We start from the raw sequence: 138,764 nt of genomic DNA on the forward strand, positions 1-138,764 counted from the left end.
AAAATCGACATCTTGCAAAGTCACTTTAAAAAGGAAATTTAGAGGCTGGAGAGCTGACTCAGCAGGTAAGAGCACTGGATGCAAGTTTGGTTCCTAGCTCCTTAAAAACAAAGGTTTATAAACATCTGTAACTTCAGTTTCCAGGGCATCTGACATCCTCTTCTGATTTCATGGTGCCCAGGACATAACAAGCAAAAGCAAAAAAAAAAAAAAAAAAAAAAAACAAGAATGAAACTAAAACTGTATAAATTAAGACAAAACACATGGCGTGACAACTCAAGGGTAAAGGTGCTTGCTGCCAAGTGTAATGCACAAAGTTCGATTCCCAGAACCCACACAAAGGTAGGCAGAAGAAGTGGGCTCTATACAGTTGTCCTCTGACCTTGACAGAAACACAGTGGTATGAATGCATGCACATGTGGGCGCACACACATGTGCACACACAAATATTTTTAAGCAAAAAGGTAAGATTTGAATAAGCAGGGAGCAATGACTTGTGGATACATTTAAACAGCTTGATGTAAAAGGTGACAGTTTTCAAATGAATATACTGCAGCCCTAAGGGATTTATTTGGGAAACTTGCTAAAATTTTAAAGTTCATCCAGAATGATAATGGGGAAAGCCAGAACATTCTGAAACAGAATAACGGGGTGACCTGCCTTACCGAACACTGAAGCATAAACCTGGAACATGTCGGCCCTAGAACAGGACTCAAATATCAGAATAAGGAGCCCAGAGACAGACACCCTTGCATCTAGAACTGTCTGAAAAGGGGGCTCATTAGAAAGTAGTTTGGAAGGGAGTAGTTAGTTTCTGCAGGGTGTCTGTGATCCCAGTACTCAGGAGGTGGAGGAAAGAGGATCAGAAGTCCACTTAGCTTCAGGATAGCCTGGGCTACAGGAAACATTGTTCCAAAACAAACAAATATTATGGCGTGAAGAAGTAACCAGTTAGGAGGGGTATGTCAGAGGCTATGGCTCTCATTTCAGTTGATGAATTTGTCCTCCAGAAATAATCCTGTGACCTGTTGTAGTCCCTGCATGAGAGCGCTAATTGCAGTGTTGTTGAAAATAATGAAAACAAACCCCAAAGTTCATTGACTAAAAAATGAAAAGATAGAACAGACTAAACACCGGAAGTGTTGAATAAAATGCGGAAGGCAGGGACGGAAGATAGATTAAACACCGGAAGTGTTAAATAGACTAAACACCAGAAGTGAATAGAATGCAGACAATGGAATAGACTAAACACGGGAAGTGTTGAATAGAATGTGGAAGATAGAATAGAAGATAGAATAGACTAAACACATGAAGTATTGAATAGAGTGTGGAAGTTACAGATATTCTGCACACAGTTCTCAATGTTCGTGAAGGAAATCAAGCCTGTAGGCAAGGCATACAGAAAGGAACACTCTAGAAAGCATGCTTTTGTTTTGTTTTGTTTTGTTTTTAAAGAATTATTTACTTATTTTATGTATTTGAGTGCACTGTAGCTTTCCACACACCAGAAGAGGGCATCAGATCCCATTACAGATGGTTGCAAGCCACTATGTGGTTGCTGAGAATGGAACTTAGGACTTCTGGAAGAGCATTCAGTGCTCTTAACCGCTGAGCCATCTCTCCAACCCCTAGGAAGCACATTTGATTTGTTTAATTTGTAAATCTTGACAAAGGATAAGGTCTGAAGGAAGTACAACAAATACTTACTTGTGTCTATTTTGAAGTCTCAGAAGAAAAGAATTCGAGGGTAGCCTGGTCTACAGAGGGAGTTTCAGGACGGCCAGGGTTACACAGAAAAACACTGTTTCAAAAACAAACAAACAAACAAAAACAAAAACCCACAAAACCAACCAAACAACAACAAAAAATATTCTCCTTTTCTAAAGGGTCTATGAGATGGCTCAGAGAATAAAGGTGCTTGCTACCAAGCCTGCCAATCTAAAGTTGAACCCTTGGACCAACATGGGTGAAGGAGAGCATGCAGTCCCACACACTGTGACATGACATCCCTCACCACACCCACCCTCACACAAAATAAAGGTATTTTTTTTTTTTTTTTTAGTTAAGGATACGGAGATATCTCAGCACTCTAAAGTGCTTGCGGAGTGAGAAGGAAGACTGAGTTTGGTTAGGCACAGTGACTCCTGCCTTTAGTTCTAGCACTCTGGAGGCCGAGGCAGGCAGATCTCTAAGTTCTCGGCCAGCCTGGTCTACAGAGCAAATTCCAGAACAACCATACTGTTACACAGAGAAATTCTATCTCGAAAAGCAGAAATAAAACAAACATAAGATTGAGTTTGACCCCTAGAACCCATGTAAAAAATTATGTGCACTGGTTTATACTAATCCCAGCCCAGAGGAGGCCATGCCGGATGGATCCCTAGGGCTCTCTGCTGGCCAACTGGCCTACCCTAGAATTGGTGGGCTCCAAGCCATCAAAGGAACTTGTCCCTCAAAAAAACAAGATGAGTGGCACTTGAGGGTGGCAGCCAAAGTCACCTCTGGCCTCCATGTTTGCCCTCACTCACAGCCACATACGTTGGGTGCAAACACACAAACACATAAAATTCACTTTGACGTCGTCTGTTGAGGGTCCTGTCTGTGGAACCCCAGCCCTCTGGAGGCTGAGAAGGGGGTGCTGGGAACCTGACACAGCTTGTTCTATGTAACGAGTTCTAGAATAGTGTGGGCTACCGAGAGAGACAGTGTCTCCAGAAATTAAAATATGTCAAAAAGAAAACGATAACAGACACAATAACCACGGATAGAACCAATTCTAAAATGTTTGAAGGTGTGTGTGTGTGTGTGTGTGTGTGTGTGTGATGTGTGTACACATTCTGAATTAGGAATGTGTACTAAGGTGAGCATGTGGTCAGAAAACACACAGGTACCTATCCTTGCTTTCCTCTTGCTTAAGAGACGTGGTTTCTTTCTTTTTTATCTCCAATACCCCAGACCAACCTCAGACTTGCCCTGCAGCTAAGGAAGACTTTAAAGTCGCACACTAGCAGGGTGATAGTCTTTGTCACCACCATGAGGTCGTTCAGCTTGCTGGCTTATCCAGCCCAGAGTTTGTACTCTGTCACCACCCCGGGGCAATCTCTGGTTACTAAAATGGCTGACAGCCAGAACCCACAGGTCGGAAGTTCCAGAGATGGCATTGCCGCCCTATCAAAAACTTTCCGCTGACCAGATGGTGACCCTTCCTGATTGTGTTTGGCGTTCCTTCCTTAAAGCTCAGGGGTGAGTGGGACGGGGACATGTTCACAGTCCAGGAACTTCGGTCACAAGGGGCAGTACCTGGAAAAGTTAGAATCAGAGGGAAAATTTCAAATATATGCATTATTTATTTTAGGGCTCCCTTCCTATCTGAGTTTACTCGGCTCATCTAGCAACTTAAAAGTTATCTCTACCTTTGGGTCATAAACTGTCATGGTTGATCTCTCCTTAGAGACCAAACAGCAAAAAGATAATGCAAAACACTCCCTCTTCCCGCTCTCTGTATTTCAAGGTTGGGCTGAATGAGAAAAAAGATCTGGAGGAAAAAGCCTACCATCTTTTCCCACTGTTTGGTTTTATTCTGAGACAGATTCTCATCTATGCAGACTGACTTCCAACTCACTATGTAGCCCAGGATGGTCTTGAACTCATGACTGTTCTTCTGGAACCTCCCAAGTCCTGGAATTACAAGTGTGTGCTGTGCCATCGTATCCAGCTTCCCTCTCTTACACCCTCCCCCCTTGGGTGTGGTGTTTTGTTTGAGGCAAGGTCTCATGTAGCTCAGGCTGGCCCCCAACTTGCTATGCAGCCAAGGATTACTTTCATCCTGATCCTCCTGCCTTTGCCTCCCATGTGCTGGGATTCCAGATGTGCACTATCAATGTGCTAAGTGAATCAAGATAGCTCAGAATGGAACCTTTCTTTCTTTCTTTCTTTCTTTCTTTCTTTCTTTTTTTTCAAGATCTATTTGTGTGTGTGTGTCTCCATGGATGACAAAAGTAGGGAGTTGTGTCCCCTTGGAGCTGGAGTAGTTATAGGCAGTTATGGGCCACTGAACTTGAGCAGTGAACCAAACTCAGGACCTCCAGAAGAACAGAGCAAGCAGTCTCAACCACTGACCACTGAGCCATCCCTCCAGCTCCTGGAAGCTTCTTACAGACAACACTGGAGGCAGAAAGGAACCCCAAGCAGCAACATGCAACTGGAACAGATGAGCAGTTAGCGTCCTGGGGTGGGGACGCTCCCCTCCCTTCCTATGTCTCCTTGCTTTCCTTCCCAGCCTGCTGCTGTCGCTGAGAGAGAGACACACTCAAAGGAGAAAAAATTCCCTTTCTTTGATTTTTGCCTAAGAGGAAGTCTGATGAAGAAGGGACAGTGACCCTGCCCGCCATCAGAGCAATACATCTCTCTCTTTTAACTTAAGTTTTCAAAAGACTGGTTTTATGTGTGTGGGTGTTTTGTGTGCCTGGTACGGACAGTGGAAGAAGGTATCCAATCCCCCGGAACTGCAGTGACAGATGTTGCAAATGGCTTTGTGGGGGCAGGAATTGAACTCAGGTCGCCTGGAAGAGGAGCCAGGGCTCTAACCACTGAGATACCTCTCTAGCCCCTCCCCTTTTATTTTTATGTTATAAAGGGCAGCTCATTCACTACACAGCTCTGACTGGCTTGAAGGTTAGATCAGGCTAGCCTCAGACTCACAGGGTCAGCCTGCCTGTGCCTTCCAAGTGATGGGGGTACTGGGAACTGAACTTAGGTTCCCCGCAAGAGTAGCAACTGCTCTTAACCCCTGAGTTATCTCTGCGGCTCACACACTATTCAGGCTCTCTGGGGCTGAAGAGAGGAAGACACGAGAGGCCAGCAGGGAGGCTAGCCTTTGCTACTGGAAGCAGGAACGTAAAACCATCAGATGGGGCTCAGTGGAGAAGGCACCCTCCAGAGGGGGCCAGGAGCAGCAGTTGTCCCTCTGACAGGGTGAAAAGGATAACCAAAGATGGCCAGGAAGTGATCTAGGTACACTCAGCCCAGCGCACACACTGTCCTGTCTTGATGGTATTGTGGTCCAAGAAGAGATTGTGGTCCCACCGTATGTGCTCTTTCAGTTAGAATATGACTCTCATCCAGGTGATCTTGCCCTCTCCTCACCTGCCTGGGACATGTGGATAGTCTTGGCTGTCATCACTGTGGGCGGGTCACTGAGGCACCGCTAAGCAGGAGAGCCCCGCCCTATAACAAAGAATATCCAGTTTGAATACTGACATTGTGTTATAGACAAGGAGCCCGTGAGGGGCTGGAGAGATGAAGTCAGCATTGGAGACCATAAATGCCCTTGCAGAGGACCTGAGTTCGATTCCCAGCACCACTCATTTCCCTATCCCTCCAACTCCAGAAGATCCGATACCTCTGGCCTCCATGACGCCAGTACTCTTGTGAAAATCACCCCCTTAGCACCTCCCACCACACACAAATACACATAATGAAAACTAAACTAAATCACTAAAACAGTCCTAAATCAGACGACCTTAAGGCTCAGCAGGAAATATCTTTAAATTCCTCTTGCAAAAACCTGGCATGATTCTGATTACAAGTCCTGGCCTTTTTATTTTGTGTTACTTTTGCAAAAGGACCTGGTCTCTTTCTATGTCTGACTAGCCTGGAGCTTACTGTTGTCCACCAGGCTGGTCTTGAACTCACAGAGATCTGCCTCCTGAGTCCTGGATGAAAGACCACGCCCAGCTCCTATTTTTAAAGTATTGTTGTTGTTGCTGTAGTGGGGTTAAGACCACACCCAGCTCCTATTTAAGTATTACCATTGTTGTTGTTTTTACTGTTGTTCTTGTAGTCTTCGTATGTGTCTGTGTGTGCTTGCATGTGGATATAGGACTGAGGTCAGAGGACACCGCAGGAGCCGGTTCTCTCCTTTCACTGTGGGTTCCAAGAACTCAACCAGATCTATCAGGGCTCACCCGACAAGTGCTTCAGACATTTTACTCACCTCTGGGTCTTATGTTTGTTTTGTGTGCCAGGAAGAGCATCTCTGTCTCTTGTCTGTCTCTGGCTTTGTTTCTCCCCATCTCTGTCTCTCCCTCCCTCCATCCCTCCCTCCCTGCCCCCCATCTCAGTGTGTCCCATAACTAGAAATCCGGTCATCAGACTTGGTCTCAAGCATCCTCACCCACTGAGACAGCTCTCTGGTCCAGAGAAGACACTTCATTAACAGAATCCTTTTCCCCCTGTGTCTCCATGTCTTCCTAAAATGAACGCACTTTCCCTTTCCCTGCAAGGTTATCATAAACATATAGAGGGGTTGAGGCTTTAGCTCAGGCTAGAGCACTTGCCAAGCAAGTGCAAAGTCCTGGGTTCTGTCCTCAGCGCCGGGGGTGGGGGTGGGGGTGGCGGTTAGCAGGGGAGACACAGTAATCGAAAAGACCAAAACCAAAACAGAAGAAACACAAACACCCAAGTTACTGGCATACACAACCTCTAAACAAAACTACATATGCATACATAGATGTGATTCTGAAACCAGTATTTCTGGCTTCATCCTCTTGCCTAAGCTGCAGAAGAACAGGGCAGTTTGCCCTGGGCCCACCCCAAAACAGCACATCTGTTCTTCAGCTCATTATGGGGCCTCAACCACCTACCATGTCCTGCTCAGCCAACTGTATCAGGAGCTGCGCTCCACAGCTGAACTCTCTACACAGGAATATCTAGTTCCCTTTTCCTTCGTGTACTTGATTAATTAGGATATCAGCTTAACTGCCTCCAAACAGACCCAAATGACAGCGATTTAACCTAAATAGGGAGTTACTTCATCCTTGTATAACTATCTAGACATTAGCAGTCGATAGCAGATGTGCGGCTCCAGTAGAGCAGCAGCCAGGCTCTTTCTGGTTTCTTTCTTGGTTCCCTGAAGGCTTCAATTCACAAACTTTGCCCCAGTAGTTTAAGACCAAATGCACTTTTTGTGCAGCAGGGTGGGACCTTGTTATGATTCAATAGACACTATCTCCAACCAGCACAGCACCAAAGATACTGGTGACATCAAGTTGAACCATAAATAACAGACTTATTTTTCAGATGGTAGAAGAGCTCGGTTTGTGGCTCAGTGGTAGAGCCCCTGCCTAGAATCCCCCAGTGAGGGGCTGGGGGCGTGGCTCAGTGGTAGAGCCCCTGCCTAGAATCCCCCAGTGAGGGGCTGGTGGCGTGGCTCAGTGGTAGAGCCCCTGCCTAGAATCCCCCAGGGAGGGGCTGAAAAGAGCTTGCCTATCATGCACAATGTTTGAGGCATTGAAAAAAGTGTTCCTCAATAAACTGTCATGGGTCCTCTGTTTCCCATATACCTCATTTAAAAGGGAAGTTAACAGCTCAAGAGAAAAGTCAACTTAATACAACTATATAATGATGCTGTGAGGCCATAAGGATATTTAAAAGGCCGTTGATAGTGGCCTGGGGAGCCACTGATAGATGGGTCAGTGATTAAGAGTTCTTACGAGTAAAATCATGGGGGACCTGAGGTCAAGTTCTCATGTAAACCCTAAGCCCCATAAAAAGCCAGATGTGGCCACACCTCTAGCCCCAGCCCTAGGAGAAGACAATAGTCTGGTGGCTGGGGCTCGCTGAGTGCCACCTGAGTTCCAAGTTTAGGGAGAGACCCTGTTCCAAGAGAATAAGCTGGAGAGTGATGAGCAGTGTATCTTCTGCCCTCCGTTTATATGTGAATGGTTACACACATGTGCACACAGTACACACACACACATGAACACACGAACACACACAGACAGGAACACAGATACACATACACAGACACACAGATACACACACACAGACAGGGACACAGATACACACATACACACACACATTCACAGATACACACACAGACACATACACAGATACACACACATGGACACAGATACACAGATATACTCATACACTCTCTCACATACACAGACACACAGATACACACACATACATATACACACACAGGCAGGGACACAGATACACACACACACACACACACACACGGACACAGATACACAGATATACACACAGAGACACAGATACACACACATACATATACACACACAGACATGGACACAGATACACACACACATACACACACACACAGAGTCATTATCAAATGAATGGTAATGCAAAACTGTTTTTCATTTCTTTTGTTGCTGTTGTTTCACGAGGCCTGGAACTTGCTCTGTAGATCAGGGCTGCCTCTGCCTCCTGTGTGTTGCTATCCGGGGCGCATCCCACCAGCACCCAGCATCTGCTTTCCTTTTAATGCAGTATCACAACACAGCCCAGGCTGGCTTTGAACTCTTGAGTCTCTTGTCTCCTTCTCTCCATTTCTGGGGTGACAGTAATTGTCACCACACCCAGATAAGCAGAATATCACTTTGGTGAAAGAGAGTCTAGCAGTAATAATCTCTCCCTGGGCTTTTAACCCCAGTTTGAGATGTAACCTGTGAAGGCTAGGTTGGTCTCTCAACATTAAGAATCTGAATTGCGGATCCTGGAGACAGCTCAGAAAGTAAGGGCGCTTGCCACCAAAACTGACAACCTGAATTCAATCCCCGGGACTCACATGGTGGAAACAGAGACCCAACTTCAGTTGTCCCATGACCTGCACAGGAGTTTATGGGCTGTGGCAAACACACATCACATGCAATCAACAAATCAATCACTGTTTGAAAAACTAGAAAGGATTGGGATTATGTCTCCGGGCTGGGGGTCATTTGTTCCCGTTTGCTCTGATCTTCCTTGCTACTCTTTATTTCTCTATCACTGTCTTCCAACCTCATCTGGTCCTTCCATATCTTTGCTGTCTAGTTGTCACACATAACTCTCCAGTCTCTAACTACTCACTGCACATAGTATGCAGTTTGATCAGCCCTGCCCTTAATTGAAAATGCAAAAGAACAGAATGTCCCAGGACTCCACCTAGATCTCATTTCCACCAGAGCACCTGGTCTTCCAGTTAATCAATTCATTTGTATATTCGTTAGGTTAGACATGGGCACAGGAGGAAAAGCCAGAAGGCTCACTGCAGGTCGTTCTACCTGTCTACACTTCTAACCTGCTTCTCTAATTCGACTTCAGCTGTGTTTTCTGGTGGTTCCTTCCCGTTTCTGAGTGTATCTGCTTCTTGATATTTCAGTGTTTTATTTCATATATATATATAAAGAGAGAGAGAGAGAGAGAGAGAGTTTTTAAAAATGGGGGCCAGCAAGATGGCTCAGTGGGGAGTGGTGCTTGCTGACTATGTTAACGACCCGAGTTCGATTCCCAGGATCCACACACAGTTGCAACAAGAGAACCGACTCCCAGAGGTTGTATTCTGACCTCCATACATGCCCATGTCCAGTTCTGTCTGTCTGTCTGTCTGTGTCTTCCTCCTTCCACCATTCTCCTCTCAATAAAAATGTGAAACAGAACAGAAAAATAGGATTGACTTCATACATTCCTACCTGCCCTCACAGTGCATTAAAAGTTTGGCCCGGGAGCTGCTGATCCTCCTGAGTTCTGGATCTCGGGTTGCATCACCAGTGCCAGCAGGAAGGTGCCATTTTAATTATTCATTTGTGTGTGTGGACTTCTCTGTCCACTAATATCTATTTTGTGATTAACAAACCGAAAAGCTTAGTGGGGTGGCGCATGGCTATAATCCCAGCACTCAAGAGGCTGAGACAGGAGGATTACTACAAGTTTAAGGACAACCTCCAAGAAAACCCTTCAAAGGACTGGAAATGTGGTTCGGGTGGTGGAGGGCTTTGTCTGGCATGTGTGAGACCTTGAATTTGATTCCACCATTCAAGAAGAGACACAGAGGCAGGCAGCGCTCCGAGTTCAAGACAAGCCCGGCCTGTGTAACTGAATTTTAGGTTAATCACGGCTACACAGCAAGACTGATCTGTTTGTTTGTTTGTTTGTTTTTAAGATGGGGTATCTCTGTAGCTCTGACTGTTCTAGAATGCACTCTGTAGACCAGACTGGCCTCAAATTCAGAGATCTGCCTGCCTCTTCCTCCTGAATGCTGGGACTAAAGGCGTCTGCCACCACCTTCCTGGCTGAGACTCTGTTTTAATAACAAACAAACAACCACAAAACCAGACAGAACAGTGAGTGTGTACCTGGAGCAGAAAGACCAGAAGTTCCAGGCAACCTCCAGCTACACGGCAACTGGAAAATTCCAGATCAGCCTGGGCTGCAGGAGATCTTATCTCAAAAGAAAAAAATCTTAAAGTCACAGTTCCAAGATTTTGCTAATCTAACACCAATCAATAGTTTTCCCACCCCAAGTGCTCAGTATCCAAAAGTGACCATCTTCAAAAATGTCTTGTGTAGCTCTCAGGCTGGCCTCGAACTCACTATCTATCTGACAGCCTTGAATTTTGGTTGAAATGCTAGGGGGAAATAAATAGATGTTTTTCTTCTTTTCTTTTTAAACTTTACATTGATTCTTTGTGAGTCCCACTCATCTCCCTATGCCCTCATATTTACCCTTTGCTCTCATAACTTCCCCCCAAAATAACACTCACACACACATACACACATACACACACACACCACACACACATACACATACACACATACATACACACACTTATACACATACACACACATACACACACACACACATACACACATACACACACCACACACACCACACACATACACACACACATACACACACACACACACCACACACATACACACACACATATATACACACACACACATACACACACACACACACATACGCACGCATACACACAAAACATCTCATTGTGGAAGCTGTAGTATGTCACAGTGTGTCACACAGTGTATTTCTCTGACATAGACTTTCTTTTATTTTTTTAATAATCTTTTTATGTATAAGTACACTGTAGTTGTCGTCAGACACACCAGAATATGGAATAAGATCCCATTACAGATGGTTGTGAACCACCATGTGGTTGCTGGGATTTGAACTCAGGACCTCTGGAAGAGCAGTCAGTGCTCTTAACCACTGAGCCATCTCTCCAGCCCTGACGGAGACTTTCTTAAATCAATATTTTACTTTATATGCTTGCTTGTTATTCCTGGATGTATGTCTGTGTACACGTATGTACCTAGTGCTTGAGCTGGACAGAGCTGGAGTTACAAATGGTTGTGATCTACCCTGTGGTCCTCTGGAAGCGTAGTCGGTGCTCTAATGCTGAGCCATCTCTCTCTTTCAGAACAGACTCTCACTGTGTAGCTCTGGTTGGAACTCTCTATGTAGATCAGGCTGGCCCGATCCTGTGTCTTGTTGGGACTAAAACAGGTGCCACCAAATTTGACTTCAAGTCATTTGGTAAATCTGGATTCCACATAGAAGAGAAAATAGGCAACATCTGTCTTTCTTTAATAAACATGTTTAAAATTAACTATCAGTCTCTCTTTCTCTCTCTCTCTCTCTCTCTCTCTCTGTATGTGTGTGTGTCTGTGTGTGTGTGTGTGTGTGTGTGTGTGTGTGTGTGTGTGTGTGTGTGTGTGAAGGCCAACACCCCTCTGTGGAGGTCAGAAGAAAACTTTGTGGAGTCAGTTTTCTCTATCCTTACGTGAGTTCTGGGAATGAAACACGGGTCACCTGGCTTGAGTCACAAGAACCTTCTTGCCAGACCAACAGCTGTCTTTTCTAATTAATGTGATACCCGGTTCCATCTAGTTTCTCGTAAATATGATTTCATTCTTCTTTATGACTAAGCAGTAAGAAACACAATATATATATATATATATATATATATATACATATATATATATATATATATATATAGTGTATATTTATATATATATATATATAGTGTGTGTGTGTGTGTGTGTGTGTGTGTGTGTGTGTGTTCTGAGACAGAGTCTCACTCTATAACTCAGGCTGGCCTCAATTTTGCAGTATTCCTCCTGACTTATTAGGATTATAGGCATGAGATTTTTATATTATTATTATTATTATTGCTATATTTTTATACTACTTACAACTGATCCATATAACAGACTATGGTAAAATTTTTCTCTTGGAGTTTCTTTTCCTGGACTCGTTCCTTATCCCCCCTTGTCTATGTGTGTATGATGTTCTTGTGTTTATGTATGAATGTTTGCATGTGTGTACATCTGTGCACTGTGGAGGTCAGAGGTCAACCTGGAGTGCCCTTCCTCCAATCTTGCCAAGTAAACGATATTGGTGGGTCAGAAAGCCCCAGGGATATGTCTGGTTCTGGCTCCCCAGGGCTGGGATTACAAGAACCCACTACAAATCCCAGCTTGTTTGTTGGTTGGCTGGTTGGTTGGTTTTGCTTTCTTTCTGAGACAGGGTTTGTCTGTGTAGCCCTGGCCGTCCTAGAACTCACTCTGTAGACCAGGCTGGCCTCGAACTCGCAGAAATCTGTCTGCTTCTGGCTCAGGCGAGATGCGGTCAAAGGTGTGCACCACCAGTAACTCCCAGCTAAACTCAGCCTTTCCCATGAGTTCTGGGGATAGAACTCTGGTCCTTATGCTTGTATGTGCTGGCCCTTCCTTCCTTCCTTCCTCCCTCCCTCCCTTCCTTCCTTCCTTCCTTCCTTCCTTCCTTCCTTCCTTCCTTCCTCCCTCCCTCCCTTCCTTCCTTCCTTCCTTCCTTCCTCCCTTCCTTCCTCCCTCCCTCCCTCCCTTCTTCCCTCCCTCCCTCCCTCCCTCCCTTCCTTCCTTCCTCCCTCCCTCCCTCCCTCCCTTCCTTCCTTCCTCCCTCCCTCCCTTCCTTCCTTCCTTCCTTCCTTCCTCCCTCCCTCCCTTCCTTCCTTCCTTCCTTCCTTCCTCCCTTCCTTCCTCCCTCCCTCCCTCCCTTCTTCCCTCCCTCCCTCCCTCCCTCCCTTCCTTCCTTCCTCCCTCCCTCCCTCCCTTCCTTCCTTCCTTCCTCCCTCCCTCCCTTCCTTCCTTCCTTTCTTTCTTCTTTCTTTCTTTTCTTTCTTTCTTTCTTTTGACATTGGGTTGACAGGGTCTCTTTTGTATCCTTGGCTGGCCTGGAATGTCCTATGTAGACCAGACTGATGCTGACCTGGTAGAGACCTGCTGGCTTCTGCCCCCTGGATGCTGAGATCAAAGGCCAGTGCCACCACACTCGCCGAGCTACAAGCACTTTTCTGACTGAACTATCATCCCAGACCCCTCCATTTAAAACTTATTTTATGTAAATGGCTATTGTGCCGGCATGTATGTATGTGCACCACATGTGCCTGCTGCCTGCAGAGGCTACAAGAGGGCATCAAATCCCCTGGAACTGGGGTTGCTGATGATGTAAGCCACCGTGTACCTCTTGATTTAAAAAACAAAACAAAAACAAAAAGATCGCTCCTTCAGAGAACCCATGTTCAATTCCCAGCCCCCACATGGCTCCATAATTATACTCCAGGAGGATCTGGCACACTCACATGTACATAATTTTGCATACACACATATACATATGCACACATGTACATATCCATACATACCCACGTGTACATAATTAAAAATAAAAAATAAATTAAAATATTATGTTTATCTATCTATTTATCTATTTATTTGCTTGTATGTTGGGGGACTTGTGTGTGTCATAGGACACACTGATGTCACAGCACCCATGTCTCATGTTTCAAGATGAGTCATGATTATATAGTTACATTATGACCCACTGTGGTGTGTGTGTGTGTGTGTGTGTGTGTGTCTTCTTCATCCAGAAAGATCGGCTGTCCCAGGCTGCCCATCTTCTATAGTTACATCTCTGATAATTTTTTCACTGTACATTTTTATGTTCATGAAGCTTTTGTTGTATTTAGTTCGAGTGCCCTTTCTTTCCTCCGGTGCGCCTTTTGGGCGACTTGATTCTGGCTTTGGGGAGCAAGAATCTAGTCTTATCTAATCCAGCAAGCAACAATATTACTTTTTAGAAGAATCTCTTCTGGTTTTGCTCCTGCTTCCTCCAAGGTCACGTTTGTCTTTGTTGTTTTGGTTCCTGTTTCATCCAAAAGCTGATTTGACCTTCAGTTCTCTATTTATATATCAATACCCTTGTAGAAGATGCTTCTTCCAGAGAGGATGCCATCAATCATGGATGGGGCGTGGAGGAAGATGTTGTGGGAATCCTGGCTCCTCGAATTTAAAGCGAGCAGGTTCAGGGAGAGGACTACTGAAGGTCTTACTCACCTTGTTAAATCCCTTTGGCCCTGTGCTCTCTGGGCTGGAGTCAGCTTCGTTTAACCTTGATAGGAACCTAGTCACCTCGTTTCTCACCTCGTTCTCGGTAGGAGACTCTGTTTCTCATACCCTTCCATGCTGAGGATGAAATTCATGGCTTTGTGCATGTAGTTCACATGCACCACCCCTGAGCCATGCCCCCAGCCCCTCACTGGGGGATTCTAGGCAGGGGCTCCACAGCTGAGCCACGCCCCCAGCCCCTCACTGGAGGATTCTAGGCAGGGGCTCCACCCCTGAGCCACGCCCCCAGCCCCTCACTGGGGGATTCTAGGCAGGGGCTCCACAGCTGAGCCACGCCCCCAGCCCCTCACTGGTGGGTTCTGAGCAGGTTCGGTATTGCTGCGCTGCACACCGCCCCACCTCCACACCCCACTACCTAAACTCTAGAATCCCTCAGTGAGGGGCTGGAGGCGCGGATATGACTAAGCAGTAGATTCATTGCCTAGCATACCAAAGTCCCTGGCAACACACACACACACACACACACACACACACACACACACTGTCCACAAAGCCTGCCAGACTCTCCAAATTAAGCTAAGTACCTATTCTCTGTGTACCTTCAGTGCTGAGTACACATCCGCCCTCATTGTTTCTGTTATCTTTGCTGCGCTACAAATTACTTTGAAGCTTAGTGTTTTGAAATGACAGCTCTCCTTTACTGACTGTCTCACGGTTCTGTGGGCTGCCAACGCGGGGCATGACGGGATTGACTTGGCTCCTCTCCATGGCGTCTGGGGCCTCAGATGGAAGTCCTGAGGCTAGAGGGCTGAAGTCACCTGTGAGCTTGACTGATGTTGGCTGTTCAGTGATGACTCACTCGCTCACCTGGCAAGCAGGTTGGGACTGGATGTTGGCAGCCTGCCTCTCTTCCCCTTGGGTGGCCCTCGCCCCAGGCTGTCTGAAAAGTCCCCATGAGGTAGCAGCTGACTTTCTCCAGAATACCTGATCCAAGACAGTGTGGTGGAATTACCCATCTAACCCCATCCCCGTGTGTGTGTGTGTGTGTGTGTGTGTGTGTGTGTGTGTGTGTGTGTGTGTGTGTGTGTGTGTACACGAGCACATGTGTGTGTGTATGTGTGTGTGTGTGTGTGTGTGTAAGCCTGAGTTCAATGATAGGCGTCTTTCTTAACAGCTTCCCATTTCATTTATTTGTGTATGTGTTTGTTTTTAAGCTTGTCGGCATGGATGTAAACGTGCCACGTGTGTGCGGTGTCAGGGAGATCAGAAGAGAGGTCAGATCCCTGAAGCTGGAGTTGCGCATAGCCACGTGGATCCAAACCCGGATCTTCTTTCTGCAAAAGCAGCAAGTGCTCCTAACTGCTCCTGAGCCAGTTCTCCAGCCTCCCAGCATATTTACTTTATTTATATATTCTTCAGTAATTTCATACATCAATATGATGTATTCAGATTGTATCTACCTGCCACCCCCCCAACTTTTTCTGGGTCCCCCCTCCCTCCTTCTTCTTACCCCATATTTGCTGCCACTGCTGATAAGTCACTGACTGAGTTCTTTGTTAAGGGAGCTTTTCCCCTTTTTGTTTTTTGAGACAGACATGCCAGGCCCTCTAGCTTGCTGAGCGTGATGACAATCGTCTTCACACGAGTGAAGAATTATCCAGTTTAGGTTAGCCTCTGGGCATGTCTGTGGGGATTATCTCCATGCAGTTAATTGAGCTGGAAAAGCCTCCCACGGTGGGCAGTCCCATTTCTTGGGCAGGAACCTTGGCCTGTATAAGAAGGAGAAAGTGGGGAGTGGTTCTCAACCTTCTAACTGCTGCAACCCTCATGCTGTGGTGACCCCCTCCTAACCAAAACTTATTTTGTTGCAGCTCCAGAGCTGCAATTTTGCTAATGTTATGAATAATACTGCAACTACCTAATATGTAGGATATTTTCTATGTGGCCCCAAGGACCACTGGCTTAACAGGGTGCTTATTGTCAAGTCAGAGGACCTGACTTTGATCCCACAGCACTTGGGAGGCAGAGATCTCTGTGAGTTCGAGGCCAGCCTGGTCTAGAGAGCGAGTTGCAGGACAGCTAGGGCTGCTCAGAGAAACCCTGTCTTGAGAAAAACAAAAATAAAAGTTATTTATATAAAAAGTTTTTCATATAAATAAAAGAGTACACTCCTGCAAGTGCACTCTGTGCATACAAAGTAAACTAACTAAATGAATGTAATTAAGCAAAAAAAAATTTTTTTTGTTGTTGTTGTTGTTGGGAGACGTTGATCTGAGCACAGTATTGCCTGCTCCCTTCTTCCTGACTGGGACTGTATTGGGACCAGCTGCTTCTAGCTCCTGCTGCCTTGGCTTCCAATGACAATGGACTGTACCTCAAACTGTGAGGCCAGATTAACCCTTCCTTCCTTTTGTCACTTGATCACAGTGACAGGAAAAGAAACCGAGACACTGACAGGCACAGCCGCGTGAGAGGGACTCTCCAGTGCCCAAAACCACTTCCTTTATTACCTAGCCTCCGAAGATGTCCACTGTCATTGCAATCACACACTGCTTGTTGAAACTGAGGCTCGAATTCTAAGATAAACTTGAGAACTGAGGAATTAAACTCCACCTTATGGGCTGGGGGATAGTTAGTGGGGTGCCTGACTTGCACAAAAGAGACTTTGGGTTCCTTTCCTAGTGCCATATAAACTGGGTGTGGTCTTTATGCCTAGGATCCCAGCACTTGAGGTGGAGGTAGGGGCACCAGAAATTCTATATTATCCTTGATATAGGAAGTTCAAGGCCAACCCCACCTCAAAAAACAAAACAAAACAAAAAACAACCCTATAGTTTTTGACTGGAGGCATATTGCATGCCTGTGAAGACATTTCAAGATCACCATGCCATCAGCATGGTATCATACTGGGTTAAATGTGTTCCTGCATACTTCATTCCTATTTTGTTAGAGTCCCCATAAGGTCGGGCTCTGATACCCGGCCCAGAACCTTACAGAGTGCCCAGTGGATATGGATATTTTAGATATTACTTAAATATAAGAACTCAATCATGCTGACTCTGAGGCTATTGGGTGTGTGTGCATGCACATTTATATGTAGACCAGAGGTAATTGTCAGGTACATTTCAGCTACTTTATCAACTGAGTCTTCTCCTCTGTCCCACACTGTATTTTCCTTGGTTGCTGATGCTGGGCTTAAGAGGACTGGTGTACTTCAAGCTGGTTCACATTTCCTTGAAATGCCCCCAACATTATCTCAGAAAATCTTTCCAGTGTGACTAAGGCATCTTGGAGTTTGGCATAGGACGTTTGTATAGTGCCACAGAGCTGAAACTTCAATTTACACATTCTCAAAGTATGGCTGTGGTGGTCAATGTTGATTGGCAACTCTACAGGCTTTAGAATTACCTTGGACATCTGTGTGGGAGTTTCTCGAGTAGGATAACGGAGATCAGAAGACTCACTCCAAATGGGCGGCACCATTCCCTAGGCTGGGGTACTGGACTGAATAAAAAGGAGAGGGCTCCTGCCACCCCGATGATGAACACTATCAAACTGGGAGCCAAAATAAACCCTTCTTCCTTAAGTTGCTTTTATCAGGTATTTTCTCAAAGCAAAGAGATCTGTAGTAAGTACAATGAGTGAATCATGCTTACCTTTGGCAACGGCTGGCAAGATAAGGCCACCTTTGGAAATTCCCACCTCCAATTCCTCCAGCAATGGCTCCTTTTGCCGGGGGTTAAGAACAGTTGGTGCTGGCAGATATTTGGCCCTACGAGCACACCAAGCATCAATTATGGAATAGATAAATTATATGTTTCCTATATACAGAGAGAGGGAGAGAGGGTTTAAATGTGCATAAATATCAATTAATAAAAGTGCAAATTCACTGCAGTGCAATTGTGGTTTTGTTACTGTTTTTTGTCAACACAACTATCTTTATGGGGATCATAAAAAAAATCATTTTAATGTCCAAGATCCAGGGACAGGGGAGATGATTCACTTGTTGAGAGCACTCGCTGCTCTTGCAGAGGACCAGAGTTTGGTTCCCAGCACCTGTATCAGGTGGCTCACAGCTGCTTGTAATGACAGCTTAAGGGAATCTGACGCCCTCTTCTGGCCTCTGACACCCACGTCTACGTAAACAAAAGTAACATGGGGCTGGAGAGATGGCTCAGTGGTTAAGAGCACTGACTGCTCTTCCAGAGGTCCTGAGTTCAAATCCCGGAACCCAAGGTCACCAGGCACCCACTGACATACATGCAGACAAAACACTCATACATATAGATAGGTTAGTAGGTAGGTAGATTATAGATAGATAGATAGATAGATAGATCTCAGCCAAGCAGTGGAGGCACACACACACACCGTTAACCCCAGCACCCAGGAAGCAGAGGCAGGCAGATCTCTGTGAGTTCCAGGACATCCGGGGCTACACAAAGAAATGCTGTCACAAAACAATGACAACAACGAAATGATAGAGATCTCTAAATTAGTGCCCCAGATGTACTATCACATCCAAAACACGTAAATAACTTCTAGACGGTCTCTGCAGTATTAGACAGCTGTGAAAGAGAATAAACTCCCGAGGACTGATACAGAATAATTTCCAACATAAATTAACAGTAAAAAAAAAAAAAAAAAAAAAGAACTGCAAGATCTGTGGGGCTCAAAGCTGTGCATTTGCTTATGTTCATTCATGAAACAATCTCATGACTTAGCTTTCCTTGGAGTAAGGAGTAGGAGGTAACACATAAGAAAGCAACCATCTGTAAATTGAAAATGGGGTAAGGACAGAGATCTTCCACAATGTAGCTTAACAATTTTTGGATTTTGAATCATAAATTCTATTTTACTCATGTTTTAAGAACAAAGTAAATTCTTGGTGCTAAGAATATTTATATTACTTGCAGGCCTGGAAAAAGTGAGGCTGAAACTAAAACACTAAGTATGAAGGATGTGGTTCAGCTGTAGAGCATCTGCCTAGAATCCCCCCAGTGAGGGGCTGGGACGTGGCTCAGTGGTTAGAACATCTGCCTAGAATCCCCCATCAGGGGGCTAGGAGTGCTTCTCCATGGCAGAAAGCTTCCTTGGCATGTACGAGGTCCAGGATTTGATCCACAACATCACCGATAATAATAAAGGAAGTAAGTAAATATTTGTTTTTTAATTGTTTATTTTATGTGCATTAGTGTTTTGTCCGCTTGTATATTTCTGCTTATTGTTGTTTACCACACGTGTGCCTGGTGCCCATGGAGGCCGGAAGGTGTTGCACCCTGTAGAAGTGGTGTTACGGACAATTGTGAGCCACCATGTGGGGGGCTAAGAGCACAAGTCCTCTGCAAGATTAACAAGTATTTCTGAACAATGATCCAACTTTTTAACCCCCGTTTTTTGTTGTTTAAAAAGTACCATGTTTTAATACTTTCTATTTATTTAGTGTGGTTGTACTGTGTGAGGGGGAGCCCACCACGGCACCTGTGTGGTCAAAGGACGACTTTCGGGAGTCTCTCCTTCCACCGCCTTGGTCCTAGGATCAAAGCTCAGGTCAGCAGGGTAGGTGGCAAGCACCCTTGTCACTGAGCCATCTGCAGGTCTCTTCCACAGTTTCACGTGTGTGTATGTAGTATGTTTGGTCATTAAGCATGTTTGATGTGTTCTTCGATGCAGTTTGGAACAATTTCAAAATCACGGGCTCAGTCCGCACCGCTATTCCGCGCTGGCTTCTCTCAGCTTACCTCTGCCTTCTCCCGCCCAAACCGCGACTCAGGGCTGCTGCGGTCCCATCACTCCCTCGTGGGTCCACGGCATTGCTCATACTGCCTGAAACACCCTCCACCGCCCAATCTGCTCACTCAAGCAGTCTCCTGAAAAGATTTCTTGCCCCTCGGGCAGGCAGGAGTGTTTAGAGGGCAAAGGTCCTCGCTGCCAAGTCAGACGACCTGAGTTCAGTCCCTACTACCCACAGCTAAAGGACAATACCACTGTAGAGTGTTCTCCGGCTGTGTGGTGGTGGCACCGCCTTTGATCCCAGCACTTGGGAGGCAGAGGCAGGGAGGTCTCTGTGAGTTTGAGGCCAGCCTGGTCTACAGAGAAAGTTCCAGGACAGCCAGGGCTACACAGAGAACCTCTTTCTTAGAGGAGAAGAAGGAAGAGGAGGAGGAGGAAATTGACACAAATTCAGACAGGAAGATGAAATCAATGGTTTCTTGATAGAACCTAAGCCCTCAGAGAGGAAGTCAACGTTAATGTGGAATTTTCTCTCAACCAACTAGACGGTCTCTACCCAGCTCCCTTATCCTGCTGGGACACTGAGCACACACCGGCCAGTGTTATCACACTGCCAAGACAGAACCCAATTGTTTCCTTTATCTCTGCAGTCGGACCGTGTCTGCCAAGACCCAGGAGGAGGCTTTACATTTGAAGAGTTACAGGAAGGTGGACGGATTGGAATCAGGACTCGATGAATGAAGATAATTTTAACCATTGTGGATGGGAGGCTTGTGAACATGCTAACGCGCAAAGGGAGCAAAGGAGGTTGGGTAATTCTAAGACCAGTCTCTTGCAGCTACAGGGAAGGACACATATGGGCAGGTGCAAGAGGAAAAGAGCTGTGTGAGACAAACTGTTCAGTTTCTTAAGATGTTTTTGTTGTTTAGTTAACCTCATGTAGCCTCAGGCAGTCTTGAAATTGCTATGTAATCTTCCTTCCTTCCTTTCCTTCCTTCCTTCTTTCCTTTCCTTCCTTCCTTCCTTCCTTCCTTTCTTCATTTCCTTCCTTCCTTCCTTCATTTCCTTCCTTCCTTCCTTTCTTTCTTTCTTTCTTTCGTTCTTTCTTTCTTTCTTTCTGTCTGTCTCTCTTCCTCTTCTTTTTATTCTTCTTCCTCTTCTTCCTCCTCCTCCTCCTCTTCTTTGGTGTGTGTGTGTGTGTGTGTGTGTGTGTGTAAATCGAACCCAGATTTTTTTTGAACACGCAAGTACTCTGCCACCGAGCCACACTCCCAACCCCTCACTGGGAGCTTGCTGGAAGACGTAAGTCCTTGTGGACGCTCTTATCCACAGCCTAACAGGAGCTGGAGAGATGGCTAGCAGGTAAGAGCCCATACTGTTCTTCTGCAAGGCTGTAGTTCAGTTCTCAGAACCCACATTCTGCAGTTCCCAACGGCCAGAGAGTTCGGCTCCAGGGGACCTGACACCTGCACGCACGCACGCACGCACGCACGCACGCACGAGCACGAAGCCGCCCACAGATAGACACGTGCATGCCATATTTTGACGATTTTATTTTCATATGCGTAGGTGTGTCAGAATGTAGGTATACACTTGTGAGGTACACACAGAGGTGTTGGACCCTCTAGAGCTGGAGTTACAGATGGTTGTGAGTCACGATACGTGGGTCCTGAGTACTGAACTCTGGTCCTCTGGAACAGCACTCATCTCTCCAGCCCCCATAATAGTTTTTAAGTGAAAAACATTCTTAGCCATATGTTCTAGTTGTTTGGAGGTTCCGTCATAGTAGGTAGAGAAAACTGACGTGTACTGAACCCCCTGATACCACAAATTACAATAAACCTTTCCTCTTTTAAGCTGTTCTCTTAAGCATATTATTGTCAGAGCAAAAGAACTAAACAATACAGTACAACGAAGCTGAAAACTACTGTTTTGTGTGTGTGTACATACACACATGCACATATGCATATACACTTATACAAAACTCACAGAGATTCACCTGCCTTTGCCACCTGAGTGCTGGGATTAAAAGTGTGCCACCCCTGCCTAGCTTAATCTTTACCCTCCTTGTCATTCTTTTGGGGTTTTGCTCTGGGAATTTGTTTTCTCTTGATTTGTATATGTGATGTGGCCTGTGCATGTGTGTGTGTGTGTGTGCGTGTACACATGTCCACGAACTCACTCACACACTTTCTTCCCAGCTTGCTTGCTTTGGCTTTGGAAGTTTCTCTCCATTGTGTTCCAGCTTGTTCTTTGAGGCAGGGTCTCGCAGCTTAACCCAGAGCTCACCTACACTGCCAGTCCAGGCCGCTCCCCCCGGAGATCCTGTCTCCACCATCCTGATACTGGGATTCCTAGCGGCTGCTGCTGGCACCTGGCATTTCCAGCATTTTTGTGGGGTCTGGGTTCCACAACCCACTTCTCAGGCTTGCTTCATGTGCAGCAGAACTATACTGACTGAGCCATCTCCCTGACTCTTGGTTGTGTGTGTGTGTGTGGAGGGGTGTTGTGTGTGTTTGTATATGTGTTTGTGCACGTGTGGGCAGCTGCGAGTGCATGTGTTCATGTGTACAATGGAGGCCAGAAGTCTATATCGTGCTAGTTTGGCAGACGCTTTTCCCTCTGGGCCAGTTCTCCAGCTTCCTCATTACTCTGTGAGAACATCTTTCGAACAGCAGCTCTCGCAAGGTGGCTCAGTGGATAAGAGTCCTCGCTGCCAGAGCTGGTGATCTCAGTTTGATTCCTGGAATCCACATGGCAGGAGGAGAGAACTCACTCCTGACAGTTGCCCTCTGATATCCACTGTACACATGACACATGTATTCACATGTAACACACACACACAAATATATATGTGATTAAAAAAATACCTTTTAGGGGCTGGAAAGATGGCTCAGAGGTTAAGAGCACTGGCTGCTCTTCCAGAGGTCCTGAGTTCAAATCCCAGCAACCACATGGTGGCTCACGGCCATCTGTAATGAGATCTGATGCCCTCTTCTGGTGTGTCTGAGGACAGCTACAGTGTGCTTATATATAATAAATCTTAAAAAAAAAGAAAGAAAGAAAGAAAGAAAGAAAGAAAGAAAGAAAGAAAGAAAAAGAAAAACATACCTTTTAACCCGGACGGTGGTGGCGCATACCTTTAATTCAGCACTCAGGAGGCAGAGGCAGGCAGATCTGTATAGTGAGTTCCAGGACAGCCAGGGCTACTCAGAGAAACCCTAACTATAAAACCAAAACAAAAACACCCAAAACCAACCAAACAAAAGAAACGAGTGGATGAACCTGTTCCAGAGGTTGAGTGATTTGCATTAAGAGTGATCTGAGCTGGTGGCACTGGCTCGGTGGGTGAAGGTGCTTCCTGCTAAGCCTGACAATCACCAGAACCTACAAGGTGCAGGGAAAGCACCAACTCCTACAAGTTGACCTCTGACCTCCACACAGGTGCCACCGCACTCTTACCCGTCCCATTAATGAAAATACATTAACAAAATGAGCAGATTTGCAGTAAGACTGTAGCTCAGTTAGTAGAGGGTTCGCCTAACTCACAAGAGGCCATGGTTCAATTCCTGGTACTACACAAACCAGGCATTATGCAATGTTTCTAGAACTTTCTATGAATCCAAGGATGAACATGAATGCCAGTCTTGTTGCCCCTAGCTCCTAAGTGCTGGTATGTGGCTACAGTGCCACCACGACTGGCTTGTGGTTGCTTTGTCTCTGTGCTAACATACAGAGTATACAATCTCTGTGTCCCTTCAAATCATTGCAAATAATCTCTGTGAAATGTTTTAGGATGAAATCAGAACCCAGCATTAAGCTCACAAATTCACAACTCAGTGGTTCAAATGAAAGGTCTTGGTCATCAAAGACAGAAATTCTGCAGTGGAATCTTGAGGGGCGGGCACACCCTGGTCTCCTCGGCACGATTTCTGTTGACTTCATGGCTGCCAAGCAAACATGATGAGCTGCCACCAAACAAGTCCCAGGATTTGGACATAGCATGAAAGCAACGGTAGTACGTATGCGACATGCAACCACGGAAAAGTGGAAATATGGCGAAAGTTGCTAGGGAGGTTTTATTCTTACATGAGTGTGCATGCCCACGTGTGTTTGTCCTTGGAGGCCAGAGGAAGACATCAGCTCCCTCCCCATCCAACCCCTCACCTGTCACAGTTGTCAAACACCTGACGTGGATACTAGGAACTACACTCAGGTCCTCTGAGAGAGCAACAAGTGCTCCTAACCACTGAGCTATCTCAGCAGCTCCTACTTTTCAACAACAAAAATGTGGGGGGAGTTTACAAGTGAACAACAATCTCATGAATTTCTTGCCTCCCTCCTTCTTTGAGACAGGATCTCTTCACTTTTTTTTTTTTTTTTCTGCTCCATATACTAAGCCCATGACCTTCTGGGTATTTTCATGGCTCCAATTTCCATCTCCCCACAGAAGTCCTGGGCCAAGCTTTCTGTGGGTTCTGAGGATTCGAACTGAGGTCCTCCCTGTACCAACTCCCAGCACCCTAGGTTTCCCTGACGCCGCTCCAACTCCTTCTGTTCTCTCTGAACTTAGCATTGGTTGACTCAGGTTCTCAGCAATCATCCTTTGTGGACTCTCTGGCAAGATCATGTGAGTTTCTTTGCCCAGCTGCTGCTGAAGAACTTGATAGCTCCTGGCACCTCTCAGGTAAATAAATATAAAGGTTGAAGGACAAAGGAATTAATCTGTCACCAGTGACCTGCTTGCAGCTGCCGCTCCCCACCCACACACACCCTCTAACCGCATGTTCTTATTCACGACACAGAAAATTTTAGCAACGGCGGCGCAAGACTAATTTATTACACTCTTTGTCGGAGGAAAAGGAGGAAGTTACCTAAACGCCAGGGACAGGAGGGATGGTGGTTAACCCATACCAAATACCTTTAAGTTATTTATCTATTTGTCTGTGGTGTGTATGTGTGTGTTTGTGCACACATATCATGACACTTGTGTGGAGGTCAGAGGACAACTTGTAGGAGTCAGAGTCCCCCCCCCCCCCCCCCCCCGTCTACAACTGTGGATCCGAAGGCTTGAACTCAGGTCCTCAATCTTGTTGGCAAGTGCCTCTACTTCCTGAGCAATCTGCAGACTCTCATGAACTCGCTGATGTGACTCTGGGGAAGCAGAGAAATGGGTTTAGACCCAACTGGAGGAAGGTGCCATGAACAAAACATACAGAGCCTTTCATGGCTGGGGCTTTATTGAGGGCAGGTTGATATTAAGCTCATTGACATATACCTTCAGGGTCCGTCCTGCAGTGTTGTTTCGACACTGGAAAGCTCATGTCCGTTGATAAGGGCCAAAGTGCTTGCCTGGCATGCTGGAAACCCTGCTCCAGCACATGTCCATCACCCCAGCCCTGGGAGGGAGGCAGGAAAATCTAGGACTTAATGCCATCTTTCACTACATAGTGGGTTTGAAACCAGCCTGGTCTACATGATTCTAACACACACACATACACACACTTACACACATACTAACACATACATACACACACTCACACATATACACACATACACACACTCAAACACACATACTCACACATACACACACTCACACATACACACACTCACACACACATACTCACACATACACACATACACACACTCACACACACACACACTCTGGTGACCAGACCTCAGCATTAGTAACAACTAAAGACCTCTTCTCTGCTGATCGATTGTTGCTGAGGCACGTAGTTCTTTGTGAGTTCAAGGCCATTCTAGACTACAGAGCAAGTTCCAGGACAGCCAGTGAGATAAAGGGAAACCTTGTCTCGAAGAGAGAAAAAAAAAAAAAAAAGTTACACCCAACATAGCGTAGAGCCCTAAGAATGTGACTTTGTGCTAAAGCGAATAAGTGTTCCTCTTAGGACAGTGGCTATGTAGAAGCCAGCTGCTAAATATTTTGAATACCATCCCTAGTCGGGGTCATGAAAAAGCGAAACCCAAGTAAGTGTGATAAAGGGTTTGCAGAAAATGATCTAACACCGAGCCGAGGTTTTGTCTTTTGCTTAGCATATTGGCAGGAATTACTTTCTCAGGCAGACCAGTGTTCCACTTGATTTGTGCAGCAAAAGCATGCTTTAGTTTAAAGAACAAAGGCCCAACTCAAACCAGTGCACAGCACGCAGGTATGAGCTTCTGGCCACAGCCATTCTGGGGTCAGTAGACTATTCCACCCCACCCCCCACCCCCGGGAGGAGGAGGATGGGAGCTTTGGAGGAAGCCTCCAGCAATGACATTCAGATCTCCAGGGTACTTGGTACCAAGGATCAATGGACTTTAAAAAGTAACAGGGCCGCTGGGTGTGGTAGCTCATAACCTTGACCCCAGCCCTTGGGAGGCAGAGGCAGGTGGATGTCAGTGAGTTCAAGGCCACCCTTGTCTACCTAGTGAGCTCCAGGACAACCAGAGTGAAGACAGAAAAACCCTGTCTTAAAACAACCACAAAAGATGCAGAGATGGGGACGTGGGTCCATGGATAAATCACTTGCCTAGCAAGCCTGACAGATTGAGTTCAGTTCCCCAGAGTCCACCTCCTGAGGGCTGGGGGTCACGGTTGAGCAGGCTGTGCCCATTCGGCTGCCATAGCCTTTGAGTGTTCTCAAGTATCCACAGTTTGGATATTTTCTGCCTCCAGGAATAAATCCCCCATTTTATTTGGGAAAGATAAGTCTGTTGTCTACCTGTGGAAGGAGAAGAAAAAGGAAGAGAAGGAGGAGGAAGAGGAAGAGAAGAAGGGGAGGGAGAGGAGGAGGAGGAGGACAATTAGATCAACAACACTAGAGGTGAGAATCCGGGTGTGGAAGTACACACTTGTACACTTGTAAGCCTGACCCTCCCAAAGTGGAGGCAGGAGGGTAAGGAGTTCAAAGTCATCTTCAGCTACAAACAAAGTTGGAGACCAATCGGACCCTCTCTCAGAAAGAAAGGAAAAAAAGAAAAAAGAAAGCAAAAGGAAGGGAGGGAAAGAGAAAGAGAAGAGGAGGGAAGGAGAGGAAAGTCAAGAGAACTCAAGGTCAGCCTGGGAGAGTGAATAAAGCAATTGTCTCAAAAAAAAAAAAAAAAAAAAAAGGAGCCACAATGACTCAGCTGCTCGAAGCCCTAAGACCTGAATTTAGTTCCTGGAGCCCAAGTAGAAATAGAAAACTTGTCTTCTGACCTACACACGCGTGCACACACAACGCATACATCTATGCATGCACACACATGTATTAAACAATGGACATTTAAGCCTACTCATTTGTTTCTATTGTATGTGCATGGATGCTTGGCCTGCACGTATCTCTGTGACCCATGTATGTACAGTGCCAGAGCATTATAGACAGTTGTGAGCGGCCATGTGGCTACCGGGAATCAAACCCAGGTTTCCTGGAAGAGCCCTCAGTGTTCCTAGCTGCTGAGCCATCTCTCCAGCCCCAATAAATAAGGATTTAAAAAAAACTTGTGGTGCAAATCAAATATACAAAACACTGTTTGTTTCGCTATTTGCTTGTGTGTTCATTTGGAGACAGGATCTCCCTCCCTCTTACAGCCTTGAACTCCCGATCCTCCGGCATCCATTTCCGAGCACTGAGTGGGCAGGTCTTCCCTACCACACCTAGTTTGTGCAGCCTGGGCAGGCACTCTATCAACTTACTCACTCTCACTTGGCTTGTTTTCAAGACTTATCGACACGGCAGCGTGTAACTTCATCAGTGATCCCTCGACATCCCAAGAGAGTTGGTCCCACGCTGAGCCTCAAGTGGTGGCGTGTGCCTATAAGCCGGATGCTTAGGAGGAGGATTGAAAAATTCAAGGCCAGTCTGGTTTCCATGGTGAATTGCAGTCTAGCCCAGGATGAAATGCCAGACCCTGTCTCAAACAAATAGGAGCGCAAAAAGCAACACCCAGTTAGAAGGCATCAGAGCGCAAGGCCCTGTCCTAAACCAGGTTAACCTTTGCATATGTCCTACATGCACCCTTCTCTGTACTACAGACCGCGTCTAGGTGGCTAATAAAAACCTCAGATGGCTGGGTGGTGGTGGCACACACCTTTAATCCCAGCACTTGGGGGACAGAGGCTGGCAGATTTTGAGTTTGAAGCTAGCCTGGTCTACAGAGCGAGTTCCAGGACAGCCAGGGCTACACAGAGAGAGCCTGCGTCAGAAAAGAAAGAAAACAAACAAACAAAACCCTCCTACAATGAAAGCTGCGATAGAAGTAATTGTCCTTCTACGGTGTGGCTTAGAGGGTGTTATCGGGAGCAAATGTGCTGGGGGTTGGAGCGATGGCTCAGTGGTTAAGAGCACTTCCTGCTCTTGCAGAGGACCTGAGTTTGGCTCCCAGCACTTATGTCTGGGGGTTCGCAACTGCCTCCAACTCCGGCTCCAGGGGATCTTATGCCCTCTTAAAATTACTATTTATCGGGGCTGGAGAGATGGCTTAGGAGTCAAGAGGACTTGCTGTTCTTTCAGAGGACAAAGTTCAGGTCCCAGCACCCAGTGACGACCCACAACCATCTATAACTCCAGTTCAATGGACCGAACACTCTCTCTTGGCCTCCACAGGCACCAGGCATACATGTAGGGTACAGACATACAGACAGACAAAACACCCATACACAGAAAAGTTCTTTATATCGGCCATTTGTTATGTATAGTTCATGTCAGTGCTCCCCATGTGCCGTTTTAAAACTCAGAGCACAGCCAGTGAAGCTAATGGATTGGTGCTGCTGTTTTGTTTGGTTGGCTTGATTTTAAAAACGGATCAAGCACCGGGTGGCGCACCTCTAATCCCAGCATCTGGAAAGCAGAGGCAGGTGAATCGGTTTGTGTTCTAGCCAGACTAGTTTCTATAGTAAGATCTCGTCTCTAAAGTGACAGAGAAGAATAAATGTGCTGTGCATGTTAGGTTAGATGCAATTTCAACCCCGCTCCCCTTTAACTTAAAAAAAAAATCGAATTTTATGTGTATGTGTGTGTGTGCATGTGTGTGTGGACACCATGTGCTTGCAGGAACCTTCAGAGGTCAGAAGAGGGTTCTGGATCCCCTGAAACTGAATTACAGATGGTTTTGAGCTACCATGTAGGTGCTGGGAACTGAGTGAGAATCTTCTGGAAGAGGAACCAGTGCCTTAATCTCTCCTGTGCTAAACTCAGTATTTTCACCTCCTGGATTGTGCAGTGTCCGGGAGTGGAGTTCTCGGCTGTACAGAACTGTTTGTGGTTGACATATATGTATGCCACGTTGGCCACATCCTGTCATCTGCAGACGGATGTTAGGTTGTTTCTATCTTTTGAACAGTATTGATACGAGCAATCATATTCATATACTTATTTTTAAAATATTATTTATTTAATGTATATGAGTTCACTGTCACTGTCCTCAGACACACCAGAAGAGGGCATCAGATCCCATAACAGATGGTTGTGAGCCACCATGTGGTTGCTGGGAATTGAACTCAGGACCTCTGGAGGAGCAGTCAGTGCTCTTAACCACTGAGCCATCTCTCCAGCCCCACATTCATATATTTACTTGAGTGGCTGTTGTCAGTTCTTCTGGGTATGTAGAGGAACTGAGTCATATCTAAGGTTTCTACAGCTGAGACTATGTAAGAGTCCCTGCTTCTCTAGATCACAATGACAATTCTTTTCTTTCTTTTATTTGCTTTCTTTTATTTATTTTTTTTTCAGATGGGATCTCGTGTAGCCCAGGCTGGCCTCAAATTTCCTCTGTAGCTGAGGATGGCCTTGAACTTCAGATCCTCCTGCCTCTACTTCCTAACTGCTGAGATGACAATCCCGCACAGCCACACTTAGTTAGCCGTCTCAGCATATTTTGATTTGTAGGTAGTTCCTATTGGGAATTCATAACATTTTCTTGTGTCTGATAGGCTTTGAATCCTAGCCTTTGTACTTTTAATTTTAGGCAATGTTTTATCTGAAGAAGTTAGATTTCAATCTTTCTTTTCCTCCCTCTCCTCCTCCCCCTTCTCTCCCCTTCCCCATCCCTCTCTCTCTCTCTCTCTCAGACAAGGTCTCATGTAGCTGAGAGTAACTTTGAACTGTTGACCCTCTCACCTCCCCCTCTGGAGCGCTGGGATCAGCTGCACGCACTGCATCATCGATTGTATGTTGTGGTGATGAGCATCAACAACCCTGGGCTTCCTGCGTGCTAGACAAGGACTAAAGCAACTGAGCTCCAGCTCCGGCTGTGTCAGTGGAGGCCGGAGGCCCGCTCACCTTTGGTCTGGAGCTAGTCTGGCTGTGCTGCAGCCTGCGTCTGTTAGGAATTCTGCATTCTGGCTGTTAGGAATCTGAGCTATTCCCAGCCATGATTTTCATAACTCATTACCTGGACTTCAGTTTCGGTACAATGCACATGCTGATAGGGACTCAGCTGACCACTCAAGGAAGAGAAGGATCAGGACTTAACTCTGAATCTTCCTCTCCTCTCTCCCTTCTCCTCTCTTCCTTGTCCCCTTCTCCTTCAGGTTCCTGCTCTCCCTTCTCTTCTTTCTTGCTCTCTTCACCATCTCTCCCCTTTTCCTCCTCTTTTTCCTTTCTTTCTATTTTCCTTCCTTCCTTCCTTTCTTTCTTTCTTTCTCTTTCCTTCCTTCCTTCTTTCATCCCTCCTTCCTTCCTTTCTTTTTTCTTTCCTCCCTCTCTTTCTCCTCCTCCTCCTTTTCTTTCTCACCCCACCTATCTCCCCCTCCTAAGTTTCTGTTTCCTCTTCCTTCTCCTCTCCCTACATTTTGCTATGTAAACATCAACTGTCTCTATATCCCTCTTGGTACTGAGGCAGGACCATACAGCATCTGTGGCTCCTTGGATGAACTGCAGATTGAAAACTATCTACAGGCAGTAAGTTATGACAACGATTAGATTAGTGTCATTCTTCAATCTATCCTTAAAAATCTTGTATCTAGGACTGGAGAGATGGCTCAGTGGTTAAGAGCACTGACTGCTCTTCCAGAGGTCCTGAGTTCAGTTCCCAGCAACCACATGGTAGTTCACAACCATCTGTTATGGGATCTGATGCCCTTCTGGTGTGTCTGAGGACAGTGCACTCACATACATTAAATCAATAAATAAGTCCTTTAAAAAAATCTTGTATCTAGTTAGGTGTGGTGGCTCAGGCCTCTGGCTGAAGCATCTAGGAAACTGAGGCAGAACTAACGGGAGTTCAATGCCAGCTAAGGATTTCAGAATAAGTTTCGTCTACAGCAAAGTACCTTGTCACAAAGATAAACAATCTGGGCTGGGTGTCATGGTGCATGCTTAATCCCAGTACTTGGGAAATGGAGGTAGGCAGATCTCTGTGAGTTCTAGACCAGCCTGATCTTCATAGCACATCTCTGGACCATGTAGAGGGACAGTTAATTAATTAATTCAAATAATTTAAATGGTAGAGTCCAACATGGCTCAAGGGTGTGGTCCTCACCAGGGCAGGAGTAGAATAAATAAAAGGCAGACACAGAAATCTGGGGTGTGTTTATTACATAGAGTTGAATGTGGAGGCAGGATTATTGTGCACAGATAGGCAAGGGGTAGTGTCTCTGGTATACAGACAGACCAGGGAGGCAGGATTAGCTAATCATACATGGGGCAGTCTCTGGAGGGGAGCAGTCTTTAGGCCATAAACCTCAGCAGAGAGAAAACAATGGTGGACATTTTCTGCACACACTTGGTCCCCTGAGGATGGTTTTGTCATCTCTCTGAGCCTGGGGCTGTGCATACGGAAACAGCACACATTCACTCCGGACCTCACTCAAGGCTCCTCTGCTACCCACAGATGACAATTTTCATAGCTGCAGAAGGGCTCTGCTTTCTGTTAACCTGTCACACTATATACTATAGCCCCTTCCAAGATGGCATAGAGCTGAGGCAGGAGAATGACATACAGCTTGGGGTGCAGCTGGGTGCTCACGGAGTAGCTGGAATGGGTTGAGGAACAGGTTACTCCCTCCATCCACTCTAAAAGGGAACATCAAAGGGACCCGACCTTGCTGAGGGTCTCACTCAGGTTGTGACTAAGACGGAAGTGGTTATTACGCCCATTGCTGGCATCCCTGATGATGGCCCAGCCAGGATTGTGTCTCTAAACCACAAACCATGCTTCTAGGTAAACGGAGACGTGGATGGGAGAGGAGGTAGCTCAGTCCGTGAGGTACTAACGGTACAGCATGGGGACCTGAATTCAACACCCCCCCCAGCCAGGTGTGGTGACAGAAGTTTGTAATCCCAGCCCTGGGTCACAGAGACAGGGGGATGGATCCCTGGGGCTCACTGCCAGCTAGCCTAGCTTCATCAATAATCTCTGAACCAGTGAAAGACTCTATCTCAAAAAGCAAGGTGCCCAGCACCTGAGGAGCAACACCTGAGGTTGGCTTCTATATCCAGATGAACACACACACATGCACACAAATGCCCGTGCACACACACGTACATTCACACAAGCAAAGAAGAAAAAGGACAGCCGGCCAGGCAAGGGCTGTTGTCATATCTCCTATGCAACCGGAAGCAGCTGGCCAAACAATGACAGGAAAATGGTCCCTGAAACCTGATCTAGTGGTATCCAGGAGATGACACCTGGGAGGCTGGACCCTCTCCTGCTGACGGGGACACGTAATCCGGGGGCTGACATGAAGTGTCAGTTCTTCCCCAGACAAGATAGAAGTTAAATGGCAGAGATCTGGGAAGCTCTCTCTATTACTATTCCTGTGTGTATGTGTGTGTATGTGTGTGTATGTGTGTGTATGTGTATGTGTGTATGTGTGTGTATATGTATGTGTGTGTATGTGTGTGTATGCATGTGTGTGTGTATGTGTGTATGTGCCACGTGTAGGCCAGTGTCCTGAAGACAGAAGTCACTGATCCCTTGGAACTGGAGTAATGGTGGTTGTCAGCCACCCAGTGTGGGTGCTGGGATCTAAACTTGGATCCTCTGGAGAAACAGCAAGCATTCCTAATTGCTGATACACCTTTCCAGCCCCCACTTCGAAATTCTTTGAAAAAAACAAAACCCTTGCTTTCCACCCCTCTAAGTCACTTGGGTTCTGTAGACTTAAGTCCCCAAGGGCAAAGGGCTCTCACCAGGAAAGCCACCAAGGGCTTCTACCAGGCCTCTAGAGCAATCGCAGAAGAGGCTGTCTCTGGGCTGCCTGTGCTCTAGCTGATTATGAGGGGGAAGTAGGGTTGTCACTCCCTGATATGGCCTGGGTGGAGTAGAGACAGGACAGGGAAGCACCCAGGGGTTGCTCTTGCAGACCACACCCTGCAGCAAAACACTGAAAGCTCTCCGAGTCCACTGGTCCTCCCAATGCCAGTTGTTGGTCCACTTGCTATTGGTGGTGGGTAACGTTCTAAGAGGTGAAGAAACAGCCACTGGCTAAAGAAAAACTGCAAGAAATGGGCAGCAGGGGGGGAAATGCTGAGTGCTGAACTCTTAAATATACGAGAGGTGCTGGCCTAGAATTCGAGGCATGTGTAGTCATTGCATGCAGCAATGTTTTAGTGAACTAAAATGGCTCCCCTGCATGTCTACATGGGACTTGGCATCACCTCCGTTCAGGGGTGAAGTGCAGTTGTGGCCGTGATCACTGGGGGCTCGGAGTAGTTCCCTGTCTGCTCTCACATCCGGATGTTCCTCCTGTATGTTTGTATGCCTGTATATATTTTGACATCCTGGGGGTCAAATACTGTTCCCACCTGTATATCGGTAGATCCAGCACCCCACTATGGAAGACACCCTCACACACAGCCTGTGTGTGTGCTTGGGCATCTTCCTCAAACATTTTTAATCTTATTTCTCCTTTTTTTTTTTTTTTTTGAGCAAGTATCTCTCAGTGGCCTGGAGCTCACTAATTTGGCCACCAAGCCCCAGGGGTCCTCCTGTCTCTGTCTTCTCATCTCTAGGATTACAGGTGCACACAGACTTTTATGTGGGTCCTGGGGATCAGACACAGGCCCTCAAGTTTGCATGGTAAGCAGTTCACTGAAAGCCATCTCCCAGCCCTGGACTTTCCAGTCTTCACGTATATGTAACCGTTAAGTAACCTCATCTAGTCCATGGGTTCCTGTGTACTAATGACACATAAACCTGTCTCTTTGGAATCGGGTCTATACCTGCCCACCTGTCTCATTCCCATTGACATGTCTGAAACCAAATTCCTAATTTATGGTTGTCAGCATCCCGAGCCTGCTCATTTTCAGCCTTTCCCATTTCAGGCAGTGACTGAGGATGACTTTGAACCACTGATATTCCTACCTCCACGTCCCAAATGCTAGAGTTACAGGCCTGTGCCATCATTCTGGGTTGTATACAGTGCTGGGAGATCGAATCTAGAAGCTAGTGCATGCCAGGCCCTCTCCCCGCTGAGATACCCCCCCCCCCCCACCACAGACCGGAGTTCTCAAAGTCAAAAGACTCAGATTCAAACTCTGAGCCACAAACCAGTTCTGCGATCCACTTCAACATGTTTTCTTGAATATTTTTACAAACATTTATTTATTTGTGTGCTTGAGTGTGTGTGTGTGTGTGTGTGTGTGTGTGTGTGTACACTCATGGGAATCAGTAGACAGCTTATAGGGGTCGGTTTTCTTACAGGAGTGAGATCCGGGGAACAAGCTCGGGTTGTGAAGGTTGGTGGCAAATGTCCTTCATCCCTTAAGCATTTCTTCTGTATCCCTCCTCAGGTTTTTAACTTGACTCTAAAGTAGGGACTCCTATGACTTGGATAAATAAAATACCTTTTATAAAGCGCTTCCCTTCTCTAGCTTTCCCTTTCTCCTCCAGCCCCTCCTAGGGTAATTTCTTTGTAATTTGCTTGTCTCCTGGCTCAGCCTGGAACAAGCCTTTGAAATTTGGCGGGAATTAGTATCTATCCGGAGGATGAGTTCTACGCACGCGCCGAATACCTCCTTTCTCTCGCACGCTAATTTTGCAACCTTAACAACCAATCAGAGTCAGCATAGGAGTCCGTGGCGAGAGGGGGCGGGGACAAGGAGGTTGGCACGCACTGTACTTACATGGTGGGGGTCTTTGTGAGCCAATGGAATAGGCAGGAGGCCGGGTGGCATTGGGGCGTGGCTCTGAAGGCTCCAGCAACCAGAGGCCGTCCCAAATCGAGCCAATCAGAGAGAGGAGGTGGGGGGAGACTAGCCAATCAGCGTGCAGAACAAGCCGAGGAAGGGGGCGGCGGAGTCTGTGGCAGTCGTGGTCGGAGCTGCAGGAGCTGGTGTCAGGGTTGCCCAGCGTGCGAAGGCGGCGGAGGCGGGAAAGGCAGAGAGCGATTAAAGGGGAGCGACCGCTGACTTGCAGAGAAACCTGGAGGAGAGATGGTGATGGCGGCTAAGAAGGGCCCGGGCCCGGGTGGCGGGGTCGCGGGGAGCAAAGCGGAGGCTGAAGCGGCTTCGGAGGTGTGGTGTCGCCGAGTGCGGGAGCTGGGCGGCTGCAGCCAGGCCGGGAACCGCCACTGTTTCGAGTGCGCCCAGCGCGGGGTCACGTATGTGGACATCACCGTGGGCAGCTTCGTCTGCACCACCTGCTCCGGCCTCCTGTGAGTGGATCGGGGTGCGGGGGAGACTGGGTTTGGGGTGAGGCGAATCTGCAGGAGGTCGAGGCGATCCGGGAGGTCAGAGGGGTAGCCCCGGCATTGGATGTGGAGGTAGAAGGTCGCCTGCTGCAGAGGTGTGTCGTGGGGGAGAGGGAAAAGGCGCAGGGGGGACAGAAGATGAGACTGGAGTCGCGCTGCGGAGGGAAGGGTGGGGGCTGTAGAAGGACACGAGGAGAGGATTGGAGAAACTCCCCGAGGGAGGCGAAGGCGAATTGCAGGTGGGGAGAGGGAAAGTGTGGAGAATTGAAAGGAGCTGGGGTGGGGTGGGGGAGGGACTTAAAGGGCCAGAAATTGACATAGACCTTTAAAGGGAACTTTAGCTGGGGTTGCATTGTGTCTTAGTTGGTAGAGAGCTTGCCTAGCACGCTCGGTGTCCCGAGTTTCCATCCACATCACTGCTTAAAACCCGAGGAGTGTGGTGCACGCCTGTAATCCCAGCACTGAGGGTCAGGTGGATCAGGAGTTCAAGGCCAACCTGTGCTACTTGAGACCCTCGCAGCTCTACCAGAAGGAGGAGAGCGGAGGGGCGGGGGTGGAGGGAGAAGGGAAAGAAATAGGGAAGTCGAGCCTAAGACAAAAGTACCCTGTTCCGGCTTGCGTGCTCCAGCTGAACGAAGTAGAAGGGAATGGAAAATGCTCGGCGCATTAGCCAGGCCGGCAGCCTAGAGTGGCAGGTATAAAGCCAAGGATCAGGTGCAGATCCTAATCTTTTCGGGCTCTGGAATGCTAGCTAGAGGGTAGGCTTACGAAATGTACTAAGGGCAGAGAGCCAAAGGGTTATCCTGGCGGACAGCTTAACTTTCCCGAAGAGGTGAGGATCAGAACGGGATATTCTTTTCTTTTTCCCTTTGCGTCTCCCGCCCCCGTTAAAGTTACATTTGATTTCTGTAGTTTGTGCTGCAGGGGCGTGTAGGACACATGGCTTGTGTGTGGACATCAGAGGATAACGTGTGGGAAGCAGCAATTTCCTTCCCCTACGAGGGTCAACAAATCTGGGGAGGGGGCAGAGACTTGGCTGTAAAATCCACAATGCTACTTTCAGCCCGGACCCGATTTATTTGTGACCTAGTCACTTCTGAGCAACACCCCAGATTTCTGGTTATTTAGTGAGCTCCCCCTCCTTAGGAATTACTTGACTAACATCAGATATGAGATCTTTGGTTTTCTTAGGGACTCATTTTGCCTGGTTTTCTACTATGTTGCTATTTTATTTAATTAGTAAGGAGAGCTTTTCTGTTCTTATATGCATACCAGCCTGGGAAAAAAAGAAAAAGAAAAAGAAAAAAAAAACCAAGGAGTATTGTTCTGATGTGACAGATGGGAAATCAAAAGCAGAAAGAGGTTTAGTAATTTACCCAGTGCCATATGGAGGATTCTGTTTCCAGCGTTTGTCATTTAGAATGAGTTATGATTGTGGGGAGACCAGAAATGAGGATCCCGGTGTCCTAGGAGACAGTTTGGAACTGTGTCTCTACTACAATGTCACCCTCTTTTTAAAATGTCTGTGGTTTTGCTGCTGCTGTTTGAGACAGGGTCTCCTGTAGTCCAAGATAGCCTTGACTATGTAGCTAAGGGTGGCCTTAAACTTCCTGAGCGCTAGGATTACAGGTGTGCACCACTAGCCTGCTTTGTGAGGTGCTGGGGTGGGGGGAACCCAGGCTTTTAGGAATGCTAGGGGTGCACTTTAAGCTGTCGCCCCAGCCCTCCCATGTTCTCAGCCTCCCTTCTATATTGTGAGATTGAAAGTGATTTTGGTCGGAGTAGAAACCATTGTGGCTGGACATGGGCCACCATGTACATGATCTCAATACCGGGGAGACTGAGGCAGGACAGTGGTGAGTTCGAGGCTGGCCTGGATTATTTGGCTAAACCACATACACACCCATGCAAGGCACAGGTGTCAGCGTATGCTTGAGGGATGGCTCAGTGATAAAGTACTTGCCGTGAACTTGTGAGAACTTGAGCTCAGATTCACAGAACCCAGGTAAACGGCAGGAGAACCAGGCGGCTTGCTTGTGATCCTAGCACTTGAGGGGCGCTGGCTCAGAAGGGAGACCCCACCTCAGTATATAAGGTGGAGAGCAATCGAGGAAAGCACCCAGTGCCAGCCGGCCTCTGCGTTCACATACACTCACACACATGTGAACATATGTACACATGGATATCCCTGTATATGTAGCATATAATAACAAGAAAATCGTACAGCTTGAAATGGCATGAAGGGGGAAGTCAGTATTGTTTCTGATACTTGGGTTTGAACTCAGGGTCTTGAACATGATGGCAAGTCCTGTACTACTGAGCCACGCCTCCCCCCCCCCCCCCCCCGTCTGGAAAATCAAATTATGGCGTCTGGATAGAAGTGAAGAGGAGCCCTAATGATCTCTCAGAGTGGGGCCCTAGGAGGGGAAACTGTCAGGAAAGCTATTCATGGCAATGGCATGAAAGATAATGAACTTAGGGAGGCTGGGGCTGGAGAGATGGCTCAGCAGTTAAAAGTACTTCTCGCTTTTGCTGAAGACCCAGGTTCAGTTCCCAGCACCCACAAGGCAGCCTGCAACCGTCTGTTAACTCCTGGTCAAAGGGAATCAACCTCCTCCTCTGGCCTGCAAAAACACGAGGCATACACGTGTCGCACAAACATACATATGGACAAAACACTCATGCATGTAACCTGAAAATAAACAAATTCAACCTAAACAGTAGCAATAAAACCAGACCCCAGTGGGTAGTAATAAAGACCAAACAAAATGCAGCCTTTTTAAGGTCGCCTTCAGCTACTTAGTGAGTTTGGGGTCAGCCTGTGATGTAGGAGACCTTGTTTTTAAAAATAGAGATGGAGTGAGGGACATGATCAGTTGGTAAAAGTACCTGCCTTCAAGCCTGATGACCTGAGTTCAGTTCCCACCAGGTGGAAGGGAAGAGTCGATTCCCCAAGCTGTTCTCTGACGGCTACGTACAGGCTGCCTCACAAGTGTATACACACGGACAGTAAATAAATGTAATTAGGAAAAAAATTGGTGGGGGCCAAGGTCTTACTATACAGCCTGGGCTAGAACTGGCCATGTAGACCAGGGTGGCCTCAAACTTAGTGGCCTGATGCCCTCTGCCTCCCAAGTGCGGGATAGAAGGCGGGCTCTACCATGCTGAGCTTTTAGAAACCATTTTTTAAAGGTTTTGATAAGATAAAGGCTCTGCATAAGCAGGAAGTGCTGACATTGTTACCGCTTCCTAGATTTGGTTTCAAGTATCCCGTGACAGCCCTCGTCCTCTATAATGAATATCCCACGACCGGAACCGAAGGGAGGACGGGGGATCTAGGCCATGTCAGAAAGAAACCTGATTTCTTCTGCTGGAAAAGTTCACCATATCCGTGAGCAATTTGTAGAACCGTAGACCTCTCCCTCGGGGTCACTGTCACAGTTATGGTGTCAGGAATGAAAAGGCACACCCTCTGCGCTGTGGTCACGGGTGCTTGCTTGAGTCCCTAGACCTGTGTGATCTTCATGGGAGCATTGCGGCACACACACACACACACACACACACACACACACAAACGAATGACTAAAGGCTGGAGGATAACTCAGTATTTGATAGTTTTTGCAAAGGACCAACCAGCACCCACATTGTAGCTCACAACAACCTGTAACTACAGTTCTAGGAGATCCAATGCCCTCTTCTGGCTTCTGAGGACACATCAGACAAACGTGTGGGTACAGGTACACACACTCAAGCACATAAGAACACACATGAAAAGAATTTTTTTTAATTTTAAACCAAAGATGAATGTAATTTTTTTAATCATTGACTCCTATGACTTAGGCAAACACTTGGTAGGGGTTGTTAAGGTGTAGCGGAAACGTGGTAAAAGGAAAAACTCCTTCAAGAGACTCCAAGAAGGCTAGCGTTGCTGGGGGTATATGTATCTCAGACTGGATGACCAGCTGCTGAGCATTGTCTGTTCCCAGGGGGTTAAGTAAGAGAACTCAACCTGCAATGTCTAGATGGCTCAGTGGGTAACGGGCTTGCTGCCAAGGCCTGAGTTCAATACCCAGGACCCACTTGGTGGACGGAAACAAACTGATTCCAAAAGGTTGTCCTCTGACCCCCATACTTCTGCAGTGTCTTTGAGCAGACACTCACAGAGCAATAAATAAATTATCAGACTGAATTTTCTCAAAGTCCGTAAAGTCGATCGCCCATACATTAGGATCTTGTGGAGATGGTTAGGGAGAAACTGTCGTAAGCCAACAGCCCGCATATTTATTTGGGTGGTTGGCAGATTTCGGCAGAATAACTGAAGCCCCAGCCACTCCCTTGGGCAATGGAGATACTGCAGTAATAGCCACGAGCTTGCCTCCGCGGGGCCTACCCATGTATAAGTAGTGGTGTGTTGCGTGTAGTGAGTCTCATCAGGTGCAGCAGAGCCCCGTATGTTATGTGACTGAATGAGCACATATTAAGGGTGATGTCAAGGAGACACCTGGAGAGACTGCTCAGCTGCCAAACGCACTTGCCTCGACTTACTCTGTTTCCCGTTGCTATGGTAAAACACAAAAGTAACTCGCGTATGGTATATTTGACTTACGTGTTCCAATCACAGCTCCTCATGAAGGGAAGTCGAGGCAGGAATGGAAGCAGAGGCCATGGAGGAGTGCTGTTGACTAGCTTGCTCTCCATGGGTTGCTCAGCCACCTTCCTTATGCAATCCTGGACCACTTGCTGTGGGATGCAACACCCACGGTGGGCGGGGCCTTCCCATGTCAATCATTAATCAAGAAACGCTCCCACAGAGGATTACCTACAGGCCAGTCTGATGGAGGCAATTCCTTAGTTGACTTTCTCTCTTCCCAGAAGATGCTAGCCATGTCAAGTGCACCCACAAAGCAGGAGGACCTGAGTTCAGATCCCCAGGGTCTATTGGGCATGGTGGTGCACGCCTTTGGTCCCAGCGCTGAGGAGGCTGAGGCAGTTGGATCTCTATAAGTTCCAGGCCAGCCTGGTCTACATAGGGTGTACCAGGCCAAGCGGGGCTAGGGATGGTTCCATGGGTGTCTGTATTTCCAGTGCTGGGGCAGGGAGGTGGGGGTGGAAAGAGGGCAGGGGGAGTGCAGGGGGGTGGAGAGAGAGGAGGGAGGCTGCTGGTTCCAGTGAAACACCTCGTCTCTAGGGAACAAGGAGAGCTTGATAGAGCAGCACTCCCAACGCCCGCCTCTGACCTCTGTAAATGTGTTCACGTGCACTACACACAGCATAAATTAAACGTTTAAAAACGCAGTCTTTGTTAAAATGAAGAGCGTTGTTGTTGTTGTTGTTGTTGTTGTATGATGTCTTCTTTTCCCGGCTGTCCAGAAACTCACTCTGTAGACCAGGCTGGCCTCAAACTCAGAGATCCACCTGCCTCTGCTTCGACATCTCCACCCAGCTAAGAAGAGCATATATTGTTATTTTATTGTATGTATAGGTGTTTGCCCTCCATGCACGTCTGTGTACCATGCACACTATGGCCCCGAGAGACCAGAGAAGGGCCTCAGGCCCAGTGGAACTGAAGCTACAGAGGGTTGTGAGCTCCACATAAATACTGGGAATCAAATCTGTGTCCTGTGGGAGAACAGCCAGTGCTCTTAACTGCAGAGCCGTCCGCTATTTTGTTTTCCCTTTGGGACAGTTTTACGTAGCCCAGGCTGGCCCCAGACTAGCTATGTAGCCAAAGGAGGCCTTGAATTTCTAATCTTCCTGTCTCTACCTCTCAGCTGCTGGGATTACACACTGCATTACTGTTCCCATTTCACAAGGATTGAACTTAAGGCTTCTTGCACACTAGGAGATAACCCTCCCAACAAAGCTACATCCCCAACCCTCTGAGGAGCAGACTGAAGGGAAGTTTTCGAATACCATCTTGAGCACCCTAGTCCAAGAAAGGAAACAGCAGGATACACCATATCAAAGGCCATTTAACTGTGTTCTAAACATGGCTGCCTTTTAGAGAGGGGGGTCTTCTGGGGAAGCTGAATTTTCTAAGGTCTGGAGAAGAAAAAATATCACATTTGATTTATTTATTTTTATATATAGTGTGTGTGTGTGCATGTATGTGTATGTGTGTATGTATGTGTGTATACATGTATGTGTATGTGTGTGTGTGTGTATGTATGTGTATGTGTGTATGTATGTGTGTATACATGTATGTGTATGTGTGTGTGTATGTATGTGTATGTGTGTATGTATGTGTGTATACATGTATGTGTATGTGTGTGTGTGTGTGTATGTATGTGTATGTGCATGCATACACCATGGTGCCCATGTGGGGGTCAAGACAGCTTGATAGAAGTCATTTTCTCCCTGCTCCATGTGGGTCCCTGAGTTCATACTTAATGTCAGGTATCTTTCTTTACCCTCTGAGCCATCTCATTGGCCAGAATTCTACATTTCACATTAGCACACAGGCATCCTAAACTTTCCCCTACATGTATGAGTTCATATGTCCTCCCTCCATCCTCCCTCTTTCTTTGCAAGACAGGGTTTCTCTGGAACTTGCTCTCTAGACCAGGGTGGCCTTGAACTCACAGAGATTCACCTGCCCCTGCCTCCTGAGTGCTGGGACTTACACTTTCTTATCTAACGAGGTCTTTTCTCAACTGTATCAATAGCATGGGGCATGTCCGTGTGAGGGCCTCAGGCTGGCTGCTGGTTCACGTCATTTCTTAATTCACATGTGTTTGTGTGTGGGCTGCCACAAATGTAGCTGACAGTTTGATCTTGCTTGATCATTTTGTCTTCTTCGGATTCCTAACTTCTTCCTTTCTCTGCCAGTGTTAGGATTTGAGCCCCAGGCCTCATACAGATGAGGCAAGTACTCTACCATGAGCTAGACCCCAGCCCCTCATACCTAATTTCTTTAATCAGGATTTAGATGCTTTGGCTGTCCCCCAGCATACACATGCAACTTTTGATGTTTTTGAATAACCTGTATTTACTTGTGTGCATGTGTGTGTATGTGTGTATGTATGTGTGTATACATGTATGTGTGTATATGTGTGTGTGTGTGTGTGTGCAGAGAGGTCAGAGTTCAGCTTGTAGGCATTGGATCCGCAGGAGCTAATTCAGGTCATCGGGCTTGGCAGCAAGCACCTTTCCCTTGACCTGCCAAGCCATCTCACAAGCCCTTGTATTGTTTTTCAGACGGGGTCTTGTGTAGCCCAGGCTAGCCTCCACCCTCACCCCCTTACATAACCAAGGCTGGCTTTCTACCTCACGGTTGCTGGGTTTACTGGCCTGGCAATGGTTTCAGACTGGCCTCCTCCAACTCCCTATGTATTGTGTGGTTATAACTCTGACTGTCCTACAGGATGATAAACCTGCCTTTTGATACTTAAAGTGAGGTGAAATTTGTTACTAAAAAGCATCTGTTGGGTTGGTATGGCGGCATGCACATGTGAACTAGGACTCCTGAGGCTTAGGCAGTTCAAGGACAGTCTCTAAATGTGTGTGTGTGTGTGTATATATATATATATATGTATATATATACACACACATACATATACTTATATATGCATACAATCATGGGGGTCAGGAGGTAACCTTGTGCATCAGGTGCCACCCATCTTGGGTTTTTGGGGGTGGGGTCTCTATACTGGCCGGGAACCTACCCATGAAGCGAGGCTGCCATTGAGCATGTAACTGGGAGTCATCTGTCCCCATCTCCCTGTTGCTGAGATTACAGTGGCATGCCACCACGTCCTGCTTTCTTCATGTGGATTCTGGGGATCGAACTCGGGTCCTTGTGCTTGCTCAGCAAACACTGTACAGACCGAGCCTTTCCCCTGACTCCTTAAATGTGCTTTCTTGAAAGCCCCTGTGGGATAAACCACCATGTAGAGGGAGAAATGCTACATTTCTGGTTTGTTCACTAAAGCAAGCCAGGCTTCTGTGCCCTGGCTGTCAGGGCCCCGTTTAATGCTTCAGAATTGAAAAATGGGCAGCTTTTATTTCTACTTTTCTCTGACCATGGCAGGCAGACTTAACTAGGGAAGTTCTCCAGGCAGGTGTCGACAGAGATGTGTACTGGCAGCTCTTCCTTTGAAACCAGCCCCCACATTACATGTGCCTCAGTTTCCCTGCCTGACTCGATAGAAGTGGTTCTTGGTGAAGCCCTCTATCAAGGAGGAAGGAAGGTGTAACCTACTGTCTGCCCTATAATTCAGTACTTTTCCATCTGTGTGAATTGGAAAGTACACATGTACCTTGCCCTGTTTATTTCCTTTGTTCCCTCCTCTCCTCCCCCCATCTCTCATGGGTACCTTTACTGGGCAGAGGTAGATGGCACAATTTCATTTACTTTATTAATTTAGCCTTACGTACATGGGTGTGCATGGGGGTGCACGGGTGTGCATGGGGGTGTGGCTGTGTGCTCATGGTGTTCCTCAGGCATTCTCTACCTGGTGGGTGTTTTGTTTTGGAGACACTGTTTTTCTGTGTAGCTCTGGCTGTCCTGGAACTAGCTCTGCAGACCAGGCTAGCCTCCAACTCAGAGATCCATGTCCCTTCCTCTGTCTCCTGAGTGCTGGGATTCAAGGCGTGTGCACCATCATGCCTGGAAGCCTGACTTTTGGACATCAAACTCTGGTCTTCATGCTTCTTAAAGTAATCAATCACTTTGCCATCCCAAAAGCCGCTGATTTATTTATATTAGATGTCCACGAACAACTTAAAGCCTCTAAGGAGTCTGGAGAGATGGCTCAATGGTTAAGAGGACTGGCTGGCTACTCTTCCCGAGGTCCTGAGTTCAATTCCCAGCAGCCACATGGTGGCTCACAACCATCTGTAATGGGATATGATGCCCTCTTCTGGTGTGTCTGAAGACAGCCACAGTGTACTCACATACATGAAATCTAAAAGTGAAATAAAGGATGAAGAAGGTGAAAAGAAGCCAGGCATGGTGACATAGGACTGAAATCCTAACACAGAGACTGGATAAACTCAAGGCTAGCCTGGGTTACCTAGAGCCAATCTCAAAAAGCAAATGAAAGGCTAGTAAGAATGCTCATGAGGTCCTGCCACCAAGCCTGAGGACCTGAGTTTAATCCCTTGTCTCTCTAAGGTGGAAGGAGACTCTCTAGAGGTGACCTCTGACCTCCACAAGCACTCTGACACATGTGCCCCCCTCCCCCGAGACACACAGATAACAAGGGAGCCTGTGAGGTGGGCCAGTGTGCAAAAGTGCTTGCTAATAAATGTGATTTTTTTTTTTAAGCAGAACAAAGAAAAACATGGAGCTGGGGGTGATGGCACACCCCGTGATCCTGGCACTTAGGAGGTGGGAAAAAGGAACAGGTGATAAACAGAAACAAGGAGGGGAAATGTTGAGGGCTCAGGGTGGCAGGGAGAGGAGCCAGCAGGCCTGTCAGGTGCACGCTGGGCTCTGCACAATGGGAGTGCTGTTTATCTTCACAGCTGAGTAAGGAGTGGAGCAGAATTTATGTCAGAGTTTGTGAAGTCAGTGAAGCTGACCGTGGAGCGGGGTGACTTGGGAACCTTCCTCATGGACACCTTCCTCAGGACGGTTGGGACCCCAAGCAAAGAAGCCAGCTCAGTGGGTAAAGGTGCCGGCCCCCAAGCCTGACAACCTGAGTTCAATTCCCAGGACATTCAGAGAGAAGTGACCCCTGCCTGCTGTCCCCTGACCTCCGCATGTACGCTAATGGCACACACTACCCGAATTGATGGAAAAGATTTGTTTGTCTGTTGGCTGTCTGTCCCTTGATCACAGGGAGCAGAGTACAGCTTGCAGGAAAGAAACCCAAATCCAGGCTGTATGATTCCGAACACAAGCCTTCAGAGGAAAGGACTTCCCGAGTTTGGATTTGGCACTGTTGAGAGGGCTTAGCTGCTGGGTGGAACTGGGTTTTTTCCACTGTTGACCTGACAGAACCTTCTTATCTCAGCCTCTCAGCGGGTTTGAGGATTCCATGGATCAAGATAGAAGCAAAAATATATAGACCAGCTTGACGGTAGCAAGGTGGAGGTACTGGTGTGTTTAATAAAATCAAAAGAGAGGAGAGAGGAGCAGCGAGAGGCTTGGGAAGACTGGTTGTCTGTACATGCAAGAAGTAGCCTTTTCAGAAGACTTCAGAGCATTTAGACTGCTATTAGGGGGGTTGGGGGGGGGAGAAAGAGATAGAGAGGGGGAGGGAGGGTTGGAGGGAAGGAGAGATTAAAGTAGGGGCTGGGGATGAAGCTCAGTTGGTAGGATGCTTGGTAGGATGTGTGCTAGCATGCAGGAAGCCCGGAGGTTGGTCACGGGCCACCAAAGGTACACCAGTATAATTCCAGCATCGGGGAAGTGGAGGCAGAAGAGCCTAGCACCATCCTGTGCTATAGAACAAGCTCAAGGTCTAGCCTAGGCTACACATTTCAGAGAGAAGTAGGGAGAGCATTGAATGTAGATGAATAACGCTGGCTTAGGGTTTAAGCCATAGTAATCAATTTGCTCTCTCTTGCTTCCTCCTGGGGCTTCAGAGATGCTCAGTAGGTAAGAGCTCTGAGTTCGGATCCCCAACACCCATGTAAAAAAGCTAGGAGGCAGGGGGATTGCTGGGATTTGCTGGCTGCCAGCCTCGCTCCAAGTTCAGCCTTGGGAATAAGGCAGCAAGTGACAGACCAAGACACTAATGTCTTTCTCTTGCCTCCCCACAGGCTTACACGCGTGCACACGCCACACATGCATGAATAAACTGACTTAAGTTCATTTAGCATGATTGCCCTATTCAGGCTGGGCAAGTAAATTTAATCTCTGAGTTCATCTGGCATGGGTTTGCCACCACACAAGGGCAGTAACTCCTTCTCATTTGGGGGTGTTGTGGGAAAGTTTGTTGGGGACACTGGGTGTGAGCCAGAGGGTTGGGTCTGTTTCATTCCAGGCCAGTGAGTCACATCTGGCCCATCACATGACCCTGGAACTCACATGACCCTGGACTAGACCCAGCTAAATGCAAAACACCTAGGCCATGCTCAGTGGCTGGCAGGAGAGGTTTCTACATCTGTGTTCCTAGCCGGCAGTAGCCTCCATATGATTCAGAGAGACAGCGTCTGACTCATAGGCCCTACAAGTAGGTCCTCTTCCCGGGCTGCAGCCTCCTTGTGGAGTGTTTTCCCTGCCCCCCCCAGACTGACTGTGGTTATTCATAATCCAGTCCCCAGACATCAAGGTCAGAACTGTGCTCTCTGTCCTGAGCTACAGAGACATCCTGTTCCCTTCAGATACGTTCAGGCCCCATGTTTTCCAATCACTTCCCAGCCTTCCTTCATCCTCCCTTCCCAAAACGCCTCTCCTGTCCAGGAGCAGGCTGATGGTTTTGGTCCATGCCTGCCTGAGTGACCCCTCCCTCTCCTTCCCTTCCCCCCCACCCCCACAAGGAAGCGCCTCTTGTGTTTACAACTGCTAACAGTTCCTGGATGTCCTTTTCAGGAAATGTCAGTGACCTTCTTGTGATAGGTTTAGAATCTGTTTTTCTAATGTAAACATAATAAATTTCACTGTTCCCATGACCAGTTCTCTTCCTTCCCCCACTGCTAACATCCTGAAATCGTTCTCTCTAATCCTTCAGGTGTCTGACTGGATGTCTTCTTGAGTCCCCACCCTTTGTGTGTGTGTGTGTGTGTGTGTGTGTGTGTGTGTGTGTGTGTGTGTGTGCGCGCGCGCGCATGCGCCTGCATGTCCTATGCATGATGCCCCAGGGTTTAACTCCTTCCACTGCACAACGAAGCACGTGGTGGTCTCCAACACTTACAACCCCAGCACTTGGGAAGGGGAATCAGAGGGGTTTGAGAGATCAAGGTCATCCTCTGCCACATAGCGAGTTCAAGGCCAACCTGGACTAGATAAGAGGAGGAAGCAGGCTGGCTCAGGTTAAAAACCAAACCAAGTTTTAGTGAGCAAGCGCTCAGAGTTAGGCTGCGGGGAAACCTGATCGCAGCAGACGCCAGGACAGACCGTATTTAAGAGCTGTTGCCTGCTACCAGGACCCACGGTCTCCTGTCCCCTCCCTCTCGTCTTTCCTTCCAGGTCACCCTCTTGGATACTGCTTGTCATTTTCTGGGGGCATCTGGAGAGTCCCTACCCAAAGGTCTAGTGGCAGGATGGCTGGGAAATGACCTTGTCTGTAGCCTTCGCTAAAAATCCCTTAATGAGCGATTCATCACCCAGGAGCAGCCACGCCTCACTGTCCACTGTGTGGCTTGGCATCTTCCCCGTCTCCACGCTCTGCCATCACTTAGCCTGGCACGACCACTGCCGTTCTTCCGAACTCGGCATGGATAACTTCATGCTGTGTGTGCTACCTGAGTGTGAACATATATTCCTCACGTAAATCTTTATTTTACTTCATTATTTTACACGTATGGTACACACATACACACGTACATACACACATTACATACATGCCTATATGCTTGTGTGCCATGTAGGAGTAGTGCTATCTGAGGCCAGAAGAGGGCATCAGACCCTGGGATGGTTGTGAGCCACCATGTGGTTGCTGAGAATCCAACCCAGGTCCTCTGCAAGAGCAGCCAGTGCTCTTAACCCCTGAGCCATCTCTCCAGCCCCATAGTTTCATTCTTTTTTTTGAGACAGGGTCTCTTATTCCTAGCTGGCCTTGAACTTGCTACACAGCCAAGGGTGGCCTCCTCCACCTCCCCAGAGCTGTGTTCACAGGTATCTACCTCCACACCTGGTTTACACAGTGCTGGAGATATCAGGGCTTCATGTAAACCTACGAAGGTGTGGTCTGAGGCCCTACCCAGTGTTTCAGCGCCAAAGATGCTTCAATGTCAGAGACTTTCTTACGTGAGTCTGTGGTTTCTCATGTCCTGGTATAATCCACTTGTTTTGGCTTTGCTGCATTTGTTTTAAGATCAGGGCAAGAAGGACCTGGGGGCTGGGGAGATGGTTCAGTGGGTGAAGGCACTTGCCACCGAGTCTGGCGATCCTCATGGTGGGAAGAGAGAACAGAGTCCTGCAGATCGTCCTCTGGCTTCCGCACATGTGCCATGAAGTGTGCAAATGGTTAATAAGTAAATAGATATGCTTAACTGACTGCTCTTCCAGAGGTCCTGAGTTCAACTCCCAGTAACCACATGGTGGCTCACAACCATCTGTAATGGGATCTGATGCCCTCTTCTGGTGTGTCTGTCTGAAGACAGCAGCAGTGTACTCACATACATTAAATAAATTAATAAATCTTAACAAAAAAGAGAAAGGGGAAAACATAAAGCCCTCGCCTAGCTGAGCCTCCGGTTTCCCATTAGAATCCCAGAAGGGCAATGGGAGTAATAGTGAATAGAGTGAGAAATCTTTCTTTTCTATTGTAATCCCCACAGGGTATCTGTCTGTGGGAAGACCTGGCTCTCCAGGGACTTAATGGAGCAAACACAAAAGCATGGCGGTGAGCCCATGCCATTCCATCGCATGGATCAACTTTTAAAACTTCTTCCTGCTTTATGAAAAGATCTCGGAAGAGGGGCGCCTGGGATATTTCGTTTTGCAGATGTGGCTTCCTGAAGGGGGTGGGGCTGTCCATTCCCTCCCACAATTCCATCCTCCTGTTTAAGGGAACAAGGCGCTGGCTTCTGCAGACCGATTCTGCTCCACACAGCCTCTCTCTCGTTACTGTCATCGGCGTTAGTCTAGCGCCCCTTTTCTGCCATACTCCATGCTTAGTGAAGCCCGTGGGGTCCTCAGGATATGTCACCGTAGACCTAGAACAACAGCTGGAAGTGGGATGTGGCCGAGTGTCTCAGCTCCCAGAAGTCACCCCTCAGCCAAAGGCTGAGCCCTGGACAGGATCCAAGCCAGCCATGAGGAGGTGTCCGGATGACAAGCTCTGCCGCCTTCTCCAAAGTCACTGGCAGGGTCACAACGTGTTTTTTCTCCCTTCTTGTCTCTTATCTGAAGTTTTCACAATATTCTCTTTTACAATTTTTCCTGATACTAGAAACTAGCTTATAGTTGGGATATTTAAAATTTATTAGATTCATTTATTTAGTGTATGTGGGGGTGCCGTAGTGCACACGGTAGTCAAACATGAATTTTCAGGCATTATTTCTCTCCTTCTATTGTGGGGGTCTCAGGTTGTTATATCAGCAAGCTCCTGTATTCACTAAACCATCTTGAGGGGCCTTGGCAGGACTTTCTTATTGGTGGGTTTTTGTTTGTGTATATTAAGACAACCAATTTTTAATTGATAAACTACACTCCTAGCCTCTCACTGGGGGATTCTAGGCAGGGGCTCTACTGTTGAGCCACGCCCCCAGCCCCTCACTGGGGGATTCTGGGTAGGGGCTCTACCACTGAGCCACGCCCACAGCCCCTCACTGGGGGATTCTGGGTAGAGGCTCTACCACTGAGCCACGCCTACAGCCCAGAATGGGGTCCTGAGACCATCTTACGTGCAGTTATTTCATTTCTCCACCCTACCATAGCTCACCTCTCTATTTCTGCCGTGCAGGAGAGGCCTGAACCCCCCTCATCGTGTCAAGTCCATCTCCATGACAACTTTCACTGAGCCTGAAGTCCTGTTCCTCCAATCCCGGGGAAATGAGGTGAGCTGGAGGCTGCTGCTATTATGCCACTTGGAAGCAAAGCTTTCCCTCAAGATGGTTGGAAAACCCAATAGTTTCTTTTGAAAACTCTTTTCTTTACATTCTCCATTTTGTGTGTCTGTCTCTTTGTCTGTCTATCTATAGTGGTAAAGGACAACTTTTACACGTTGGTTCTCTGCTTTCACAATCTGGGACCTAGGGATCCAGCTCAAGCCATCTGCTTTTTTTTTATTTTATTTATTTATTTTTTTTATTTTTATTTTTGCCAGCTCCTACAGTTTCTTTTGGGATGTGTTTTTTTTTTTTCCTTTGTATTTTTAGTATGTGCTATTGTTTGCCTTACGTGTATTGCGTGTTTATGTAGGCCTGACCTGTTCGATTATAAACTGGGGCAGGGACTGTGTCTGTTGTGTGGCTGTCTGTGGATCCCCAGCACACACACTGTATCCCGGCTCAGTAGATATTTTATCTTTGGAGATATTGGCCTGACGCCATTATTCAGAGGGTCACTAACAGTTCCGGTGCCACTACACTGGGACATTCCATTGCTCCGTCCCTTCAGGTCTGCCGGAAGATCTGGCTCGGGCTTTTTGATGCTCGGACATCGTTGATACCAGATTCCAGGGACCCTCAGAAGGTGAAGGAGTTTCTCCAGGAAAAATATGAGAAAAAAAGATGGTAAGGAAGAAGAAAGGTACGGCCAAGGCAGTTTGCCGACCAATCCCTTTTCCAGAGTATTACCGGTGTTTCTCTGTGACTGGGTCTGGAATGGGTCTTTTCCTCACCCTGATTCCCAGATTTAATTAGAGCTAAATTCTGACTGCAAAGTGACAAACTGACGCTGAGCACATTGGTTCATGCCTTCGATCCCGACACTCTGGGAGAATATGACAGAAGAGTCAAATTCAAGATCTCAGCTGGGTGGTGGTGGTGCACGATTAGTCCCAGCGCTCTGTAGGTAGAGGCAGGTGAATCTCTGTGAGTTCGAGACTAGCCTGATCTACAAAATTTTTCCCAGGACACCCAGAGCTACACAGAGAAAACCTGTCTCAAAATAAATAAATAAATAATAAATTTAAAAAAAGAAAAAAAAAGAAGAAGGTTATCCTTGGCTACTGTCTAAGTTCTAGGCAAACCTGGGCTACATGAGACCCTATTCCAAAATAATGAAATAAGAAAGTAACATAAAAGAAGAACTCGTTATGAGTCGTTAATCCTGCAGTTTCTGTTTAAGGCATATGGCCTGGGTTGGCCCTGAATTCTATGTCTCCAAGGACAACCTTGAACTTTGGATTCCCCGCTGCTGGCATCTGAGTGTGGGGACCACACGAATCCACCACCGCTCCTGGCTTACGTGGTGTTGGGAATCAAGCCCAGGGTTTCATGCACATTTAGCCAGCGTCGTACCCGTGCAGTCGCATCCCCCAGCCTCAACCCTGCCGTCTTGGCGTCCTCTCTCTTGTAGAATGATTGGAGCCAGGAGGCAGGTTTCTACAGCTCAGTGGGTCTTATCTGTGTGTGTGTATCTGTGTGCCAGGGCACACGTGTAGAGGTCAGCGGACAACTTTGTGGAGCAGGTTCTCCCTTGTGGGTCTCAGGGATTGAACACCGATCATCGGCCGTGGCAACAAGCATCCTAACCTACTGAAGCCAAATCGCTGGCCCTCCACTTTGAGACAGGGTCTTTCGCTGAATCCAGCGCTCACCCACCAGCTTAGCTAGATTGGTTGCCTGGTGAGCCCCTGGGACTGTATCTGCTCCTAGAGCTGGGGTTATAGGTAGATCTTCTTGCCAGCACACCTAACTCTTTGTAGGTGCTGGGGATCTGAACTCGCAGCTCCGTGGTTATACAAGTACCTTACCCACTGAGCCATGTCCCAGACTACCTTGTTGGGGTATCCTAGCAATCAGATGCTTGCAGAATAAAGGTTGTACGCAGGGGTGGGAAGGGGGTTTCTCCAGCAGGACCTGGAGGCCGTGGCAGATGGGGATCCATGTTGGATAAGGTAACAGATATGCCGTCTATGGGACTGAGAAGGAGAATTCTGAGGAAGCCTGGTGGTGCAGCTACTCCAGAGACTGAGACAAGGAGGGAGTAGTCAGGGCCTGTTTGGGCTATGGAAAGGGGTTCATGGCCAGCCCCAGCAAGTCAGTGAAACCCTGTCTCAAAGTAGAAAGTACAGAAAAGGCTTCAGTGTAACCTGTGGAAGGCCCTGGGTTTAGTCCCTAACACACAGACACACACAGACACACACAGACACACACACACACACACACACACAGACACACACACACAGACACACACACAGACACACACACATACACACACACAGACAGACACACACAGACACACACACAGACAGACACACACAGACACACAGACACATACACACACACATAGACAGACACACACAGACACACAAATAGACACATACAGGGGGGAGGGTGCAGGGGGGAGACCCAGAAAGAGAAAGGGCCACCTCAACAATGAAGTTAGAAAAGATCATTGTTCTGTCTGTATTATCATATTATATCTATGATTAGTTAAAACCAAGATGACTAGAGATGTCCAAAGAAGGAAAGACAGCCATCATTTTGTACAAATACCATATGCTAATTACAAAATCCTTTAAAGAATCATGGTGTGGTGGCACATGCCTTTAAGCCCAGCACTCGAGGCAGATCTCTCTGAGTTTGAGGTCACCCTGGTCTACAGGTTGGGTTTCGGGACAGTCAAGGCTGCACAGAGAAACCCTGACTCAAAAAAAGCCAAAACAACAACATAAAATCTTTTAAAAAGTAGAAAATAGCCACAACATGGGGGTGGGAGGGAATAACTAGCATTTCTGAACAGAAATGTATCAAAGTTGGACATGATGCTATACACCTGGAGTTGCAGGTTCTAAAGGTGGAGGCAGGAGGATTAGTTTAAGTCTGAAAAGGCCAAAAACAGTAATGGGAAGATGGCTTAGCAGGTAAAGGCATCTGGTTTGACCTGAGTTCAAACCTGAGGGGCCACTAGGTATAAGGAACAAGCACACATAACATGCAAGTTGTCTTCTGACCTTCAGTGGTACACATGTGTGTACACCGGTATTTATATGTGTGACACACACACACAAATAATAATAATAAACTTTAGTGTAAAGAAAAGAAAGATACATTAAAATACCCAAGGAGTACCAGAGGCAGTGGTACACACCTTTAGTTTCAGGTAGATCTATCTCAGTGAGTTCAATGCCAGGGCTACACAGAGAAACCCTGTCTCAGAAAAAAAGAAAAAACAGATACCCAGGGGGCAGCTGTATGTACTAGCTCATGTCCAAGGGGGCTAAGGATGTGTCTCAGTGACAGAGTCCCTGCCTAGAATTCCCCAGTGAGGTGATTGGGGTGTGGCTCAGTGGCTAAGCACTTAACTACTGTGCACAAAGCCCTGCTCACAGATGAGAGGGACACATTCAAGAGAACATTGTTAGATCTCAACATTATTTGGGGGGAAGGTATTGGGGGAGGGTTTGATATAGGGTTTTTCTGTGTAGCCTTGGCTGTCCAGGAACTCACTTTGTAGACCAGGCTGGCCTAGAACTCGGAGATTCACCTGCCTCTTCCCTCCAGGAGCTGGAATTAAAGATGTGTACCACTAAGTTCTTTTTATTCATAAACAGGAATTGGTAAAGAAACAATAAAGACCCCTGTACCTTGCGTCGTCCCGACCACCTCAGTTGAACATGGTCCAAGGTTCCCTCTATCTCTCTTTTTAACAGCATAACTGTTCTCTCCCACAGGTATGTCCCCCCAGAGCAAGTCAAGGGACCCTCTTACAGCAAAGGCAGTGTCTCTGTTACCCCGGTCCAGGGCTCTGTCCCAGAAGGGAAAGCCATTCGGACACTTCTGGGAGATTCTGCGCCATCTCTCTCTGATGCTGCTTCCGCTTCAAGCCAGGTAACCCTGAGACCTGATGCTCACATTCCCGCTGAGATTCGCTGGAGATTGCGTGGGACAGGGGCATTGCTTTCCTAAGTCGGATCGCCTGGATTTAGTGCATTGTCCGTCCAGGAGCTGAAAGTTGGTTCTCAGCCAGGCTGCCGTCGCTAGCTTACATCTGCTATCCCTGGACCCTGGCAGAAAGCGGTGCTTAGGGAGACGAGAATAATGACCTCAGTCTTGACCCTCCCAACGAAGGCTCTAGAGCAGTGCTTCCTATATCTGGCAAGGATAAGGGGTGAGCTGGGTGTGGGGGCACACACTTTTAATCCCAGCCCTCAGCAGGCAGAGACAGGTGGATCTCTGGGAAGTCAAGGACATCCAGAACTACACAAACCAGTCTTGGAGGGACGGGGAGAGGGAACAGGGGAATATACAGAGGTGGGTGTTCCTGGGCACTGTGGGACACATTGCTATGCAGTTCAAGGTAATGCTCTCCAGCCTCTCAAATACCTGCTTCCTGTGGCCGACGTGATCGGCCTGAGCAACTTCAGCATGGGAACCAAGGACGACTTCCTCTGCCTTCTCTCTGCTTAACCGTTTGGAGGCAGTCTGGGTAGCTCTGCAGGGGCCCAGGCCTTATGTGTAGGATTCTAAGTGTCACACACGATTCTTTCCCAAGTCTGTCAGCCAGTCTCAGGCCCGCACGGCACAGGCCAGGAGCTCCCAGCCTCCTTCCCATCCATCCACCAAGAAAGCCAGCACTGACCTGCTGGCCGATATCGGCGGAGACCCCTTTGCCACTCCCCACGTGGCACCAGCCTTTGCTTCATTCCCAGGCTTTGGAGGTGAGTACCGTCAAGGACAAGAACTTGTCTGCACCACATACATCACCACAAAGTCACCCGGGCCATTGGGGCCTGACTTTTCTACGCGGCTGGGGTCAAGGAGCAGCAGGGTAGTTTGGTAGTTTAGCCTTAAAACACATGGGGGGAGGGGAGCTCCCAGCAACTCTTTTAACAGTCAAAGAACCCATTTTATTACTTTATCTCTGCTAAGCTGGAAAGAAGGGAGCCGGGTGTGGTGGTTCTCGCCTGTAATCCTGATAATGCAGGAGGCTGAAGGCAGAGAATGAGGAGCTGAATCCCCACATTTATGTGTACGCGTGTTCATGTGTGTGCACTTAGAGGAGAGAGGTATGGGAGGGCCTCTCCCAATGAAGGCAATGCCATCCCTGGGCAGGTGCTCCAGGGTCGGGTAGGAAAGCAGGCTGACTAGTCTACACAGCTCCATATCTGCCTTGGCTATTGTTCCTTGGGTACCAGCTGCCTCTTTTTCTCTCTGCACTTTATTTTTAAAAGATTCATGTACCCTATGTGTGTGAATGTTTTGCACGTTGCGAGTATATATGTGCACCACGTGCATGCCTAGTGCCGGCAGCTTTAGATCCCCTGGGGCTGGAGTTATAGATGACTGGGAGCCACCATATGAGTACTGGCCATCGAACCCTGGTCGTGTTTAATAAAAAGAAAGTGTTTGGGGACTGCTGGAGAGATGGCTCAGCTGGTTAGGAGCACTGACTGCTCTTCCAGAGGTCCTGAGTTCAATTCCCAGCAACCACATGGTGACTCACAGCCATCTGCAATGGGATCTGATGCCCTCTTCTGGTGTGTCTGAAGAGAACAACAGTGTACTCACATATATGAAACAAATAAATAAATCTTAAGAAAAAAAAGAAGTGTTCTTAACCACTAAGCCATCTCAATTCAAGTAAATCAAACAAAAACCAGTTTTTCGGTGGCCTGGAACTTGCCACATATGTTGGGCTGGCTGGCCAGCGTGACTCAGGGGTCCACCTGTCTCTGTGTTCCCAGCACTAAGATTATAAACTACTGACAGATTCTGGGGACTGAGCTGAGTTGCGGGGGTCGGGAAGGGAGGAAACTGTCTGTTTTGGAATGGTCTGTAGTGCTGTGGAGTTCAAGCTGATCTCAATCCAGCCTCTTTGAGTTCTTGGGGGGTCACAGGTGTGAACCACATCACTCATCAGTTTGGGGAGGAAAGGGTTAATTTGGCTTCCATGTCCTGGTTCACAGCCCCTTGAAAGAAGTCATAGTAGGAACTCAAGTCAGGAACTGAAGCAGAAACCGGAGGATCACGGCTTGCAGGCTTCTCCCTTACGGCTTGCTCAGCCTGTTTTCTTTTGACTTTCGATCTTTTGAGACAAGATGTCACCTTGTAGCTCTGGCTGGCCTGGGACTTGCTCTGTAGACTAATCATCCTGCTTTCTTACACAGCCCTGGAGCACCTGTCCAAGGAAGGCACTGCCTCCATTTGGGTTAGGTCCTCCCATATTAATCAAGAAAGTGCTCCCACAGACTCACCTTGAACTCAGAGATCTGCTACCTCTGCCTCCCTAGTGTTATTAAAACATGCACCACCATGTCTGGCAGAGGCATTTCTCAGTTGAGGTTCCTCTTGCTAAATGACTTTTGCTTATTTCAAGTTGACCAAAAAAAAAAAAAAAAAAAACCAGAAACAGAACTAGCCAGCGCCTCGGTCTATGTATACATTTCCTTCGTGTACCGTCTGTATCCCTTCCTTCTTTAGGCCAGACTCCTTCCCATGGAGGCTTTGCCAACTTTGATGCCTTCAGCAGCAGCCCTGGCTCTGCGGCCTTTGGAAGCCTCCCTCCGTCGGTCCAAGTCCCGTTCCAGACCCAGTCGATGCCCGCAGGTAAATGGCCTCACCCATTAACATCCTCTCTTTCAATAGCATCTGCCGTCCACTCCCATGCATTCTTCCTTCGCATCCCCATTGACCACATCCACGGGATAACCGTAAAGGACACATAAAAACTGCTTCTCTTTGAAGGGTAACAGAGTGTGGGGCCGCCAGCCACAGACAGGAGCTTCTGTGATCCTGTTTTTCACAAAAGCGAATTTGCTACAGTACTGGCTAGGATTTTACCCAAGATGATTTTCTTTCTTGTTTTTGACACTATCTTATGTTTCTGTCTGCACACATGTGCACACACTTGGCAGGCCCACGCATGCTACGCCACTCATGTAGAGGTCAGATGACAGCTTCAGCGAGTGCTCTCTTCTTCCACTGTGGGTCCTGGGCTTCGAACTCGGGTCTTCAGACTTGTGTGACAAATCTCTTTCGCCTGCTAACCCACCTCAGTGTTCCTCCGACTCTCACTGAAAATCTCCGGCCGGGAACACCGGAGGGTTGCGTCTTACAAAAATGTATGCATCCTGCCCTTACTGTCTGTGATACCCTGCCTCACAGGGTCAAGTGGCAGGTCAAGGAAAAGGTAATCCCCAGGTATCCGCCCACGCTCACCTCTTCCAGGATGGAAAGGTCTTTGAAATGAGTGTTGTACTACTAGAAATTGCAGGAGATTCTTGAGGTCCTTTTCAACCCTTTCCTTCTTTCCAAAGCCCCCAGATCTCAGTCTCCACAGCCCTGCCTCTGCTTTTAGCTGTCCTGGACACCAGGAGTTGGCAGCTGAAGGGCTGTAGGGACCAGATGTCTAAAGACAAGCCATGACTCATACTCTTTTTCCCTTCTCCACCCTCATTGGCAGCCAGTCGGATGCTAACTGGAAGTTACAGCTTTGGTGAGTCCTTCTTTGCAGCCCTCAGCCTACCCAAGGTCCTCCTAAGTCTTTAATCCTAGTGACAGCCTCTGAAAGTTCAAAGCCAGCCTGATCTACATAGCGAGTACCAGGCCAACAAGGGCTACGTAGTGAGACCCTGTCTCTACAGTGTGTGATTAGAATAAATGAGAGCCCGGGGTTCCATCACCTGAGTGAAAAAAATGCAGTGTTACAAAACAGATTGTCTACTTGTGCTACACAGTATGGTGGAACTAAGACTTCCTGACTCTGCCCACAGGGTCCCGCTGTGTCACTGAGAACTTTGGTCTGATTGCTTGATTGATTTTGTGGTACTAAGAATTAAGGATCAACATCAGGCAACCACTCTACCACTGAACCACGCCCCCAGCCCCTCACTGGGGGATTCTAGGCAGGGGCTCTACCACTGAACCACGCCCCCAGCCCCTCACTGGGGGATTCTAGGCAGGTGCTCTACCACTGAATCACGCTCCACTTTAATGCACTCACTGAGAAGTCTAGGCAAGTAACTATATCCCTCATCAATTTTTTAGCTCTCGGTCCTCAAGCTTTTACCAGTTTATACAGGTAACAGTTAAAATCCAGGCTGAAACTGGCAGTTCTGACAAAGCACAGACTACTGGACGCAATGGGAAATTATTATTATTATTATTATTATTATTATTATTATTATTATTATTTGAGACAGGCTTCTCTGTGTAGCCCCGGCTGTCCTGGAACTCGCTCTGTAGACCAGGCTGGCCTCGAACTTACATTGCCCAACCTGCATGTGCATCATAATGTCTGCCTCAGCACATTTAACATTAATAAGTCAGCTGAGTAGGAGCCTGCACTCTCCTTCCTCATGAGACTGTAGGAGCCAGCCAAGGGTGGCCTGAAGAACTCTTCAGCGAGTGTGCTCTAAGATAGAATAAATAATGGCCACCTGTCAGTATCTACCTCTAGAATATATTTTAAGGCCTTTTTATTTTTATTTGTACGTATGAGCATTTTGGGCCTACACTTATGAACATGCCCCATGTACAGAGACCAGAAGAGGGCATTGAAACCTCTGAAAACAGGAGTCACAGGTGGTTGGGAGCCATCTAGTGGGCACTGGGAACCGGACCCCGGTCCTCTACAATGGCGGCACTGAGCCACTGAGCCAACTCTTCCGCCCCAGAATCTACCTTTTCCAACGCAATCCTTTAATAGTTGGAGATTCACTAGAAAATAAAATTTTCCATAAATTCCAACAAAGAAGAATTATGTATGTTAGGCTAGAGAGGAAGAAAAATAGTTAAGAGCACTGGTGGCTCTTCCAGAGGACCCGGGTTCGAGTCCCAGCACCTAGATGGTAGCCCACAACCATCTGTAACTCCAGTTCTAGGGGATCTGATGCCGCCTTCTGGCCTGTATGCACACCAGGCACATACACAGTACATATAAATGTATGCAAGCAAAGTGCTCACACAAGTAAAAATGCTTTTTAAAAATCTTCAAACGTTTTAGATTGTTATATATTTGTTCATAGTTCCGTTGATACAGTACTTGCTTAGCTTGTCCGAGTCTCGAGGCCTGGTCCTTATCACTGCATAAGTCAGGTGTGATAGGCCTGTAACCCTGTCACTCAGGACAGTGAAGGAAGGAGGGTCTGAAGTTTGAAGCCATCAGCTACACAGGGGGGTTGAGGCCAGCCTGGGCTACACGAGACCCTGTCCAAAAAGACACAAGAGAAGGTAAGGGTCAGAGAAATGCCCACCTATCGACGAGGGATTCCGTTCCAACAGAGCTGGCATCTGTCTGGGAAAAGAGAGACAGCAAGAAGAAAGTCCGGAGACTCATGGCCTTCCTCCCAAGGACGGCTCTAACACAGACAGGCCACAGCGTAACCAATAGCAGCCACTAAGGGAAGATCCCACTGTGACCTTGGAGCTGCTCAGTGGTAGAATGCCTGCCTAGCACACGCAAGGCCCTGGGTTGCAGCCCCAGCAACACAAGGGAGGCAAAGCTCTACAGACTAGAGCTTTTGAGAGGTGGGTTGCTCTTCTGATAGGCCGTGCTGGGTGCATCAGGGGTGCAGAGAGGGGAAGTTGATAAATGTGCAGTTTCTTGGAGCTCAGTGGGTAAAGGCTTTTGCTGCCAAGCCCGATGACCTGAGTTTGATCCCTAGAACCCACGTGACAGAACAAGAGAACCGGTTACTACAGGTCCTCCGACCTCTATGTGCACCCTCTATGCAAAAAGATTAATAAGTATTAACCGGCAGCCTTGCAGCTGGGGATAGCTCAGTGTGGGACCGGAGCTGAAGCCCAGCTCTGCCCTCTAGTGGCCGCAGGGAAACACTTCACAGGCTATGATCGCCAGCGAGGGTTGAAAGCTCTCCCTCCCCCGGGGAAGCAGTTGGTACATGGAGACCGAGGCAGTACCAAAGAGTTGACTCATTCCTGGAGGTAGCTGCATTAGCTCAGAAACCCCGTGTACTCTGAGGCAGGCAGGCGCGACCCAGATACACCTGCCCTTACACTCTGTGGTTGGAAGCACGGATGGGGGCGGGGGAGGGGCTGTCAGATGGTTGGTAGGGAAAGGCATTGGGCATGGAAACCTGATGCCTTGACTTTGATCTCCAGAGCCTGTGTAAGACGCACTCAACACCCACACACAAATAAGTAAGGAATTAAGAGCAAAAAAAAAAAAAAAAAAAAAATAGCCTTTAGGAAAGGGAGAAGCACAGAAATTCAGACTACAGTGGTGGAGCATTTGAAAGAAGCCAGAACTGAGCTGGAGTGTATTTGGCTCAGTGGCATAGTTCTTGCCAAGTATGCACAAGGTCCTGGGTTCTATACCCCGTGCCAGTGGGGGAGTGAGGAGGGAGACAGAGAAGTGGGGGAGGAGAGAGAGAGAAAGATGCAGAGTATGGTAGCCTCCCAATACTCAGGAAGCTGACACAGTTTGAGGTCTCCCTGGGCTCTATAAGGAGACCCTGTGTGAAAAAGGTTTGGGATGTTAGTTTCATGGTGGGGTACTTATCTAGCATGCACAGGACCCTAGATTCCATTCATGAAACAAAGTACTCTCCTTTGGTTGGTTTGGGTCTTTTGAGAAAGGGTTCCTCTGTATAGCCTTGGCTGTCTTGAATCTTACTCTGTAGACCAGGCTAGCCTTGAGCTCAGAGATGCACCTGCCTCTGCCTCCTGAATGCTGACACTAAAGGTGTGCACCACCCCTGCTGACTGATAAAGTTTCCCAGGAGTTCGGAATATATTTGTAGAGCATCCGTCTATATACAAAGCCCCAGATTTGGTCCCTAGCCCCATAGATTCCAGGCACACTTGTAATCCCAGCACTTGGGAGACTAAGGCAGGAGGATGAGGGAGAGTTCGAGGCCAGTCTGAGCTACATATTGAGAACCTGTCTCAAAAAGGACAGGGACGGAAGAATGTCACCTTGGCTGAAGAGACAGGCAGCCATCTAGGGCATGCAGACCAAACTGTATGGCTAAAAAAAAAAAAAAGCCAAGACGAGGCCTTAGTGCCTTGCCCAGGAGTCTTCAGGGGACGAGCCCTCCTACACTAGGTACTCATGGTGAACTGCACTGGCTCAGAGGGTCCAGCAGGTGCCTTTCCTGTCATCATTCCACTCCCACCCCGCCTCCATCTCCTCTCCACCCTTTCCCTCAGGTCTCAGCGCTGCCTTCTTGCTTTATCCCATCCAGGAAGTAGCCAGATGTCTGCGTTTGGCGTTGCACCCCTTGGGGCTGCCAGTCAACCCAACAGCCTTGCAGATGTGGGTGGCCTCCTGGGACCCAGGATGGCTGCTGGAGGCCTCCCTGGCAGGTGGGTCCAGACAGGAAGGTGACCCGCCTGGAGGCTGATAGTGCCTTGTGACTTGCTTGTCTTTCCCCTTTACTTCCTGGGCTAGCCTTGGGTAACACAGCAGGCTTGCCTCCTTTGCCCCATTTGCTCTGCACTTCCTGGAAGATGCCCATTCCCACCTCTCTCCCTGCACCACAGTGTTTTCGGGATGCCCAGCCAGGTTCCTGCCCTACAGCCGGCTGTGCCAGGTGTTAGCGGCAGCGCAGGGCTCCCCTTTGGAGGTGAGTCCTACCTGCGGAGACCCGGAAGGGGAGGTGGGAGAAGTATCCCGAGACTAAGAGGACTGAAACCATATCTCTCTCTCTCTCTCTCTCTCTCTCTCTCTCTCTCTCTCTCTCTCTCTCTCTCTCTCGTGCTGTGAACAGCCTTCACCAACCCCTTCGCCACCCCTGCCCAACCCCAGCTGCCTTCCACCAACCCATTCCAGCCCAATGGTCTAGCCTCAGGTAAGTTCCCAGAACCGGCTTCTGCATTTTTAGAGTGCCGACTCTCCTAACCCTACGTCTCTCACTATCCAAAGAGCAGTGAACACCCCCACCATTGTCTGCCAACTAGCCCAGGCTAGTTCCATCTGCAAATCCAGACCACCTAGTGGACTAAACATAGGAGCAGTCATGCCATCATGAATGTCCCAGAAAAAGTGCCATACAGTGGTGTGCCCCTGTAATACCAGCACTGCTTAAGAGAGAGGATCGTCACAAGTTCAAGAACAGCCTGGTCTACATAGTGAGACTGTCTCAAAAAAAAATTTTTTTTTAAGGAAGGAAAGACGAGAGAGAAGTGGGTGAGTGGAGGAAAGGGGGGAAGAGGGAAGCATGCCTTTTCCCCAAGTTGGTTCTGAGGCATTTTCCTCTTCGCTATGATTCTCCTGTCTCCAACCCGTATGCAGAACCATCCCTTGGAGCAGCAGGTTTTCCTCCCTCAGTGTCCCAAGCCTGAGCTACCAGAGAACCTTAGTGAACGCAGCTCCTTAGTCCCTGTCCTTGTTTGTCAGCAAGGCCTTGCGGTCCCTTGTCTCTGGCCCTCCACAACCCCTATACTGTCCCCTTAAACTCCTCAAGTCTCTTTAGCTGGATGGGGTCTCAGGCCGGGGAGACAGGAGGTCACCTATTGAGTCACATGCACATGTGGTGCACGCCGTCCGTCAGCTCTCACATGACCCGGTGAGAGGGGTCCCGTGCCCATTTCATGATAGCACGGGGCTGTCATTCCAGCCCCGGGAGCTAGACATAAGATCAGGAGTGCGGGGCCATCTTTAGCTACAAAGTGAGCTCAAGGACAGCTACAAGAGACCCTGTCTCATGACGGGGAAAGGGGCACGGGGAGAGAGAATAAATGAGACCAGACATAGCAAGGGGTCCCATTTCACCTTGTCTGTGGCCCGGGTTCTGTGTGGCTCGCGAGCACCGCACCCTTCATGAAGCCAGGGGCCCCAAGTGCAGACAAGATCACAGGCTTTTCGGGGAAAAGCTGGATGGCCGTGGGGCTTCATTTTAGGTCCTTCCACTGTGAAAAGAGTGACCCCGTTTTTCCATATGGGGAGGTTGAGGGGGTAAACATGTCAGTCCATCTGCCCGAGCCCGTCTGAGCCTCCCCTCTCTGGCTCCGCAGGGCCCGGCTTCGGGATGAGCAGTGTCCGGCCTGGCCTTCTCCAGCCAGCCCCGCCCTCCGGGGCCTTTGCCAGCGCCTTCCCTGCACCCGTGTTCCCCACACAGGCCGGACTGGCCGAACAGCAGAATGGTAAGAGTCCCGGGTATGAACCCCTCTTCCGTCCGTGTATCCCCACTGTGCGTCCGGACAGTACAGCCCCCCACCCCCAATGCGCACTGGACTCCGTAGCTAGCTCGGTGGTGTTCACGTAAACAGCGTTGCATTTACACAGAAACCGCACACCAAATTGCACGTGCGCTGATCCCAGCTACTCAAGAAGCTGAGGCAAGTGCAAGGCTTGCCGGGACTGCTCACACAGTGAGAAGAGGGCGAGGGTGGGCCTCACTGGTAGAGTTTGCCTGGCAGGAGCGGCACCAAGTTCCCTTCCCAGTCCAATAAAGAAGGAAGGAATTTATACACACCACTCTCTCCGTACGTATATCCTTTTAAAGGAATTTGATTTGGTATGTGTGGGTGTTTTGCCTGCATAATGTCTGTGCACCACCACCTACATGCAGTGCCCACAGAAGCCAGAAGCCAGCATCAGATCCCCTAGACTGGATTGGTAAAGGGTTTGAGCCACCATATGGATGTTGGGACTTGAACTTTGGTCCTCTGGAAGAACGGGCTGTGTTTTTTAACTGTGGAGCCATCTATCCAGCCTTCGCCTATTTTGTGTGTGTTTGGGTGTGCATATCACAGCATTGCTAGGAAGGAAGGTCAAGACAACTTGTGATGAGTCAGGTCTTCCCTTCCACCGTGTGGGAATCGAACTCAGGTCATCAGGCTTAGCAGCAGAAGCCTTTGCTGCTGATCCACCTTATCAGCCCCTTTCAAACTTATTTTGTTGTTGTTTTTATTTCGTTTTGTTTTGTTTTGAGATAGGTTGGCAGTGTTTAGCCCAGGCTAGCCTCGAATTCCTGATCATCCCAGCTTGCAGCGTGCTGGGCTTAAATAAATGTGACACTGTACTTGGCTGTTTTGTGTTGTTTGTCCAGACAGAGTTTCCCTGTGTAGCCCTGGCTGTCTGGAACTCACTCTGTAGACCAGGCTGGCCTCGAACTCAGAGATGCACCTGCCTCTGCCTCCAAAGCGCCGGGGTCCAAAGCGAGCACCGCCACCATCTAGCTGGCTGTTTGTGATCTAATGCAACAGACATGTTCTGTAAATAGCAGTTAAACTGTTGAATTGACAACACATGTTCAATACAGACATGATTTTTAAAAGATTACTTACTTATATGAGCACACTGTACTTCAGACACACCAGAAGAGGGCATCAGATCCCATCACAGATGGTTGTGAGCCACCATGTGGTTGCTGGGAGTTGAACTCAGGACCTCTGGAAGAGCAGTCAGTGCTCTTAACTGTTGAGCCATCTCTCCAGCCCTAGACACAATTTTAAATGTAACTTCTGGTTTATGTCTTTGTGTGTCTCTGTGTGAGTGTGCACAAATGTCCATACTCCCAAAGGTCATAAACAGCATCAGATGCCCTGGAGCTGGAGAATCCGTGAGCCATTCAGTATAGCTGCTGGGAACTGAACTCAGGCCCCTGAAAGAGCAATATGTGCTCCTAACCATTGTCCACATGCATGCACATGCATAAATACAAATTCAAACGCAAACCCCGCCTCAAAAGACAATAACAAAAAGTAATACACACACACACACACACACTCACACACGTAGTTCTGTTTGTTTTTGAGACAGTCTATGTAGCCTTGATTGTCTTGGAACTCACTCTGTAGACCAGGCTGGCCTCAAATCCACAGAGATCTGCCTGCCTTGGACTCCCGAGTGCTGGGATTAAAGGTGTGCGCCACTATACTTGGCTCAAAATGTTTGTTGGGTTGGGAGTTGGTTGGTCTTTCCAAGACAGGGCTTCTCTGTGTAGCCCTGGCTGTCTGGAACTCACTCTGTAGACCGGGCTGTCCTTGCTGGGATTAAAGACCTGTGCCACCACTGCCAGGCCAAAATATTTTTAAGGATATTTTTTCAGCCTATACTTGAACCTTAGGAAGACAATTTACAGGGGGGGCGGGGCACTTGTTGCCTGTGCAGGCCGAGACTTGAGCTATTTTTCTTCCTGACCAGTAGAGGGAGCAGAGGAGCTGCAGAGCTGTGTCTCCTGATGGCTCTTTCCATACTTTTCTGAGGAGAATTCTGGAAGGACCCCTCTTGGGTGTTCCCTGGAAAGGTACCGAGCCGCTCCTCTTCAGGAAGGTGAGAGGCACAGTCGCCGAATTATTGTCCTTGCCTCCCAGGCTCTTCCTTTGGCGATTTGGGGACCTCCAAGCTGGGGCAGAGGCCACTGAGCCAGACGGCCGGGATCTCTACCAATCCGTTCATGGTAAGCACTGCACTGTGACACTGGAGATGCACAGATCTTTCCAGAAGGTGGTAATGTGGGCTGTCACTCGGATCCCATCCTGGAGGACACTCACAGAGGCCAGAGGAGGACTTCCCGTGGCCTTCCCTACCACGCTCCTCCTTCATGTCTTGAGATAGGGCAGCTCCCTGAACCTGGAGCTAATCTGGTGGCTGGCACACCCTGGCCATCCTCCAGTCTCTGTCCCTTGAAACACCAGGGTCGCAGGTGCCCATGCGACCACTCTGGCTTTTTATATGGGTGCCGAGGATTCGAACTCGTACCCATGTTTTAACAGCAAAAGCTTCTACCCACGGAGCCAGTACCCTCCCTTACCCTCCTTGTTTTTGAGACTGAGTCACTGTGTACCCCAGGCTAGCTTGAGACTCATGATCCTCCTGCCTCCGACATCTGAGTGCTGAGATTTCAGCTGTGTACCTGCGCACCCAGCTCTCAGGTCCTCCTCATTCCTTTCAGCGTCTTGTCACCCCTGCTGTCCGTTCCTAGAGTAAGCCATGTTCTGTGGCCTCCAGCTGTCCCCTCCCCTGCCCACCTAATCTACTAACCTTTTGCTGTCTCTCTGCAGACTGGAACCTCAGCGTTCGCCTCCAAGCCTCCAACCACAAATCCATTCTTGTAGCACTGTGTCCTTGGGGGAAGAAGGGGCTCCCCCCTACTTGGGCTGTGGGGGATGACTTGGACTTCTGCTGCCCCCTCGGCTCTGGTGACCATTTGCCTGTGGGGCATTGCTGTGGGTCTGACCCTGAGGTTGCGCCTGGTTTGCTGGGTTTATGGATCTTGGGAACTGGGAGGTTTGGAAGCTTAGCTTAAGGCTTGTGGATGAATCAGACTTTAGCCTCCTGATCTGCTGCCCAGGGGCTTCCTCTTCCTCAGTGGACACCTACCCAGGAAAAAGCCCAGAAGGAGCAAAGATACTCTCCCCAGGAGGCCCTATAGTGGTGTATTTCTGTCAAATTATTAAGGATGAAGGCAGCCTTCAATCCTGTTCCTCCTGCCCTATGGGGAGAAAAGGCAAGCTCAGCCCCAGCGCAGCCTTCCCCTGAGGGAATAGCTCCTCCACACCCAACCTTCCAAAGCCGGAATGTAGGGTAAAGATGAGGCCTGGTGTTGAAAGCCACCAGATAGCCCTGGGACGGTGAAGCTTCTGGTGTCCAGGGCTTTCCAGGCTCTGCCACGCCCACTCTTCTCCACCTCAGTTCTTCATAGCAGTCCCCGCTTCCTGACCTTCAGGATGGGGGAGATTTACCTACAGAGTATGCGAGCCCGCCTCCTGTCAAGCACTTTAGTTAGCACTGTCATGTTTGAATACCAGTGTTTTATATTTATAGAGAATTTTCTAATATAGCCTATTATATACATATATATATGCACACATATGTAAACAGACACCGCCAGCCATTCTGTTTCTCCCAGACAATCCTCTAACTTGGGAGGATGGAGTGGGGCTTGGGGCACGCCTATAGTCCTACAACTTGGGGGACTTGGGGTAGCACCACACGTTCAAGACTAGCCTGGACAATTTTGAGACCCTGTCTCAAAGGAAAAGGATAAAAAGGAAAAAGAGGCCTCGGGGTGTAGTTCAGTGGTAGAGCGCCTGCTTAGAATCTTCCTGGGAACTTGAAGCATAGCATAACTCCTGCCCGTGCCTGGATAATCAAACCTGGAGCCCCGGGGATCGGGAGGACAACCAAGTGTCCTGATGCTTCCCACAATGCACTGCTCCGACCGACGGGGTACTTTTCCAATGAAAAGTCTACGATGGGCTGGGGAGTTTGGTTTAGGGTTTTGTTTTTTTTCCCTTTTCTTTTTTTCCACATTCCTCCCTCTGCTCCCAAATATCTGCACCAAAGCTTGTTTGGAGGCAATGTTGGAAAAGATTGCGTTTGAAAGAATTAAAAAAAAAAAAAAAAAAAAAAAGCTCCGAGTGTCTTGTCTTGTGCCAGCTGGAGTGGACACAAGTCAGTCAACATGACTGATCCTTGACTTCGATCTTCCGATCTTCGCTGCCTGGGCTGATAAACACGTGACCTCACCCAAAGGCTGAACTGCGCATGCTCTGTTAGCGAGAAGCCGGCCGAGTGGTCATGGGGCCCGGCCTGCTACGGGGCTGGTGGAGTGTGGCTTTGATAGGTAAACAGACCCCCTCGGTGCTCTCAGCACCTCCAGGCTGTTGTGGTAGCAGCCAGGCGTCCCTGCAGGGAGACCCAGGCCTTGGCCTTGCTGTTTACCCGGGAGGCCCCGCCCTTCAGACCTCCTCCAAGCGTGCCTGGCCCTTTAAACTACTCATTCTTAGGATTTCTTCTACAGGACCAGCAAAGGGATGTGGGAATTAAGTTAGCAGTTCCTTTGTTCTGTAGACGTTTCTGGAAAGATCTCTAGTTCTTGCGAAGCCAGGCTTGGCCTTCCCTCTGTAGTAAGATTCAATCCCTGCTGTCCGCCCCCCTCCCGCTAGCCTAGCCTCTCCCCTCCTTCCCTCTCCTGGGAGGGGGGGAGGGAGGTCACCCAGCTGGCCCCTAGCCTTTGTTCTAGATTTTTCTATATTTTCTGTTTCTTTCCTCATCTTAATAATGTCAGCCACCACCACCACCAAGTCTCCCTGTGTAGCTTGGGCTATCCTCAGACTCCCGAAGGCTAAGTAAGATTCCAGATAAGTGCCTCGGTGCCTGGCTGCCCCTCCCATTTCTTTCTGCTGCTGCTGTTTTTGAGACATAAACACAAAGGCTGTGTAGCTCTGGCTTGCCTGGAACTCACGACGTAGCCCAGGCTGGCTTCACAACAGTGCGTCCAAGTATGACTGAATTTCTGACATGCCACCACAGTTTCACAAGGTGCTAGTTAGCATTCTACCAAAGGAGCCAAGTCTCTGGCCCTTCCCTTTCCCCCCATTCTGCTTGAAGCCAGGAGTCAGGGCTAGGGCTTTTTTTTTTTTTTTTTTAAACGTAGCTTCCCTGGAACACTCTGGCTCCAGATAAATTTAGTTTTAAAGGGCCCTAAAAATGAGGCTCCTTTTGCCCTATGTATGAATCAAACTGCACTGACCCCAGGGACTCTCCTGCTGCCTGAGCCCAGGTCCTCCTCGCCTTCTCCCCTCCCTCCTGTCCCTCTGTCTGACGTGGACCCTGGACAGCCTTCTGGCCTGGGTTGGGTGACTAGGCTGAGACTCTACCCAGGGTTAGCCTCAAACATTCCCTGGGCTGAGGCTGGGGCTGAAGCCATCGTCCTTGGCAACGAAGGGCTTAGCAACCGTCCTCCATCCAACTTCTCCAGACCAGTGGCACAAACAACGGAAACATCCCTAATCTGTAGAAAAACATGAAATGAGTGAGCTTGTTTTCCCTCTTTGCACAGCCTCGCCTGACTGATATAAATCTGGACAGACACACATACTCGAACATACACACGCATGGGGGAGGGGGGCCTGGCTAGAACAACACATGTCTCATACATGTCTGGCCACATCCTTCTCTGCACAGCCCCTGGCCAATGTAGTCGACAGTCACTCTGGCTCAGGTTTGTCCGTTAGCCAGTCACCTGTGGGCAGTTTCTGTGGATACTAAGCCTCATTATATGGCTTAGTTATCGTCCCCCCCAACCCACCCCCCACCACACACACACCCAGAGAAGAATCATAAGACCACCCTACAGATTCCCACTCCTTCTAATAAGATTCTTCCATAGAGATGTGATGTGCCCCCAACCTAGCAGAGGCCCAAATATGCTATTTCCTGAGGTGCCAGGGCTTCTGGAAGACTAAAATAATATGCTTAGGTAGAGTCTAGAGCAGAGTTGTTGCTATGGCAACTAAGGTAAACCAGTCTTCTGGTACCCAGTAGATCAAGTCACCTGACCTTGTTTACCTCTTCTCCATACTCTTTGTTAGTCCACACCCCAGGTCCTTGGATGGCTGCTGCTTCCTGCTCTATCCTTTTACCCAGCGCCCCAGGGCGGAGTGACACAGAGCGCTTGGACCTGTCCCTGTGACAGCAGATGTGATTTCCTTAGGACAGATGTTTGTAAGATAACCAGGAAGAAGATAGGAAGAGACCTTTCCTGGACAGCTTCAACTCAATCCTGAGGGAGTGAGGCTCAGTTTCCTTTGAGATGGAGTCTTGTTCGCCATTGCGAACTCTAGCAGGCTAGAGAGCTTCTGAAAACCACGCTGTCTCCACTACCCTTCTCACTGGGGGCCCTGGGTTCAAGGCCGAGCATGTTCAGTTCTCCCAGCATGAGTACATTATCTATGGGCCCATCTTCCAGGGTTTACCAACTGCACTTTGAGCATTTCTTTCAGCCCTTAGGTGGGGCTCTGCCCGGTTGGGGGGCACCTGGGGTAGGCCTCCGGCACTAGACGCCCATACCTGTGGTGCTTGTTGGTACTGGGTGTCTGTTCTCCGGGCAGCACTTGAAAAGGTGCTCATAGAAATGCAGCCTTCAACCAGACAGGCGATGGTGGTGCAACCCTTTAAGCCCAGCACTTGGGAGGCATGGGTAGTCAGATCTCTGTGGCCAGCCTGGTCTACAAAGGGAGTTCCAGGACAGCCAGGACTTGACAAAGAAACCCTGACTTGAGGTGGGGGGGGGGGTAGTGGAGGGAGGGAGAGAGTGGGAGAGAGAAAAGAAAGAGTGAGAGTTGAGAGAGCTTCATTACTGCGGAGATTTCCCTAGTATTGAAGCTCCCAAACAGGCCATTGGCCTCTGCTTAGGTTGCCTTTGAACTATCCTGAGAAAAAGACCCTGGTTGTCTTGGTTCCATTTATCTGTTGGGTGGGTCCCTTACCAGGGTTTCACAGGTTGGCCTTTTCTTCTCTATACCTTCATTTTTCCCCATGTGGATTTTGGGGGCCACGGCATTAGGGAATTTGCAGGTCTGCTAAGGCATCATGACTTGTCAACTAAGCTTTGCCTGACAGTCCCTGCCCCCTGTGACCCTAATATAAAGAAACAAAATATCCGGGGGCTGGGGACATTCAGTTGGTAAAGTGATTGCTGGGCAAACCCGATGGCCCAAATGTGATCATCGGCATCCACATAAAAAGTAGAATTCATGGCATGCATCATAATCCCCGTGTTCCTGGAACAAGACAGGGCGTCCAGCAGTGTTATCCCAACACTCAGAAAGCAGAGGCAGGCAGAGCTCTGAGATCCAGGCCAGCCAGGGCTACAGAGAAACCCTGCCTCAAAAAACAAAACAAAACAAAACAAAACAAAACAAAACAAAATCCCAACTACTACTATCTTTAAAGCTCCAGGCCAGCATGCCAGAAGTCCACAGAAAGAGCCCCTGCCTCAAAGTGGCAAGAAACCCACTTTCAAAGAGTAACCCGCACAACACACATAATAAACAGTTTGAACGCTGGGTGTGGTAGCCTGCACTGTAACCCAAGGCAGGGGAAGTGGAGTCAGACACATGCTATGTCTGGGACTTCCAGGCTCACTAACAGAACCTACTGAACAAGTTCCAAGCCAGTGAGCCTGTCTCAAAAACAAGAGGGATAGCTCTTGAGGAATCCAGAGGTTGTCTTCGGGCCCCTACAAGCATGCACATTCATGGTGTGTGATCTCCAGCCCCACCCAAGCCTCTCAGGATGCAAAGGGTCACTGGGACATCTGCCATGGGATGATCCCAGTCTTCTGTGACCACAGCCACCATTAGGTTCAAGTTGGCATTTTGGCTTGATGGTGGTGAGGGGCACTTTTAGGAAGGTGTCCCCGAGAAACCAACTCCTCTTTCACGGACCTGTCAGGGGCCATTTGCATGCGTGGGAATCTGGTGGGAGCGGTTGGGAACCAGAGACCAATCTAGTTTGTTTTCCCTATCCTGGGGTATCCATCGCCCCAAACCATTGAAGAACAAGTCAGAGTTTGGCACAGTGTTCAGCAGCCATGTTCCCTGAATAACCTAGAAGCAAAGGCACAAACATCTTCTCTGGGCGGAAAGGAACACTGAGGAGCTATAACTAGAGGCTCGGTGAGGTGGCTCCTGCCTGGGAAACCGCTGCTGTCAGGATAACCCTCTAGGCCTCTCCTCTTATCTAGTGCCATCACTGCTAACCACCGGCCGCTTCTGCACCCTGGCTTTCTAGCTTTTAAGATTGCCCCAGGCTGCCCCTGGCGGTACTCCTCCACCCCCGTATCCAGTCAGCTGATTGGTAGAGACGCCTTCCCTCCTTACTCCCCGCCCCTGTGAAAGTTTGGTCCCAGCGGTTGCAGGACTCCAGCCTCTGACTCCTAAACTCAAATTCCTGCACTGGTGGGCGTGGGAGGGTTAACTTGAAGGGGTGGAGATTCCAACCAGGAGGCTGAGCCAGGGTCAGCCTCCCTTAGACCTCGGAGTCCTGGTGTCACAGGCCACTGGGACACACGCACCCCTGTATACAGGCTCCTTGCTCACTTCCTAAGCAGGAACAGGCTGGAGAGATGCAGGGCAACTAGGCCGGTTGCAACCTTCCAGGTCTACTTGTCCCAAGCCGGTGGTAGCTCAGGGGACCAGACTCATTCAAATTGGTCCTTCTGAGGACAGTTTACTACCTTTGGCTGGAGATGAAGCCCGCAGGTACGAGCTCCACAGTCTCCTCCGGGGGCGAGCCCACCGACGTGTCCCTCGGCACGCCGTTTCCTTGGCCCTGTCCGCCCGACGTGCGGCTCTGTGGCCATCTGAGGAAACAGAAGTCCCAGCGACGCCGCTTTTTCGTGCTGCGCGCTGACCCGCCACGCCTGGAGTGCTACGAGAGCGAGAAGAAGTTCTCGGCCAGCAGCTGCCGCCCACCTCGACCCCGGCGTACCATTAGCCTGGAGGGTGCCTGCACTATTAGCAAGCGCGCGGATGCCCGTCAGCGCCACCTGATCGTCATCTATACCAGCGACAGCAGCCTGGGCGTGGCGGCGGCCAGCGAAGCGGAGCAGCAAGCGTGGTACAGCGCCTTGCTCGAGGTGCGCGCCACTGCCGCCGCAGCTGCTGCTGCCGCTATGGGTGAGCCCTGGGTGAGCCACGGGGAGGTGGGGGGGGGGGTTGCCGGACTTGGTTTATCTTGAACCCATTTCCCTCAGGTCAACAAAGGTCAAATCTTAAGCTTCTACACATCTTGGGTCACCTGGCATCCGGTGACCCCCCAACCTCCCATTAACTTGCCCATTCTCTCCAGGTTTCAGTCCCCAAGAGGCCCCCGAGTCTTGGATCTCCGCCCCATTCCAGGACGTCTGGCCTGTGGCACTGCGGTCCAAGGGGCTGGGGAGAACACGAGGCCTGACCAGCGGCAGCTATCGCCTGTGCCTGGGGTCTGGGGCCCTGAGCCTCCTGCGGAAGCCAGGGAGCAAAGGGTCCAGAGACAGCCGGGCAACGCCACCACCAGTTCTGCGCTTGTCCTTGCTCAGTGTGCGCCGCTGCGGCCACGCAGACTCTTTTTTCTTCCTGGAACTGGGGCGCTCAGCACCCGTGGGTCCTGGTGAGCTGTGGCTGCAGGCCCCTGACGCAGTGGTGGCCCAAAACATTCATGAGACTGTCCTGGCCGCCATGAAGAGGCTGGGGAACAGTGCAGCCAGTGGCAAAGCTGAGGTACCACCGCTGGGAGATCCTCCAAAGGGTGTTCCGGCAGCCCCTGCCCTGCCACCATATGAAATCCCTACTTCTTCGGTACCGGTACCAGCAGCACAAGCAAGAAGCCCCGGTGAGCGAGCAAATCAGGACTACTTCAAGCCCCTGGAAAGGATGGGGGCAACACCCTCCTACAGGGGGCTAGATCTGGGCGGGGACTACATCACCATGGGAGTCAGGAATGACTATGTGCACATGGGGGGAGGAGAAGCTGGTGACTACATGTGGATGACGCCCCCAGGCCTTCCTCCCACCCCTGCCAGGGTAAATCCCAGTAAGCAGCTTGAGAGCACAGAGTACGTGCCCATGAGTAGATTTTTACCCGGGTCTTTTTACTACGAGCTCAAGGCCAGAGAGCCTGAACTTGGGCATCCTGGTGCCCAGTGTAGCATTAGGGACAGATGGGGACCCGCAGTGGCTCACTCCCGCTCTTCCCAAGGGTCAGAGCTCTCTGGGGACTACATGTACATCCCTGACTATGTAGGAACGGCCGGTGCTAGGCTAGGGTCTCTGGACAGCTGCCTCAACTATGTGGACCTGGACCTAGTCCCTCCCCTGGAGGTTCCTGGAGCAGCCCCAGGGAATAGTCCACATAGCTATGCCAGCATCAAGTTCTAGAACTTTCAGAAGACAGTGGGGTGAGGAGGAGACCCAAGCGTCGGTCAGGGAAGAGAGGAAAGGAGAAAACCTGCACAAAGGAGCCAGGGACCCTGAAGCCACCTTGTCTCTTGTGAGCTTCTATGCTGCTCCCTTGCCTGCTTTATCCCTTCCGGCTGTACCACCCAAGTAACACCCAGGAAGAAGTGCTCCACAGAAATTAGACTCTTTTAATAGAAAGTACTAGAACTCCTCTCTTTATCCCCTCCCCCAAAACCCAAACAACAAACAAATAAAACCCTTCTCAGCTGAATGCCTACAGAATCAGTCTCAGGCTAGCTGTGTATGAAGACGCTCACCCTGGTTTGGGACAGCTCAGTCCCCTCACATGTTGGCAGCTAGATGGCATTGTGTCTTCTCAGCCAAAGTATTATCTTAATCCGTTTTTTTTCAAGCTAGAGCGGAACTCCCAAGGCTCAGAAAAGATGGGAGAAACATCAGGGACCATGTTTGGCCCCCAAGCCGTCTGTCCTCCCCTGAATCATCCTGCTCAGGTACGAGTCAGACTCACCCCTTCTCTGGGCATAGCAGACCAGATCAATTTCCTTACTTCCCAGAGTGCAGCCCAGTCCCACACTGTGGACCCAACCAACCCATTAAAGGTGCCGTGTTCCCTGAGTGTGTTGGCTCAGTGAATTTCCCCACCCCAGGTAGTGGGTGACCAATGAGAGGAGTCCTGGAGAAGAACGACTGCGTGCCGTGCCGTGCCGTGTCGTGGTCCCATGCCCACTGCAGAGAGCCTGGTTTGCACACTCTGATTTATTGTCTACTAAACAGCTTGGGGGAGAAGACAGCACTCATGGAGGGAGGGGCAGGGCACAGGATGGACGGTGGTTATTGGGCTTCTATATGGGTCATGGGTCAGTGCTTCCAGAATAGCTGTGGCCCCCACTGGGGTCTGGGCAGCTGGTAGAAGGCAGAGAGCTGGCCCGGGAGGTAGGTATCTGCTCTCCCTGGCCCATCTGCAGCAGGCTAGCAAGGGCGACCATCTCTACCTCAGTGAGCCAGGTGGAGGGGCAGGGCCGCGACGAGGAGGGCTGCGACGAGGAGGGCTGGAACAAGGAGGGCTGCAGCGAGGAGGGCCGCGACGAGGAGGGCTGCAGCGAGGAGGGCTGGAACAAGGAGGGCTGCAGCGAGGAGGGCTGGAATGAGGAGGGCTGCGATGAGGAGGGCTGGAACAAGGAGGGCTGCAGCGAGGAGGGCTGCAATGAGGAGGGCCGCGACGAGGAAGGCTGGAACAGGGAGGGCCGCGACGAGGAGGGCTGGAACGAGGAGGGCTGCAGCGAGGAGGGCCGCGACGAGGAGGGCTGCAGCGAGGAGGGCTGCGACGAGGAGGGCTGCAGCGAGGAGGGCCGCGACGAGGAGGGCCGCAATGAGGAAGGCCGCGACGAGGAGGGCTGCAGCGAGGAGGGCTGGAACAAGGAGGGCTGGAACAAGAAAGGCTGCAACAAGGAGGGCCGCGACGAGGAGGGCTGCAGCGAGGAGGGCCGCGACGAGGAGGGCTGCAGCGAGGAGGGCCGCGACGAGGAGGGCTGGAACAAGGAGGGCTGGAACAAGAAAGGCTGCAACAAGGAGGGCCGCGACGAGGAGGGCCGCGACGAGGAGGGCTGCAGCGAGGAGGGCTGGAACAAGGAGGGCTGGAACGAGGAGGGCTGGAACGAGGAGGGCCGCGACGAGGAGGGCTGCAGCGAGGAGGGCTGCGACGAGGAGGGCTGCAGCGAGGAGGGCTGGAACAAGGAGGGCTGGAACGAGGAGGGCTGGAACGAGGAGGGCCGCGACGAGGAGGGCTGCAGCGAGGAGGGCTGCGACGAGGAGGGCTGCAGCGAGGAGGGCTGGAACAAGGAGGGCTGGAACAAGGAGGGCTGGAACGAGGAGGGCTGGAATAAGAAAGGCTGCAACAAGGAGGGCCGCGATGAGGAGGGCTGCAGCGAGGAGGGCCGTGACGAGGAGGGCTGCAACGAGGAGGGCTGGAACAAGGAGGGCTGCGACGAGGAGGGCCGCGACGAGGAGGGCTGGAACAAGGAGGGCCGCGACGAGGAGGGCCGCGACGAGGAGGGCTGCAGCGAGGAGGGCTGGAACAAGGAGGGCTGGAACAAGGAGGGCTGCGACGAGGAGGGCTGGAACAAGGAGGGCTGCACACAGGGGGACATGATGGGAGGTGGGAGCAGCAGCCTCCGCAAGTCCATCGCCTGAGAAGACAGGAAGGGAAGCTTGTCCTGGCTTTGAATGGACAAAGGGAGAAAAGAACAGAGGGAGGCTCACTCTCACCTGCTGAGGGGGCTTAGGCAGGCACAGGGGAACACGCTGCTGCCCATGAGGTAGCAGAGGGTCCAAGAGAAAGGCTTCTTCATAGTTCCTCATCAGGATCCCTGAAGAGGAGAGCCTGCTAGCTTGGTGGCCTTGGCCTTCCACCCTAGCCCTCAATGCAGCTTCCCCAGCAAGTTCACAAGTACACTGAGGGGCCAAGAGAAGTACCTGCGTTCCTAGGCACCACCTGCCTTTCCTCTGGATGTCCTGAGGTAGTAGGGACCCTGCCCCATTCATCATACATAGACCAGGAAGGATGGCTCAGTGTCCTGCCAGACAAAGATACCCCTGGCCCACTGCTGGCCCCCTGTGGAGAACAGGAAATTTCTGAGCTCCATCTCTCTTGGCACCCCTTGCTACCTCCAAGCAGAGCTACAGATCCCCCAACTCACCACCAGCTGAGATCCTGCATTCCCCTGGTGGCTGGGATCCCAGAGCAGCAGCGGGTTCTCCTTTGAGGGGGTGGCCTGGGGGGTCACCAGGGGAGAATGAGGTACTGTGAATAAAAGAGACAAGGTTAGAACAGGCTCTGAATCTCTGGAGCCTCGTGGGTACAATCAACCAGACCTGGTGCCTACCTGGGGCTTTTGTAGTGGGCTCGGTAGCCAGGTGCCGGGAAGACCGCAGCTGCTTTCTTCTTCTGGTCTCCGATGAGCTGAGCGCCTGGCGCTGTGAGCTGTGTGAAGGGAAGGACGGGCTTCCCCACTCACCTCCCTTCCTAATGCTGACTGACCTGAGTTAGTCGTAGGACCAACAATATACCCATTTCCCAGTACCGACCTCCTGGATTTGGTTTTGGAAAACGCCCACAACGCCTCCTAGCGGCCCCCACCGAGCCCTCACCTGTCCTGCACAGGGGTTTCTTCCTCTTCAGAGCTCCAGGGCGCTGGGTGGTCACTGCCCCTGGAGAGGCCTAGCTCCTCTCTTGTCTCCTCCTGGTCTGTGCCCCATGGCCCATGCCAAGGCAACATCCTGCGTCTGGTGAAGCACCAGGCAATACCCACCGCCGTACTTGCGTGCGGCCCTGACTACAAGAGCGCCCAAATCCTAGCCCACCTCAGAGGTATCGCCACAACGCCTGCGCCAGCGTTTCTCCAGCCACGTGGCACGCCCACCAGGTTCTCAAGGGCTCCCCCTGGCGGCAGAGGCACGGGGCACTTGCGCCTGTATAACTCTGCTGCTGGCCGTAGCATCTACCCTGGGACTCACAGTAGAGGAACTCAGGTCCCCAAGAAGCTCGCGCATTCATGGACAGGCAGGCACACACCTGAGGGCCAACCTACAGGCCTTTGGGCTTCTCTTTATTGTGTTTGACACAACACTCTTCACCCAGATGGGGGCTGCACCGGAAGCAGCCTAAGGGCAGGGGGATACCCAAGACCAGTGCTATACACAAGACCACGGTCACCAAGTCCTTGTTATTGACAGGGCCCAGGTGTCATCTGCTCCCAGGGCAGGTCCGGTGGTAGTTTGGACCTCTACACCTAAGGCTGTTGTTCCAGAAGTGCGTGAAGGACAGCAGCGATGTGAGGGAGACCCCTTCCAGGGGCCCCTTCCTCTTCCAAGATGTGGTGGGGCTGGCACAGGGACTCCTGGGGGGAGGGGCCCAGGTTAAATTTCCCCCTTGAATTCCCCCAGCAAGGTTAAGAGGGGGCGGGGTTCCTGGTAGACACTGCCCCGTGCCTGGGGACAAATGACACATGGAAGCGGGCAGCAGGTAACAGAAGGTGGTCACACAGGGGGCTGGGGCAGGAGAGGCCTGTCATTTCCAAAGGGAAATGCTTGTGCAGGCAGGACAAGTAGCCCAGGCAGGACAAGCCCTGGCAGCAGCGGTTCACACAAACACACACAGAGGTGACGGTCTATACAGTTTATATACAGAGCCAGGGGCCCATACTGGGCTCACATCCCCTACACAGAGTTTTCTCTACAAAACAGAGATAATTTAGCTCCCCCATAGCAGCCAGTAGGAGGAGGGAGGACAGAGGGGAAAGCCAAGGTCCTGTCACCCCTCCGGGGACAGGGGCTGGCGGGGAGGACACGAAGGCACCATCAGCACTAATGATAAGGGTATTGTGGGTACTAGAGTGGGCTTCTGAGGTCAGTTTGTGAGGGTACACTAGTGTCTTTGGTAGGGCTGAAGGCACCACCGGTGGGGACAGGCTGAACAGGAGATCTCATAAATAGAAGGTGGGGAAGGAAGGGGCAACGTGGGTCCTAGGAGCCCAGGAGCCGAGTGTAGACGACATAGAGCAGCAGCATGGAGACCACGTAGAAGAGGAGGAAGCCACCCAGACCAGAGGGGGGCTGGACTGGGAGAGGGGCCTTGCCCCCAACCAGGATCACAGCCTCCAGTATGGTCTGCAGCCCCTGGGCGGTGCCCCGGAGGAGATCCGAGGGCGAGCACAGGTCAGCCTGGGGAGGGAGGACAGGGCAGGTGGACAAGGACAAATAACAGAAGTTAGCAGCATCGAGCCACAGGCCTTCCCACCCTGCCCCACAAACCAGGACCACAGCCAGTCATGCCGACACGCAGACATGCAGGACATGCAGACATGCAGGACATGCAGACATGCAGGACAGGGAGACAGGAGGGAGAGCAGGGCAGGGGATGTGAGGGGTGGGGCCAGGACACATGCTTCCTGTGGATGGAACCGTACCCCTCATGCACAGTACTCAGCTGAGCCCGACACACCACCATCCTACAGGGCGAAGTGCACCCCCATACCTCAGGCACACCCATCACCCAACCCCCATACCTCAGGCACACCCATTTTCCGACAGGCTTCTAAGAAACTCTCTACATTCTTCCGAGACTTGAGGGCACTGAGCTTTGGCTGAAGGTGGAGGAGAAAGAAAAGGAATTTGGAAAGGCAAAGCCACAGCCCCGTCCCTTCCCTCTTCCTCCATTTGGGCTCCCACTGACCACAGCGGGTGAGGGCACATGGATGAAGGGCACAGAGCGGGGCCGCAGCTGGTTCGCCAGCTGGCACAGGATGACCCCATTGGCGAGAGCCTCTGCCAGGTCCTCAGGGAGGGGCTGCTGCAGCCGTGACTCTAGGACCTGGAAGCACAGACAGGAGGGACAGGCAGGGTCAGCAGGGTCACTCCGTCCCTTCCCCTCCTCGATGACAGTTCTAAGACAAGAAGGAACTGCTGCAGGCTGTGTGGGTCCTGAGGAAGGAAAGGGGAAGGGGCGCCATGCTGGGCCTGGCCTCCGCTCACATGGACCTCTCTGCTCACCTGGCGAAGTTGGGATATTAGCTCCTTCTCCTCTAGAATCTGAGGAAATGACCGAGGTCTCAAAGCGGACTCTGGAGAGGAAGGGCCTAGGAGGAAGAGAAGGACGATGGCAGCTCTGCTTCATGGACAAACTTTGGAACCGCTTCCATCAGCCTGATACCAACACTGACCCTGGCCTGGGGGATTCTCCATGAACAGGGACAACACCCTAAGAGACACAACCCCAAGAGATAGGAGTCCTGAGGTTAGTGTCAGGAAGACAGAGACTTACTTGAGCCGCTCTGAGAGGAGGAACGGAAGAGGAAGCTGTTTGGTCTCTGGATGGAACCCAGTGGCCTGGGAACGGGAGCTGTCACTGGAGGAAAAGGCAGGGACAGACAGACAGACATCCCCTCAGTAGTGCATTCTTCCTTTAGACCTCTATGTCCCAACCACCTCCAAGCCATCACCTAAAGACACTGTCCTACCTGGTCCAGATACAGGAAGCGGGTCCTGGGAGGTGGGGGGTGGTGTAGGAGCTCCCTGCCCTCCTGACACTCCCAGTTGGGTAGCACTGGACTTCGGTGGGCCGCTGAGGAAAAAAGAAAGGGACTCAGAGAAGGCCACAAGGAAGGCATAGGGAGGCGGATCTCAGAGGACACCTACTTGCAGGAAGCCTGTGTGGATGGGGCCGAAGCCCCTGCTCCGGCCCTAATTCCCCGCTTCAGGCCGCTGGAAAAAGCAGAAGAGAAGAAGCTGGGCATTCAGGCCTCACATCCAGTAGAACAAAAGTCTGAGAGGCATTTGCATCTGCCCCTTTCAGGCCCTGAGCCCTTACTTGTCTTTCCTGGGGGACCCCCAGCCCCCACTCTGTTGCTGTTGCCTCCGCTCCCGCTCCTGCCACAACTGCAGAGTGTCTGGGCGCCTCCTCTCCTCCCCTGCAGGCTCCTCCCGCCTGGCAGAAGACGGGAAGAGAGAGGTCTCTGTCAGGTGAAGGGGAGCTACGGAGGGCTGTTGAGGAGGAGGCAGAAGAGTGGGCTCGGGACTGGAGTACCTGCTGCTAGATGGCTTCTCCACATCTCCTGCCACAAGGCTTACTTCAGAAGGCAGCTGCTCCTGAAGAGAGAGGATGGCAGAGGTTGAAGAAAGGCCTGCCCGCATTCAGGCCGATTTCCCCATTCGGTGCCTCTCCACCTGGATCCTCACCTCAGCTGCGCTTCGCTCCTCATCTTCCCCAGGAACGTGACTGTCAATGAAGTCAATCTGCTCCAGGTCTCCATCGCCTGCAAGGCCAGGGCATGTCAGTGAGCAAGCAAGAGGGGGCTTCCAGGCCCACATTCACCCATCACTTCCTGGACAAGCTCCCCTGCTCACCAGAGCCATCTTCTCTAGGTTGTCTAGGCCCCCGGGGCTCCCGAGCCAGCTCTGAGATCCGGAAAGACAGCTCTGAAAAATCATCTGTGGACTTTAAGGCAGAGAGGCAGAGATGGGACTTGGGCTCCCTGCAGGACTGGGGACCATATGGGTTCAGACTGCACAATAGAGACTGGGATGAGGTGGAGAGCCAGCCTCTTGGAAACAGTAGGGGAAGGAGTCTCAGCCATGACTTCACTGAGATACCAATATATTAGGTATAGAGTCCCCAGTACCAAGTTTCCCTGCCAGATGACATCACTAAATGTCCTTAAGAGGAGGTCCTTACCTCATTTCCTGACCACCTCTTGCTGCCACTGTCAACGCTATGGAAGCCCGAGTCCAGGCCACCATCATAACGACGTCCGGGAAATAAATCTTCAGCAGGGCTGGAGCAGCCAGGAAGACCTGATCAGCCCCAGGCTGGCAGCACCCGTACCCTCCCACTGGAATCCAGGGGAGTTCTTTGGTCCCAAGAAGGGGATTCCTTCCCCTGGGCCTTACCAGGGACTAAAACTTGGAGGGCGGGAAGGGACTAGGTCCCCAAGGGGAGCTCCCCGACGGCCAGCTTCCATTGTTAAGTACTTAAAGATGTGAAGTTTCCCCTTCAGGCATATCTGTATGAGGGCACATGCATAGAATGAGGTGGCTCCCCAAGCCCTGTTAGACCCTCCCACGCTGCCTCACAGCACCTCTATCCTTAAGGTCCCCAGGCTGCAGCTTACCTGGGCAGGTGGACTCTGAAGAGGGTTGCTATCCAGCAGGATGACCTGCAGATGCCTGAGGCGGCAGAAGGAGACCGGGATCCGGGAGACTCGGTTACAAGAGAAATCCAGGCGGACCAGAGGAAGGTCCCCCAGCTCTAGGGTCAGTGCAAAGGGAGAGTTAGAAGGCCAGGCCTCAGGCCTTGAACTCACTTCCTTTAACTTGGCTCCATCACTGCACCCCCCACCCTGGCTGGCTCGCCTCACTGCAGCTGCTGCTTAGCCCTATGCATCCTCCTCCCCTGCCACCCCACCCTGAAACCCACCCTACATCCCCAGTGAGCAGCACAAGTTACTGCTCAGAACACAGCCAGGATACATGCCTGTGACCCCAACACTCAGAGGGGAGGCACAAGTGAGGTTCAAGGCCATTCTTGCCTACACACGGAGCTGGAGGCCAGCCTGAACTACAAGACACTACCTCTCAAAAAACAAGCAAAAGACAAAATTCCAGCCAGGTGAAGTAGTGCACGCCTTTAATCCCAGCACTAGGGAGGCAGAGGCAGGCAGATCTCTGTGAGCGCCCGGCCAGTCTGCTTTACATAGTGAGACCTTGTCTCAACTAAACAAGACAAGACAAAAGTCCTTGGCTTCACGTATTCTGAACAGAAAAGTAATGAAGACACTTAACAGACTGGGAGGGCAGAGGGCAGAGGCAGAAAGGGGGAGAGGAGGCAGGAAAAATGGATGGCCATTACTGTTGGTCTTCAAGTCTGCACCCTTCCTGCCTCCCTCTAGCTTGTCTTCCTAACTGTCCAAGCTAGATCAGGCTATCCCTGCCTCTGTGTTCCGTACACGGTGCCCCTCGACCTGATGAAGGATGGTGCATTCTCTAAGGTCAGCTGTGCCTGAGCTTCTGGGAGACAGCATCCCGGACTCCCCAGAAGAACCCTGCTCCCCGTCCTGGGCTCCCAAGCCTCCGGCTTTAGAAGTTCCCTATGAATGAATGTCTTCCCTCCATTAAGCCACTAACCCTTTGAGGGTTGGTCACATCTATAGGGCCCCCCCGCCTGAAACACAGGAAGCACACATGCCAGAACAACTTGACTATCAAATGTCAGTGTCATAATTACCCCATTAAACAGGGTTGATCAAGTTCTGCTGTCAGGGACCCTCCCAGTTCAGAGTCCTCCAGAGGAGGTTCAAGAGCATCACCTGACTAGTGTTGTTTCAAGAGCTCTTGCTGGGGTAAGGTGGGTGATGGCTGGCCCTTCAGGTCCCTTCCAACTTCAGGATTCCACAGTTGCCTGATTCCCTCCTTTCTTTCCTACCCTGTCACCACACTCGTAAAAACAGAACTAGGAGCCCATGCCTCCCAGCCTCGGAGGGTTGCCATGGTCAGAAGCAAATACAACCGTTTACTGAAAATCCCTGAGCAACTAAGGCAAGATTATTTTTAAAAGATTTCTTGCCTGTGATTTCTTCAAGGTAGAAGCATTATTTCAAGTTAAATGTTTGTGCTCCCCTCCCCCACTTTGGATGTTGAATCATAACCGTTAAAGTGATCGGAACTAAGAAGTGGGGCCTAAGGGCAGTAACTCAGGTCACGAGGGCAGAGTCCAGAGAGGATTAGCATCCTTATAAAATGGAGCCCAAAGACCCTGGAGCTCTCTCTGCTCTGCTGAGGGCACAGTAAGTGTTTTCAGCCACAGAGAGTGGAGGGCCCTCATAGAGCCTGGCCACACAGCCCCTGATCTCACTGTGGGCTCAGAAGCCACCCAGTGTGTGGCACGTGTGTTACTGCAGCTGCACTGGGGAAGACACACGAAGCGTGGACACATCATCTGGCTCACTTTCCTTACCATCGGGTAGGGTACTGAGCTGGTTCCTTCGAACGTTGAGATCCCGCAGGGAACGGAGGCTACACAGCTCCACGGGGAGGGACTGCAGCTCATTGCTGCTAACATCCTAGGCCAGAGAAAGCTCTATGAGCCCAGGATCAGCAGCTATCGCTCTGCCTTTTCTCTCGAGCTACTTGCCTTTCACCCAAGCCTTTTCCTGAGGGTGCTTCCTACCTCTCTCTAGCCACTCCCCCAAAGTCCCTTGGCCCTGGCTCCACAGACCCTCCTCTGGCCCTTGTCCCTTATTCTCACAAGCTGCCGCAGACTTCCTAAGGTGTTGATGTCTGGAGGCAGGGCTCCTAACTTGTTGTTGCTGATGATAAGTACTCGAAGGGGCAGCTGGCAGATGTAGGGTGGCAAGGACGACAGCTGGTTCCGGCTGTGGAAGAGAGAAAAGCAGCAGGCTCAGTCCCCAGGCAAGGCACCCAGCACCGGGCCTCTGCCAGGGACTGGGAGGACCACTTGGGAGGTCATAAAGGGTCTTCGAGGCCCACAGAATAAGCCCTACTACCTGAGGTTGAGGTAGGTGAGGGCTGTGAGATTCCCCAAGGCTGGGTTCAGGCATCTCAGGCAATTGTGGTAGAGGCTCAGGCCTTCCAGGGACACCAGCTGGCAAGCTGCCTCAGGCACCTCGGGAAACCGGTTCCGAGACAAGTCTAAGAAAAGTAAGGATCCAGACTGAGCTGAGAAAAGGCTCGGCCTCTCACAAGGGGGCTGAGTGCCCCCTGAAGCAGCTGCCAAGCTCCCTATCCCCCACTGACCTAAAGAATCACACACACAGGGTTAAGGCAAGAGTGGATAAAGGCCTGCCACACATGAATGACGGACGACCCGAGTTCAACCCCCCAGAATCCATGTATAAAAGTCAGTGTTCACTTGCAATCCCAACACTGGAGAGGCGGGGATAAGTGGACCCTTGATGCTCATTGGCTAGTTGACCATCAGCATGGCTAATTCAGTGACCAGGTCAATGAATAGACGCTGTCTTAAAAAGGCAAAGTGGATGGTACCTGACGAACAGCCGAGACTGACCCCCTAGACTTCGCAGGTGTGTGCACATATGCAACATATGAACACACAGAAGTTCATAAACCTAGCCTCCCAGGGGAGACAACGGGTCTTCTACAAACCAAAGCACATTATAAACATGACTAGAAAGGCAAAGAGAAGGTCAGAGGGACACAGCCAGAGAAGTCCAGACTTGGAAGGGTAATAACAGACCATAAACATAATCTTTAAATTCACAAATGAAATTACGCGTGGTGGCTCATGCCTGTAATTGCAGCAATCAGAATGCTGAGAGAGAAGAATCAAGAGTTCAGAACTAGACTCTGTCCCACCCAGCAACAACCAGGACAAATGAAGACCTCTCCTGGCAGAGAACAGGCAGGGTTGTACAACACTGTGGTAGTGTGGGCTGAGATGTCAGGAGAACCGGACGGCGGAGCGCACACAGGGAGGCCCTGCTTGTAAAGAGAGTCAGAGGGACAAAAAGAAGGCTCAGTGAATAACACACTAATTACACATGCATGACGATCTGAGTTTAGATCCCAGCACTCGTGTAAAACACGGCATGGGCACATGTGGGAAGGGGTGGCAGAGAGGCCAGCAGACAACTGGGCTTATGGGCTTCCAGCTAGAGCAATAGAGCAGCACCCCAACAACCTCTTCTGGCCTCCATATAGCATGTGCTCACTCCCCCCCCCCCCGCTCCCCATCAAAAACCAGGGCCTGGTTAGGGCTGGATGTGACTAAATGGGTCTAGTACACAACAGGCTCTGGATATGATCCCAGCACAAGAAACAGAAGTTGAAAACAACAGTAAGGTGATAGGCAGGAAGGTCAAAAGAGAATACAGAAACCTCTGGGGAACCCTTCCTCCTAGCTTCAACCTGTTCTCAACACGGGGAAGAAATCATGAACAAGAGATACCTTGGCTTTGAGATTGAGTGAGGTCCTAATGCTTGGCCAGTTTTTCATGGGCCTCAGGGACCAAAAGACTAGGAGCATCTAGCTTCAGGAAGTCAGGCAGGGAAAGGCAAAAGGCTAAGCTGGAGCTAGGAACTGAGTTCTCACAATACTCAAGGTTGTTTCATTGGGGTTTCCTGGTCCCCAGGCTGGCTGCCCTTTCCAACGTCAGCACCGTTCCTACGTCCTTTCTGCCCTGGGCCTCAGGTCCAGAGTCTTTCCGTTTACCATGAGCAGAGCAAGGTGCAAGAGACACCCTCTTATCTCAAAGACTGGCTCACTATGAGAGTGGCAGAGGCAAGCCTGCGGTTCCCTCCAGTGTGGAGACACAGACCACAGATCCCTAATAGCCTGCATTTCTGTTTGTTCTGGTGAACATACCCTAGAAGGTGTCTGGGTATTTTAGGGGAAATCCCAGGCTAGAGTGATTGTGAGCTTCTCTAAGGGCCCTTCTTCAGTAGGGGGCAACAGCTAAGAGGAAGAAAAGCTGGGGAATATTTCCCCAAGGAAATGTGTCTTGTGACAGGAAACAGAGTAGAAACAATCCATTAGGTTGTGGCTTGTACATGTTTCCCAGGGGATATTAGCCTGACGCTCACTCAGTCTTCTTTGCCCCTGCGCTGCGAACACAGACAGAACTAGTATGGGAAAAACAGTTCCGGAGAGGGTGGGAGGCCTGCATCTGGTCCTCCACCCATGCCCAACACCTGCCTCTTTCTTTTGTGCTAGCAAATGCATGAGTGTGTTATGCATGCATGCATGGGAGTGGAGACCGAACTGGGATTGGGTAAAGGGGAGAATGGCAGAAGTCAGGGGCGGAAGGAGCCCAGGCTGGAGGAGGCAGGGCTCGGGGGCACAGGATGTGGTCTGTGGGAGAATGATCAACACTTCTCCTTTGCTAGAACTTGCCCTGCCCCAGCCCAGGTCTCTACCAGTAGGCCAGGGGAACACGATCCTTGGTTGTCAGGGGATTCCACTGGGAAACATTCAGGGAAGACAGCAAGCAGGAGAGGTTCAGAATAATCCAGCAGCACAATGCCAAAGCTCTTAGTCTGGGGTGGAGGGGAAGCAGAGGACAGGGCACCAGGTAGCTCTGGGCTTCTGTCATACAAACACACCCTTTCAGGATGGGGACACCCAGTTTGGAGAGAGCAGACAGAGGACTCCTGCACATAATGGAACCCACCTGCCTAAAACCTGGGCTCCAACAAGACTGAAGAAGGCAGAGAGGGGCTTTCAGGAGGCTGGGAATTTCCTGCTTCAGCACACAAGAGAACCTGCACCCAGGGGAGAACCCTAGCTGCACCCTGAGCCGGAATGTTGAAGGAGGAGACTGGGTGGGGGAGGGGCTGGGAGGGGCTGGGAGGGCTTGGTAGTTTTCCCAAGAGTCCACTCACTGACACAGAGCCCTGAGGAAGTAAAGAAAAACATTTGGTCTTTGTCAAAAAACAAGCAAGGGGGGAGGGGAAAGGGAACAGACGGCCAGTGTCACACAGCTGCTGAGGTCAATCTGGAGCTTGGGGGCTGGGGGGACCTAGGAGCGGTAAGGATGGCTCCTGGGGCTCACCCATTCCAAGGATTCATTCAACTGTGTAGGGAAAAAGAACTTAAAAACGGAGAGATTTAAAGTTTCTCTGTCCAGAGCTGAAAGGGGAGACTGTGCCCCAGCCAGCCTGGCATGATTGCAGGTGGGCCGGCACCTGCCGGAGCAATGAGCTCTTTGGTCCAGCTCCATAGTTCTGGACCAGGAGATGAGAGGAGCCGGGAGAAGGGGCCCTCGCGCTGCAGCCCAGACTGGGGTGGGGCTCCCGGAATGCAGCTCTCTGTTGTGATTCCCCGCCCTCAGCTGCCAGCCCAAGTTCATAGGCTGCCTCCTAAGCAGCTGAAGCCTGACTCACCTGTCACTGCGCACTCCCCAGTGCCTGGCCATAACAGACCCAAGGGTAGAGTGTACAAGAGTAGAGGGATGCCAAACACACACACACCAGGGTGCTGGGGGCATGATAGGAGGGATTCTGAGGGCAGGGACTGGAAGGAGAGTCTCCAGGAGGTCAGCACTCCTAGCTCAGAGACACAATGTCCTTCCTTTCAGCAAGCTGCCTCAAGTTCCTCCCCTAAGGGAAAAGCAGAATTGTAGGGTTCCTATGAGGTCACAAACTCCACAGTGACTTCACAGAACCAGGAAGAAGATAAAGGGGACAGGGATAATGGATGGAAAGTTAAGGGCGGGACAATCACTTGTTTCACATAGACAGGCGAGGGTGGGCAGCGGAGAGGGGCTGGGACTTGCGGAGACTGCGGAAAAGCAAGCAGAAACGTCGGGTGGTTAGGGGCGACGTTTAGGAAAGGGATAGCGGAGGCTTCTTAGCTCCGATCGAGGTGGACGGGTGAGAAAGAAGTTAGAAACGTCTAAAAGGGTGAAAAATGCAGCGATCAATGATAGATTATACATGGAGGCTTGCTTTAAGGGCTGATCAGATCTAGGGTTGAAGAAGCCAAGCAGGTGAGGGGCGGGACCATGCTACAGGTGCGCAATATGCAAATAAAGGGGAAGAGTCTCACAGAGCTCAGCCAAAAGTGTTATGTGCACTCTTGAAGAGAACTCATTGTCCAGTGGTTCTTACAGAGGGGAGGGGAGGTCGCGGGCTCAACGCCAATCCCTAGGGGGCAAGCATTCAAGACTGCCAGGTGAAGGGGTGGGCCCGATTCGAACGCGAGGCGGGGCTATGCAAATGAGGGTCGCGGTCCACTGTGGGTCCCCTACTCTCTGGGCACCAGCGCAACTCACCAGCCTGGGTGATGTCTGACAGGTCGTAACTGCGGGCCGCGCCCCGGGGGAAGTGCTTCAAACGCCGGTTGGACAAGTTCAGGGTCCCGGTGGCCACAGCCTCCTCTAGGGCTCGTTCTGCGCTACGGCTCCCGGGTAGACCAGGAGACCCTGGCACGGAGACTGAAGCTGCAGCTTCCTCACCCCCGGCGGCGAGTGGACCCGCTACCGCCGCCGCCATCCGCTCCCGGCGGCTCCCCTTGCCTGACTGACGGCACCGGCCGGCCCTTCTCGCCCTTCCCCCTCCTCGGAGCCTCCGTAGTCGCCACTGAAGGACGGAAGCGAGGGTCAGGAACCGCGCGGACCAATCATGAACCAGAAACGCGTTAGAAGTGCCCAATCAGAAAACGGTAAGGGGGTGGGGCCTCTCAATTCTAGACAGCACTGAGGTACGGGAGGGGGTAAAAGCGGAGCATCCCGCCAACGGCCGCGGTTCCTGGTCGGCCCGCCCTGCGCAGCGACATCCAATCATAATTCTCGAGACTGGAGATGGAGCCAATGAGACCCACCCAGGAGGCGGGGACTACGGCTCTCAACTTTAGGGGAGTAGAGACCCTAAAACACAATCCTGCGGGTCAGTCCCTCTTTCAACCAAGACCAATTGCAATGTAGATACAGGCGAGTGACTGTGAAGACGACCAATTAGAACCTTCAAAAGGAACCTGTCCCGGCCTCTTCTCTGAGGGACGGTTCTGCCTACCAATAGCATGGGCTAGGAGATGCTCCTTTCTCTAGACTGAAGGCGGGGGAGCTAGAATTTTTGAGATCCAGGTAAAGACTGTAAACGCAGCGCGCTGGGCTCTCTGACAGTGCAGGGGTAGAGCTAGGTGCTAGCTGGAGTAGTTGGGGAGCAAGCAAGCGTCCGGGAAGTGAGAAAGGGCGAGGGATGCCCCAGTCAGCACTCGGGCTGTTGTCTCAGCAGAAGGGACCATTTCCGCCTGCGCAGTCTAGAGTCCCTAATGGGGACGCCTGGGTTTGACCGGTGAGGGAGTTTCCAGCTCAGAGAGGGAAAGTCGTCAGACCTGCCATCTTCACCAAAGTACCCCTGGAGAAGACTTGTGATGGCCAGATCAAACTTTAGAGGCTACGAAGGATCTCATGGCCTCAAGAACAAGATCTTCGGGTTTTCTGTTTGTTGGTTTCCGGGATTTCTCTGTGTAGCCCTGGCTGTCCTGAACTTGCTCTGTAGATCAGACTGGCCTCGAACCCAGAACTCCGCCTGCCGAATGCTGGGACTAAAGGCGAGCATCACCACCGCCAGGCTAAGACCTTCGTTTTTTATAAATGAGGAAAGGGAAGCTGGACAAATCTCAGGACTCCACGTAGAACTTCCCCCCCCCCCCCCGACTTTCATAACAGACTTTGTCTGCTGGAAACCTCTTATTTGAAGCCGGGTGTGGTGCCATGAGCCTGTCGTGACAGTTCTTAAAAAGAGGAGGCAGAAGGATCAGGACTTTGAGGTCAGTTCCAGGCAAGCCTGGACTACATAGCTCAAAACTAACTTTTTTTTTAAAATACAGGAGAGAGCCCTGTATTCAAAATACAGATGTGAGAGATAGTAGTAAAAGAATACTTTTTTTAAAAAAAGAGAGAATGTTAGCATTTAATGAACCTCCCTGTGTTCTTCCAGTCACTAGGAAACAGGCACCCCAACACCCTTATTAGCCTCTGCTCTTCCGAGGCTAATCCTGTGGTGAGGCATGCCACTAAGCATCCCCCTTCCCTCTTGGGCGCCTCCACTGCTTACCAGTGTGGCTATAGCTGTGGCTAACATGGCCCCATAATTTCAGTCTTTTTTTTTTTTTCTCAATGTGGGTGGCATGGTGACCTAAAGGAGGGACTGGCTTTCTGAGACGATCTCCTATAGCCCTCGTTGGCCTCAAACTAGTGATGTAGCTAGAAGAGACCATGAACTCCTGACTGTCGTCACCTCTCAAGTGCTGGGATTACAGGTGTGCACCCTCACACAGGGCTCGCTTCGAGAGCTTCACATCTTTTGTAGTGACAGACGACCCCACGTCTTCTTCTTGTGTTGCCTGGTCAGCAGTAACCAAAGTTGCTCTCGTCTCAAATCATACCTGCTCTGCTGACGGGCCGAAACACTAAGTAAATCTGGAGAGATAGTTTAGCCGGCTAAGAATGTATATTGATTCTGTTCAAAGCACCCAACAGAGTGGCTCACAGCGGCCCTGTATCTTCATGTAACAGGCCACACACTGCTTTCTTCTGGCCACCCAGGCATGTCCCTCCACACATACACACAGGCATACACACGAAGAAATTAAACCTTAGGAGGCTGGAGAGAGAAAGAGAGATCTCAGAAGCTGCGAGCACTTGCTGCACTTGCAGAGGACCCAGGTTTTATTCAAATCACCCACATGGCACCTTACATCTGAAGCTCCCAATTCCATGACATCCAGGCATTTAATATGGTATTCATACATGCAGGCAACACACACACACACACACTCATTTGTTTTACAAAGTAAATCTTTAAAAACAAGTTGGATATAGTGACACATGCCTTAGTCCCAGTAATCAGGAGACAGAGGCAGGTGGATCTGAGGTAGAGGCCAGTCTAGTCTATATACTGAGTTCTAGGACAGCCAGAGCCACATAATATGAGTCTTGGCCTCAAAAAATAAATAATGGAGCACTTAAAATTTGGACCGGATAAATGGCTCAGAGGGTGAGGCTGGAGAGATGGCTCAGTGGTTAAGAGCACTGACTGTTCTTCCAGAGGTCCTGAGTTCACTTCCCAGCAACCACATGGTGGCTCACAACCATCTGTAATGGGATTCAATGCCCTCTTCTGGTGTGTCTGAAGAGAACTATAGTGTACTCACATACATAAAATAAATAAATAAATCTTAGGGAAAAAAAATGGCTCAGAGGGTAAAGGAAAGTTCAATTCCCAGGACTCTCAAGTTAGGAGGAGAAAAAAATGCTCTCAAGTTGGCCTCCACATGTGTGCTATGCCGTCCAAACGTACACACTTGCCTTTGCACACACTCACACACTATGGATGTAATGGAATTCTTTTTCACCGTTAAAATTCCTTCTTAGGCTCCCAAAGTATCTGTTTGCTAGTTACCATAAGAAAGCAGGAGTTGGAACCCAAGGCCACGCAAGCGTTAAGCCGTATTCCCTACGGATATTACCTTTCCCTACTGATCAGATGCAACCTCATCCGCTGTTCCTCCTGGGCAGTGCGTCTCTCCGCAGGAAACGCCAGGTGCCTAGAGTCTGGGGGATACCCTAAACTCCAGAGCTCATCCACCCTTTTCCCCCACCTCAGTAGTTTGTCCTCCCATGTGAACTGTTTACAATGAGATGGTAAAGAATTTATACTCAATGGTTCTCACTTGCATCTTCCTTTTGTGAGCAGGAAGTTAGATGAGGGTCCCCTTTTCTCCCTTGTCTTTGCTGGTCAGAGTTCTCTTTTCTCTTTCGTTTTATTGAGATAACATCTCATGGAATGCAGTAACGCAGAGTGACCTCCTACGCATTATGTAGCCAACAATGGCCTTGAACGCCTTTCCCCATCTTCCAGTTTCCACTTCCCAGGTGCTGGCATTGCAAGTGTGCACCCCGTATTGGACTTTTTCTGCTGAGGAATCAAACCCAGGGCCTCATGCATGACAGGCAAGCATTCTACCAGCTGAGCTTACCTCCGGCCCTGTACATTTTTGGCTCTGTAACCTGGAGATACAAATCCCTGGAGGTCTGGGACTACTTAGGAGTCCCCCAGTTTTTCTCTTCAGAGTTCAGTTGAAAACAGAAAGTCTACTGCTACTTCCTAGAAGAGGAAGGACTTACCATCTATCAACAATTCACTCTCTAGATCTCCAGTAAGACATGGGTCCCATGATCCCTCTGGCAGCCATATCTGAGCTAGAACCCAGAAGCTACCTCTGGGCTCAGGCTAAGGAGAATAGGTCACAGTTGCTGGACAGTGAGGTCACAAAAAGGTTTATGTGCCCCAGACTCCATAGGGGTGGGGCCTAGATGATAGAGGGGCTCTAGAGGCCCCCCCAAGCCTAGACTAGGGACATGGTGTGGGAAAGGCAGCGGGGACGGGGTCCTGGGGCCTGGGCAGCCAAGGGGCCTCGAGAGATGAGGGCTGGAGCAGGGAGGGGCCAGTCAGGATGGTGAGGAGAAGCCGGAGACAGAAGCTGAAAAAATTGACCAGGCTGTGCAGACAGGAGGAGGGGCTCAGGGTGAGGGGTGGCAAGTCAAGGGAAGGGCAGGGAGTTAACTAGCAGCAAGAAATCCAGGGACAGGTCCAGGGATAAGGCAGGCAAGGGAGGGAAGAAGGCCCGAGGTCCTGAAGAGAGATGGGAGGACTGAATTTGCTAGCATAGAGGTGGAGTCGGATGAACCCCAAAGCAGGAGATTAAGAAAAAAATAGTCTGAACAGCAGAGAAAAAAACCCGGTGTGACTCACAGAACGCCTTTGTCCCCTTTCTCCTCTGGCAGGTGAAGCGCAGCTGCCCTTCTTGTGTCCTGGAGGCTGGGGGTGAAAAGAAGGAAAGAGGGAACCTTATTTCTGTTCAGTTGTTCCCCCCAGAGCTGGTGAGCCTTTAGGGTTTGGGGAGGACGGTGACTGCCGGGCTGAGGGGGCACCCTGTGACTCCCCATCCTCCCTCCTGCTCCTCCGCAGGTGGAACACATCGTCTCCTTCCTCCCAGTCAAAGACGTGGTTGCCCTAGGCCAGACATGCCACTACTTCCATGAAGTGTGTGACGCTGAGGGCGTGTGGAGGCGCATCTGTCGGAGGCTCAGCCCACGCATCCGTGACCAGGGTTATGGTGCTCGGCCCTGGAAAAGAGCCGCCATTCTTAACTGTAAAGTTCCTCTCAGTAACTTCTTCCTCTCCCTGCCTCAGTCCCCTTCCTTATTCTAGGAACTTCCTTCTCTATCACATTGTCTGACGATCTTTGCACCCCATGGCAACCTTTTGCCTGGAAGAAACTTGTTAGTCTCAAACATACTCCATGGAGTACCTCCTCTAAGGTTCTCAGGCCCCCTCTGACAGACAGCGCACTCGATTACCATTTAACCATGTCCCCCTGCGTGCACCAACTCTCCCTAGAGACAGCCCTATTTCCCAGACCTGGAGTTTCTTCTTCTTTTAAATCAGAGTTAACTTTGTGTGTATGTGTGTGTGTGTATGTGTGTGTGTGTGTATGTGTGTGTGTATGTGTGTGTGTATGTGTGTATGTGTGTGTATGTGTATGTGTGTCTGTGTATGTGTGTGTATGTGTGTGTGTGTATGTGTGTGTGTGTATGTGTGTGTATGTGTGTGTATGTGTGTGTGTGTATGTGTGTGTGTATGTGTGTGTATGTGTGTATGTGTGTGTGTATGTGTGTATGTGTGTATGTGTGTGTGTGTATGTGTGTGTGTATGTGTGTGTATGTGTGTGTGTATGTGTGTATGTGTGTGTATGTGTGTGTATGTGTGTGTGTATGTGTGTGTGTGTATGTGTGTGTGTATGTGTGTGTGTGTGTATGTGTGTCTGTGTATGTGTGTGTGTATGTGTGTGTGTATGTGTGTGTGTGTGTATGTGTGTGTGTGTATGTGTGTGTGTATGTGTGTATGTGTGTATGTGTGTGTGTATGTGTGTATGTGTGTGTGTGTATGTGTGTGTGTATGTGTGTGTATGTATGTGTGTATGTGTGTGTATGTGTGTGTGTGTGTATGTGTGTATGTGTGTGTGTGTGTGTGTGTGTGCGCGTGTGCATCAGCTAGTTCGGTAACATGTGGAGGCCAGAGGTTGGCACTGGTTGTCTTCCTCTCTGTCCCTCTCTGCCTTATGTATTTTAGAATGTTTACCTTTATTTTCTGTGTATGGGGGTTTAGCCTGCATGTGTGTCGGTGCACCACATGCATGCAGGGCCAAGTGGACCAGAAGAGGGCACTGGATCATCAGGACCTGGAAAGAGTGGCCAGTGCTCTTGACCGCTGTGGCATCTCTTTCACTGAACCTGGAGCCTCCCATTTTGGCTGGACAGGATGGCCGGCAAGCCCCAAGGAGCCTTCTGTCTCTGCTTTCCCCCTCTTCTAGCCAGTGCCATGCTAGGGTTCAAAAGGCTCCACACCAGTTCCTGCGTGAGTGCTGGGGCTCTGGACTCAGGCCCTTAGGCGTGCACACCGTTTAACTTCACACACTAAGCCATCTCCCCAGATTTTTGTCACTATTACAGTTGAAATGAAGTAATAGCTTTTTTTTCCATGTTTGTGTGTGTGGTATACGCATGTTTGCATGTGTTCGTGTGCATACACATGGGGACGTGTGCGTGTAGATACCAAGGTTGATAGCGAGCATCATCTTCAACCACCTTTTCACACTCTATTCAGGGTAGCAGAGCGCCCCAGTCACACCCAAACCAGTCTCACTGGCCAGCTTGCTCTGAGGATCCCCTTTCTCCCACTGCCAGGGCCAGAACTGCAGACAGGCCAAGAAACCCATCCAGGCTTCCCCTAACTGTCAGCTGAAAGGCAAGAACCTAACTACCAAGCCATCTCCCCAGCCAGAGGCGAAATCACTGCCGTGGTGGTGGCTGTCCTATTTGTTACATAATAGGTAACAGTACCAACTCCCCGAGTCTCTGAGGGACAAAGTCACCCCAGCTTGAGAACAATGACCCAAATACTCCACTTCAGAAAGGCCCTACCTAATCACTTCCTCCCCTTACACTCACACTCACTCACACATACACACACACACACACACACACACACACAGAGTTAAGAGAAAGCTGGCCAGAAAGCCAGAGATGAGAGAAGGCTGGGCAGATGTAGGGTATAAACCCGAGTTCTCCGTGTCACCCCAGGAAGGAGTCTGGTCCCTAAGTCTAGGGATGGAAAGATAAAATCCCAATGGCCAGGGCGTGTGGAAAACAAACTCTAGCTCACCCAAGCTTTGAGTCTCACCACTTACCTCAACCCCCTCTCCTGTTCTTCAGATACAAAGGGCCTGTATTTCCAGGCATTCGGGGGACGCCGACGATGTCTCAGCAAGAGTGTGGCCCCCATGCTAGCCCACGGCTACCGCCGCTTCTTACCCACGAAGGACCATGTGTTCATTCTTGACTATGTGGGGACCCTCTTCTTCCTCAAAAATGCTCTGGTCTCCTCCACCCTTGGCCAGATCCAGTGGAAGCGCGCCTGCCGCTATGTGGTGTTGTGTCGGGGCGCCAAGGACGTGAGTAGAGGAGTTGTGGCCTCAGAGAACTCGCCTCGCCCAAGGAAGCTCACCAGTCCTGGTCTCTCCTTTGAGGAGACATCTGCCCACTCTCGTAGGGAACCTGAAAGCGACCCATTAATCTATCATTTTCTTGTTTTCGTTGGTTTGTTGTACTGGGACTTGACCCCAGGATGTCACACATGCTAGGCAAGCATTCTACCATAACCTCGGAACCAGGCATTTCAGTTCCTATCCCATGATCCATTGCTCTAGCCGCCTCCCATCCAGAGCCTCCGAGCCCCAGACAGCATCACCTTGCTTCCACAGTTCGCGTCCGACCCAAGATGTGACACAGTTTACCGGAAGTACCTCTACGTCTTGGCTACCCGGGAACAGCCGGCAGTGGTGGGCACCACCGGGAGCCGGGCCTGCGACTGTGTGGAGGTCTATCTGCAGTCCAGCGGGCAGCGGGTCTTCAAGATGACCTTCCACCACTCCATGAACTTCAAGCAGATCGTGCTGGTTGGCCAGGAGACCCAGCGGGCCCTACTGCTTCTCACAGGTGTGACATAATGTCTAGCAAATGTCTTCAGGACCTGCTCCAGAGGAGAGGGAAAGAAAGGGGTCCGCCAGAGAGCATTCTGCCTACTGCCAGCTCCTACTCTCAGCCCCAGAAGTTCTAGAATTCGCATAGAATTTCAGATAAATTCTCAGGCTGGGGATGTATACATAAAGCACCGTATAACATGGATGTGGTGATTGATCCACGCCTGTACTCCCAGTACCGGGGAGGTGGAGGCGGAGTTTGAGGGCGGTCTACACAAGACCTTGTTTCAGAAATCAAGTGTGTGTGGGTAAAATTCCCCAGAACCAACGTAAAGGCAGGTAGGGAGTGCAAGTCTGTAATCTTGTGGAGAGGATCCTCAAGCCCTCAAGGGAGCTAGTCTGCACATACAGCAGTGGGGATGACACTAACACAGACAGAGTGAAAGGTGAGCACCAACGCTGGAGGCTGTCCTCTGACTTCCGAGCATGCACTGTGGCATGTGCACCCACGTTATTACAAGGCATTGTTGAGTTGTCTGGAAAGCACTGTTCGAATGATTATCTGATTTTAAAAGTCCAATCTCCTAACCTCCATGCGAGGTACTTTACACTCACTTTCCCAGTGTCCATAGTCCTTAAACCCGAGACCCTGCGGACTCCTGAGTGCCAGGCTTTGTTCTCCCCAACGCTGAAATTAAGAGTCTGCAACAGCTCATCACTGGGTCTGCTCTCCGTTTGTCTCTCACGCTGATGTACTCCTGTTTTATTTTCGGGGTTGAAGTCCGGGGACCGAAAGCTATCCTCTCTCTTTTTCCCCTTCCCTTTTCTATTCTCTCTTTCTCCCTATTTTATTTCTGCTGTTGTTGAGACAGAGTCTCACTAAGTAGTTCAGTCCTTGTCTAGCCTAAAACTTACTGTGCAGATCACGTGGTCCTTGAACTCACAGAGGTCTGCCTGTCTCTGCCTCCCAAGTGCTGAAATTAAAAGCATGTGCCACCATACTACATCTCCCCTCTCCCCAAGTGTGTGCATACGTGTGTTTGTGTGTATGCAGGCATGCATATGTCCTGCACATGCAGAGGACATCTTTCAGGACTCATGTTCTATTGCCACCATGGGTCTCAGCAGTTGAACTCACCACAAGTGCTTTTACCCATGTGGCCGTCTCATTGTCCCTCCACCCTTTCCCTTGCTGTACTCTTGGACAGGCAGCGTTCTTGTTGAGTGTCCCATGGATAAATCCCTTCCTCTATGTAATGGTGGGCCTCCCTTCATACCCCCAGAGGAAGGAAAGATCTACTCTTTGGTTGTGAACGAGACCCAGCTGGACCAGCCACGCTCCTATACAGTGCAGCTGGCCCTCAGGAAGGTGTCTCGATGCCTGCCTCACCTGCGTGTGACCTGCATGGCTTCCAACCAGAGCAGCACCCTCTACATCACGGGTAAGAAGCACCTCCTGGGGCTGGGGAACCAGCTCCATGGCTAAAAGCACTTGTGCAAGACTAAGGATAAGTTCAAGCTCCCAGAACACACACAGAGCAGGACCCAAAGGCAAAGATGGGGGCGGGGTGGTCCCTGTAATCTAGGAGTGGCATGAAAACAGCAAGCAAGGTGGAGGGCACAGACTGACACCTGAGGTTGTCCTTTACCTTTGATACAAATGCTGTGGCAAGTACATGCCACACTGTATGCACATATATCACGTAACACACACACACACACACACACACACACACGGAGGGGGGGATGGGCGGGGGGGGGAGAATTAAGAAAGAAAACTGTATCCCTCTCCCTTAAGACTCCAATTTTGGGCAGATCCCCCCATTCCCTCAAACTCCTTAGGACATCCTAGTGACCCGCTAGGCCCCAGGTATCAGAGCCGATGTGTTGATTGTATGAGACTTCCTGCCATCTTCCAGCTTTTACCATCACAGGTGGGGCTTTATCCCTAGGAAACAGGTGCTCAAAGCTGCTGAGCTGAGGGCTCCTGACCCCCCAGACCAGGGGGGAGTGTATTTTGAGGTGCATACCCCAGGGGTGTATCGTGACCTCTTTGGGACCCTTCAAGCCTTTGACCCTCTGGACCACCAGATGCCACTTGCTCTCTCCCTGCCTGCCAAGGTAGGATGCCAGTGTGGAGGATGGCGGGGGGCAGTTTAGGCTGGTACAGAGCAGAGGGTGGGGCTCTAGGGATTAAAACACTAGATCTGGGTGGGACAGGGGGACTCAGGGAGAGGAGGCAAGATGGGATTGGTTAGGGAGCAGAGTTTCCTGGGAACGGAGTGGCTCACTTGCTCTTGCTGTCTTAACCTCCTAGGTCCTGTTCTGTGCTCTTGGCTATAATCACCTTGGCCTGGTAGACGAATTTGGCCGGATCTTTATGCAGGGAAATAACCGATACGGGCAGCTGGGCACTGGAGACAAAATGGACCGAGGGGAACCCACACAGGTGAGATTGTGTCCTGGTGACCCTCGTCCCGTCTCCTGACCCCGAACCCAGCCACTCTGCCATATTTCCCAGGCACCACTTTCTCCTCCCCGAGGTAAAGCTAAGCCCAGCACAGATAACACCCAGGGTGCTGGTGCAGGTCTGACCCCGGAAGGTCTGTTCTGTGCAGTGCACACAGTGTATGCAGAAGGAATGGAGTGGGCTGGGGCTCCTGGGTGTGCTCAAGCACTAGAAAAGGTGAGATGCAGCAAGAAGATGGCTCAGCGTGTAAAGTGCTTGTCACGTGAGCCCGAAGGCCGGCGTTCAGATCCCAAATACACATGTAAAAAGCGGGGCCTGGCGGTAAGCCCCTATGATACCAACACCGGGAGGGGGAGACCAAAGGTTCCCAGGGACTCACCAGCCAGCCTGGCCAGGGAGAGACCCTGCCTCAAAAAACAAAATCAACAACAACACAAGAAAAGAAAAGCATAAAAAGATGGAGGGCAAGTGAGAAAGACACTCAGCACTACCTCCAGCCTCAGTAGCCACGTGCATGAATACACATTCCCCACACATTCACACTGTTTTTAAAAAGTAGGGCCTGTGGGTTTGAGACGGCTCTGGAGACAGGGAAAGGCATTCCATGTAAGGAGAGCAGGGTAATGATGAGGCTTATACATAAGACAGTTTTAAAAAAAAGGCTGGCCGGATAGACTAGATAGAGCCCAGTGGGAGAGCGCTCGCCTGGCTTGTGCAAGGCCTGCGGAGGAGGAAGCAGGAGAGGGCTGGGGACTGTTTAGCTGACAGAGAGCATTCTTGGTGTGCACAAATCCTTGGGTTCTATCCTCAGCACCGCAATGAAACCTGACATGGTGGTATAAACCTGTAATCTTTTGCTTTGTCCTTCGAGACAGGGTTTCTCTGTGTAGGCCTGGCTGTCCTAAGTACTCACTCTGTAGACCAGTCTGGCCTCGAACTCACAGAGATCCGCCTGCCTTTGCCTCCCAAGTGCTGGGCTTAAAAGCATGTGCCACGGAAGCCCCCAATCCATACTTGTGATCTTAGAACTAGGCAGGGAAATTGGGAGTTCAAGGTCAGCCTCTGGGATATAGGAAATCTAGTCTCAATGAGAGAGAAAGAGAGAGAGAAAGAGAGAGAGAGAGGGAGGGAGAGAAGAGAACAAGAGACTGGTCAGATGAGAGCAGAGAGGGCGCACTGGAAACCTCTGGGCTCTGAGGGTGGTGTCTTACTGGGCACAAACATGGGTGGGCCGATTTGGAGAGGAGACATTGCAGAATTTACAGGTCCTGGAATAGATGACAGCCATCCACGGGTGACACACACAGGTCACTGTGTACATGCATAGGAGAAGAACGAAAACCCCACCAGGATGCCCACAGACAGGTGGCAGCACTTGAGACAAGGCCCTGGCTGGTCTGTGGCAGCAAAACTGGAAAGGGAGACCCGCAGCAGGAGATGCACTAGGGGGAAATGAAAAGATGCTCCAAAAGAATGGCTTAAAGAAGGAGAAATAGTGCAGATTCCGATTTTCTGCAAATTTTCCTGAGAGTATAAAGCACTGGCCTAGAGACGTCCATTCGGTGGCGAGGGTCCAGGCTGAGACAGAGTGGCAGATGCAGGCACTGCCCACGGTTGTCACAGAGCAGTGAGAAGGGTGTCCTGAGTCAGGGGTGGAAGGCTCGCCTAGCCTGAGCTTCATCCCAGACACAATGGTGCGTGTGTGTGGAGGCAGGAGGATCGTAAACTGAAGATCATTGTCAGCTACACAGTGACGTCTAGGCCAGGCTGCATGTGACCCGTGTTAGCTGCTGTTCTATTGCTGTAAAGACCAAGGCAACTTTTTATTTTTTTAAAGATTTATTTATTATATACACTGTAGCTGTTTTCAGACACACCAGCAGAGGGCATCAGGTTTCATTACAGACGGTTGTGAGTCACCATGTGGTTTCTGGGATTTGAACTCAGGACCTCCGGAAGAGCAGTCAGTGCTCTCAACCGCTGAGCCATCTCTCCAGCCCCCAAGGCAACTCTTACAGAAGAAAGCTTACGTACAGTTTTGGAGGGTTAGTGTGTGAGTGTCACGGTGGGGAGCAGACAGTCCTGGCGATGAGATCACACCTTTTCACCAGTTAATTTCCCTCAAACTGTGCCACTCCCTGGTGACTATAAGCACTCAAATATATGGGCCTATCGGGGCATCTCTCACTCAAACAACCACAGGACCCCATCCCCAAATCAAGAGCTATAGAGATGGTTTTCAGGGGACAGCACTTGCCTGATGATCTGAGTTTAGTCCCTGGGACCCCTCATGATGGACAGATAAAAGTGCTAGGTAGAAGTTGTCCCATGGGTGCCGAGGCACACTTGCAGCACACAAAACAAAAGGAACTAAAACCTAAGCAAAGCAAAACTTTATGAAACAATACAACACACTATATAATCCCACTGTGTATTAAAAACACGTAATATTTAACCAGGCCCGAGGGGAGGGGAAAGATCTATTCAGAGGCAGAGCCTGCGCTACACTGGGCTTAACACCAGCCTGGCTATATATCAAGTCTGTGTCTCAAAATAAAAAGTAAAAATGAGCTGAGGACACACTTCAGTAACAGGGTGCTTGTCTGACAAGCAGGAGACTAGATTCAATCCCTTTATTATTTCCAAAACCGTGAAGTGTTTATCTTGGAAAACCATAAAGGCAGTCTAGCACAGTGCTTGCTTTGCTCATTAGGAGGATCTGAATTTGATTTCCAGAAATCATGTTTAAAAAAAAGAAAAAGCCAGACACAGTAGTGCGTGATTTTAGCCCCAGCCACGGGGAGGCAGAGGAGCCTCCAGGCTGTCTCAGACAATCGGGAGAGCACGCCTCAAGCATGACAGCTAACACCACACACACGTGTTCACCAATGTTCGAACCCCAGAACAGCCATGGAGAAGTTAGTAGTTAGCGGTGGGATTTCCAGTTTGATCTTTGAGACAAACTCAGCAGCCCGGTTTGGACTGGAGCTCACTTTAATCCTCCTGCTGCCCCATGCCTGGCTGAGCTTTTCATTGTTATGTGTTGGTATTTTGTAATTGAGGGTTTCTTTTGACTGTGTGTGTATGCACGTGCAAGAATGCACATGTGTGTGCCAACATGTGTGCAGGTTCCCCGGGGAGGCCAGAAGAGGGCAAACAGGTCTTGTCCTTAAGGCAGAGCCCATTTCCTGAGGAGCAAGAGACAAAGCTCTTGCCAAGTGCCATGTAGTCAGTCAGACTTTGGGAAGCTTTGTGTGCACAGGAATGGCGTGGTAGACTTTCTGGGACAGGACCCTCTTTTCCTCAACAACCAAGACTGCACTCTGCCCCAGGCCCTCCATTCAGCCTTTCTCCAACCTGGGGTCCCCACACCCCTCCACGCCTCTAGTATTCCCACCTTAAAACCCCGGGCCATGCTCTCTGTCTGTCCCCAGGTTCATTATCTGCAACGCCCCATTGCCCTGTGGTGTGGCCTCAACCATTCCTTGGTGCTGAGTCAGACCTCGGATTTCAGCAAAGAGCTGCTGGGGTGCGGCTGTGGGGCTGGAGGCCGGCTTCCTGGCTGGCCCAAGGGGAGTGCCTCCTTCGTCAAGCTGCACATCAAGGTCAGAGCACGGTCAGGCAAGCGGGCTTTCAGGGAGGGGCGAGCAAGAGAGCCAGGTAGCCCACAGGACTTAACCTCCCTTCTCTCCAGAGTCTTTAAAATTTCTTGAGGGGAGGGTATGTCACAATGTGCCCGTGGAAGGCAGAGGACAACGTGGGAAAACTAGTTCTTTATCACTTCCTATTGGGCACCAAGCGTGGCAGCTGACTGCGCCATCTCACTGGTCTCCTTTTTCAAGTGGATTGTCACTAGGAAGCCTAGGCTGGCCTTAACCTCTAGCTTTTCCTGGCTTCCCTGCATCACCCTGCCCAATGTATAGCTGCGACCCCTGTAAGGAACCCGTTGGCCCCATTTTCCCTGTACCGTGAAGCCTCCTGTACCGTGAAGCCTCCCCTCCTTTCCACCCTGCTCTCCACTCTCTCCTTAGCTGACCTGATGGCTCTATTGGAGTTCACATGGTCCTGGAACACAGCAAGCTGGTTCAGGGCCTGTCTGAGAGGGATCAACATAGCATCAGGTTTAGTCGGCTTCCTGGAAGCCCCTGGCGGTGTTAAGCCTCCTCCAACCCCACCCCTTCTCTCCTCTAAGGTCCCCTTGTGTGCCTGCTCCCTCTGCTCCACCAGAGAGTGTCTCTATATGCTGTCCAGCCATGACATCGAACAGTGCCCCGCCTACCGAGACCTGCCAGCCAGCAGGGTGGGAGGGAGCCCTGAACCTAGCCAGGGGGCTGGAGCCCCTCAAGACCCCAGGGGAACAGCCCAAGCCTGTGAGGAGTACCTCAGCCAGATCCACAGTTGCCCCACATTGCAGGACCGGATGGAGAAGATGAAGGAGATTGTGGGCTGGATGCCCTTGATGGCAGCCCAGAAGGATTTCTTCTGGGAGGCACTGGACATGTTGCAGAGGGCTGCTGGAGCGGGAGGTCCAGGCACCTCCCCCCCTGAGAGCTGAGCAGAGATAGTGTCAAAGAATACTGGGTGTACACGGGTGGGGTGGGGTCGTGGGGTGGAGTGCTGTATATGTGGGGAGGGGAGAGAACTCTTTTATAATGTATAGGGGCTGCCCAGGAGGGGCGCCTGACCTGACTATCATGAGTGAGAGATTTGATGGACAAAAGAATAAAGGCTAAAGCAGAGCCTGTTTTGAGACCCTGGGGCCTTATGGGTGGCAAAGGGCCAAAGGACAGACGGAGGCCTGGCTGGCAAAGGAGGGAACACAGCAAAGAACCCAAGCTATTGTTTTGCTGAGAAAGTGCCAGCACCCCCAGCTCACCTTACCCTTCTCACTCCAGAAGCCCCACTTTGTGATGTGGAAGTCGGGCTTGGTCCTGTGGAATAACTCGGACAATAGACACGTACCCTACCTTCCCCGTTTGGAGCCCCTGTGGGGTCTGGAACCTTAACTGGAGTCTGTTCATTTTGTTTGCGACAGGGCCTGACTGTGTGGCCCAGGCTGACTCCATCTCCAGAGAGCTAGGATTACAGGTGTGCCTCCGTCATACCTGCATCAGACCAGTAGTCTGACCGTCACTTAGGGGGTGCCTCGCCCCTAGCCTTCAGTCCTGTGGAATCAGTACCCTGTTCTCGTCTTCCAACACACACACACACACACACACACACACCCCTTCACCCTTGTCCTTTACCTTAAAATAGTTGGAAGAGAAAATAAGGGGTCAGAACTCTCCGGTGTTAAAGGGAAAGTCCTAAGTATGTGCAGCAGCTCCTGGGGCGGAGGGTGCAGGCCTGCAGTCCCAGGAGGGGAAGCTGAAGCGGGAGGATGGAAAGCTCTTGCTAGCCAGTGCTCCGTGGCAAAACCGTCTTATGCGACGAGAACCCTCCAGAAATGTGCAGTGGGACAGTGGATAGCCAAGACACTGGAGGACATCCTCTCTGGATGCTGAGAAAGCAACAGGTGAAGAGGAGTCCAGTCTGTACCTGAAAGTCTACAGCAAACCCCGGGCACAGGACGGAGGGCAGTGGCACATGACTAGATGTCTAGAAGATGTTCGCTCCCCCTTATTCCCAGCATTCTTTAGTCAATTAATATATGTCCAAGACCTAGAGAGGCCCCTGTAGGGACTCAGCCACTGTCCCAGCTGTCTCCCTGTCCCGCCTCCCCTGCTGCCCGCCCAGTTGGCCAGTCCCCACGCCCACACACCCGGGGCTGCTTCATCTGGTACTGATTATCCTGCTGCTGCTGCTGCTGCTGCTGCTGCTGCTGCTGCCCTGCTTCCAGCACCTTCCCTACACAATGCAGCCTGCTGCCCTAACCTCCCTCCTGGGGCCATTCTTTCTGGCCTGGGTGCTGCCTCTTGCCCGAGGCCAGACACCCAACTACACGAGGTAGGTCTGGATGGCTTCTCACGAGTCCTGGGAGGGCTGTGCCTGTGGGTCCCGCAAGCTCTTCTGCTCGTAAACCCCCTTTCCTCTTCAGACTCAAATCTTCCCTGTCCCGGCTGCAAGGCCGCACGGGTCTGCAACCTCCACTCCTTCACTACCGGTCTTGTGTCTTAAATGTCCCTCTCCACTTAAAGCCATGGCCCCTCCATGGAGCTTGAACCCAGAGAGAGCAAGACTTGAACTTGTCTGTTAGCTGGCATTCAGGAAATGAGATTGGGGGAAGGGCAGCAAGCTGAAAGTCAGGCACTGGTCCTTAGGCGGCAGGCGGAGCGGGCAAAGGTGGGAGCCCCTAACTGTATGTCCACCGTTGCTCTCATCTCTCTTGCCCCCTCCCCCTTGTGGCCTCGTGGCTTGTCACATCTGGAAGTAGTTAGGCGAGGCTCCTGTCCTTGACTGCCAGGCAGGACAGGGGGGGGGGAGGTAGAGAAGGCTAGGGGGACTGAGAAGGATTCCCGGAATTCCTGCCGGCGTGGGGGTGGAGCCTCTAGGGGATGGAGAGATGGCCCCATGTCTAGCCCCACTTCCCCTGGTCCTTGGGCAGGAGTCTCTGCTCACAGCCTGGGGCTTCTCCAACACCATCTTCCCTTACTGCCTGGACTTCCCACTCTCACGAAGCATCTGCTTGACACCTCCTCTGTCCTCCAGACCCGTGTTCCTGTGCGGAGGGGACGTGACCGGGGAGTCGGGTTACGTGGCAAGTGAGGGTTTCCCCAACCTCTACCCCCCAAACAAGAAGTGCATCTGGACAATAACGGTGAGAAAGCCCCACTGGTCACCATTGTCCTTTATCACAGTCTCCCAAGCCAAACCCTGAAGCTCAGGCATCACTTCTGGGAAATCCTCTTTTCCCCTTTGGTCACCAGGGCATCAGGCCCCACGCAGTAACATGCTCTGAAGCGTTCTAGCCTTCCTCCTCTGTGTCCATTCCCATAACTGGAAATTGAACCCTGGGACTTAGACTAGGCCAGAACTCTCCCACTGAGGCAAATGTCAGCCTTTTATTCATTTAGGTTTGGTTTTGTGGTTTGTTTTCTTTTGTTTGTTTTTGATGTGTGAGGGGCATGAGTTTGCACTCACGCAGAGGTCAGAGTAGAGGTTGGCTGTTCAGAACCGTACTGTTTTCCTGAGACAAAGCCTCTCTAAATCTAGAGCTAGTCTGAAAGTCAGCAAGCTCCCCCACCCCTGCCCCCAGTAATCCTCCAGTCTCTGCCTCCCAAGGAGCTAGGGTTGCAGGCATATGTGTGGAGACTTCAATGTAGCCTTTTCTGTGGGTTCTGGGGATGTGGTCTTGAGTAAGCACTTTTACCCACTGAGCCATCTTCCCCTTTTATTTCTGAAACATGTCCATAAATTGTGGCCCTTTTACATCTATTATAATCCTGCCTCTGTTTCCCAAATACCGGGATCCCAGGCACACACCGCTACTTCTGGTGCTGAGCCTTACATTTTTGGAGACAGGATCTCATTGTGTAGCTTACGCTGGCCTCGAATTTAGAGGCAAATCCTATCAGCACAATAATCCTGGGATTCCAGGTGTGAGCTGCCATAACTAGTTTAAGCCCTAGCTTTTTATGGGAAAAAAAAAAATCACGAAGACTCCACCCCTAATTCGCTCCTGTTCTCTCTCTCCAGAGACCACAAGGCGGGAGCAGAGCCCAGGCACCCTGTGCTGCATTGGCCAGGGGCCTCTCCAGTTATGGCTATTTCCCTGTCTAGGAAGTACCTGGGGGAGGGGGCGATGCCCACGGTCAGCGTTATTTGAGGCCTGATTCTGCGGGACCCCGCACTTCCCTTTCGCTAGGTACCTGAGGGCCAGACTGTATCCCTGTCCTTCCGAGTCTTTGATATGGAGCTCCACCCCTCCTGCCGCTACGACTCTCTGGAGGTCTTTGCTGGATCTGGAACCTCAGGCCAGCGACTTGGACGCTTCTGTGGCACCTTCAGGCCTGCTCCTGTAGTCGCACCTGGCAACCAAGTGACTTTAAGGATGACAACGGACGAGGGCACCGGGGGACGAGGCTTCCTGCTCTGGTACAGCGGTCGGGCCACCTCAGGCACCGGTGAGTATCCTCGCCGCCTCTTTCCCCTGTCCTGACCCCACCCCGGTTCAGGTCCCCACCCCTGCCCTAACTTTGATCCTCCCCAGATTGCTCCCAAGAGTTAGGGCCACCAGTCCTCCCTTTCTTCTCACTAACTGCCCTTTCAGTCCCTCCTCCCGGTCTTCTCTCCCCTCCCGCTCCCACCTATCCCTCTTCCAGGGCCTCCCCCAGGTGCGAGGCGGAAATGGGTCATGGACCCGCGGGTGGAATGGGCGGCCTGGGGTTACTGGGACGGTGAGTAACTGCCCGCCCCCCTCCGCAATCGGGCTCCTCTGACAGGAGTAAGGGGGCACCCTGCAGCTGGGGGACTAGGGTTCCCTCACCTGGAGCTCCCTATACCCAGCTCTGGGATCCCGATTGCGGTCCCATCACCCCCTCCCGGCAGCACAAGTCTCTCTGGAAATGTTTCAGGCCGAGACCTCAACAGAGGGGAGGGCACCCTCACTACGTGAGAGCTCTCTAGCCTGTTTAAGAGGATTCTTCTGCTTGGCCGGGATGGAGAGATGGGATCTCCTAGGGGAAGAGGCGTGGTGTGGCGGTGGGCCTGGGGAGGGGCCAGAAGGGATCCATTCAATCTTTTCCTCTTGTGGGGTTTCCCAGTCCCGTATCCCCAGGCGTTTGCTAACCCGCTCCTTCTACTGTTTCCCTTTGTGTCCCCTCATCTTGAGACCCAGACTTCCTAGCTGCCTGCCAGAGCTCCCAGTCTAGAGCGCTCCCCTAGCTGACCGAGGGTCTCCACCGCCCCCCACCCCGTCCCTCTCTCCCCTCCTCAGAGCACCAGTTTTGCGGGGGACGGATGGAGAAGGCGCAGGGAACCCTGACCACCCCCAACTGGCCTGAGTCAGATTACCCCCCAGGCATCAGCTGCTCCTGGCACATCATTGCGCCCTCAAACCAGGTACTGACCTTCTTGCCTAAGCTGCCCACCAGGTACCCAGGCAGCATCCTTAAAGGCACACAGCCAACAAAATCCTACTGAACATCTGTGTCCCGATCCTTGAGCTTCCCCTGGTAAAGACCGAAACCAGACCCATCTTATGTGCAAGCAAAAATGATAGAAGTGTGTGGTGCTACTGGGGTGGAGTTCCCCAAAAGATGCGAGAGAGAGAGAGAGAGAGAGAGAGAGAGAGAGAGAGAGAGAGAGAGAGACCCTTGGCCCTCAGTCTACCAGTGTGCAAACATTAAAGAGGAAATAATGAGGGAACTCACTACTGGTGCTATTTCCAAGTATAACTAAGGCTGAAAAGGGCGCAGGGCACACCATTCGGTCCTCCTTGGCCTGTCCCGCTATGCAGCCTAATGCCTCTACCAGGTGATCATGCTAACCTTTGGGAAGTTTGATGTGGAGCCTGACACGTACTGCCGATATGACTCTGTCAGTGTGTTCAACGGAGCTGTGAGCGATGACTCAAAGAGGCTGGGGAAGTTTTGCGGAGACAAGGCCCCTAGGTGAGGGATCCTTGTGATGGGCAATGCTGGGGCTAACTCTGCATCCCAAGTGAAGGGTTGGGGGGAGGTTCAGCTGAGCAGGTAAGGTCTAAGCTCTCTGATTCCAGACTACTGATCCAAACAAGTATAGGAGGAAGTAAAGGTTCTGCAAACATATCTTCTGGAGTTTGCAGTGATTGGGGGAAGGGGTGTAGGGGAAGTGACAGTTTAAGCTTGGCTGGTGGGGACAGAACAGAGTGCTGAGTCTACCTGACACCTCAGCAAATGCTCCTCTGCCCACTGCAGCCCCATCTCTTCCGAAGGGAATGAGCTCCTGGTCCAGTTTGTATCGGATCTCAGTGTCACCGCGGATGGCTTCTCAGCCTCCTACAGGACCGTGCCACGGGATACTGTGGAAAAGGAGTCAGCCCCAAGTCCAGGCGAGGATGCACAGCGTGGTCCCCAGTCCCGCTCTGACCCTAAGACAGGAACTGGGCCCAGAGTCAAACCACCCACTAAACCTAAATCCCAACCTGCAGAGAAACCAGAGGCTTCTCCTGCTACCCAGGCAACTCCAGTGGCCCCAGGTAAGTGCGAGTAGGTGGGAGAAGGTACTGAAGAGATGGCTCGGTGGTTAAGAGCACTGGATACTCTTCCAGAGGACCCAGGTTTGATTCCCAGCACTCACATGACCCAAACCATCTGTAACTCCAGACATACATGCAAAACACCATGTATATAAAAGAAAAAGAACATCCATCCATCCACTCATTCATCTACTCCCTCATCCATCTACTCATCCATTCATCCATCCATCCATCATCCATCATCCATTATCCATCATTCATCCACCATCCATCTATCCATCATCCACCATCCATCATCCATCATTCATCCATCCATCCATCCATCCATCCATCCATCCATCATTCATCCACCATCCATCTATCCATCATCCATCCATCCATCCATCATCCATCAATCATCCATCCATCATCCATCCATCATTCATCTATCAATCCATCCATCCATCCATCCATCCATCCATCCATCCATCCATCATCCATCCACCCATCCATCCAGCATTCATGGTGCCTGCCTCCTGTCACTGTCTGGGACTGGTGTTGGGAAACATCGCTGGGTAGAACTCTGGGTTTACATCCGTACAGCTATTGTAATTTCAGATGTGACTAGTGAGGGCAGGGTTCACCTAGAGTCTCCCAATGAGGGCTGAGGGCATATGCTCAGAAGCAAAGCATTTCTAAAATTCTCCCAAGAAAGGGTTGGAAGCTTAGCTAACTGTCGAGTGCCTGTCCCAGAATCCTCTAGTGAGGATCTGGGGTGTGACTTCCATGACGAGGTGCTTGATTGCCTAGAATCCCCCAGTGAGGACCAAAGGGTATGGCTCAGCTGTAGAGCACCTAGCCAGTATGCACCAGACTTGGCTTCTGTTTCTAGCACTACAAATAAAGGAATAAATGGTCCTGCCTCCACAAACAGCACTGTCTCTTCCTAGATGCCCCCAGCATCACCTGCCCAAAGCAGTACAAGCGCTCAGGCACTTTGCAGAGCAACTTTTGTTCCAGTAGCCTGGGTAAGACCCTGCCCTTCCGACTCCCTGTGCCCTTACCTGAGCCCTGCCCTAGCCCCTTGACTCTTCATTTCTCACTGACATCTTGCTATAGTGGTGACAGGAACAGTGAAGTCCATGGTCCGGGGCCCAGGAGAGGGCCTCACTGTCACCATCAGTCTCCTTGGTGTCTACAAAACCGGAGGACTGGACCTGCCCTCTCCAGCCAGCGGCTCCTCTTTGAAGTTCTATGTGCCCTGTAGGCAGATGCCTCCCATGAAGAAAGGTAAGGCACACGGGAAATGGGAGTGGATGCTGAGCACACTGAAGGTATGGAGCCGTAAGATCTGCCCAAGAAGACGCTCTGACAAGGTTTTGATAACTTGAGCTCTCCGTCCTACCCCTCCTCCTCTCCAGGGGCCAGTTATCTGCTGATGGGTCAGGTGGAAGAAAACAGAGGTGCCACCCTTCCTCCAGAGAGCTTCGTGGTTCTCTACAGGCCCAATCAGGACCAGATCCTCACTAACCTAAGCAAGAGGAGGTGCCCCTCCTAACCTAGGCCAGCCGCCTAGCCAGATACAGCCTCGGACTGTGGTGCCCTTATCCAAATAAATGTTACTTGACTCAGGAAAGGGTTGTATCTGAGGTTCTATGGTTGATGGGGGTGGGAGGGCTGAATCGTGGACTTCAGAATACTTTTTCCTTTGGGTAGTACTAAAGACTGACTGAACTCAGGAATTTACACACACTAGGCAACTGCTTTATCACTAAACAACATCTTCAGCATTCAGAATACTCTTAAGAATATATGATAGGGGCCAGGTGGTGGTGGCGGCACACACCTTTAATCCCAACACTCGGGAGGCAGAGGCAGGTGAATCTCTGTGAGTTTGAGGCCAGCCTTGTCTACAGAGCGGGTTCCAGGACAGACAGACAAACAAACAAACAAGCAAGAACTTACAGTGGTGGCTGCCAAGCCTGAAAACCTCCATTCACATTGTAAAAGGAGAGAACTGGCTCCTGTAAGCGTCCTCTGCCCTCAACAAGTACATTGTGGTGCACACACACATACAAAACATCACTAAAACAAAAGGAAACAAGTTAGAGGGCTGGAGAAATGGCTTAGCTCAGTGCTCACCACGCAAGCATGAGACCCCAAGCTTGAATCCCAGCACCCACATTAGTCACCAGGCACAGTGGCATGTACCCGTGACCCCAGTGCTGTGCAGGCAGAGATAGGGGATCCCTGAGACTTGTCGACCAGGTAGTCTAGCCCACTGAGCTGCGGGGTCAGTGAGAGACTGTGTCCAAACAAGGTTTACTGATGGGAGAGCTGAAGGGCTCACAGCACCTGCCACTAAGTCCGATGATCTGAGTTCAGTCTCTAGGACTTGCATGGCGGAGGGAGAGAACAGACTCCGACAAATTGTCGTCTGATTCCCACTCATACACCATTTCATATGTACCATAACGTCACAAACACATAAGGTGGAGAGCAACTGAAGAATAAACCCACGGTTGACTTCTGGACACCATATTACATACATGTATGTAAAGTCTGAAAATCTCACTCCACCCCCCCACCCACCCAAAAAAACAATCCCAACTAGAAGCTGATTGTGTGCCGCTTGTAATCACAATGTTTGGGGGGAAGAGACAAGATGCTCCGGAGTTCGAGACCAGCCTGCACTATATAGTAGTTGGAGGCCAAACTTGAGCTGTATAAGATTGAGTCTTAGGCTTTTAAAAGTTAGAGGAATATAAGTTAGATACTGCCACTCCATTGCTCATGGAGATGGCTCACTGCCACACCTACTGACTGGAGTTGTATCTTCAGGACTCACAGAGTGCAAGGGGAGAACCCACTCCTGCAAGGTGTCCTCAGTTTCCACAAATGCACCGTACACACAAATAAGGGGGGCTGGAGAGATGACTCAGCGGCTAAGAGCACTGACTGCTCTCCCAGAGGATCAGGGTTCAATTCCCAGCAACCACATGGCAGCTCACAACCTTCTGTAACACCAGTTCCCGGGAGTCCAACACCCTCAGGCAGACACACATGCAGGCGACATACCAATGCACATAAAATGAAATCATTGACGAGTGAGTGAAGAGATAGAACTTTAAAAATTCTGAGTATGGTTCTCAAAATACAGTCCAGGTTCACTGTGGGTCTTTGTTCCCAGCACTCCGGCCTCCCTCTGTCCCCACACTTACTGTTCTCTCTGACACCTCCTCAGTTCCCAGCCATTACTATCTCTCCTTCTTAGTCCTCCTCTTCCTCTTCCTCTCTTCCTCTTCTTTTTTTCTTCTTGTTTTAAACAGGGTCTCACTCTTTTGCCCAGCATGGCTTTCAACTTACTCTGTAGCCCAGGCTGGCCTTGAACTTGCAATCCTTAGTACTCAGATGGCAGGTGAGTGCCATTACACCAGTTTTCCTTGTCCACTCTTAACCTCAGAACCATTCCTCCAGCTCCACCCCATCCTCTCTGCCACCTTTTAAAAACAGAGCTAGCCACTAAGTTTCAGGAGGACTTAAAAATGCACTGCTATGCTCCACATTTTTGCTTAAGGATTAGAACACAGGTTCTTGTGCTTGCAACCTATCCTTCTGGGTCAGTTCTGCTTCAAAGTTCTGCTGTTCCTGTCATCTGGAATTCTCTCCCATAGATGCATTTTGCATTTTGGATGCCTTCCTGAGTCTAATTAGAGCTCTGCTCAAGGTTCATCTAATTCATTCCTTTGTCCTAGACAAATCAGATGATCATTTAGTGTGTGTGTGTGTGTGTGTGTGTGTGTGTGTGTGTGTGAGTGTGTGTGTGTGTGTGTGTGTGAGTGTGTGTGTGTGTGAACACTGTAGCTGCTTTCAGACACACCAGAAGAGGGAGTGAGATACTACTACAGATGGTTCTGGGCCACATGTGGTTGCTGGGAATTGAACTCAGGACCTCTGGAAGAACAGCCAGTGCTCTTAACCACTGAGCCATCGCTCCAGCCCCAGATTATCTTTCAAGTACTGAAAATACAAAAGAAAACAAATGTCCCTGGTTTTGGAGAGGACATTCTCTGGAGGAGAAACTAACAAAATATGGTGTCGGTGTCAAGTATCAAGACATGTGCTATAAAGAAAGGAAGGCAGGGGCTGATGGGCCGGAGAGATGGCTCAGTGGTTAAGAGCACTGTCTGCTTTTTCAGAGGTTCTGAATTTATTTCTCAGCAACCACATGGTGGCTCACAACCATCTGTAGTGGGATCCGATGCCCTCTCCTGGTATCCAGGTGTACATGCAGATAGAGCACTCAAATATAAATAAACCTAAAAAAGAGAGGGGACAGGGAGAAAGAAAGACAGTGGTGGTGCATTCCTTTAATCCCAATACTCAAGAGGCAGAGGCAGGTGGATATCTGAGGTCCAGGCCAGCCTGGTCTAGCCAGGGCCAGTCTTGAAAAGTAAACAAACAAAATAATCAAAATCAAGCAAAAGCACAATAAATCTGTTTTTGCCATAAAACCAACTCACATTTCATTTTTTTACATTATTTATTTATTTATTTATTACTTTTGGTTTTCCCGAAACAGGGTCTCTCTGTGTAGTACTGGCTGTCCTGGGACTCTCTTTGTAGAGTAGATCCATCTGTTTCTGCCTCCCGAGTGGTGGAGTTAAAGGTGTGCCCCACACCGCCATCTTTACATTTATTCATAGAGGTGCACACATGTGCATGCTTATGAACATGTGCATGTATCTGTATCTGTGCACACAGCTCTGCTCATACGGAGATTGACTCTCTCCTCCCCCCATGTGAGACCTGAAGATTCAACTCAGGTCTTTAGGTTCCACACAAACTCCTTTACCTGGTGAGCTATCTTACCAGGCCAATGTTGTTGGGTCTGATTTTATTTTGTTTTGAGATAGGGTCTCACTATATACCCCTTGGCTAGCCTCAAACTCACAGAGATCCACCTGCCTCTACCTCTAGAGTGCTTGGATTTGAGGAGTATACCACCATATCATCTCCCCACCCCCAGTGCTTGTGGGCTTTGAGACAAGACTTCACTATGTAGCCTGGGCTGGCCTAGAACTCCCTATGTGTAGCAGACCAGGTTAGTTTCAAACTTGTGCCAATCTACGTGCACCTGCCTTTAGTATTGGGAGTACAACTACAGGACTGTGCCTGGCTACTTTTGGTTGTTTCCTTTTCTCTTTGTCGTTTCTTTTTTTCCTTATCATCACATCAACTACAGATAATTATGATAATTATAACATGTACAAATGTATTTTGATCACATTCACCACCACTCTATCTCTTGTCCCCCATTCCCTTTCCAATTGGTTCTCCCGCTTTCTTAGTGGTTCTTGCTTTGGCTTTGGATGAACCAGTAAGTTTTGTTGAGGTTGCTTCCAGGAGCACAGACAATTTAATAATGGTTATCCCAACGAAGAAAATGTCTCTCCCCTCCTAGCAACTATTAAATACCTATAGGGGCAGAACCTTGTAAGCACATCTCTCTTCTCATGTATATAACCCACATACTGACAGAGGTCAAATGACGGCGTTCCAGTCTCTGAAACTGAAGTTGTAGGTGGTTATGAACCATGTTAATGCTGGAAGCGAACCTGGGTCCTTTCAACCGCTAAGCTTTCAGTACCTCCCTCTTTAAGAAAAAAATAGAAAGGAAGGAAGGAAGGAAGGAAGGAAGGAAGGAAGGGAGGGAGGGAGGGAGGGAGGGAGGAAGGAAGGGAGGAAGGAAGGGAGGAAGGAAGGAAGGAAAGTAGGTTATTCCTGCTTCATCCATTTCTGCTTATTGATTACTGACGTAATCGTACGTTTTCCTGGTCCAAATAGGAAAAAAAGAAAAGCGAAAGGAACAACAACAATAACAAAAATCTAGTAACGGATGACCTCAAAATCAACAAACAAACAAAAGCTAACTAGTAGTCCAGCCCTGCCTCTCCCACGTCTCAGAGGAACCCCAGGACACATACAATTCTTACCCAAGATCAAGCCAATCAGTGGTTGGTCTTTGAAGAGCACCAATCAGCGCACGTTGGGGCGGAAGGGAGACAGCATCCACCAATGGGAGAGGCCGTACGGCGGAAGTGCATAAAGCAACTCTCGAGAAGATGGCGCCCTTAGCCTGGGCACAAGTTGACTGGGGTGGAACTTTGACCGCAAGGTGATTATCATAGTACAAGCGGCCATTCACAGGCGGAATCCCTGGCAGGGCACAGGCGGAGCTTAAGGAAAGGGGTCGGGGACACAGTTCGGTGACCTGGAGATCAGGAACTCTCACAGGAGCGGGAAGACCCGGAAAAGGCGTGGTCAGAGACTGGGCAGGTTTACTGCACCCCATACCGGGGGACCCGGATTGGGAAGCGACTAGGCGGGACAGCGTTTAGCCAAGTGGGCGTGCCTACTGCGGTGCGGTTTGGGGGCGGGACCTATAGGAGCCTGGGGCCCAGCTGGCAGGGGAAAGGTCTGGGAACCCGGGCCCGGGGCTGCAAATCCACATCTAGTGGGTTCCAAGGCAGCGGTGACATCAGGCCTCGCTCTGCTCATGATCTCACCCTGTCCTCTTTTCGTCCCTCGTACCACTAGCCCCAAACTCTAAGACCCTCTTGCCCTCCTGAGCTCTGCCCTCGGATGTCCGACCGTCCAGAGCCTGCATGCGCCGTGGGGCGCCCCAGGACCAGGAGCTGGTGGGTCTGGGGGCCCCTGGGCGGGGGTCCCGGGGCTCCCCTCCTTCCTCAGGACCTGTTGTCCCGGTGCTGGTCTTTCCCCCGGATCTAGTCTTCAGGGCGGACCAAAGAAGTGGACCCCGGCAGCTGCTGACCCTCTACAACCCAACGGGAACTGCGCTTCGCTTCCGAGGTGAAGAGACGGGCGCTTAGAGTAGGGCTCTGGGGGTTGCTAGCAGGATATGGGAAGATTGCGTGGGATGGCGGGATTAGTCAAGTAAGAGGCAAGATGTCCAGCTTTGGGTCTGGAAAAATGCATATCCATCTCCGGGATGGCTGACAGAAGGGGCCCTGGTGAAGCATCATGAGTAGAACTTGCCTAAGATCTCTTCGCGTATCTTTATCCGACAGTTCTGTGTACGGCACCTGCCAAATATACGGTATTTGATGCCGAAGGATATGTGAAGCCTCAGTCCTGCATTGACATGTGAGTAGGGAGGCTGGGGTAGCAGCCAGGCTTCTCGACTACCTGTTGCCTTTGGTTTGAGAATCTTTGCATCTGCTGACTGCAGTCAGTCTGGGAAAAGTTTCTGGGGAGAAGATCTGGATTTACTTGATTGGTTGCCTCTCGCTTCCTTCCTCCCAATGGGTCAGTGTGATACGGCACGTGGCCCCCATCCCCAGCCACTATGACGTCCAGGACCGGTTCCGCATTGAGCTATCTGAGGAGGGAGCTGAGGGACAAGTGGTTGGAAGAAAAGACATCACCTCTGTCCTTCGGGCCCCAGCGTATCCCCTGGAGCTTCAGGGACATTCTGAGCCAACGCCCAACCCAGGGCCTCCTGCGTGGACAGGACCAACCCCAGCCAGGCATCTTCAGGAGAGTGAGTTGAACAGATTGTGTGTATTTGTATATGTGTATTATGTGAGTATATATGCATGTGAGTACTTATGCATGTGAATACTTGTGCACATGTGTTCACATTTGAGAGGTTGATTTTCCTCAGTCTCTCCTCGTCCTTTATTTTTTTTTGAGACAGGCTCACTCACCGACCCTGATACACATTCATTTGGCTAGGCTGGATGGCTAGTGCAGAATCCAGAGTCCACCTGTTCCCACCGGCCAAAGACTAGGATTATGGGCACACACTACCATGCCCAAGTTTTACGTATGTTCTGGAGATCTAAACTCAGGTCTCCATGCTTGCATGGTCAGCCCCGTACTGACTGAGTCATCTCTCCACAGGCCTTATTATTTCCCTGCAGTACTGGGCATTGGCCTTGTACCTAAGGCAAACCAAGCAAATATTCTAATGCTGAACAAGAACCCCAGCCCTGCGGTGGGGGCTCCTGAATTCTGTAGGGGAGAAGAAGCAGTGGCATTACTCTAGACACAAACTAAACTGGGTTTGAGGAAGTCTCTGGGTTCAGGTGTGTGTGTGTGTGTGTCTGTCTGTCTGTCTGTCTGAGTGTGTCTGTGCCTGTGAATGTGTGTGTGTGTGTGTGTGTGCCTGTCTGTGCCTGTCTGTCTGTGTTTTAGTGTGTTTGTGTGTCTGTGTGTGTGTGAGTGTGTAGATGATCCTGGTTGAGGTTTCCCATCAGGTGAGAGGAAGAAGACTTTGCAGTTGTCCTGGTTTCTAGCTTCTAATCAGAGGGACAAGCTCTTCTCCAGCTCCAACTGCAGTGGCCCTTATCAGGTGCCAGCTACGTTCAGTCCAATGAAAAACCCGTACTGAGCAGTCAGCTCTTGTGTGCTGGGCATGAGAGATACAGAGGTCCCCGCCTGTCAGCCCCGGACACTGAGAACACAGTATGGAAGGCAGGAGAAAGGGGGACCAGGGGACAGAACTTCTTGTGGCTTCAGGGCAGAGGTGCCAAGGAGAAGAGGACATTCCCAGGGAACCCATAGAGGGTAATAGAATGTAAACACAGAGACAGGGTAGCACAGACCTGGGACACCATGGGGGTTTGCAAGCAAGGAAGGAGGACCACAGGTTCAAAACTAGCCTGGGTTACGTGGTAATACTTAGGAAAACAGCTGCATGAGAGTGCTAGGGAGATAGCCCAGTTGGTAAGGTGTTTGCTACATCAGAACAAGGACCCAAGTTCAATTCCCAGCAATCATGACATGGTGGAGATGTGTTTGTAATCCCAGTTCAGAGGATGCAGAGACAGGCAGACCCTTGGTGCTGGCTAACCAGTCAGATCGTCTAACAGACAAGTCCAGGTTCCATTGAGAGACACTGTTCCTCAGGCACAAGTTAGATGGCACCTGAGGTGGATTTCTGGCCTCTGTACATCGCACACACGTGTGCATGTACCCCCCCACCCACTCATCCATATACACACTCAAGAAAGATCACCAAAGCTGGATATGGTGTACATCTGTAATCCTGGGAGTTGCAGGGGGGGCGGGGGTGTGAGGCAGGAGGATCAGAGATTCAAGACCCATTCTTGGATACATGAGTTTGTGGCCATCCTAGACCATATGCCTGTGAATCCCTGTTTCTAAATAAGTAAATAGTACATGACTAAACCCCAAACGACGTACTTTCGTCTCCCCAGTTCATCCCTTCCCTGAGAGACCTTGGGTGCTCATCTCCCTCCTTTTGCAGATACCCCCCAGCAGTTGGCCACCAGCTCCTTCCTGCTCTTCCTGCTGACAGGCATCATCTCTGTGGCCTTCCTGCTACTGCCCCTGCAGGACGAACTTGGCAGCCAGCTGCCTCAAGTCCTGCATGTGTCCCTGGGACAGAAACTGGTCGCGGCCTATGTCTTAGGTGAGCCCAGAAGAGGAGCACGGGGCCCACTTCTGGAGAAAGGACAGGAAGAGGAAGCCTCCTACATGGGATCTCTTTCTTTTTCCACCTTCAGGACTCCTCACCATGGTGTTCCTCCGGACCTGAGCTCTTAGCCGAATCCACCCTCTCCTTCGCAGGCAGGGACCTAAGGCAGCCACTGTGATGTTTGCACCTCGCTCCTTTCCCTCCCTTCCACCTATCCACTGATCATCATCCTCCCCACAACGAACTCCCAGGGATTTATACTCATTTTCCAAGTTGAATAAAATAAATTTTAAAAATCAAAACGGGAAACGTAGGATGCTTATCCCAAGCTTACTACTTTTCTAATGGTGTGTGTGTGTGTGTGTGTGTGTGTGTGTGTGTGTGTGTGTGTGTCTGTGTGTCTGTGTGTCTGTGTGTCTGTGCGCGTGTGCGCGAAAGTGAGGGTGCACACCAGAGGTCAAAAGACAACTTTCAGAGTTGGTTCTCTCCTGCCTTATGGATTCCAGGCACTGAGCTGGCAAGTGTTGAGGCCAGGGCTCTCGGTGATTGGCTGGGATCAGTGATAGGCGTCTGCTTGTCTCCACCTCCCCGGTACTGGCACTGAGGTTACACATTTGTGCAGCTGCACTGTTAATTATGGACTTGACAGGTTTCAGAATCAGCGGGGAGAGACTGATTCGGTTAATTGGGATGGACCCTGTGTGTCTGCCGCATCACTTCAGGGGTTTGAATGGAAGGGAGGGGCCGGAACTGAGCCCCCCACCCCCACCCCACACTCATCACTCCCTCCCAGTTACAGATGCCATGTGACCAGCTGGCGGCTGATGCTGCTGCTTTGACTTCCATGACGGGCAGCACCTTGGACTGTGAGCTACAAGAAACCTTAGGTTGCTTTTGGCTGGGTATTTTATCCCAGCGACAGGAGAGAAACTATGACAGCGTGGACACTGGGGATCTGAACTCATCCTCAGCTTGCAGGGCAGGCACAGTAGTGACTGAACCATCTCCCTAGCCCTTTCCACCATTTACCTTTTAAAGCCATTTTTAATTTTTTTTAAAGGTTTTTTTTTTTAATGTGTATGAGGTTTCGCTTGCATGTACATATGTGTGCTACATACATGCCTGGTGTCTTGCAGAGGTCAGAAGAGGGGATTGGATTCCCTGGGACCACACAGGTGGCTGAGAACTTCCGTGTTGCTGGGAACTAAACCTGGGTGTGGGTTAGAGTAACCAGTGTTCTTAACTAACCACTGCGCTATCCAGCGCAACTGCCCTGTTCCTATCCTGGTTCCCAGACGGCCTCTTGTTCCTCCCACTCCCACTCCCAGGGATCCAGGGAAAGTTAAAGGGCAGCTTGGGCAAATTAGTTAGACCCTGTCTCCAAAGCAAAAGGAGGGGTTAGGCTAGTGCGGGTGGCACAGGCAGAGGCAGGTGGGTGGAGCTCTGAATCTGGGGCCAACCTGGTCCACATAGTTTCAGACCAGCCAAGGCTATGTAGCAAGACCTCATCTCCAAGAATACAAAGACAAAAGAAACCAAAAGGGTTAGGATGTAGTTCAATGGCAGAATGCTTGCCTGGTGTGGGTGAGTCCCTAGGTTCAGCTCCTGTTACTGAAACAAAAAGGACCCCGCCCCCAATGCACACCCACACACGCAAACACCCACCACCATTAGAAGTGGGTCTGTGTCTCAGTAGTTGGGTAATTTTCAGCATGCCTAAGACCTTGGGTTCCAATGAAAGCACCTCAAAGGATTTTAAAATATATATATCTCCTTTACTCAAACAACAGAAATCTGCCCCTCAGCCAATATACCTAACCCACAAGAAAACATCTAACTAAGTCTGCTATAGTCTTAGTTGTCACTGTGACTATATCTGAAATCAACTAAAACCCAAACAACTGGTCCTATCTGTAAGGGTTTTCTTGATTGGCTCAGTTGAGGCCAGAAGGCCCATCCTAATCTGGGTCACACCTTCTGGTGACAAGCCCACATGAAAGGCCACAGGAGAAGGAAGCTTTTGCTCATTACCTGAGTGCCTTCATGCCCTCTCTGGCAAGTTCATGTATCCTGTTGCTGAGACAGTCCTTCACTGGGCTAGAACCTGCCTCTTTGGGATTCCAGCAAGGAAGGCCAACAGCTCTCTAGGAGTCCTCGAGGCCTCTGGCCCCAGATTGGGCCTGCTGAGATATCCAGCCTTGTTAATCTGAATAACTAACAGATCCTTGGTCTTTCTACCATGAGACAGTCATTGTTGGACCACCCAGACTGCAGCCTGAGATTCATACCCCCAGGTCCTCCACTTTTTACAAAGATGTACTATAAAAACCCAGTTTGAGGCAGCTGGAACTGCTTTGCAAGGCTGCACACTTGCTATCCCCAGGGTACTTTGCTGACTTTGAGGCTCCTCCTTTTTTTTCTTTGAGAGAAGCCCCTTCCATGCCCACCCTCCTAGCTTAGGCTGGTCTTGAACTTCTCATCTTCCTGCCTTACTCCTTTAAGTAGGCTTTTGAAAATTCCTACTTTGCTGTCATTGTTTTTAACATTTATTTGTTTTGGGGGAAGGGAGCTAGCACAGTGTGCCATGGCCTTCCAGTTGAGGTCAGAGGACAGTTTGTGGAAGGCCAACCACTACTTCCAGTTCCAGAGATCAAACTCAGGTCATCAGACTTGGTGGCAAGCACCTTGATTCACTGAATCATCTTGACAGCCCCAGACCCATTTTGTTTGTTTATTCCATTTTTTTTTTTTGTGAGAGAATCTCATGTAGCCCAGGCTAGCCTCTACTTGTTATATAGCCGAGAGTAACCTGGAATCCCCAATCCTTCTGCTTCCTGAGTGCTGGGATTAGAGGCATGAATCACCACATACCTTATTTATGTGGTGCTAGGGAAGAAACACACAATCCTGTGCACAGTGGGCAAGCATACTCCACCCTCATTGTTTTTAGGTTCTTAAAAAATTAATTATAAAATCATGTATGTGGATTGTGTTAGTCTGAGTATGCATGTATGTGCCCCATGGGCAAGCAGACACGCAAGCCTAAAGATCATGTTCGATCTGGAACTGGAGTCACAGGTGGTTGTGAGCTGCCTAATGTGGGGTGCCGGGAAGCGAACCCCGCTACTCTGAGGGAAGAGTGAAAACTCTACCTGCTGAAGCCATCTCTCCAGCCCCAGGCTGGCTCTTCTTTATAACCTCAGCTCCCGTGGATCAGGAACCCTAAGGCCCCTGTAGGGAGCGGGGCAAATGGAATGGCCTGACACGATCTCATTCTAACTGTGTGGTTGAGACTGAAACCAAGGGGGGCAGGAGAGATGGCTCAGTAGTTAAGAGCACTGACTGCTCTTCCTGAGGCCCTGAGTTCCATTCCCAGCAACCACATGGTGACTCACAGCCATCTGTGATGAGATCTGGTGCCCTCTTCTGGTGTGTCTGAAGACAGCTACAGTGGACTCATAAATAAAAGAAAAGAAAAAGAAAGAGACTGAAGTGAAAAGAAAAAGAAAGAGACTGAAGCCCAAAGAAAACAGTGTCTTCAGAAGGTTTCATCTGGTCTGCCCGTCCTCCTTCAGAGTCTGGGAAGAGGTGGAGGAGGGGGAACTGGGGACACCAGACAGCTGGGTGATCTGCAACAAAGAATCAGCAAGATAACACAGAACAGATCCAGCCTGTTGCACTGATGAATGTTATCAGTTTCCCCAGCTTGGCTGTGGGGGCTTTGGGATTTACGCTACCCTGGCAACCTGTGTGTGTAGGTACATGATCATGTGTGATGCATGTAGAGGCCCGAGGTCAACCTCAGGAATCTTCTCAGTTCCTCTCCACCTTATTCGTTTATTTTATTTAAAATTACATTTATTTATTTATTCACATATTTATATACATATTTATTTACGAGATGGGGCATGCATGAGTGTCATAGTGGATGTGTGGAGCTCAGAGGATGACAGGAGTTACTCTCTCCTTCCACTGTGTGAATCCCAGGGATTGAAATTAGGTCCTTGGGCTTGGCGGCAATCGCCTTTACCCACTGGGGCATGCTGCTGGCTCCACCATCCTATTTTTGAGGCAGAGTCTCTCCCTCCATTTTATCTGGAGCTTGTTGATTTGGTGAGGCTGGCTGTCCAGAAAGCTCCGGAGATCTTCTTCCCCACCCCACCCCCCACCCATTTCTTGGTGAAAGGATCACAGGCATAAGTCACTGACACCAGTTTTTCGTTTGGCTGCTGGTATTGGAGCCAGGCCCTCATGCTTGCATGTGAGCACCTACTGCCCGAGTCCCGCTTCCACACTGGAATCCTCCTGTGCCCAGTGGACTGCTCTAGGTCATGACTTCGTAAAGTACATAGAATGAGCCCAAAGTCTGCCAGGAGATGGGGGCAGGGAGCTCTTGCAAACCCCTCTTTCTAAATTACCTGTGGGGCCGAGAGTCTCCACAGGCTGATGATGCAGTGTCTACTGTGGAAAGTCCCTGTTGACAGTGGGGTCAGGAAGCCTTTTCTTTGGCACTCTAATTTACTGCTGGGTTTTTAATTTGTTTGTTTGTTTGATTGATTGATTGATTTGGTTTGGGTTTTTTTCTGTTTGTTTGTTTTGTTTTGTTTTTTGAGACAGGGTTTCTCTGTGGAGCCCTGGTTATCCTAGAAATTACTTTGTGGACCAGGCTAGCCTCCAGCCAGAGATCAACCTGCCTCTGCCACCCAAGTGTTGGTATTCAAGATGTGTACCACCATGCCTGGTTATCTATAAATAATTTTTAAAAATTATGTATGTATGTATATATGTATTTATTTATTATAAGTACACTGTAGCTGTCTTCAGAAACACCAGAAGAGGGCATCAGATCTCATTACAGATGGCTGTGAGCTACCATGTGGTTGCTGGGAATTGAACTCAGGACCTCTGGAAGAGCAGTCAGTGCTCCTAACCACTGAGCCATCTCTCCAGCCCCTCTATAAATAATTTTTAATATTGGTTTGTATCATGTACTTTGCGTGTGGGGTGAAGGTGGGGGCCAAAAAAAGATCTTCAGATACCCCTCCCATCTTTTCTATTGCTGCAATAAAACACCACAACCAAGTCAATTTATACAACAAAGTGTTTATTTTTAGCCTATGCTTTTAGAGGGCTAGAGCTCATGATAGCAGAGTAGAGAGCAGGGGCTGGAGCAGCCACTGAGACCTCACATCCTGACCACAAGCACGAAGCAGAGAGCACAGTCAGAATGGCATTGGTCCTTTGACACCTCAGATCCCATCCCAGTGACACACACCTCTGTGGCAAACAGCCACCAACTAGAGACCAAGTATGCAAACTCCTGAGACTCATGGGAGAACACCACACTCCACCAGCTGGAGTTAGTGGCAGTGGCGAGCCATCAGATGTGGGGACTGGGAATCCAATTCACATTCTCAGGAAGACAACAGTAGGTGCTCAACCACTGAGAGAAATGCCTCTGCCTCTCGGTGGCATTTTTCAAAATAAGGTCCTGCTATGTGGTCTTGGCTGGTTTGGAAATTTCCTTTTTAAAAAAATTTTTTTTCTTTTTAGATACTCTCTGGGTTTGCATTTGAAATGTTATCCCCTTTGCCCACCCCACTCCCATCCCCCTCCCCCTCTACTTGTCTTCATGAGGGTGCACTAGCTCCCAGTCCCCCTCTCCACCTCAGTGCCTTGGCATTCCCTACATTGGGAAAATGTGCCCTCCCTGGACCAAGGCCTCTTCTCCAGCTGATGCCAGACACTGCTATTCTCTGCTGCATATGCAACTGGAGCCATGGGCCTCTCAATGTGTGCTCGGTGGTTGGTGTTCTAGTTCATAGGAGTTGTGGAGGGTTTGGTTGGTCAACAATGTTGTCTTCCCATGAGACCACAACTCCCTACCCCTTTTATGAGACAAAGTCTCACAGTGCAGGTTTGTAGAGCCTGCTGGCCTTGAACTCACAGAGCATGCCTGCCTCTGCCTGGAATCAAAATGTAACAATATGCCTGGAGATGGACCTTCATTATTCTTTTCTTTTTTTTCTTTTGGGGCCACACAGATGACTTAGTGGTTAAGAGCACTTGGTGCTCTTGAAGAGGACCAAGCATCTTGAAGAGGACCAAGGTTCCCAGCATCGACAGGGTGGCTCCCAATGACCTATAACTCCAGGTCCAGGGAATCTGTCACCTTCTTCTGCATTCCTGGGTGCACCTACATCCTACATACATGCACTCATACAGCACTCAGGAGGCAGAGGCAGGCAGAGTTCTGAGTTCGAGGCCAGCCTGGTCTACAGAGTGAGCTCCAGGACAGCCAGGGCTACATAGTGAGAACCAATGAGAGAGAGAGGGGGGAGGGAGGAATCGAACCAGTGTCCTCTGGCATGGTATCTAGTGATCTTAACCACAAAGTCATTTCTCTAGCCACCTAGCTATCTTTTGTAAAATACATTTTAAAGACATTTATCTATTTGTGCATTTCTGGGCACACATTCAGAGGTCATAGGAAACCTGTGGGAGTTGGTTCTTTCACCCTGTGGGTCCTGAAGATTGAACTCTGGTCGCCAGGCTTGGCATCCACTCCTGATGAGTTATCCCCACTGCCCCCACCTCCAATCCGTTATATCTTCAGGCAGTTTCTTAGACACTAGAATAGTTATCCCTCCCCCACATGTGGATAGCATCTTGCAAACATGCTGTCAGGTGCCTCTATGCCCCTTTCCTAGGTCTCAAGGCCGGTATGAGGAGTGGGTATGGCATGAAGAGGAAGCTAAATTGCTTATGGACAACAGAAGTTACCAAATGGTTTATTGACATCTAATCCCCTTGGTCTGCCCACATACCGCTTGTGGGTCATAAGATAATGACGCTATCCATCTAGCCCGCTAAGAGAGCTGATCAGATCCCAGCGTTCAGATAGTCTCTAGATATGGGGAACTTTGCTCCTGAAGGCAGAAGGGTCAGTGATGGAAAGAAAACCGCCTTCTGGATAAGCAATGGTATGACAGTCACACTGAGAGAATACGGCTCACCGGTGTTGCAGGACCAAGGATAGATTTCAATCTCAGGCACCTCCTTTGTCTGCACCACTCAACTAGGGAGAAAGGACAATCACGTGGGGCCTATGGAGGGCTTCTGGCCTCAAAAGTTATTGTCTATGTTCCAAACGTCGCCACTGAGTGCGTTGGCTGCCCCCTGCAGGGTCCACGTGAGCAGCGCCAGCTGGCGCCGGAAGCGACTCTCCTGGAAGCCCAGACCTGATGTCAACCCAGAAGAGGCGGCTCCGGAGCCATCGGAGCGCAGCATTCGCAGGTGATTCACCAGGGCACCCAAAGTGTGGTCTCCTTGGCCTAGGAAAATGTGGCGGAATGGGGAGTCGGCCGGTGACACGTACTGGGACAGGAAGTAGAACTCCACCTGCACGAAAAAGTGAAAACAGGGTGTCTGCGGCTGAAGGCTTCAGTCACTCTTCCCTCCAACAGATCCTGGTCCACCCTGAAGCCCTAGAACCTGCTTCACAAATAGGGTTCCACAGCTTCGTCCAGGGACCACTTCCCTTAGTCTGTCCAATTAGAAAGACTCATCGCGTGACGTCACCAGTAGCCAGGGAGATCTGTGTGTGTTCTAATACCTCTCTCTGCCTGCCGGTTTTTCTTTTGGATTTATTACTTTGTGTACTACGAGTGTCTTTCGTATATATGTGTGCCTCACAGATGTGCCTGGTGCCAGCAGAGGTTAAAAGAAGGTGTCAGACTCCCTGGGACTGGAGTGGCAGAGGATGTGCCTTGCATAAAAGCCCATCTCTTGTGTGTGTGCACGCACGTGTGTATCAGTAGTTGGTAAGTCTTCCTCAATCACTTTACACATTATTTTTGAGACAGGGTCTCTCACTGAGCCTGGAACTTGCCAATTTGGCTAAACTAGTTAGCCCGTGAGCTCTGGGCTTCTCTGCCTCCCCAGTCTGAGGTCCAGGTATCCACCACTAAGCCTGGCTTTTTACATGGGAACTGGTGTTTTAAATTCAATACCTTATGCTTATGCGGCAGAATCTTTACCAACCGAGCCTGCCCTTCTATCTCTGTTTTCTTTTAAGGTAAAGATTCACCATGATAGCCCAGACTGGCCTCAAGATCAGCATTCTCTTCATTCAGCCTCGGGAGATCTGAGATGGTGGGTTTACAGCTGTGTGCCTTCACAGGAGCAGTACTTACAGCTTTTAAAATGTCTGCTCAGCAGTCCACATACGTTCATGGCTTCAAACCGAACCTCAGAGGGCACAGCTTCCAAATCACTTTGCCAAATTGTTCCTAAGACCCTGCCCTAGGGACTGGGGAGATGGCTCGGGGGTTAAGAGCACTGGCTGCTCTTCCAGAGGTCCTGAGTTCAAATCCCAGCAACTGCATGGTGGCTCACAACCATCTGTAATGGGATCTGGTGCCCTCTTCTGGTGTGTCTGAAGACAGCCACAGTGTACACACATAAAATAAATACATGTAAAAAAATAAAATAAAAAACAAAGATCCTGCCCTGCAGAATTAGGGGATATCTGGATATAGCCTCACTCCCTTGAATGCCAGAATCACCTTCTTAAACATGAGAATCTCTCTCTGTTTTCTTTGGTACTGGAGGTAGAGCCCAGGGTTTCACGCATACCAGAATGCAAGCTGACAACAGAACTTCAGCCTTAGTCCATTTTTTCTCTTTTCTTTCTTTTTCCTTCCCCCCTTCCTTCCCCTACCCCATCTCCCCCTACCCCCCCCCCTCGTGATATTGAGCACAGGCTATGGGAGCAGAGTCTCTCATCTTTAATTTTGGCTCCACGGAGCACTTCCTGTGAGACACTGAACCTATACCGCCGCCAGCGGCACAGCACTGCAGGAAGTCCTGCTGTTGAACAAAATGAAATGAAGTCGCCGGCCTCCGGTAGCTCTTTGCAAAAACCAGCGGCTGTTATTACCATTGTCAAACTCCTCTTTCAACATCCTGCCTGTGCAACTTTCTTACTCCTGTTTTAGGAAGCCCTGCATCTTTGACTACCATTGGTCCAGGAGCCCCCTACAGGCACTTGTTGACACCTGCGGCTGGTATCCAGGACAGCGGAAGTCTGTTTCCTCCTCAGGCCATAGGTACTCTCTCCAGAATCCTTTCTACACATTGTTTTACCACCTCACATCCTTGTAAGAAATTTTCGTGATGCCCAGACACTCAAAACGCAAACTCCCGAGCCTGGCCTATAATAGCAGTTACTTGGAGAGACAAGGCAGGAGGGAGATCAGAAAGGTCAAGGTCAACCTGGACTACAAAGTGAGTTCAAGGCTGTTCTGGACAACCTAGCACGACTTTCTCTCAAAATGTAAATGAAAGGTTGGTTGGAGACGTGGTTCCGTGGTAGAGCCCCTGCTGTGGGTGTGGCTCAGTGGTAAAGTACTTGTTTAACATGCACAATACTCTGACTTTATCCAAACCCCATCCCCCCAAGCACACAAAAATCCTAAATTTCTTCAACTATTTAAAGCCCCCCCCCAACCCCAACTGGTCCCTGATTTACGGTTCAGTCCTCCACAGCATCTTTGTTCTGGCTTTGATGATCTAGGCACAGCTCCCAAGAAAGGCCAGGTCCATTTTCCCGCCTTACCCTCCACCCTGAAATTCTTTTCCTTACATCAACCTATGTTCTACCTGTCCAAGACCCAAGCCACACGATTTAAAGCAGATGTCTGGAACCTTTTCTCTGCAAAAAGCCATGGAGTAAATATTTTAGACTTTGCAGGTTAGACAGACAACCAAGAGTTACTATCCATTTCATCACCCGGCGGAGCCTGTGAAAGTGACAGGTCAGGTTTTCTAGCCTGGCTGGTTTATGAGCCCTGTGTATCTGGTATCAGAACACAGGGACAGGGCAGACAAGGGAAAGCGCAGGGAGCGGAATGCTTTACAAATGCCGGGCCCTGGGATAAGGGACCACCAGGCCAGAAGGGGGCGGGCGAGGGCGGGGTCTCACCCTCATGATGCGCACATTGTACATGCGCATCAGACGTTCATCGCTCTGCTCCGAGCTGTAAATCTCCTTCCGCAGCTTCTCCGCCGCCCGGATGTAGTCCCCCCTTGCAGAGTACACCCACTGCAGGGTCAGCCCGCGCGCCTGTGGGCGAGGCACAGTCTAAGATTGACAGATTGGTGCCAGCACTGATACGGGTGGGGTCAAAGCGCTAAAGAGAAAGGGAAAGGGATACAGGGAGGTCACCAGGCCTATGAGGTTAGGGAGGGCAGATCCCAGGGATGTGTCCTCGAGGATTAGGTGACTGGAGGTATAAGTAAAAGGGGCCCGATTGGAGGACAGGACCTAGATCTCAGGGCTGGGGAGAGGAGAAGCCAGACACCCCTAGTGATGAAGCGCCCCTACAGGCTGGGAACGCGATTGGCATCTTGGACCTTGAGGTCCCCAGAGAACTCATTAAGGTTGCCGATGTGCCTGAGGACCACATCTCCATAGCGGCCGAAGTCCAGCGGCAGTAGGTGATCATGGCTCAGTCGGATGAGGAGCTGGCCAGCGAGCTGAGCCACCGCCAGGACCACGGCGGGCAGGCGACCTCGCAGCATCTTGTGCAGATTCTCATATGTGTCTTCCTTCGTGTGCAGGAATGGGTATACCCGATCATCCTGCCGGGACATGGAGAGGCTGGGCACAGGAACTTGGTGCTGACAGGCTGAAGGCCTGGTGTCCTGGGGCAAGGGCCGGGGAGTCTCACCTCCATGAAGGAGAACTCCACAGCTGGGACCCCCGCAAAAGCTGTGAAGGAATATGCACTGCTGTCCATGTGCAGGGGCTGAATCCTGAGGACAGGCAGATTGGGGGCCTCTGAGGACTGACTCAGTTTCCCCCGAGTCTCCACCCCGCAGTCTTCATTTCCACTTACACTTCAGCATCCCAGCTGGGGTGGGTGAATGCCACTTGTTCATAAAGTGTCTGTCCACTGTGGTTAGGGGAATCCACCTGCACAAGCGCCACAAATCAGGCTTTACCCCCTTCGCGCTGCACTCCCACGTGATTCTCTCATCCCCAGCCCCTGTCCCCTCTTGCCTGCTTCAGGATATTCTCGATGAGGCTGACGAGAAGGGGGCTGGTCTTAGCATGGAATTTGCCATCACCTGAGGAGAAGGGAGGAGAGGGACGCTGGGCTCAGGGATAGATTCCTCGGCCTAGACCGCCTGAGAGGGCCGGGAGGTAGGTTTACCCTAGCTCACCCAACACGGAGTTGTCCAGGCTCACGTACACGACAGCTTTGAGGTGTAGCACGCTGAGATAGCCCTGTGGGTCCGGGAAGAGTATGGAAAAGGAAGGGTCTCCCCCCAACCCCTCCCCATTACCTGGTTACATACCCAGAACCCTCAAATCACCTCCAACCACTCTGTGGATCCCACGTTGCCAAAGTCACCTCCGTCCCAGCTGATGAACAAAAGACTTCTTCGAGGTCTGAACCCTACGCGCAGAGGGATGGAACAGAGGGTCAGTATCCTCCCTTCGACCTCCTCTATGCAGACCCCCAGAGGGTCTCCACTCTCTTTACAAACCCAGCATCCCGGGCCACCGCACCTTGGGTCCTCCCAGACTCAGTAATAACACACTGGAGTGGGTTCTAAAGGATGCCGTTTCTTGCTTAATTGTCACTCGGGCTGCGGACACTCACCACATTTCAGTCTCTATTTAGTTTTTAATTTTTTAAATTTTATTTGTATGTGTGTGGGCACACAGCTGCTGCAGTGGGGACACGTGGAGGTCAGAGGACAAACTGCAGGACAATCTGCTACTGCCACGTGGATTCTGAGGCCCCAACTCCCATTCTGGCCCGATCTTGCTGCCCTTACAGTTGTTTTAAGACAGGGTCACGTGTAGCCCAGGCTAGCCTCAAACTCCCCTTATACAGTAAAAGATGACCTGCAACTGGTCAGTGATGCTGCACATCTTTAATCCCAGCACTCGAAAGGCAGAGGCAGGGGGATCTCTGTGAGTTTAAGGCCAGCCTGGTCTACAGAATGAGTTCTAGGACAGCCAGGACTACACAGAGAAACCCTGTCTCAAAAACAAAACAAAACGAAGATGATCTGCGTTCACCTGCAAGGGCTGTAATGACAGGCGTGGGCCGCCATGTCTGGCTAGTTAATGTCAGAAGTCAACGTGTAAATGGGTTTTACTATGGTGTTTGCACACACGTGCCACTGTTCTCTGTTCTAGTTAGTGCCTTCCCCACGGTGCTCACCCCCTCAGTAGTCGGACACTTGCCGTGATCTTCCCTCCCTCCCTCCCTGTCTTGCTTAGCAGTGATGGAGGTTGCTCTTGCAAGTACCCCACCACTCAGATGCATCCACACCTCCTTTTACAAAACTCGCCCTTCATTGTTGTTTTGAAACAGGGTCTTGCTATGTAGCCCTGGCTGCCTAGATACTTGCTATGGGAACCTGACTGGCTCTTAAAGTTACGGCAATCCCCCTGCCTTTACCTCTTGAGTGCTGGGATTACTGGCCAGGCTATTTTCGAGGGGGGGGTGTGTTCCCTATGTAGTCAGAGATCACCCTGAACTCCTGAACCTCCTGCTTTCTCTTCTGGGGTGCTAAGATTACATCTGTGCACCACCAGGATCACTTTTTACTTATTTATTTTAGATAGGGCTTCACTGCGTAGACCAGGCTAGCCCTGAATTCAGAGATCTGCTTGTCTTGCCTCCCAAGTGTTGGGATTAAAGGTGTTCACCACCACTGCCCAGTATCAACTTTTTAATTAAATTAATTTTTTTGCTTTCTGTTTGTGGCAGGGTCTCATTTTGTAGAGCAGGCTGGCCCCAAAGTCAAGAGATTGCCTGCCTCTGCTTGCAGAATATTGGGATTGAAAGCACGTGCCACCATGTCTGGGGGGGGCAGGTTTGTTTTTTTTTTAATGCAGCAGAGACTCATGCAGCCCAGCCTGGTATAGAACTTGTTATACAGTTAAGAATGACCTTGAAATGTTGACTTTTCCCCCCGGCCTGCCTTCCTCTCTTGGAAATTAAAAATTAAAAATATTCTTGTGTGTTTGTGTGCATGGATATGGTGGCCTATATGTGGAAATCAGGAGATTATTTTAGGGAGCTGGTTCTCTCTTTCTACCACGTGGCTTCTGAAGATCAAACTCAGGTCACTGGACTTGGTAGCAAGTGTGTTAACCCACTGAGGCATCTCGTCTGCCCCCTGGGTAACACAGGGATGAGGAAATACTGTATCAATGAAGTTACTTGCCTAGAACCACACACTGGATGCTCCAATCAGAGGTCTCATATCCAAGTGGCCTCTCTCCAGTCTACGCTGCCAGCTACCTTTGACCTAGTCCTAGCTCGGGACACAGCCCCAACTCACACAGGTCTTGGCTCTGACCTTACCATTGCTGACCATGGAAGAAAAGGTCCGAACCAGCTCCAGCAGGATGGCAGTCCCCACTGCAGATTTGGCTGCTCCTGGGCCCCATGCGTCCCTCTGGGCCCCGATAACGACATAGTGATCTGAAGGAAGGTATGTTGTAGAGCCCACATCTTAACCTGACAAGGACTCCTCCACACAGCTTTGGAGGGTCAGTGCCCTCAGAGTTCCAGTCCTTCCTCTCCAACCTCCCCAGTCAGCTTTCTTGCCACGGGTCGTCCTATCCCAAAATCATAGCTCCATACTCTGGGCTGTGTCAAAGGACCATGCCTACCTCTCCCGGCTCAGCCCGGATGGCCTGATCCATTAATAGGCATTTGGGGAATCAAACACACACTTTCCCCCACTTTCTTCTGGAGACAGGATCTCACGTAACCAAGGCTGGCCTACGACTCCCGATTTTTCTTCCTCCACTTGCTCTCAAGTTCCAGGGTTAGAGGCTGGTGCCACCATGCCAGGTGCTGGGACCAAACCCAGAGTTTTTCCCATGGGGACGCTCTATCAGCTGGACCACCACCGGGGACGCTCTATTTTGCTAGAGGGTTTTATTTTATTTTATTTTATTTTGCTTTGTTCTTCACTGGCCCTGAACTTCTGATTTCCTGTCTCTAGATGTATGCCACCTTGTCTGGTCCACTTTACCTCTGCTTCACACAGGATATGTAGCCTAGGCTAGCCTTGAACTCATAATACTCCTGCTTCGGACTCTTGGATGCTGGGATGACAGATGCGCGCTACCGTGCCTGGCTAAACACTCTGGACATTCTGGGCTTTGTTCTGCATCTCCTTTAACCTGCGTTTCTCTCCAGCATCCTCATCTGCCTGTCGACCCAGGTCTCTGCTTCTCCCTTGACACCTGGTCATTCAAGGGTTCCCCAGGTCTGTCCCACCCTGCCCAACCTGCTCAGTGACCTTTGATTCCTCACCACCAGGGTCACTCCTCCAATCTGGCCTTTGTTTGATGCTTGGCATAACATCATCCAACTTATGCATCCAATATACTTGCACCCAACATAGCACAGGGAACTCACTACTGAGCAATACTGCCCATTTGGAGGGCTCCATACTGCCACCCGTCATTAACCTCCAATCCCTGGGCACCCACCACTCCTGGCCCTTCTCCAGGGCCTCCTGTGTCAGTCCCCATTGGTTAGAGTTAGGAGCAGAGTCTCTCCTAAGCGATGGGAGATGCTGGGCAGACAAGCGCACCTGGCTCTGCGAAGCCCTCGATGCATGCAAAGATGTTACTGATGGGAGTAGAGACTCTGTGGTTGTTGACCACAAGGCGTAAGCTTGGCCCAGGTCCCAGCCGATAAGGAGAGCCTGAGAGGTGACCTTTCCATTCCCGGGGAGCCACCGGGCCTGTGAGTTTCCTGAAAAGAAATGGGGTAGAAAAGTCTGGACGTGGTAGTGTGACCTAGGCTGCAGAAGCCTAAAACCCTGCCGCGTTCTTTCTCATGTTCTACACTTTGGCTCTAGGTCTTTGCCTCTGTACCCTGCTCAACAGGACAGTGCAGCCTGTGGCCACCATGAACCATGGCATAAGCTGTGTCCCGTGTAAAGGTCCTCAGCACCTGTGGATGCACCAGATGGTGGGGTCTGGTAGGAGGTATGCCAACCTAGAAGGTCACCTCTTTCTTTTTTGTGTGTACGCATGAAGTGTGTGTGTGTGTGTGTGTGTGTGTGTGTAGAGACCAATGGTCAACCTTGCATCTTGACCTCAGGTGCAGATCACTTTTTTAAAAAGTTGATAATACGTTTTACTTTTTGTGTGTGTGAGTGTTCACGTGTGGGGTCAGAGGACAACTTGTGGGAGTCTGTCTTCTCTTGAGTAGGTGAGACTTAGGGACAGTCTTCAGGCTCCGTGGCATGTGCCTTTCCACTGAGGCATCTGGCTAAGACACCCTGACTTTTGTTTGACAGGATCTGCCCTTGGCCTGGAGCTCACTAATTTAGCTAAGCTGGATGCCAGAGGGAGCTTCAGGGAATCCATCTGTCTCCTCCTCTCCAGGGCTGGAATTACATGCATGCACTCAGGTTGTCTTTGTTTTTAACATGGCTTCCGGGGATGCAAATCAGGTCTTCATGCTTGAACGGCAAGCACTTTACTGACTGAACTGTCTCCCCAGTCTCCAGTCACCTTCATAGGAACCCTGCAGCTAACTTTAGCTCCCACCCCCTACTCTCCACCTCTACTCCCCCTTACCTGAGCAAGCGATCAGCAATGTCCGCACTGATAGGCTGGGCAGGGATGTTGGGAAGGCCTGATGATTCTACTGGAGGGAACTGGGTTTGGTTGAAGGATGGGAAGCCAGGCGTGTAGGGGTCTCCAGTTCCCAGGTGCACCTAAAGAGGAAGGGGTACCCCCTCTGAAACTGTGGGCTGAACAAGCCTCATGTGTGTATCCCCGGGCCCCAGGGAGCACTCACATGTCCATATATGGCCCGGTGACTAGACAGGCCTGGCTTGTGGGGGTCCTGGGAGAAGTCTGCTGGGTCAGGGTATATCAGCACTCCTTGGGCCCCAAAGTCCTGGGCAGTGGCTACCTGAAGGAGGACAGAAAAGTAAGAAAAGGTTAAAAAAAAAAAGGCTGTTTTTATCTGCAGCTCTCATCCTTAAGGGACCCGTGTGGAATAAATATCACCTGGCACTTAAATGTAGCAGCTCTCTCTTGGTGCCCCTGGGGCATTTCAAAACCTCTCTGCCCAGGGATGGAGAGATGGCTCAGTGGTTAAGAGCACTGACTACTCTTCCAGAGGTCCTGAGTTTGATTTCCAGCACCTAAATGGTAGTTCACATCTGTGACTCCAGCTGCAGGTAATCTGACACCCCCTCTGGCCTCTGAAAGCATCAGACATACGTGGTACCCCAAGGCTTTGGGCATGCCAGGCAACTGTGCCCCATCACAAGCCCATATGTTGTTTTATTTAGAAAAAAAAAAATGATGTGTCTTTATTTATGTGTGTGTCAGGGGACAACTTTCAGGAACAGGTTCTCTCCTTCTGGGATTCATAGATCCCAGAGATTGAACTCTGGCTTGGTAGTAAGTGCCTTTACCCACGGAGCTATCTCCCTGTCTCTATAGTTGGGCTTCTAAGGTAGACTCTCATGTAGCCCAGGGTAGCTTCACATTCTTGATGTGTCAGAAAATGACTCTGAATCTTAGTCCTCCTGCCTTTCCCATCCGGAGCACTGAGGTGACAGACCTGTGCCACCATATCCTGCTGACAACTCTGCTTTTATTATTTAAAATTTTAAAGATGTATTTATTTATTTCATGTATAGAAGTTCACTGTAGCTCATTTTCAGACTCTAGCTGTCTTCAAACACACCAGAAGAAGGCATTGGATCCCATTACAAAGATGCCATGTGGTTGCTGGGATTTGAACTCAGAACCTCTGGAAGAGCAGTCAGTGCTCTTAACAGCTAAGCCATCTCTCCAGCCCTTTATTATTTAATTTTAAAAAATGAGAATGGTCTTATTGTGTAGCCCAAGCACGTCTTGAATTTACAATCCCCCTGCCTCTCAACTTCCTAAGTAGCTGGGGTTACAGGTTACATCATGCGAGTCTTCCTTCCTTCCTTCCTTCCTTCCTTCCTTCCTTCCATTTTATTTTGAGGCAGGGGTTGTCTGTGTAACCCTGGCTGTCCTGGAACTAGTTCCCTAGACCAGGCTGGTCTCACAGAGTTCCAGAGCCCCACAGAGCCCCACAGAGCCCCACAGAGCCTGCCTCTGCCTCCGGAGTGCTGGATTAAAGGCCCGTGCCACCACCGCCCGGCTGCCAATATTTTCTTAAAATGTGACTGATTTCTTCCCACTCCAGGTGACAGCCTCCTAGATCCTTCCCACGAAGGCACGCCTGCTTCCCAGACCACTTGCAACGCACTTCACACACTATTCTATCTGGGACCCTCACCTTCTGGGCGAAGCTGGTGATTCCAGCCCGCACTAGCAGGAGGCTGCCGGCCAGCTCCACGCCCTGGGCTTTCAGGTCCTGCAGGTCCTCCCGCCGCCCGTAGTAGGCGTACACCAGCTTGCCCTGGGAACGCGAGGAGGATCGGTGAGGTCTCGCTGACTACCCAATGAGGACGTGACGGGCTCCCCATCCCGGGAACCTCACCGTGGCGTTGCCGGTGGCGCTGTAGGGACAGTAGACTTCCGGATCCTCCAGCGGTAGCTGCTCCCGGACGCTCCCGTCTGCATCCACCCAGTGCAGGGTGTTAGGGTGAGCCCTGAGGATGGCTGAGGGTGAGCACCCCTGGCTGTGCAACCCCATGTATGCCCCCTTGTTGCATCCCTAGACTCACGGATCCGGAAACTGAAGTCCCACATAGTGCGTGTCAGTCCACACATGGTCCAGCTTCTGGCTCGAGAGCTTATCGAGGATGTCTTGGACCAGAGTGGCCATCCTGGCTGAGCCGGCCACACGTTCCCGGAGGCTGGTCAACCTGAGCAGAGAGAGATCACACTAGACGCCAGGAAAGGAACTCCTACATCCCCGCACAAGATGAGATGGTAAACGCAGGTCTGGAATGGCATCTCATGTATACCAAATTCGGGTGAATGTACCTGGGAGGTGGAAGCAGGACTGCTGGCACTGTCATCGTTCACCAAGTCTGTCACCTAAATTACCTTCTCACCTCGGCCACGTCCTCCATTTGTCACAAAAGTATGGCCTTGGCACAGACCTGGCCTTTCTCGAATGGCCACATCTCCCATGGAGCTCTTGGGGTTCCCGACCTCCAGTCCTGGATGGAGAAGCTCCTGGCTCTCTAACTCCTCTCCTCTGTCTCTCCCTCCTTCCCTTCCCTCTCCTTCCCTCCCTCCTTCCCTTCCCTCTCCCTCCCTCCCTCCTTCCCTTCCCTCTCCCTCCCTCCCTCTTCCCTTCCCTCTCCTTCCCTCCCTCCTTCCCTTCCCTCTCCCTCTCCCCTTCTTCCCTATTCTAGTAAATTGATGTACCCCAAACCAACTTTTCCCCCCTGTTCTATGTTTAAGACACGGCTATGCTGAATTGCCAAGGCTAGCCACAGACTCACTTGAAACCCAGGTAGGAACAGGCACAGAATTTCTCTGTTTTAGCTTCCCAAATAACTAGGGTCACAGGCCTCTGCCACCAGGCCCAGCCAAAGTTAAGTCCCGTGGTAAATTCAGGATTGACAGGGAGGAGTTTATCTGCACATCCTTCAGTGTTCTGCGTCCCACCTTACTTTATTTTATCTACATTTATTTAGTGTGCATGAGTGTGTACTTTGATCCTTATGTCCACACATGCCAAAAATGGCATCTTGAACATGTGGAGAGGACAAATTTTTTTCCTCCCACCCTGGAACCCCTGGGACTGAACTCAGGATTAGCAGCAATCCCCTTTACTTGCTGAGCCATCTTGCCAGCTCTGAATCCCACTTTCCAGCTAGACCTTTTGAGGTTTTGGTTCCCTCCCTTTTGCCCTCACTGTATTTGCAGGTCTGGCTGTCTTTCTTGGGCTGAAACATATACATTGACCCGAGTTTCCAGAGCTTTTAACGCATCACCTTTTTAAAATTCCCTACTATGTTGTAGAGGATGTGAACTTAGAAAAATTTAGCAGTGGGTAGCTCTGCCCATTTCCTGGCTTCCATAGGTTGTGGGGGGCAGAAAGGGTCTCATTTTTCCCAGAAGACACTGTGCAGCCAAGGATGGCCTTGAACTCCTGATCCTCCCGCTCCCACTTCCCAGTTGCTGGGATCGTGGGCGTAAGCCACACCACACTTAGTTTTTGCCATGTGGGGGACCGTGTGCGGTGAGTTCTCTGTTCCCCAGACCATAGGCCCAGCCCCAGATTGAAGGTCTTTTAGCAGGAGAAAACCATCTATTTTGATCAAGCGCCTAGCAGTGTATCAAAAGATACGCCACGACCCAAATCAGTAAACAAACATTAAAGACTGTAGTAGCTTCAATCCTAAGTGTGGAGCAGGAGGAAGAAGAGGAAGAGGAGGAGAAGGAAAACCCAGGTATATACCTATAATCCTAGCACTTGGAGGCTGAGACAAGAGGACCTCAAGCTTGAGGCTAACCTGGGATCCATCACAAGACCTCATCGCAAAGAAGGTGAAACCAAAACAAACTAAATCAAACCAAACGCTGGAGATGTAGCACACCAGAGGAGGACTAGCAGATACGGCCCTAGGTTCAAATCCCAGAACAGCAAACAAATGTTTAGAGAAGGCCGGTGGGACGGCTCAGCAGGTAAATGGTGCTCATTGTTAAGACTGAGGGCCTGGGTTCAATCCCTGGGATCCACATGGTAGAAGGAGAGAACCAACCTCACTGCAAGCTGTCCTCTGACAATCTCGCATGCTCAGTGGCACCCAAGTGCCACTCTCCAATAAATACTAAATAACTATAAAAAACAAAAACCCGAAGACGGAAAAAAAAATGTGGTCTTCTCAGTACATGCTGAAAAAATATTAAATGTTTTCTCATACCCATACTTCATTGCATAAAATAAAATTAAAATGTCATTTAACTTTACAAATTATTTATTGCTTTTGAGATGGGGACTCACACATCCTCGGCTAGCCTCCAACTCACTAAGATGTCGAGGATGACCTTGAATTCCCAGTCCTCCTGCATCTACCTCCTGAGTGCTGGGACCAAAGACACATGCCACCAGGTCCTGGTCCCTTGTCTTCATCCACCCAGATGCCTATCCCCTGAATAAAGCATCCTCGATGTCTCGTCCTTGGATACTGAGCTCCTGGTGTCTGCCATCCCTCCTAGGACTGCTAAGCAGGGAGGCCAGAGAGGAAGGTGGGAAGACCCAAGAGAGGACGTTGGGCAACATGGGAATTGGGGCTCGGTCTGAGCTAATGAGTGAATAATGGAACCGAGCAGGAGGCAGGCTATGCGCTTACCTGATGGTGTCCTCCATGTGCCCCTCCCCAAGGAGCCGGAGAAACATGGCCTGGAGGTCACTCCAGTACAATGTGCCCCGACGGGAGTCCTCAGAGTTGACGTCTTCACCAACCACCAACACGGAGTCCCCACATGCGGGGCAGGACCCTCGAAAGACCACGTAACCCAGGAGGAAGGCTGGCAGGTGGGAAGATGGGTTTTTTTGTTCCCTCTTCTACTAGACCCCAGAAATGCCCCCAACCCAGGAGGAGGGAGGGAAGACTCACCCCCAGTGAAGATTAGCAGGGTGGTCAGGACCAGGTAAGGGGCAGCCTTTCTACCTGCTGCAGCCCAGGGTACGGGAATTGACCTCCCGGAGCCTAAGCGCTCAGGGCCTTTGAGTTCCATGGGGCAGAACTGGGCAGGAAGCTCCGCCCCTTCCTCCCCGTCTTCCTCCTCCAGATGCTCCAGTTGAGGGCCTT

General features: G+C 50.3%; 8 protein-coding genes across 12 annotated transcripts in view; 5 read left to right on the forward strand and 3 right to left on the reverse strand.

Annotated features, from left to right (window-relative positions):
• The first annotated feature begins 35,205 nt into the window (after nucleotides 1–35,205).
• Nucleotides 35,206–67,510, forward strand: AGFG2 (ArfGAP with FG repeats 2). 2 transcript variants are annotated; one of them, XM_080940410.1, is made up of 13 exons: nucleotides 35,206–35,509; nucleotides 50,065–50,158; nucleotides 50,721–50,836; nucleotides 53,944–54,100; nucleotides 54,765–54,930; nucleotides 56,693–56,818; nucleotides 57,675–57,707; nucleotides 61,420–61,540; nucleotides 61,718–61,800; nucleotides 61,945–62,025; nucleotides 63,191–63,319; nucleotides 65,495–65,580; nucleotides 66,185–67,510. In XM_080940410.1, the coding sequence occupies exons 1-13, from the start codon at nucleotides 35,289–35,291 to the stop codon at nucleotides 66,236–66,238; spliced, it is 1,467 nt and encodes a 488-aa protein (XP_080796536.1). In that variant the 5' UTR covers nucleotides 35,206–35,288; the 3' UTR covers nucleotides 66,239–67,510. The 2 variants fall into 2 exon arrangements, with proteins under 2 accessions (XP_080796536.1, XP_080796537.1); XM_080940411.1 differs by lacking the exon at nucleotides 57,675–57,707.
• A 4,462-nt stretch (nucleotides 67,511–71,972) lies between these two features.
• On the forward strand, nucleotides 71,973–74,486 carry LOC308439427 (uncharacterized protein). The gene is made up of 2 exons (XM_080941233.1): nucleotides 71,973–72,589; nucleotides 72,762–74,486. The coding sequence occupies exons 1-2, from the start codon at nucleotides 72,160–72,162 to the stop codon at nucleotides 73,826–73,828; spliced, it is 1,497 nt and encodes a 498-aa protein (XP_080797359.1). The 5' UTR covers nucleotides 71,973–72,159; the 3' UTR covers nucleotides 73,829–74,486.
• A 161-nt stretch (nucleotides 74,487–74,647) lies between these two features.
• SAP25 (Sin3A associated protein 25) lies at nucleotides 74,648–76,949 on the reverse strand. Its single transcript, XM_080940710.1, is given in 6 exon segments — nucleotides 74,648–76,056; nucleotides 76,136–76,236; nucleotides 76,343–76,481; nucleotides 76,567–76,670; nucleotides 76,753–76,903; nucleotides 76,905–76,949. Coding segments are annotated over 6 exon segments (1,866 nt in total). The 5' UTR covers nucleotides 76,941–76,949; the 3' UTR covers nucleotides 74,648–74,721.
• Nucleotides 76,774–92,668, reverse strand: LRCH4 (leucine rich repeats and calponin homology domain containing 4). 2 transcript variants are annotated; one of them, XM_080940709.1, is made up of 19 exons: nucleotides 92,657–92,668; nucleotides 88,171–88,477; nucleotides 83,926–84,070; nucleotides 83,667–83,793; nucleotides 83,376–83,481; nucleotides 81,535–81,671; nucleotides 81,314–81,426; nucleotides 81,099–81,198; nucleotides 80,771–80,861; nucleotides 80,603–80,679; nucleotides 80,451–80,512; nucleotides 80,235–80,351; nucleotides 80,063–80,128; nucleotides 79,885–79,988; nucleotides 79,689–79,772; nucleotides 79,418–79,503; nucleotides 79,101–79,238; nucleotides 78,934–79,011; nucleotides 76,774–77,766 (listed from the first exon to the last, which is right to left on the reverse strand). In XM_080940709.1, the coding sequence occupies exons 2-19, from the start codon at nucleotides 88,388–88,390 to the stop codon at nucleotides 77,659–77,661; spliced, it is 1,959 nt and encodes a 652-aa protein (XP_080796835.1). In that variant the 5' UTR covers nucleotides 88,391–88,477; nucleotides 92,657–92,668; the 3' UTR covers nucleotides 76,774–77,658. The 2 variants fall into 2 exon arrangements, with proteins under 2 accessions (XP_080796835.1, XP_080796834.1); XM_080940708.1 differs by having other exon boundaries at nucleotides 77,641–78,589.
• On the forward strand, nucleotides 92,358–102,970 carry FBXO24 (F-box protein 24; the record flags this gene model as incomplete). Its single annotated transcript, XM_080940711.1, has 10 exons — nucleotides 92,358–92,429; nucleotides 92,689–92,784; nucleotides 92,873–93,056; nucleotides 95,179–95,417; nucleotides 95,727–95,961; nucleotides 97,229–97,387; nucleotides 97,945–98,066; nucleotides 98,263–98,394; nucleotides 101,850–102,020; nucleotides 102,608–102,970. The coding sequence occupies 10 exons, from the start codon at nucleotides 92,358–92,360 to the stop codon at nucleotides 102,968–102,970; spliced, it is 1,773 nt and encodes a 590-aa protein (XP_080796837.1).
• A 1,271-nt stretch (nucleotides 102,971–104,241) lies between these two features.
• Nucleotides 104,242–110,119, forward strand: PCOLCE (procollagen C-endopeptidase enhancer). The gene is made up of 9 exons (XM_080941454.1): nucleotides 104,242–104,361; nucleotides 105,064–105,172; nucleotides 106,220–106,478; nucleotides 107,291–107,415; nucleotides 107,830–107,966; nucleotides 108,252–108,532; nucleotides 109,462–109,539; nucleotides 109,631–109,801; nucleotides 109,933–110,119. The coding sequence occupies exons 1-9, from the start codon at nucleotides 104,270–104,272 to the stop codon at nucleotides 110,067–110,069; spliced, it is 1,389 nt and encodes a 462-aa protein (XP_080797580.1). The 5' UTR covers nucleotides 104,242–104,269; the 3' UTR covers nucleotides 110,070–110,119.
• Nucleotides 110,120–114,627: 4,508 nt separating this feature from the next.
• On the forward strand, nucleotides 114,628–118,223 carry MOSPD3 (motile sperm domain containing 3). Of its 3 annotated transcripts, none has more exons than XM_080940790.1 (6): nucleotides 114,628–114,689; nucleotides 115,112–115,384; nucleotides 115,603–115,678; nucleotides 115,846–116,075; nucleotides 117,807–117,971; nucleotides 118,066–118,223. In XM_080940790.1, the coding sequence occupies exons 2-6, from the start codon at nucleotides 115,180–115,182 to the stop codon at nucleotides 118,095–118,097; spliced, it is 708 nt and encodes a 235-aa protein (XP_080796916.1). In that variant the 5' UTR covers nucleotides 114,628–114,689; nucleotides 115,112–115,179; the 3' UTR covers nucleotides 118,098–118,223. The 3 variants fall into 3 exon arrangements, with proteins under 3 accessions (XP_080796916.1, XP_080796918.1, XP_080796917.1); XM_080940792.1 differs by lacking the exon at nucleotides 114,628–114,689 and adding an exon at nucleotides 114,732–114,834; XM_080940791.1 differs by lacking the exon at nucleotides 114,628–114,689 and having other exon boundaries at nucleotides 114,873–115,384.
• A 6,648-nt stretch (nucleotides 118,224–124,871) lies between these two features.
• Nucleotides 124,872–138,764, reverse strand: part of TFR2 (transferrin receptor 2) — a 14,208-nt gene continuing 315 nt past the window's right edge. Inside the window, exons 2-18 of the mRNA XM_080940772.1 lie at nucleotides 138,570–138,764; nucleotides 138,303–138,480; nucleotides 135,717–135,857; nucleotides 135,530–135,641; nucleotides 135,326–135,448; nucleotides 133,838–133,954; nucleotides 133,615–133,754; nucleotides 132,618–132,781; nucleotides 131,372–131,491; nucleotides 129,360–129,442; nucleotides 129,207–129,270; nucleotides 129,043–129,110; nucleotides 128,879–128,955; nucleotides 128,711–128,795; nucleotides 128,394–128,621; nucleotides 127,963–128,103; nucleotides 124,872–125,378 (exon numbers count right to left, since the gene is read on the reverse strand). The exon at nucleotides 138,570–138,764 is cut by the window's right edge and continues 46 nt beyond it. Coding sequence (XP_080796898.1) covers nucleotides 125,103–125,378; nucleotides 127,963–128,103; nucleotides 128,394–128,621; nucleotides 128,711–128,795; nucleotides 128,879–128,955; nucleotides 129,043–129,110; nucleotides 129,207–129,270; nucleotides 129,360–129,442; nucleotides 131,372–131,491; nucleotides 132,618–132,781; nucleotides 133,615–133,754; nucleotides 133,838–133,954; nucleotides 135,326–135,448; nucleotides 135,530–135,641; nucleotides 135,717–135,857; nucleotides 138,303–138,480; nucleotides 138,570–138,764 — 2,312 coding nt within the window. The 3' untranslated portion in view covers nucleotides 124,872–125,102. The remainder of the gene's footprint in view (nucleotides 125,379–127,962; nucleotides 128,104–128,393; nucleotides 128,622–128,710; nucleotides 128,796–128,878; nucleotides 128,956–129,042; nucleotides 129,111–129,206; nucleotides 129,271–129,359; nucleotides 129,443–131,371; nucleotides 131,492–132,617; nucleotides 132,782–133,614; nucleotides 133,755–133,837; nucleotides 133,955–135,325; nucleotides 135,449–135,529; nucleotides 135,642–135,716; nucleotides 135,858–138,302; nucleotides 138,481–138,569) is intronic.

This window comes from Micromys minutus (assembly GCF_963924665.1).
Source record: "Micromys minutus genome assembly, chromosome: 29".
In the NCBI taxonomy this organism is placed as follows: Eukaryota; Metazoa; Chordata; class Mammalia; order Rodentia; family Muridae; genus Micromys; species Micromys minutus.

Bases quoted from the DNA above. Each gene is read 5' to 3' on its own strand.
- AGFG2 (XM_080940410.1), top strand. From the start codon at position 35,289: ATGGTGATGGCGGCTAAGAAGGGCCCGGGCCCGGGTGGCGGGGTCGCG. The intron at 61,541-61,717 runs GTGGGTCCAGAC...CCTGCACCACAG, and splicing joins GCTGGAGGCCTCCCTGGCAG to TGTTTTCGGGATGCCCAGCC. The intron at 61,801-61,944 runs GTGAGTCCTACC...TGCTGTGAACAG, and splicing joins CGCAGGGCTCCCCTTTGGAG to CCTTCACCAACCCCTTCGCC.
- LOC308439427 (XM_080941233.1), top strand. From the start codon at position 72,160: ATGAAGCCCGCAGGTACGAGCTCCACAGTCTCCTCCGGGGGCGAGCCC. The intron at 72,590-72,761 runs GTGAGCCCTGGG...CATTCTCTCCAG, and splicing joins AGCTGCTGCTGCCGCTATGG to GTTTCAGTCCCCAAGAGGCC.
- LRCH4 (XM_080940708.1), bottom strand. From the start codon at position 88,390: ATGGCGGCGGCGGTAGCGGGTCCACTCGCCGCCGGGGGTGAGGAAGCT. The intron at 83,482-83,666 runs GTGAGAATAAGG...TCTCTGGCCTAG, and splicing joins TAGGAAGTCTGCGGCAGCTT to GATGTTAGCAGCAATGAGCT. The intron at 80,513-80,602 runs GTGAGGATCCAG...CTCTCTCTTCAG, and splicing joins AGGAGCGAAGCGCAGCTGAG to GAGCAGCTGCCTTCTGAAGT.
- PCOLCE (XM_080941454.1), top strand. From the start codon at position 104,270: ATGCAGCCTGCTGCCCTAACCTCCCTCCTGGGGCCATTCTTTCTGGCC. The intron at 106,479-107,290 runs GTGAGTATCCTC...TCCCCTCCTCAG, and splicing joins TCGGGCCACCTCAGGCACCG to AGCACCAGTTTTGCGGGGGA. The intron at 109,540-109,630 runs GTAAGACCCTGC...ATCTTGCTATAG, and splicing joins CTTTTGTTCCAGTAGCCTGG to TGGTGACAGGAACAGTGAAG.
- MOSPD3 (XM_080940790.1), top strand. From the start codon at position 115,180: ATGCGCCGTGGGGCGCCCCAGGACCAGGAGCTGGTGGGTCTGGGGGCC. The intron at 115,679-115,845 runs GTGAGTAGGGAG...CCAATGGGTCAG, and splicing joins CCTCAGTCCTGCATTGACAT to TGTGATACGGCACGTGGCCC. The intron at 116,076-117,806 runs GTGAGTTGAACA...CTCCTTTTGCAG, and splicing joins AGCCAGGCATCTTCAGGAGA to ATACCCCCCAGCAGTTGGCC.